At 37.4% G+C, this 144179-nt stretch overlaps 7 protein-coding genes and 1 long non-coding RNA gene across 8 annotated transcripts; 4 read left to right on the top strand and 4 right to left on the bottom strand.

The window, feature by feature from the left end:
• Positions 1-58624: 58624 nt before the first annotated feature.
• On the top strand, positions 58625-61862 carry LOC122197562 (uncharacterized). Its single transcript, XR_008232354.1, has 2 exons — positions 58625-59080; positions 59819-61862. It is a non-coding gene; the product is annotated as an uncharacterized LOC122197562 (long non-coding RNA).
• Positions 61863-72848: 10986 nt separating this feature from the next.
• Positions 72849-75300, top strand: LOC111900542 (uncharacterized). Its single transcript, XM_023896423.3, has 11 exons — positions 72849-73213; positions 73619-73649; positions 73754-73767; positions 73855-73905; positions 73999-74068; positions 74141-74213; positions 74297-74364; positions 74449-74572; positions 74785-74824; positions 74923-74990; positions 75103-75300. The coding sequence occupies exons 1-11, from the start codon at positions 72962-72964 to the stop codon at positions 75107-75109; spliced, it is 798 nt and encodes a 265-aa protein (XP_023752191.1). The 5' UTR covers positions 72849-72961; the 3' UTR covers positions 75110-75300.
• A 475-nt stretch (positions 75301-75775) lies between these two features.
• On the bottom strand, positions 75776-77490 carry LOC111900553 (uncharacterized). Its single transcript, XM_023896433.3, has 2 exons — positions 77247-77490; positions 75776-76772 (listed from the first exon to the last, which is right to left on the bottom strand). The coding sequence occupies exons 1-2, from the start codon at positions 77370-77372 to the stop codon at positions 75897-75899; spliced, it is 1002 nt and encodes a 333-aa protein (XP_023752201.1). The 5' UTR covers positions 77373-77490; the 3' UTR covers positions 75776-75896.
• Positions 77491-96156: 18666 nt separating this feature from the next.
• Positions 96157-97507, bottom strand: LOC128127548 (uncharacterized). The gene is made up of 2 exons (XM_052766093.1): positions 97333-97507; positions 96157-96971 (listed from the first exon to the last, which is right to left on the bottom strand). Exons 1-2 carry the CDS (start codon positions 97505-97507, stop codon positions 96157-96159), a joined length of 990 nt encoding a protein of 329 aa, XP_052622053.1.
• LOC111900563 (uncharacterized) lies at positions 96204-99901 on the bottom strand. Its single transcript, XM_052764948.1, has 4 exons — positions 99619-99901; positions 97888-99512; positions 97333-97807; positions 96204-96971 (listed from the first exon to the last, which is right to left on the bottom strand). The coding sequence occupies exons 1-3, from the start codon at positions 99686-99688 to the stop codon at positions 97622-97624; spliced, it is 1881 nt and encodes a 626-aa protein (XP_052620908.1). The 5' UTR covers positions 99689-99901; the 3' UTR covers positions 96204-96971; positions 97333-97621.
• A 6442-nt stretch (positions 99902-106343) lies between these two features.
• On the top strand, positions 106344-110040 carry LOC111900571 (tubulin alpha-1 chain). Its single transcript, XM_023896455.3, has 5 exons — positions 106344-106662; positions 107203-107417; positions 107508-107707; positions 107808-108316; positions 109561-110040. Exons 1-5 carry the CDS (start codon positions 106550-106552, stop codon positions 109871-109873), a joined length of 1350 nt encoding a protein of 449 aa, XP_023752223.1. The 5' UTR covers positions 106344-106549; the 3' UTR covers positions 109874-110040.
• A 2652-nt stretch (positions 110041-112692) lies between these two features.
• On the top strand, positions 112693-122602 carry LOC111900661 (aquaporin PIP1-3-like). Its single transcript, XM_052766090.1, has 3 exons — positions 112693-112974; positions 122403-122420; positions 122465-122602. Exons 1-3 carry the CDS (start codon positions 112693-112695, stop codon positions 122600-122602), a joined length of 438 nt encoding a protein of 145 aa, XP_052622050.1.
• A 4640-nt stretch (positions 122603-127242) lies between these two features.
• LOC111900580 (uncharacterized) lies at positions 127243-132814 on the bottom strand. Its single transcript, XM_023896461.3, has 19 exons — positions 131408-132814; positions 130953-131261; positions 130812-130877; positions 130547-130711; positions 130369-130443; positions 130137-130288; positions 129922-130057; positions 129763-129832; positions 129535-129662; positions 129374-129430; positions 129104-129289; positions 128905-128997; positions 128719-128804; positions 128562-128628; positions 128421-128487; positions 128195-128331; positions 128039-128130; positions 127858-127924; positions 127243-127772 (listed from the first exon to the last, which is right to left on the bottom strand). Exons 1-19 carry the CDS (start codon positions 132626-132628, stop codon positions 127608-127610), a joined length of 3339 nt encoding a protein of 1112 aa, XP_023752229.1. The 5' UTR covers positions 132629-132814; the 3' UTR covers positions 127243-127607.
• Between the last annotated feature and the right edge of the window lie 11365 nt (positions 132815-144179).

Here is a 144179-nt window from a genome sequence, read left to right as displayed (position 1 = left end):
GCTCTTGCCCATACGACTGCAGGGTTAAGTACGCTACCTGCACACTGATGGATTCCGCCTTAACTTGGTGGAACAACCATGCCAAGACTATGGGAATTGTTGAATCCTATGCCATGGGATGGGAACAGCTGAAACAAATGATGACCAATGTGTATTGCCCACGGCAGGAGATTCAAGCACTAGAACAAGAACTCTGGAATCTAACCATGCAAGGATCAAAGGTAGCTGCTTATACCTCTCGATTCGAAGATCTTGCAACTCTTTGTCCTGGAATGGTGCCTTCCGAAGACAAGAAGACGGAGAGATACATTGGGGGCTAGCATCGTCGGTCCAAGGTCTGGTTACTGCATCCAAACCCTCCACTTTTGACAGCGCTAAACAACTAGCCTATGAGTTAACTGAGCAACGCATCCGACAGGGCATCATGACCCAATCAAAGGAGAAGGATAGAGTTGGGAGTACTAAAAATAAGTTCAAAGGAAAGCAGAAGGGGAACTTCAAGCGCCGTAAGCCAAACCCAAAGCTTGTAACAGTGTATGTTGTAGTCACAAACACTCCCACTCCAGCAAAGCCCTACGCCGGAGCTCTACCTCGCTGCCCCAAGTGCAACTATCATCATGTTAAAAACTGCATGATCTACATCAACTACAAGTTAAGGGGTCATACCGCCAGATTTTGCAGAAAGAACCCAAACAACACAGCTTCAACTACTACCGCAAGAGAAAGTCGAACATACTTCGAGTGCAACCAACCAGGACATTTCAGAAAAGACTGTCCTAAGCTGAAGAAACAGGGTGTTCAAGGAAGGGATTTTGTGAGGTGTGGGAGACGCACGCCAGGAACCAACTGTGGTTACTGGTACGTTTCCTATCGACAATACTTATCCTTTCGTATTATTTGACATTGGTGCCGATAAGAGCTTTATTTCCCACAAGTTTAGAAAAATGATAAATCATGAATCATGAAAACTCAATAACGCTTACACGGTAGAAGTAGCCCATGGTTAAAAAGAAAGCACCTTAGAAATACTCACCAACTGCCTTCTCACCTTGAATAATCATGTGTTCACTGTCGACTTAATGCCCATGATCATTAGAAGTTTCGATGTAATCATCGGAATGGATTGGTTATCGATCCATCGAGCGGGGATTTTATGTTATGAAAAGTCTGTGCAATTACCCTTACCAAACGATGAAGCCCTTGTGGTTTATAGAGACAAGGCAGGGAAGAACCTAAGATTCATTACTTGCAAGAAGGAAAGGAAGTATTTGCAGAAGAGATGCTATGCTTTCCTGGCCCATGTGGTGGATACGTGATGCGACATCGGCTCCGACCACCTGCTCTGAGAAAGTGCTTCTACATCGGCGATAGATATGCGAGGTCACAACAGAGAGATGCGTTAGAGCCGCCCCAGGGACTGTGCCCCAAGAGCGGACTCTAACGATCAAGTTAGATCAGTTGATAGATTTGAGATGGTTCTCCATAGCTGGAGAGAACCATCTTGGTGCTGGTGGTGGTGTATGGTGGCTGACGGCGGCGGGTGGCGGCTGAGCCAACCGGCTGGAGTTTAGTGTGGCAACTGAGCCACGGGGGAAGGTCTAGTGGCGGCTGAACCACTTGGGGAAGAGTCCTCCTCCAAGGAGCAGGCACTATTCCATTTCTAGCGGACAACTACGTCGAGGGGAATTAGGTCAAGCCTTGGTCCAGCCCAATTCAGGCCTAACTAGTAAGGATCTGGGCAAGGCCGCCCAAAGGCGTCGGGCGAGGCTGGCGGGCGCGCACCAGGAAAGGCTGGTAGGGGAGCGCCAGACAAGGTATAGTTGGGTCGGCCCGGCATGTCACACCCCCGAACCAGACGGCGGAAACGTCCGAGGGCTGTCGTGACTAAATTGAATACCATAACATTGAATATATATGAAACGTAACAACATTCGTCACCATGCATTAATATAGTACAACCGATAAAGTTTACATGAAGTACATTGTTTAATCATTACATTCCCAAAAATAAATTGTTTGATTCATTAATAAGTAAACTGCAAGCCATCACTGAGTACACTTTCCTTTGATTCACTGGTTACCTGAGAATACAAGTATTTTGAAAAACGTCAACATAAGAAATGTTGGTGAGTTCATAAGCAGTTTTTGAAAAGCAACGTTTTGTATCATTTTGAAAACCACCAGAAAATCCGATATTTTCTGAAAAGAACTCTTGAAAACATTTGTGAAGATCCATAAGTATGCCTGTCTGTTTCCATAGTTGTAAAAAAAAATGTTCATCAAAATTGTGTGCATTTCAAAACCGTATGTATTGAAAACCCTAGGAAAACCCGATGTTTTCCTAATTCTTTGAATTCCATGAAGTTGAAAATGAAACCATTGTAGCGTGTGAAGTCATTAATTTCAGGCGACGTCGGATTATTTTTGCGCATGATAAGTTGCTATAAACACGTGTTACACAAACGACCTGTTTATAACTATACTAACGATCCCGTAGGCGTCGTCCGTACTAATCACGTTATCCAACCACCCTGACTTCAGGTACTCCCACATCCGAAGAGAAAGAGGGCACGAAGACCTCGGTAACTCCATTAGCCGGTTGGGGATAGAAAAAGAGTACGAGGGGCCCTTGACCCGCCTCGCATAAAATACCGACTTTACTAGCAATACCAAAGGACCCTTGGGGACCAATAGTATACAAGCCATTGAAAGTCCTTTTACGCTGTGTTAGATCATGTAAGACCCAACAACTCGTAAGGTAGAAGTCTTCGGGCCTTAAGATCAGGTCATTGGGCTAGCTAGGCCCAACAAACAAGATTTTACACTTTGGGGCCCAAAGATGGTGCGTAGACGTCTGTGCACTCTCACGTGTGTAATAGATTCCCAAATGTTACTTGTGTGAATCGAGGTATCGTCGCGTTAGTAGTTTCGGATTTTTATTGGTTCGAGACCGAACCAATTCGTTTAACAACGATTTTTGGTATTGTTGTGTATTGTATTTCGTCGGTAGTTGCGGTGCCAATATTTGATCAAGTTGAGTGTATTGAATCAGCCTTGAAAATTTTATGTTTTCAGCCCCTCTTTGTTTGTGAATTTACTTTTTCAACCCTCTAATTAAATAACTTTCCGGTTTGGTCCTTAAATCATTTTTCTTAACATTTTAACACCAAAAGTTATTGAAATTTATATTTTTCAGCATATTTTTCATTGAAAACAGTTTGAGTCCCTGAAAATACAGTTTTCTTCGGTTATAACCCTTCTTTTCGCAGTTTTTACAATTTTGGCCCAAATTGGAAAATTTTTGCAACTTTGGTCCTTTTTAAATTTGAAAAGCATTTTAAACCTTTGAAAAGTAATTGGAACACTAGTAGTCCACTGTTTTACAGAAAAACACAGTTTTGGTCCTCCAAAACAGAAAATTTCGCATATTGGGCCCTATTGGGCCGAAAATGCCATTTTTAGCCCATTAAGCTTAAAATTTATGTTTTTAATCCTCCAAAAAGTATATTTTCAGAAAATACATTATGGAAACTGTTTTGACACTCCTCATCCATCAGAATTCGTGATATGTCATTTTGGGCCCTTTAACTTTATATTTTTAACATTTTATGTCCAAAAATTGAGTTTTTAGCCCAAATAAAATGTTATTAAGCCATTTAGCTATTTTTCTTGGAACACTTTGTATGTAGAAATATATTTGATGCTAGTATCATTTAACATAAAGTATATCTCGATTTTTAGGGGTTAATGGCTAGATCCAACATTATAAACACACAAAAACACCCACATAAGCATAGAATCATACAAGGCATACAAAAACACATATAGATCTACACTTTCACTTGTATCCCCCCCCCCACAAAACTCATAAAAACAGAAAATAGGGGGTATGAAGCTCACCTTAGGGTGTGATTTCGGTTTTTGAAGAAAAGATGGAAGAAAACTTGGTGATTTTTGGCCTTAGCACCCTTTTCTTGAAGATCTCGAGTTTGATGTGCTTCTAGGATGTAAGATCACGATTTTGGCATGGATTAGGAAAAGGTTTTGATGACAAAAAGAATCTAAGTCATAGATCCAAGTATAATCTTACCTTAGATGAAGAATTTGTGGAAAGATCCTCTTGAAAGCTTCCTAAATTTCGAGATTTTTGAGTGGAGAGGGAGGAAGTGTTCTTGAGTGTTATTGAGAGAGTTTGAAAGATATTTGTGTGTGTGTGTGTGTGTTTCGGCCGAGAGTGAGGGAGGGAAAAGAAGAGAAGTGATCCTTGATGAGATAGGTGCTTGGAAGTATGAGTTCCATGCATGGATATCCAATGAATAAAAATGAGGTGGCAATCCAAAGTCAACTCCTCCTTTATCCTTGGGCTTGGGCCGAAAATAGAGAGGGAAGGAAAGATTTTTGGGCTTTTTGCCTCTAGGCCCAATATTAAAGTTAGTTTGGGTGATCATTGGCCCTTTAAAATAAAATTGTGACTTTTATTCTTCATTAAGCTAGATTAGGTTAATTATGGATCAAGGCTTTTAATTCATTTCATTCTTTGCCCACAATGGCCCAAAATGTTAAAATAAATGATTGTGGGTCCAATTAGAGCCCAATTAGGGTTCTAAGCCCATGATAGTCAAATTGGAAGCTTATTGGTCCATTTGGGCCCAATAAGGAAGTCCTAGTCCAAAGTGGACCTAAACAAGAACTTCTAGGGTTTCCAATTGTTTGATGACTATTTGTAGCACTTGTATGATGTATTTGATTGAAGTTTTTGATGTCATAATAATAGGTATCACACATGCTCTTAAGTTTTTGATTCACATTAACTTGAGTGTATAGATTACATGACACAAAATTTCCAGTTGTGACATCATCCCCCCGTTAGAGGGAATTTCGTCCCGAAATTCTGTTTGAAAGCTAGATTTGAGAATGCTAGAATAGGTGAGGGTACTTTTGCTTCATTTGGTCTTCGCGTTCCCACGTGAATTCTGGCCCACGATTTGCGTTCCACCGTACTTTCACGATCGGGATGCGACTTTGCTTAGTACGCTTCACCTCCCTGTCCATGATTTCGATTGGTTCTTCGACGAACAGGAGATTCTCATTGATTTCGATTTCGTCAAGAGGAATGACAAGGGTTTCATCTGATAGGCACTTCTTCAGATTAGAGACATGAAACACGGGGTGTACACCGTTTAGCTCTGCGGGTAGTTGCAGTCTGTAGGCTACCGGACCTATTCGGGCGACGATTTCGAAAGGTCCAATGTATCGCGGGTTCAGCTTTCCCCGTTTTCCGAAACGTATAACCCCTTTCCAGGGTGAGACTTTCAATAGTACTCGATCACCGACCTAGAATTCTAAGGGCTTTCGCCGTTTGTCGGCGTAGCTCTTTTGTCGGTCACGCGATGCTTGCAGTCGAGCTCTGATCTGAACGATCTTTTCCGTGGTTTCGCGAATGATCTCCGGTCCCGTTAGTGCCTTGTCCGACGTATGTGTTCTTGCTAGTTGGGTATCACCTACTTCAGCCCAACATAACGGTGATCTACATTTACGTCCGTACAGTGCTTCGAAAGGAGCCACCTTGATGCTCGAATGATAACTATTGTTATATGAGAACTCGATCAAAGGTAGGTGGGTATCCCAAGACTTCCCAAAGTCTATCACACATACACGAAGCATGTCTTCAAGCGTTTGAATGGTTCGCTCACTTTGGTCGTCCGTTTGTGGGTGATACGCGGTGCTCATGTCGAGATGAGTTCCCATTGCCTTGTGGAGTGATTGCCAAAAGCGCGAAGTGAACCTACTGTCCCTATCCGAGATAATGGACACTGGTACTCCGTGGAGTCTCACGATCTCCCGAATGTACAAACGTGTCAGCCTTTCCATCTTGTAGGATTCTTTTATAGGCAGGAAATGGGCAGACTTTGTCAGTCGGTCGACTATTACCCATATGGTGTCCAGTCCGTTCGACGTCTTGGGTAGCTTGGTCACGAAATCCATGGAAATCCCCTCCCATTTCCACTCAGGGATTACCGGTTGCTGTAACAGTCCTGAGGGTTTCTGGTACTCCACTTTTACCTTGGCGCACGTAAGGCACTCACTAACGTAGGTCGCAATTTCCGCCTTCATGTTAGGCCACCAATAGTGTTGTTTAATGTCCAAATACATCTTGTCTGAACCGGGATGAATGGAGTATCGTGTCTTGTGGGCTTCCTTCATAACGACCTCCCTAAATCCTCCGATTTTTGGGACCCAAATACGGTTCATGAAGTAGTATACTCCATTCTCCCTTGCTTCTAGGTTCTTCTCCATCCCGCGCAATGCCTCGCTAGCTCTATTTTCCGTTTTCATAGCCTCCGACTGGACTGATGCAATTTGAGTGGCCAGATGAGATTGAATGGTTATCGAGAGAGTTTTTGTACGGCGATTAGAGTACTCCTTCCGACTTAATGCATCAGCTACCACGTTGGCCTTGCCTGGGTGGTACTTGATCTCACATTCGTAGTCGTTTAGCAATTCAACCCATCTTCGTTGTCTCATGTTCAGCTCCTTCCGGTTCAAGATGTGCTGGAGACTCTTGTGGTCCGTGAAGATGGTGCACTTCGTACCGTACAGGTAGTGCCTCCAAATTTTCAGAGCGAAGACCACGGCTCCCAATTCTAGGTCATGGGTCGTGTAATTTACTTCGTGCGTCTTCAGTTGGCGGGACGCGTATGCTATCACTCTTCCACGTTGCATGAGAACGCAACCTAAGCCCTGATTCGACGCGTCACAGTAGACTACAAAATCTCCCGTTCCTTCAGGTAGAGATAGTACGGGAGCGCTACAGAGAGCTTGCTTCAAGGTTCGAAACGCAATCTCTTGTTTGTCTGTCCATTTGAATGGTACACCCTTTTGCGTAAGCGAGGTAAGTGGCTTGGCGATCTTAGAGAAGTTTTGAATGAACCTCCTATAGTAGCCTGCTAGACCCAAGAATTGACGAATTTCAGTGGGCGTGGTCGGAGTTGCCCATCCTGATCCACATGAATTCCGTCTTGGCTAACTACGTGACCTAGGAAGTTCACACTCCGGAGCCAGAACTCACACTTGGAGAGTTTGGCGTAAAGCGTTTCCGATCGCAGAGTTTCTAGGACTTGTCGGAGATGTTGACCATGCTCCTCTTTGCTTCGAGAATAGACGAGGATGTCATCGATAAACACAATGACGAAGTTGTCAAGGAACGGTCAGCAGATTCGATTCATTAGGTCCATAAATACGGCAGGTGCATTTGTTAGACCGAAGGGCATCACGACGAATTCATAATGTCCGTAGCGGGTTCGGAAAGCGGTTTTAGGAATATCCTCTTCCCGGACTTTGAGTTGGTGGTATCCGGACCGTAGATCGCTTTTTGAAAAATAACTGGCTCCTTGGAGCTGGTCGAATAGATCATCAATTCGTGGGAGTGGGTAGCGGTTTTTAACAGTGAGTTTATTTAACTCTCTGTAATCGATGCACATTCTGAAAGATCCGTCCTTCTTTTTGACAAAGAGCACTGGAGCTCCCCATGGTGAGTAGCTAGGTCGGATAAATCCCTTGTCCAGAAGCTCACTGAGTTGGCTGGACAATTCCTGCATTTCAGCAGTAGCCAACCGATAGGGTGATTTAGCGAGAGGAGTTGCTCCTGGAACGAGGTCGATTCGGAACTCAACCTGTCTCTCTGGGGGTACTCCCGGAAGATCTTCAGGAAACATGTCTGGATATTCACACGCTTCCGGAATATCTTGGATGTTAGTTTCTTCCTTGGCCTTATCCACTATGTGAGCCAAGAACGCCAAGTTGTTCTTTCGTAGATGTTTTTGTGCCTTGATGCACGAGATGAGGCGAAGATTCATGCTGGGTTTGTCTCCGTAAATTACTAGGGTTTCGTGATTTGGGAGACGAAGGCGAACGGCCTTCTCGTGGCACATAATCTCAGCATGGTGGGGGCTTAAACAATCCATGCCGATAATCACATCGAAACTCCTAATTGACACTGGCATTAGGTCTATTCGAAAGACGTGTTGGTTAAGGGTTAGGGTACATCCGATGTAGATTTCCCCAGTGGATTCGGTTTTCCCATTGGCCATTTCCACCGTATAGGTTTCATTTAGCTTCTGGGGTTGTTGTTTTAATAAATGTTTAAACTTCTCGCTTACGAAACTTCGCTCTGCTCCAGTGTCAAATAAGATGCATGCATAAGTGTGGTTTAGGAGAAACGTACCGGTCACAACTGCGGGGTCCTGAACTGCCTCACCCTGACCCATAGTCAGCATCCTTCCTGCTCCTCTGTTTCCTGAATTGTTGTTGTTAGGGCAATCTCGGCGGAAATGCCCCGTCCTTCCACACCCGAAGCAGGTGTGGCTAGGCCCTGCATTATGGCCGCCAGCATTGGTGTTGTTGTTATTGCGGTGGTTGTTGTTGTCGTTTCCCTGATTTTGGTTCTGGGGAGGATAACTCCTGCAGTACCTTGTCGTGTGTCCCCTTCGGTTGCAACTGGTGCATTGAAAATCCCTGCATTCTCCATTATGATGGAGACCGCACTTATTGCATTTGGGAAGATTACCGGAATAGGGTCTTGAAGCATTTGGAGCAGCTGAGGCTGGAGTATGTGGTGCGGCTGGAACCGGTGCGGTGACATCGTTAACTGCCACTGTCTGCTGCTTTTTAGAGGTCTCGGGGCCCTGACGTCCCTTCCTCTTGTTGTTCTTCCCTTTCTTACCATCACCCTCCTTTTTCTTCTCAGCCTCCACCGGCTTCTCGCCCTTCTTGTTGTTATGGTCATACAGCCTCTTTGCCAATCTTTTTGCACTGTCAAATGTCTCGGGGTTTGCAGGTATCACATTCCCTTGAATTGGTGCTGTTAGTCCCCAGATGAATCGCTCAATCTTCTTTCCTTCCGAGGTGATCATACCCGGGCACAACAGAGATAGTTCACTAAATCTCGATATGTAGGCATCGATATTCGCATTCTGCACAGTGAGGTTCCATAGCTCTTGCTCCATCTTCTGTATTTCGCCTCGCGGCCAGTACTCAGCCATTAACATTTCTATCACCTCTGCCCACGGCATAGAGTTGGCTACAGGGAGCGTCATGGCTTCCACGTGTCGATTCCACCAAGTGAGTGCTTGGTCCACAAAAGTGCAGGCCGCAAACTTCACCTTCATCTGCTCGGGGCATTCGCATATCTCGAATACCGATTCCACCTTCTCGATCCATCGCTTCAGAGTGATCACCCCTCCAGTGCCGTTAAAAGTTCGTGGTTTGGCGTTCGTGAAGTCCTTGTAGGTACATGTCTTGGTAGGTCCTTGATTCATCCCGTTGTTCGAACTTCCGACTCCTTGCCCATTGACTCCTCCATTTTTCCCTTGATGAATTTGCACAGTCGCTGCAGTGACCGCATCAGATACAGCTGCCTGGAACGCGGTGGAGTCAACTTCGGGTGGAGTTGGTCCAGGGTTTCCGCGAGTAGGTCGGCGAGGCATCTTCTTGTCGCGAAACGGAAAGATGTTGAGTGTACGTGGTTTCCGTGAGGTTGTGGTCCTACTGACTAGGTGTATGGCACGAACTTAAATACTTTTATCGTTTAGCATACAATCATAGATTCGCAACACATAGCAAAACACATAAAAGTTCACTAATATTATCCTATGCCTCTTCCACTATTGCAGACTAAACAGACGTTCTCTTTTTGGTGCTAAAAGGGTATAGTTTTAGGTTCCCTAGCTATCCCGATCTCATCAGGACGTGTGTTAGTTTTACTTTGGAAAGAATGTAGTTAATCAGGCTACATCCACTCCTTGGTATCACTAAGAACAGTCCCGAATTAACCGAGATACTAGCATTATTGTGTTTGGTTCAGCGTTATGTTCCTATTCCTACTGCAAGCAAGGGTGTTTTATTTACTTGTTTTGTTCAGAGTTATGTTAGTCCCTCTTTTTGGTTTATAGTTGCATATCAATGTGTGGCTAGACATGCTAGTTCACTATAAACAAAGCTCTGATACCAACCTGTCACACCCCCGAACCAGACGGCGGAAACGTCCGAGGGCTGTCGTGACTAAATTGAATACCATAACATTGAATATATATAAAACGTAACAACATTCGTCACCATGCATTAATATAGTACAACCGATAAAGTTTACATGAAGTACATTGTTTAATCATTACATTCCCAAAAATAAATTGTTTGATTCATTAATAAGTAAACTGCAAGCCATCACTGAGTACACTTTCCTTTGATTCACTGGTTACCTGAGAATACAAGTATTTTGAAAAACGTCAACATGTGAAATGTTGGTGAGTTCATAAGCAGTTTTTGAAAAGCAACGTTTTGTATCATTTTGAAAACCACCAGAAAATCCGATATTTTCTGAAAAGAACTCTTGAAAACATTTGTGAAGATCCATAAGTATGCTTGTCTGTTTCCATAGTTGTAAAAAAAAATGTTCATCAAAATTGTGTGCATTTCAAAACCGTATGTATTGAAAACCCTAGGAAAACCCGATGTTTTCCTAATTCTTTGAATTCCATGAAGGTGAAAATGAAACCATTGTAGCGTGTGAAGTCATTAATTTCAGGCGACGTCGGATTATTTTTGCGCATGATAAGTTGCTATAAACACGTGTTACACAAACGACCTGTTTATAACTATACTAACGATCCCGTAGGCGTCGTCCGTACTAATCACGTTATCCAACCGCCCTGACTTCAGGTACTCCCACATCCGAAGAGAAAGAGGGCACGAAGACCTCGGTAACTCCATTAGGCCGGTTGGGGATAGAAAAAGAGTACGAGGGGCCCTTGACCCGCCTCGCATAAAATACCGACTTTACTAGCAATACCAAAGGACCCTTGGGGACCAATAGTATACAAGCCATTGAAAGTCCTTTTACGCTGTGTTAGATCATGTAAGACCCAACAACTCGTAAGGTAGAAGTCTTCGGGCCTTAAGATCAGGTCATTGGGCTAGCTAGACCCAACAAACAAGATTTTACACTTTGGGGCCCAAAGATGGTGCGTAGACGTCTGTGCACTCTCACGTGTGTAATAGATTCCCAAATGTTACTTGTGTGAATCGAGGTATCGTCGCGTTAGTAGTTTCGGATTTTTATTGGTTCGAGACCGAACCAATTCGTTTAACAACGATTTTTGGTATTGTTGTGTATTGTATTTCGTCGGTAGTTGCGGTGCCAATATTTGATCAAGTTGAGTGTATTGAATCAGCCTTGAAAATTTTATGTTTTCAGCCCCTCTTTGTTTGTGAATTTACTTTTTCAACCCTCTAATTAAATAACTTTCCGGTTTGGTCCTTAAATCATTTTTCTTAACATTTTAACACCAAAAGTTATTGAAATTTATATTTTTCAGCATATTTTTCATTGAAAACAGTTTGAGTCCCTGAAAATACAGTTTTCTTCGGTTATAACCCTTCTTTTCGCAGTTTTTACAATTTTGGCCCAAATTGGAAAATTTTTGCAACTTTGGTCCTTTTTAAATTTGAAAAGCATTTTAAACCTTTGAAAAGTAATTGGAACACTAGTAGTCCACTGTTTTACAGAAAAACACAGTTTTGGTCCTCCAAAACAGAAAATTTCGCATATTGGGCCCTATTGGGCCGAAAATGCCATTTTTAGCCCATTAAGCTTAAAATTTATGTTTTTAATCCTCCAAAAAGTATATTTTCAGAAAATACATTATGGAAACTGTTTTGACACTCCTCATCCATCAGAATTCGTGATATGTCATTTTGGGCCCTTTAACTTTATATTTTTAACATTTTATGTCCAAAAATTGAGTTTTTAGCCCAAATAAAATGTTATTAAGCCATTTAGCTATTTTTCTTGGAACACTTTGTATGTAGAAATATATTTGATGCTAGTATCATTTAACATAAAGTATATCTCGATTTTTAGGGGTTAATGGCTAGATCCAACATTATAAACACACAAAAACACCCACATAAGCATAGAATCATACAAGGCATACAAAAACACATATAGATCTACACTTTCACTTGTATCCCCCCCCCCACAAAACTCATAAAAACAGAAAATAGGGGGTATGAAGCTCACCTTAGGGTGTGATTTCGGTTTTTGAAGAAAAGATGGAAGAAAACTTGGTGATTTTTGGCCTTAGCACCCTTTTCTTGAAGATCTCGAGTTTGATGTGCTTCTAGGATGTAAGATCACGATTTTGGCATGGATTAGGAAAAGGTTTTGATGACAAAAAGAATCTAAGTCATAGATCCAAGTATAATCTTACCTTAGATGAAGAATTTGTGGAAAGATCCTCTTGAAAGCTTCCTAAATTTCGAGATTTTTGAGTGGAGAGGGAGGAAGTGTTCTTGAGTGTTATTGAGAGAGTTTGAAAGATATTTGTGTGTGTGTGTGTGTTTCGGCCGAGAGTGAGGGAGGGAAAAGAAGAGAAGTGATCCTTGATGAGATAGGTGCTTGGAAGTATGAGTTCCATGCATGGATATCCAATGAATAAAAATGAGGTGGCAATCCAAAGTCAACTCCTCCTTTATCCTTGGGCTTGGGCCGAAAATAGAGAGGGAAGGAAAGATTTTTGGGCTTTTTGCCTCTAGGCCCAATATTAAAGTTAGTTTGGGTGATCATTGGCCCTTTAAAATAAAATTGTGACTTTTATTCTTCATTAAGCTAGATTAGGTTAATTATGGATCAAGGCTTTTAATTCATTTCATTCTTTGCCCACAATGGCCCAAAATGTTAAAATAAATGATTGTGGGTCCAATTAGAGCCCAATTAGGGTTCTAAGCCCATGATAGTCAAATTGGAAGCTTATTGGTCCATTTGGGCCCAATAAGGAAGTCCTAGTCCAAAGTGGACCTAAACAAGAACTTCTAGGGTTTCCAATTGTTTGATGACTATTTGTAGCACTTGTATGATGTATTTGATTGAAGTTTTTGATGTCATAATAGTAGGTATCACACATGCTCTTAAGTTTTTGATTCACATTAACTTGAGTGTATAGATTACATGACACAAAATTTCCAGTTGTGACACGGCAGGAGAGTCCTCTGCACGGCTGGCAAGGGAACGCTAGGCAAGGCTGGCAAGGGAATGTCGGGCAGGGCTGGCAAGAGCGCGCCAGGCCAGGCTGGCGCTCTAGAGCAGTCTAGGCCATGCTAATTGACCATATATCATTAAGTCCCCCAGTCTGATGTTATTGGTACGAGGCCAATGACATCGGAGTAGACTTAGTCATATATACCGTGCATCGTCAATGGTCTCAGAGACTATATGGCGACCATATATCATCAATATGCAAGGCAAGGGTAAGGAAATCAAAGACATAACACAAGTGTGCGACTACCGGACATATTTCCAGAAGACATACCCAGAATACCTCCAGCCAGATAGGTTGAGTTTCGAATCGAACTTATTCTAGGTGCAGCACCAATGGCACGATCTCCTTATCGCCTAGCTCCATCGGAAATGCAAGAACTATCCAGTCAACTTCAAGAACTTCTTTACAAAGGCTTTATCTGTCCAAGATTTTCTCTATGGGGACCCCAGTATTGTTTTTCAAAAAGAAGGATGGATCGTTCAGGATGTGCATCAACTATCGAGAGTTGAACAAGCTCACTATCAAGAACAAATATCCACTTCCGAGGATCAATGACCTGTTCGACCAACTGCAAGGATCCTGCTACAACTCGAAGATCGACCTACGATCCGGTTATCATCAACTTATAGTTCAAGAAGTATATATTCCAAAGGCGACATTCCAAACTAGATACGGTCACTATCAGTTTCTAGTTATGCCATTTGGACTGACCAAACCACCTGCCATATTCATGGACCTTATTAATCGGGTGTTTAAACCCTACTTGGACAAATTCGTGATTGTCTTCATTGACGACATATTGATATACTGACGAACCAAGGAAAAACATGGCCAACACTTGTGTTTAATTTTGGAACTGTTAAGAAAAGATAAACTTTATGCAAAGTTTTCTAAGTGTGAATTCTAGATTAACGAAGTTCATTTCCTCGGTCATGTGGTCAACAATAAAGGGATTCATGTCGATCCTGTGAAGATTGAAGCGTTCAAGAATTGGAAAGCACCAACGACACCAACCGAAGTACGCCAATTCTTAGGGCTTGCAAGCTATTATCGGAGATTTATCAGGAACTTTTCCAAAATAGCCAAGCCTCTCACCGCACTAACCCAGAAAGACACAAAGTTTGATTGGGGAGACAGGAAAGAGTCTGACTTCCGAAAATTGAAGCAATTGTTATGTAGTGAACCGATTTAGTCTCTTCCCGAGGGAACAAAAGACTTTGTAGTATACTGCGATGCCTCACATCAAGGTTTAGGATGTGTACTAATGCAGAAAAATAAGGTTATTGCATATGCATCCCGACAACTGAAGCCAAACAAGACGAAATACACTACCCATGACCTAGAGTTGGGAGCTGTAGTGTTTTCCTTGAAGATTTGGAGGCACTATCTGGTGGGTTTTGAGCATTCTAACACTCCTATGGTGTACATGCAACCCTAGAAACCTCGGATCTATGTTTGACCAAGATACATGCAAATAATTATTTTTCCAAGGTTCTTATCCTATCTAGCATGGCATGGGGAACTTAATCAAATAAAGCTAGTAGAATTACTTACCTTGTAGTTGTAGTTGACTGCTTGGAGTTTTAGAGCCTAGCACCAATAGTGTGGATGCCTCAAATGGACCATGCCGGGTCGGGTCAAGTACATACCAAATATAGTTATGGACATAGACACTATATCCAACAGTCTCCCACTTGGATAAGTCTAATAACTATAGTTGCAAGTATGACTTCAGGAACCGATCAGCAATCGTAGCTCTTTAAACTCTGTTGAACTATGAAGCGCCATTTTAGATAAGTGATCATATAATCCTCTGTTCTAGATATCATTCGGACAAACACATGGAACATGGTGTTGCTTATTGTCCAGCATTTGTTTCCCGATTTCTGATTTGTTTGACATAGAACTTAACTAAACACATCAATTTAGTTTTGACCGGGCCCGATACATAGGTCAAAACAAAATCATCGAGGGGCCCAGATATCGCTTCTAATCCTAGAAGGAACAGATAAACTTCGACTCATATTTTTGCTCTACTACTTGTTGAATTACACATAAAAGCACAGTTTATAACATCGAGTTACCAATGCGTTTTCGTGCAATCAATGCATAACCAACTCATAGGCAACAAATCATTTCTCTAGGTTTGAAGACTTATATGATATTACCGTCTCACGATCACTCAAGATAAATTCCATGAAGTGATACAAGTGAGCGTGGGTTGAATCCAATACTCAGAACTTATGAGCACTCATGAGTGTTATAGCCCCGCTTTGTCTAACATCTTAGACCTCTACAAGCCAACCCATGACAGTCTTGATTCATATCTACTTCCAACATATGACCGACTGTGGAGAATTTGAATAATATGATATAAACCATAGCATAATTATTCTGGAAGTCAAAACATGCAAAAAGAAATAATAGTAAACGATTGACAAGAGATAGCAACACTTTACTCATAAATAACAGCTTTTATTTATCATCAAATGTCAATTACATTTTACAAATTTCAAGATTATCTAACTACTAAAACTAATATCATCCTTCAGCCCTATGCTCCGAGCATGCTGGAGATGCTTAACCCGAGTCAGTCCCTTCGTGAGGGGATCTACTGGGTTCTCATTCGATGATACCCTCTTTGCCACGAGGATTCCTTCTTCTATTCGATGTCTGATGAAGTGATATTTTCTGTCAATGTGTCTGGATCTCCCATGATCTCTTGGTTTCTTGGCTAAGGCAACCGCACTATTGCTGTCATAGAAAATCTCCATTGGCTCCTTTATAGCTGGTACAACTCCAAGGTCTCCGATCAAGTTCTTTAGCCATATAGCCTCCTTTGCTGCCTCGCTTGCTGCTATATACTCTGATTCACAAGTGGAATCAGCCACTATCTCCTGCTTAGAACTTTTCCAAGTAATTTCCCCTCCGTTTAGGGTAAAGACCCAGCCCGACTGAGAGCGGAAATTATCCCTGTCAGTCTGAAAGCTAGCATCACTATACCCTACAACTCTCAAGTCATCACTCCCACCAAGGGTAAGGACCAAGTCCTTAGTCCATCGCAGGTACTTGAGAATATTTTTTACCGCTGCCAGTGAGCCTTTCTAGGATTCCCCTGATATCTACTGACCATGCTTAGAGCAAAGGCAACATCGGGGCGAGTACAAGTCATAGGATACATGATCGAGCCTACAGCAGAAGCATATGGTACTCGACTCATCTCAGCTATCTCAGCCTCTGTACTCGGACTCTGAGTTTTACTCAGTCTGGCATTACACTGGATAGGTAACTCACCTTTCTTGGAGTTATGCATGTTGAACCTTTTTAACACTTTGTCCACATAGGTGCTTTGACTAAGTCCAATTATTCTTTTACTCATGTTTCTCAAAATCCTTATCCCTAGGATATAGGCAGCTTCTCCAAGGTCCTTCATAGTGAAACACTTCCCAAGCTGGGACTTTACTTCCTGCAGGATTGGAATGCCATTTCCTACTAGTAGTATGTCATCCACATACAGTACCAAAAAACTGACTATACTCCCACTAGCCTTGACATAGACACAAGATTCATCTTCACTCCTTGAAACACCAAATTCTTTGACTTTCTCATCGAAGGAAAGATTCCATCTGAGAGGTGCCTGTTTCAATCCATAAATGGATTTCTCGAGCTTACACACTCTATTGGGGTACTCTATACTAACAAAACCCTCTGGTTGAACCATGTAAACATCTTCAGCCAACTTTCCATTAAGGAAAGCGGTTTTGACATCCATTTGCCATATTTCATAGTCATGAAATGCAGCAATGGCTAACAGAACCCTAATAGACTTAATCTTGGCCACTGGTGAAAAGGTCTCATCATAATCAACTCCCGGAGTTTGAGAATAACCCTTCGCAACCAGTCGTGCCTTATAAGTGTGTACATTACCATACATGTCGGTCTTCTTTTTGAAGATCCATTTGCACCCAACTATCTTACGATTAGGTACATTGTCAACTAAGTTCCAAACTTGATTGTCATACATGGACTGTATCTCGCTATCCATAGCCTCTTTTCATTTAGCCTCAAGGCCTGCCATGGCCTCCATGTAGTTGTTAGGCTCATCCAGATTTACCAGTGTGTTATCACTGATAAGTGTTTCACCTTCTGCAGTAATATGGAAACCATAATAATGCTCAGGTGTATTCCTAACTCTGGTGGAACACCTCAGAGGTATAGATTCTTCAGTCTGCTCAACAGGAGTTTCCTCCTCAGGTTGAGGGCTAGGGTTTAAGGTTCCTTCACCACTTGACTCTTGAATTTCCTCAAGGTCAATTTGCCTCCCACTGTCTCCTTGGCTCATGAATTCTCTCTCTCAAAAGAATCCTCTTCTTGCTACAAAGACCACATTATCACTGGGTCTGTAGAAGATGTAGCCAAAGGATTTCTGTGGGTAGCCGATAAAAATACACATTTCGCTTCGGGGCTCGAGCTTATCGTGACTCTCATGTCTCACGAAAGCCTCGCAACCCCAAATCTTGATGTGGTCTAGATTGGGAACTTTTCCAGTCCACATCTCGTGAGGTGTTTTGGCAACCTTCTTTGAAGGGACTAGATTAAGGATATGGGCAACAGTCTCTAAGGCATACCCCCAAAATGAGATTGGTAGCAAAGCTAGACTCATCATGGAACGAACCATGTCCAACAAGGTCTGATTGCGCCTCTCAGCTACACCATTCAACTATGGTGTCCTAGGAGGTGTCAATTGTGAGACAATCCCACATTCCTTAAGATAGTCAAGGAACTCAGTACTAAGATACTCACCACCACGATCGGATCGAAGTATCTTAATGTTCCTGCCTAACTAATTCTCCACTTCTTGCTTAAACTCTTTGAATTTCTCAAAGGTTTCTGACTTATGCTTGATTAAGTAGACATATTCATATCTACTAAAATCTTCAGTAAAAGTCACATAGAAGCGATTAACATCTCTTGTGGCGGTTCTGAAGGGTCCACACACATCCGTGTGTATGAGGTCTGTAACGCCTGTGTTTCCGGGCTTGCCATTTTTAGTGATGTAATAGTCTAGGTTAACCTTTGTAACCCGTTTTGAAATAATAAGATTGTATTATTTGAGTATTATATGTTTTGTGCTTAATTGCTTAATTATGTGGTTTAATTAATTAAGAATAAAAATAAGCGTCAAAATTTAAGTGTAAAATAAACTTGATATCTTTGGTTAATGTTGTAGTAGTTGAAACGAGGTTTCCGAATATATAAAGAACGCCCAAATCTGACTTCGTATGAGGAAGTTATGATTTATCGAAGTTTCGGCTTAGCGGTGTGCAGCCCGAAATACTCGATTTGAGATCGAGCGGTTTTTAGTCGAATCGATCTAAACGAGAATCGAAGATCTCGTTGCTGGTATCGAAGCGATGAAGAGTTAGGCGAGAACGGACGTCAAACGAAGGAGTTATGAATTTATAACGAAGTTTTTCTGTCCCGACCTATTAAAAATAAATAATAAAAATAAAGTTAAAATTAGCCGACGGAGTCTAAAGGAAAGTTGTAGAGCGTAGTCTCACCTTCGCGTGGATATAAAGAACGTCGAAAACGGAGTTCGTATGAAGAAGATATGAATTTCCGAAGTTTATTAAATATTTTGTATTTAAATTTAATCTTTAATTTGGATGATTATCCGAAGGAGTCACCGATCTGATCTGAAGTACGCCCCGCGTACACCGAGGAATGTCGACACTCGCACTCGAGCACTTCGGATACGTAAGCAGTGACGATTTTGGATCTGTACGCCCCGCGTACAGGCGTACACCCCGCGTACTCCGAGGCTCCAGCCTCCTATAAATAGGAAGTGAGGGCAGCCGAGTTCTTTTGCTATTTTCTCTCTTCTCTCTCCCGTTTTGCATCGATTTGCGTACCAGAAATACCCCGAAGCCTCGGTAATATTCTCGAGCCCCGAGGCAAGCCCCGAGATCCCGAAGATCCCGAGAAGTGCGGTTCCCGAGCCGAAGCTCTGCCCGCGAGAAGTTCGATTTTTGTGAAGATCTTCCAGATCTGCTGAGGATTACTACTTCTACAAGTCGTAGAGTTGTCCGATCATCTTCTGATCAAGTGAGTGTATACTACCTTTCATAAACACGATAATAATACAAGTATGGTTTGAGTGTATTAAGTATATTGTTGTTTATATGTGTGAATGTGTATTCACTTTCTTCTATCTCATAGATATGATTTATTCTCTATGAAATACGTGTTATGTGTGTGTGTGCCTCATCTGTTATGTGAAATATGTATTGATTAAAGCATGCTATACAGGTTTTTAAACTATGTATAAAAATGTATATTTTTATTTACTAATATGTTGGGTAGAACATGGGTAGATAGTTGGTGTGTAATAAACAGTTGAGAGGCCTCGTTGTTGTTTGATTTAGTCATCTAGCGGAGTTTAGATGACGACCACGGACTTTTCTAGACAGTCTTGTGGAAACATTAGCAGGTTCGCCACCTGTAGGTGTTAATGAACTTGGGTGTTCATTCGTTGTACTCCATCCCCCTCATGGTTGCCTTATTAGACTTATATTGCTGAGGAACCCCTGAAGCATGTGTTGTCGCCCCGATGAAATATTCTTAGACTAGGTCCCTTATGTTAGTTGTTTTAGGGACATAAAGTGAGAATAACGGGAATGGGTAATTGGGTTATTGTTGGTTGGTGGAAATTAAATATGATTATTTATTGTGGGTTGAAAACCCTATATGCTCACCAGGCTCCCAAGCCTGACCCACTCAGTTTTAATTTGTATTACAGGAAGTGGCGCGAGGGCATAAGATGGATGAGCCATCAAGTTGTTTTGTTTACAAGTCTGTATATGTATATATCTGTTGAATGACTTGTAATGTTATCGTTTATGCTTATTGGTCTGTATCGGAACATGACACCCCGAGTTTTGATTATATAATGAAAAAATACATTTCTTTTATGAAATGCTTTGGTAAACATTGTTTTATCATGTTTTGTTTTTGGGAACAAATTCCGCAACTCTTTCAAATCAAAAGGATTTACTCTGAAATTATTTTTAAAGCATAAATGAAAATCGGTCTTTTCTGGCCGAGATTTTGGGGATGTCACAAGGTCCAACAAACCTTCACCCCTAGCACAAGTGCCAGTAAAAGGTGACTTTTTCATTTTACCAAGCAAACAAGATTCATAACTATCATCTGACTTTAGGTCAAATGACTCTAAAACTCCATCCTTTTTGGAGTTGGCCTATGCGTTTCTTGCTTACATGTCCAAGATGACAAAGTCATAAAGATGCTTTATCTAAGCTAGTGAAAGAGTCAATACACAATACATTATTTCCTAGATTATCTATAACAGATACAGTTTCATACGCACCATCACAAGGTAATGCGTTAAAATATAGAACATTATTAAAGAAAGCATCAATACTACCATTATTATTATCAAAATAAAAGGTAAAACCTTGTTTATACAATGCATGAAAGGAAATAACATTTCTTGTCATTTCTGGCGAATAATAACATTTATTCAAATCAACCCACTATTTAGCACTAAGGAATAAACTCCTATCTTGGTGATAGGTGAAGCTTTCCTATTTCCCATGATCAAGTTTATCTTTCCCTGCTCCACATTCTCACTTCTTCTTAGTCCCTGCGAATCACAACACATGTGAATACCACAACCTGTATCAAGGACCCAATACTTAGAATGAGGTGAGTTATTAGACAATATAGTGTATATACCTGCATGGTTGGGTTTTACTTTCCCATCCTTCAAATCTTGCTGGTACTTTGGGCAGTTTCGCTTCTAGTGTGACTTTTCATGGCAATAGAAGCATTCAGCCTCATTAGGGTTAGCAGAAGGAGTGAAAAAACCTTTCTTGGTTTTGCTTGAAGAGGAGCCTTCAAGGGTCTTACCCTTGGTACCCTTAGAAGGGTTCTTTCTCTTCTTCCCTTTGCCATGCCCGATTGCCAAGACATTGGCCACAGTTGGAGTAGAGGTAGGAGTAGTAACAACCGACCTTCCCTTTAGACCACTTTCGGCGGTCTTCAAGAGTCCTTGAAGTTTGCCGAGGGTGACTTCTTCCTTGTTCATGTGATATGTCATGCGGAATTGATCATAACACGATGGTAAGGAGTGCAAAATGATGTCTATTGCTAACTCATCGGGGAAGTTCACATTCAGCTTCAGTAAACGGTCCACATACCTTTGCATTTTCTGCATGTGGCCCGTGATGGGTTCACCATCCTTCATTGTGGTTGTTATCATGGAGGAGATTATTTCATATCGCTCTTGACGAGCACTTTGATGGTAGCGGTCCATCAAGTCCTGGTGCATCTCAAAAGGATAATAGTCCTCATAGGACTTTTGGAGCTCGACTGTCATGGTGGCCATCATGATGCATGCCACTTTTGTAGCATCTCTTTCATGTACCTCATATTCAGCAAGCTCTTCAGGAGTAGTAGTTGGCTCAGGTACCTTCAGCTCCTTCGAGAACATATTCTTTGTTCTCATACCGAGTGACCATCCTGATGTTTCTGATCCAATCTGTAAAGTTGGACCTATCAAAGATGACTCTCTCACTAAGATTCATGAGAGGGAAGGAGCTAGTAGGGTTTGAGCCAGAAGCATTGTTATTGGAAGACATCTGAAAAGAAGAGGGAATAGATTAGATTAGATTTAGAGATAGTCCTTAATAAAACACCCAAATGTAATATTAAGGCTAGGACCCAACACAATATTTTATAACTTAGAAGAGGGATGTCGTAATCTAAGCTATAAGATATTTGAAGGTAGGTGAATGACGATTCACAATATTTTAATTAGGTTTTTATTGGTTTAGAAACTCCTAGATTCTTTGAGATTCATTGAACTTTCTTCAATGGCATGTTTCAATCTCGAGTGTGCCCTTCAAGTTTTGTGACTGGGATGCCGAGGATCACAAAACAAGGTGTGAAGTAACCATGCAAATTACTTGGTACCCTTAATGTATTACCCCTCAATCGATGTGTCGGTTAACCACACACGCTCCATCGATACTATGATAAACATTAAGTCACCCTTTAACTACCTTGTTAAGTTCAAGTTAGTGTGCCGGTTACCCACACACGCTCCACTAACGACTTAAACAAAGTGTAAAGTGTAATTTCATGGATTAGCACCTTATTCACATTTTCCTAAAATAACTAAGATTGGGAATTTAATAAGGTTTAGTTACTTTAGTATTATCATTATACTTTTAATGAGAATTTATAAGTCCTTGTCCTACCGGTTCGGCTAACGACCCTCCACCGATCAAGGAAGCGGTGGGTGAGAGTGGACACCCATTAAGTTGCCATTTTATAGGCAACAACCTTATACCCCCTTATAGACCGGCTTCGTGAATGAGGCGTACTAGCGGTAAGACGACTTGATCTTATACATATATATATATATATATATATATATATATATATATATATATATATATATATATATATATATATTATTAACTTATAATATTATAAAGTATAAGGGTTGAAGTTTAACTTTTAAAATTCTAAGGGTTGGAACTAAAGTTTTCATCATGACTTTACTTGTTCCAAAACTTGAGGGCAAGTTTTGTAAAATTTCAAAACTTTTCAAATCTTATAACTTATGAATTTAATTGAGTATTAAAATGAAGACTCTTCATTTTTCTAACTCTTGTGTTCTTTTAATGGTTTTATTAAAGTGTGACCTTTGGATTTCCATAAATTGAGGACAAGTTATGGAATCCATTAAAACACATAATGATCATGAATTTAAACTACCAAAAAGGTTACAAACAATTCCTATGATTATCTAATCTTCATAAGTTCAAGAACATGAATATGAACATTTCAAGAATCATAAATTACTCATAAAACTTGTAATTTTTTATAATAGCCATTGTAAATGGATTAGCATAAACATTAAACCATCTAAAACAAGTTTTATAACACCAAAACAGTTTAGGGTAATGTGTAACGCCCGTGTTTCTAGGCTCGCCATTTTTAGCAATGTAATAGTCTAGGTTAGCCATTGTAACCCCAATTTGAAATAATAAAATGTATTATTTGTGAATTTGTGTATTATGTGAGTTATGTGTTTATTTGCTTAATTATGTGATGTAATTAAATTAAGAATAAAATAAGCGTCAAAATTAAAGTGTGAGATAAGCCCGATACCTTTGCATAAAGTTGTAGTGGTTGAAATATGAATTTAAGATAGAGCAATATTTAGCCTTAGCGATCTAAACGAAAGTCGTAGATTTCGTTAAACCGAGAGCATGCATAAAAGGAACGCCCAAATCTGACTTCGTATGATGAAGTTATGATTTTCTGAAGTTTCGACGTGGCAGTATGCGGCCCGAATACTCGATTTGAGATCGAGCGATTTCTAGCCAAAACAATCTAAATGAGAATCGAAGATCTCGTTGTTAGTAGCGAAACGATGGTAAGATAGGCGAGAACGGACGTCGGACGAAGAAGTTATGATTTTATAACAAAGTTTACCTGTCCGAGCCTTCTAAAAATAATTAATAAAAATAAAAGTCAAAATTAGCCGACGGAGTCTAAACGAAAGTTGTAGAGCGTAGTCTCACCTTCGCGTGGATATAAAGAACGTCGAAAACGGAGTTCGTATGAAGGAGATATGAATTTTTGAAGTTTTAATAAATATTTAATATTTATTTTAATTTAAACTCCGATATTATCCGAAGAGAAGCGAGGCAGTCTATCCGAAGTACGCAGCGCGTACTGCTGTACGCCCCGCGTACAACGTAGGGCACTCGAGTTCTACGGAGTAGTGAGTCGTATGCAATGACGAAGATGGACCGGTGACGTAAGCGCTGACGATCTGCGAAGCACTACGCCCCGCGTACCCCCGAAGTTACGCCCTGCGTAACCCCGAGGATCAGGCTATAAAAGGAGGTCCGAAGCAGCTTCTTTTCTTTTGCAAATTCCTCATTCTCTCTAGCTCTTTTGCCTCGATTTGCGTGCCGATTATACCCCGAAGCCCCGGTAATATTCCCGAGCCCCGAAGCGAGATCCGAAGCCCCGAGAATCCCGAAGAGCGTTATTCCCGAGCCGAAGCCCTGCCCGCGAGGAGCCGGTTTTTGTGAAGATCTTCCAGATCTGCAGAGAGACGCTACTTCTATAAGCCGTAGTACTGTCGGATCATCTTCTGATCAAGTGAGTGTGTAGTTATTTTCTCTCCAACGCAATATTATGAAGTATTTAATATAAAATACGTGCTACGTGTATATATTTTGTGATTATATGTGTGAATGTATATTCTCTACGAAATAAGTGTTATGTGTGTATGCCTCATCTGTTATGTGGAATATGTATTGATTAAAACATGTTATACAGGTTTTTAAAACAGTGTATAAAAATGTATATTTTTATCTACTAATATGTTGGGTAGAACATGGGTAGATAATTGGTGTGTAATAAACAGATGAGAGGCCTCGGTGTTATTGGTGTTATTCTAGTCATTCAGCAGAGTATGGATGACGACCACAGACTATTCTAGACTGTCCTGTGGAACACTAGCAGGCTCATTACCTGTAGCTGTTGTGAACGACGTGTTCACCGGTGTACTCTATCCCCCACATGGTTGCCTTTAGGACACTTATTGTTGAGGAAGCCCCTCTGCAGTAATGTCCGTCCCGATGAAAATCCTGAAATAAGTTCCTTATAATAGACGTTATTTTTAGGAACGTAAGGTGAGGATAACGGGAATGGGTAATCGGGTTTATTGTTGATTGTTGTAATTAAATATAATTATTGTGGGTTTGAAAACCCTATATGCTCACCAGGCTCCCAAGCCTGACCCACTCAGTTGATTTGTATTACAGGAAGTGGCGCAAGAGCTTAAGATGGGCGAATCATCAAGCTGTTTTGTTTACAAGTCTGTATATGTGTATATTTGTTGAACCACTTGTAATATCATCGTTTATGCTTTATGATCTGTATCGGAACATGACATCCCGACTTTTGATTATGAAATGAAATCATATTTCTATATGAAATGTTTTGATAAATATCTATCTTATCATGTTTTGTTTTTGGGAACAAATTCCGCATCTCTTTTAAAAATCAAAGGGATTTACTCTAAAAATGTTTTAAAAAGCATAAATGAAATCGGTCTTTTCTGGCCGAGATTTTAGGGATGTCACAGTTGGTATCAGAGCATTAGTTTAAGCGAACTAGGAATTTGTAGGATTTCTAGACTTAAACTTATGATGCTAAATGGAGATTGGGAGGTGTGTGTCTGATAAATTTAGACACGAGCACTAGTTTATTTTAGGAGAGTTGCCTAAAATGCTTTTATGTGCTAAATGTTATATGTTGCCATATATGATATTGTTTGTTCGGATCTACGGTTTGTTGCCAACCGGATCTGAAGTTTTATGTGTTTAGGATTCTAAGCGTATGTATACGATATTAGGACTAGCATGTAATCGTTTGGAGTAATAAGGTGAAATTATTCGGTGTGTAGATCAAAAATGGTGAGAACAAGAAGCGGAGTTGGAAATGCTGATGAAAACAGGAATCAACCGCCTGTAATTCAACAAGTACCTGTTGTAGCTGATGCACCTGAGCCGATAACAATGGCTGGTGTACAAATGATGATTCAAATGATGTTGGATCGTCAGATGGAAGAAACAAGACGCCTGCTTAGGCAGAATCGTGAAGAACCGTTAATTCAAGCGGAAGAGCCCGAGGAGAATGGAGGGCAATCTGAAGGAGAAAACTTTAGTGGGATCATTGGTCAAGACGAACAACCAGTGGTTAGACGCAATAACCAGTATGGAGGAAATGATGGTCGTGGGTGCAAGTATAAGGATTTCATGGCATCCAAACCACCATGTCTATCCGGAAGCCCGACGCCGGTGCAAGTTATGGACTGGGTCTCCGAAATGGAGACTATGTTTGAAAGTTACGAATGCAGCAACAGGCAGAAGACCGCTCTTGCGATCCCTCTGCTAGCTGACTCTATGCCCAAGGGAGAAGCAAGCAAAATGTCTTGGGAAGACTTTGTGGAACAACTAAAAATGCAATACTGCTCCGAGCAGGACCTTCTGGAAATCAGTAATGAGTTTCAGAATTTGAAGAAAGGGAAATTGAGCGTTACTGAATACGCTGCAAGTTTCACAGAAAAGATGAAGTTTATCCCATATTTGGTGCCTACAGAACTCTCTAAGGTCAACAAGTTTGCCCTTGGACTACCAGCGGACTATGGTCCAATGGTTAAGCAAACAACCACATTGAAAGCCGCCATCTGGGCTGCTAGAAATGTTGAGACCCAGATCAGGGAAAAAGGTCTGGAAAGGTCAGAGGTTGGTGAGAAGAGGAAAATCGATGGATTTTCAGGGTCCAGCAAGAAAAGTAAATTCTCGAAGTCTAGTTCGAGAGGAAGTGGAGGAAAGGTAGAGGCGAAATGGTGCGACAAGTGCAAGAAGAAGCATCATGGGAAGTGTGGCGGGGAAACCACATGCTTCAAATGTGGAAAGCTAGGGCATTATGCCAACGACTGCACCTTCACCAAAAATGTTTGTTATGGTTGTGGTGAAGAGGGGCACATCTCAAGGGATTGTCCGAAAAAGAAGGAAGCGGCAAGACCCAACATTCCGCCAAAGCCAAAGGCGAGAGCATTCCAGATGACACTGGAAGCTGCTAAAGATGAAGCTGATGTCGCTTCAGGTACCTTTCTCGTTAACAAATTGCCTGCCCAAATTTTATTTGATTCTGGAGCCAACTACTCCTTTATATCGCATTAATTTGGTAGAAAACTAGCTTTGCCTGTTGATAGACTAGATAATGCTTTATTAGTCGAAGTTGTTAGTGGCAAGTTTGTACCTGTTAGCCATCGTATGAAAAACATCTTAATTGATCTGAATGGAAATAAGTTCCACGTGGAATTATTGCCTATCGAACTTAACGGTTTCGACATCGTTTTGGGAATGGATTGGCTTAGCGCCAATGATGCCGAAATTTTATGTAAGAAGAAAATAGTGAAAGTGAATCCACCTGGGAAGGAATCGTTTATGGTGTACGGAGATAAACGCAGAGTAAATTCTGGGATCATTTCTCTAATGAAAGCCAGAAAATGTTTGCCCAAGGGGTGTACATCATACTTAGCATTCGTGATCGACGCTAAAAAGGAAAAGAAGGTGATGCAAAATATTCCTGTTGTGTGTGATTATCCGGAAGTATTTCCCGAAGATCTTCCTGGATTACCGCCCGATCGACAAGTGGAATTTCGTATCGACTTGTTGCCCGGAACAACGCCAATTGCAAAAGCACCTTATCGATTAGCACCGACGGAGATGAAGGAGCTAATGATGCAACTTCAGGAGTTATTGGACAAAGGTTTCATTAGACCTAGTTCATCACCCTGGGGAGCTCCGGTGTTATTCGTAAAGAAGAAAGATGGAAGCATGAGGATGTGCATTGATTACCGAGAGCTGAATAAGGCAACAATAAAGAATAGATATCCGTTGCCAAGGATTGATGACCTATTCGATCAACTAAAAGGTTCCAGTTATTTTTCAAAGATCGACCTGAGGTCAGGATATCATCAGCTGAAAGTAAGAGAGCAGGATATAGAGAAGACTGCATTCAGAACGCGATATGGACACTATGAGTTTTTGGTTATGTCGTTTGGACTAACCAATGCTCCAGCAGCATTCATGGATTTAATGAACAGAGTTTGTAATCCGTTCCTTGATAAATCTGTGATAGTGTTCATAGATGACATTCTGATTTATTCAAAAAGCCAAGAGGAGCATGGCAGACACTTGCAAGAAGTTTTGGAAGTCTTGAAGAAGGAGAAGTTGTATGCGAAATTCTCCAAATGTGATTTCTAGATTCGTGAAGTCCAATTTTTGGGTCACGTGGTCAACCAAGAAGGGATAATGGTTGATCCAGCGAAGATCGAAGCTGTGATGAAGTGGGAACAACCGAAAAGTCCCACGGAGATCCGAAGCTTTTTAGGATTAGCCGGATATTACCGAAGGTTTATCCAAGGCTTTTCTTCGATCGCTAGTCCATTAACAGCTTTGACCCACAAAGGAGCTACTTATGCTTGGAGTGATAAGCATAAAGAAGCATTCGAGAAACTAAAGAAGAAACTATGCGAGGCACCGATACTTTCTTTATCTGATGGGGTTGAAGACTTCGCTGTTTATAGCGATGCGTCTGGGGTTGGATTGGGTTGCGTTTTGACCCAAAGGGATAAGGTGATCGCATATGCGTCTCGACAATTGAAAGAGCATGAAAAGAACTACCCGACTCATGATTTAGAGTTGGCAGCGGTAGTTTTCGCACTGAAAATATGGAGGCATTACCTCTATGGCACGAAGTGCAAACTTTTCACTGATCATAAGAGTCTCCAATATCTCTTTAGTCAGAAAGAATTGAATATGAGGCAACGACGCTGGCTGGAATTACTTAAGGACTACGACTGTGAGATACTTTACCACCCCGGTAAGGCCAATATTGTTGCTGATGCTCTCAGTCGGAAGGTCAATCTTGAAAAGAAAAGGCCAAGAGCGTTGAGAATTGAAGTTGTCTCGACTATTTTGGAAAGTATAAAGAAAGCTCAAAGCGAAGCTTCTGAGAAAAATGACCGAAAGGAGGAACGTTTGGGCAAAACGTTGGTGTTCGGTGTAAACAGTCACGGACTGAAGGTGTTCCAAGATCGGATTTGGATACCTAAGACAGGAGGAGTCAGAGATCTTCTGATGGAAGAAGCTCACAAAACCATGTACTCGATTCATCCCGGTAGCACAAAAATGTATAGGGACCTGAAACCCTATTATTGGTGGCCGACGATGAAGCTCGACATTGCGAAGTATGTGGCCGAGTGTGTGACCTGTGCAAGAGTCAAGGCACAACATCAGAAACCATATGGGAGTTTAGAACCTTTACCTGTGCCTATAGGTAAATGGGAAGACATTGCTATGGATTTTGTCACTAAACTGCCCAGGACAAAGAATGGTCACGACATGATTTGGGTGGTCGTCGATCGATTCACTAAGAGTGCGCATTTCATAGCAGCAAAGGAGAAATGGTCTATGGAAAAGCTTGCGAATTCTTACGTGAAGGAAATTGTGAGGCTTCACGGTGTTCCGTTAACAATTGTGTCGGATCGTGATAGTGGTTTCACCTCACGATTTTGGAAAAGTCTACAAGAGGAATTGGGTACCAAGTTGTGTTTAAGTACAGCTTACCATCCGCAGACTGATGGTTAGAGCGAACGGACAATACAAACACTTGAAGATATGTTGAGAGCGTGTACCTTGGAATTCCTAGGTAATTGGGATGAACATTTGCCTTTGGTAGAATTTTCCTATAATAATAGTTTTCACTCGAGCATAAAGATGGCACCTTATCAAGCATTGTATGGACAGAAGTGTCGTACGCCGTCTTGTTGGCTTGAGGCTGGGGAAAAGCAGTTTATGGGACCGGAGATAGTCCATCACACGGCTGAAAAGTTGAGGATAATTAGGGAAAGAATGTTAGCAGCTCAGGACCGTCAAAAGAGCTATGCTGACAAAAAGCGAAGACCGATGACTTTTGAAGTTGGAGATTCGGTTTTACTTAAAGTCTCGCCGTGGAAGGGACTTATAAGATTTGGTAAAAGGGGAAAGTTAAGTCCAAGGTTTATTGGACCGTTTAAAGTTCTTCAGAGGATTGGGAACCAAGCTTACAAGCTCGAACTACCAGAAGAACTGAATGGAATTCATAACACTTTTCATGTGTGTTACTTGAGGAAGTTCACGGGAGAAGTTCCCGACATAATTCCACTTTCGGAGTTGAGGATCGATGAGAACAAAAGGTTGATTGAGGAACCGGAGGCAATCGTTGACCGAAAGACTAAGAAGTTGCGACGTAAGATGGTTGAGTTAGTGCTTGTCCGATGGAAACACACGAATGGGCCGAATCTCACCTGGGAAACGGAGAGTGACATGATGAGTCGCTATCCGCATTTGTTTGCTGGTGTGTGATTCCGGGGACGGAATCATTCTAAGGTGGAGAGAATTGTAACGCCCGTGTTTCTAGGCTCGCCATTTTTAGCATTGTAATAGTCTAGGTTAGCCATTGTAACCCCAATTTGAAATAATAAAATGTATTATTTGTGAATTTGTGTATTATGTGAGTTATGTGTTTATTTGCTTAATTATGTGATGTAATTAAATTAAGAATAAAATAAGCGTCAAAATTAAAGTGTGAGATAAGCCCGATACCTTTGCATAAAGTTGTAGTGGTTGAAACAAGGATTCCGGAGATATAAGGAATGCCAAAATCCGAGTTATAACGAAGAAGTTATGACCTGTCGAAGTTTCGCGACAGAACCGGCACGACGTCGAGTGACGTAAAATATGAATTTAAGATAGAGCGATATTTATCCTTAGCGATCTAAACGAAAGTCGTAGATTTCGTTAAACCGAGAGCATGCATAAAAGGAACGCCCAAATCTGACTTCGTATGATGAAGTTATGATTTTCTGAAGTTTCGACGTGGCAGTATGCGGCCCGAATACTCGATTTGAGATCGAGCGATTTCTAGCCAAAACAATCTAAATGAGAATCGAAGATCTCGTTGTTAGTAGCGAAACGATGGTAAGATAGGCGAGAACGGACGTCGGACGAAGAAGTTATGATTTTATAACAAAGTTTACCTGTCCGAGCCTTCTAAAAATAATTAATAAAAATAAAAGTCAAAATTAGCCGACGGAGTCTAAACGAAAGTTGTAGAGCGTAGTCTCACCTTCGCGTGGATATAAAGAACGTCGAAAACGGAGTTCGTATGAAGGAGATATGAATTTTTGAAGTTTTAATAAATATTTAATATTTATTTTAATTTAAACTCCGATATTATCCGAAGAGAAGCGAGGCGGTCTATCCGAAGTACGCAGCGCGTACTGCTGTACGCCCCGCGTACAACGTAGGGCACTCGAGTTCTACGGAGTAGTGAGTCGTATGCAATGACGAAGATGGACCGGTGACGTAAGCGCTGACGATCTGCGAAGCACTACGCCCCGCGTACCCCCGAAGTTACGCCCCGCGTAACCCCGAGGATCAGGCTATAAAAGGAGGTCCGAAGCAGCTTCTTTTCTTTTGCAAATTCCTCATTCTCTCTAGCTCTTTTGCCTCGATTTGCGTGCCGATTATACCCCGAAGCCCCGGTAATATTCCCGAGCCCCGAAGCGAGATCCGAAGCCCCGAGAATCCCGAAGAGCGTTATTCCCGAGCCGAAGCCCTGCCCGCGAGGAGCCGGTTTTTGTGAAGATCTTCCAGATCTGCAGAGAGACGCTACTTCTATAAGCCGTAGTACTGTCGGATCATCTTCTGATCAAGTGAGTGTGTAGTTATTTTCTCTCCAACGCAATATTATGAAGTATTTAATATAAAATACGTGCTACGTGTATATATTTTGTGATTATATGTGTGAATGTATATTCTCTACGAAATAAGTGTTATGTGTGTATGCCTCATCTGTTATGTGGAATATGTATTGATTAAAACATGTTATACAGGTTTTTAAAACAGTGTATAAAAATGTATATTTTTATCTACTAATATGTTGGGTAGAACATGGGTAGATAATTGGTGTGTAATAAACAGATGAGAGGCCTCGGTGTTATTGGTGTTATTCTAGTCATTCAGCAGAGTATGGATGACGACCACAGACTATTCTAGACTGTCCTGTGGAACACTAGCAGGCTCATTACCTGTAGCTGTTGTGAACGACGTGTTCACCGGTGTACTCTATCCCCCACATGGTTGCCTTTAGGACACTTATTGTTGAGGAAGCCCCTCTGCAGTAATGTCCGTCCCGATGAAAATCCTGAAATAAGTTCCTTATAATAGACGTTATTTTTAGGAACGTAAGGTGAGGATAACGGGAATGGGTAATCGGGTTTATTGTTGATTGTTGTAATTAAATATAATTATTGTGGGTTTGAAAACCCTATATGCTCACCAGGCTCCCAAGCCTGACCCACTCAGTTGATTTGTATTACAGGAAGTGGCGCAAGAGCTTAAGATGGGCGAATCATCAAGCTGTTTTGTTTACAAGTCTGTATATGTGTATATTTGTTGAACAACTTGTAATATCATCGTTTATGCTTTATGATCTGTATCGGAACATGACATCCCGACTTTTGATTATGAAATGAAATCATATTTCTATATGAAATGTTTTGATAAATATCTATCTTATCATGTTTTGTTTTTGGGAACAAATTCCGCATCTCTTTTAAAAATCAAAGGGATTTACTCTAAAAATGTTTTAAAAAGCATAAATGAAATCGGTCTTTTCTGGCCGAGATTTTAGGGATGTCACATAATGTTTCTAGTCCATTTCTAGCAGTAAAACTAGAAAAATTGGACACAACAGCCTCTACTCGTCGAGTGCATGAACAGACTCGACGAGTAGCATGCATTTCTTCATGGAATCATCGAGTCCCCCCATGGACTCGACGAGTTCATATGGCAGTGAACAAAAAAAATTGATTTTTAAGCTATTTGCATCAAGTATCAAGTAAACAAGCATAGGCTCTGATACCACTGGTGGGTTTTGAGCATTCTAACACTCTTATGGTGTACATGCAACCCTAGAAACCTTGGATCTATGTTTAACTAAGATACATGAAAATAATTATTTTTCCAAGGTTCTTATCCTATCTAGCATGGCATGGGGAACTTGAATCAAATCAAGCTAGTATAATTACTTACCTTGTAGTTGTAGTTGATTGCTTGGAGTTTTAGAGCCTAGCACTAATAGTGTGGATGCTTCAAATGGAAATCACAAATCACCACAAACTTTGGAACCTTGAGAGAATAGTAACCCTTCTTGAAATCAGCCCTCTTAGTATACTCACCACAACTAGTGTCATTTCAAGAACCAAAGCCTCCTTTATATAGTATAGCGGATTAGGGTTACATCCATGTAAACCCTAATACCCATGTCTTTTCATTTCCATGAGATCCATGGGTTAAAGCTCCATGGAGTATCCATGGACTTTCCATGCAAGCCTATCCCATTCGAAATAAGCATTAGCCCACACTATATAAATACAAGAGCCCATATTTAATTAGTCATACTTTTGATCTCTAAATTAATTCTAGATTAATTATAGATCAATAATAATTAAATAATATTATTTTATATTAATATATTAGAACTTATAATATATTAATAAATCATAACTTATACTATTCTCAAAAGATTATCCATAAATTGTTCGGGTGAATTGCAACCAAAATGGACCATGTCGGGTCGGGTCAAATACATACCAAATATAGTTATGGACTTAGACACTATATCCAACACTATCTATACGGGACAAAGTGCGTTGTATTCATCTGTTGGGTTTTGAGCATTCTAACACTCCTAAGTTTACATGCAACCCTAAATACCTTGGATTTATGTTTTCTCTATTATACATGCAAATATGAACATTCCAAGGTATTACCCTAACTAACATAGAAAACATTCATACTTAGGTAATAAACTAGATAGAAATACATACCTTGTTGATGTAGCTTAACTCCTTGAAGCTCGAGAGCCTAGTGCCCCAAGTGTGACACCTCAACTGGTTCACACAACATCACCAACACATGGAATAACCATGAGAAGAAGACACTCATGCTCAAATCGGCTAGCCCTCAAATATGTATCACTAGTTCCAATTTCTTGAGCTAAAGGGGTCCTTATATAGTGTGAACATTAGGGTTACACCATGTAACCCATGACTTTAACCATTCCTTATGCTCCATGGGTTTTAACCTCCATGGAGTATCCATGGGTCACCACATGGGTTAAACCCTACATAAGGAATCATGGATCATAAGCCCACATATATAAGAATGAATGATTTAAACAATCAATCCTCATATATTTAATTAGTCACTTTTGATCACTAAATTAAGTCCAAATTTATTCTTGATCAATACTAATTAAATAACATGATTTCATATTAATATATTAGAACTTATAATATATTAATATGTCGCAAATGTCCTCTCCTCACAAATGGTCTATCCAAATGTTCTGATGCCATGCAACCCAAATGGACCATGCCGAGTCGGATCAAGTACATACCATTTATAGTTATTAACTTAGACACTAATCCAACAGTATCCCACTTGGATAATTCTAAAACTATTATTGAGTATGACTTCAAAACCTAACTGGCAATCGTAGCTCTCAAAAGCCTTTGTCGAACTCTGACCTTGTCGATGAACTCTAACCTTTGTCAATGACTTGTCCATTAGATAAGGGATCATATATTCCTCCATTCTAGATATCATATATATGGACTGAGACATGGATTATAAATCATTCTCTCTGTCCATTTTTTGTTTCCCAATTTCCGATTCATGATGACCAACTAATTGAACAAATCACATTAGTCTTGGCTTGGCGAAGCACTTCAGGGTGTCATCACTAAATCATCGAGGGGCCCACAGATATCGCTTTTATCCCGAAGGTAAAAGGAATGGATAAACTTCAACTCATATGGCTTGTTCTAATACTTGTTGAATCATACACAAAGACACGTTTTATAACATCAAGTTACCAATGTGGTTTCATGCAATCAATGTATAACCAAATCATAGTAACAAATCATATCTCTAGGTTTGAAGAATATAAGATATTATCGTTTCATGATCACTCGTGATAAAATCCATGTAGTGATTCCAATGAGCATGGGTTGAATCCAATACTCAGAACTTATGAGCACTCATGAGTGTTGTAGCACCGCTTTGTCCAACATCTTAGACATCTACAAGCCAACCCATGACAGTCTTGATTCATATCTACTTCCAACATATTACCGACTGTGGATGGTTTGAATAACTTAGTCATTCAGGAAGAACGACCTAGTTATTCTGGATGTAAAAACATGCAAAGTGAAACACAAGAATAATCGAATCCAATATGGTCTCAGAACTTATGAATATAAATAAACCATCTTTTATTTATCACGATATTGATTACCCATCATTCATTGCATACTGTTTCAAACTATCAACTTTATACTTGAATTAAAACAATAGTTGTCCCATGCTCCAAGCATGTACACTATGTTTTCTAAACACTAGTCATGCCATACACCAAGTATGCATACTAAGTTTGTCTATGATCTTTACTTTGTGAAATAGATCGATTGAACATAATTCCAAAGATTCTCATTTCACAGTCCCAATTCCTTACCGCAAATGCAAGAATTCCAAATTCCTGCCATTTACCTAAATCTATTAGATTCTAAACTTATATGCATTGGTCCTCTTGTAATGATTATGCACAAAGTCACAAAGACTTGTCAACATATATTACAGAGCATTCCAATGGAGACCTACTCCGTGGAACTGAAGTCTCATATTCAAAGTTCATTGCCTTTGAACATTCTTCTTGCATTAAGTTTCCTAACCTTACATATATTTAATTAACAACTTCCACCTATGGGAACATTTCCATATTCCCCTTTTGACTATTACTCTTGAACAGGAGTTGCCTCTTTTAAGAATATGTCAATATGGTCCTTCCAAAATTAACATTATACTTCCAACTGTCCCTGAGCAACCAATCTTTGGTAAACTTTAGATTGTCCTCGACAATTTCTTAATCTTTTTAGTCATATCCAATTCTAGACCTTTTCCCTTCTTAATGCCCCAGACATTTGGAAAATTTTAGTAAGGATGAATACTATAGCACATGCAATTGATCCTATATCTGAAGCATATGGGACATGATTTATGATGTCTCACATAAAGACATGATACTAGACCATTCCTTTTGCTACATTATTTCTATTTGCCAAGTTCTCATAATTCAGATTATGAAAAGGGATGCCGTAATCATAATCAAATTTATGAACGCAAATAATAGACCCATATATAGAATTTCCTTATGTTGAGCCATTCCAACATAAAATTCATATATATATCCTTGACTAAAGATGATTAAAACCTCAATCTAAGCTTTTAGAATTGAAATGAAGGATATCCTCTCCCTTAATTATAGCAAAACAACTTTTTCCCAATTGAAACCTTTTTGTTTTTCTATAATTAACATTGCTATCTTGTAATACTAATAATAATTATCATGCTCCCACTAGCATGATGACTATTAGCATAACACTTATGCTCCCACTAGCTTTGACATGTACTCAAAAATCAGCTGGACTTCTAGAAATCAATACTTTATTGACTTTCTTACCAAAGTTCAGATTTCTAATACGAGATGCTTTGATAAAACTTTATCAAAATAATACACCTTTCCTTAGATAGCACACATGTGTGTCTAAACAGTTTTAGAACTATGAAAATGGATGTCGTAATCATAGTCTCAATTGTTTAGACCTTTGGCATTCCTCACAAGTCCATGTTAGTGTGCCGGTTAACCACACACGCTCCACTAACGACTTTAGGAATGCAAATATCACACTTGCTATCTACCTAAAATCTACTTAGTGAAAGCGTTTCCTCACCATCATTTTCATGAATCGGAGAGAAACCTTATGACACTTAGATTTTATGGTGTATGTGTTCTTATCCATGTGAATTTGTCAAAACCATAATCACAAGAGACGGTTAATGACAAATCCAAACTCATATGGATTGAACTTGTGCAATCTTAACTTCTTGCCACGTGGCAGCACAAGGGCCTGCCATTGCTTCCAAGTTGTTATCCAACCATTTGAGAACTCTCAGAACTCATATGCAAAGCCAACTTTCACTGGAGTGGGTACTGAAGTAGGAATATGTCAACCCGATAGGTTACAAACCTCAAGTCATGTGCTAGTGATCAACTACAGGTTTTATTCTTAATTAGATCTTGAAGCTTTCAAAATCTTTAAGACTCCCACTGTCCTCTTGACATATAAGACTATCTTGCCAAATATTCAAGAGATAGTGCAGATTCTTTATCAAGACAAGAACTTCACACAATTGGCCTAAGTTGGACTTTGTTTTATCCAAGACATCACAACTTACCAATTTCAAATGTACAAGAGTAGGACACTTTTACTCTTACATTTAACAAGTGTTTTAAACCTTTTTTTAAGATATATCACTCAACTTACAGTTTTTGAGTATGACTTTAAGACTTGTTTTGGAACGAGGTGTGAACCATTCCAATAATTCAAGATTTCTCTTCTTAGTCATAAGAATGCACTAAGATTTCCTTAGAGGACTAATTGTGATATGATTTCTAAATCATTAAGATGATCACACAACCTGATACTAAAGTACTCTCCCATCTTTTCAAATTTGAGAAACTTTTATCCTTCTGCCTAATTTGTGTAATACCGTAAAAATTTGAAACAAATTTTCACTTTTGAAAACCATAAAATATCATTCACATTCATTTTAAAAACATTGTATCAGTACAAAACCACAAGATCAGAATATATATAAACTCCAATGTGTGTGTGTGTACGAATCATGTCGGCGCCTTCCCGCGCTCATCACTGGTACCTGAAACACATAACACAACAACTGTAAGCATAAATGCTTAGTGAGTTCCCCAAAACACCGCATACAACACATACGCCACTCGAGGCTATAATACGACCCTCCGGTCGATGTGTCTCAGCGGGACCCTCCAGTCCCGTAGCTTGTTGGACCCTCTGGTATGGTCATAGCTCGTTGGACCCTCCGGTCCGGTCTATAACATCATACAACATACATATATCACATAGCACATAATCTCATACATAACACATAAGACCCTCTGGTCAACACATAATACCACTCTAGGTAACGTATAGTGAGAAGACTCACCTCGGTGTCTCGGTAAATATCTGACCCGAAAGAAATGTGATCTAGCCTCCGCCTAATCACATAAAGTAATACTCTCATAAATACAACTGTACTCAACCCTAAAAGTCAACAAGGTCAACGGTCAAACTTTGACCCGACTCGTCGAGTGCACTAGGGCGACTCGGCGAGTCTACACGTGTCCACAGACTCTCTTAGTCCCTCTCTTGGCACGTCGAGTACTTCCCCTGACTCGACGAGTTCCACCTGGCATGAATCGCAGGGCCACCCCGACTCAACTCGCCGAGTCTCAAGAACAACTCGGCGAGTTCTGCCTTGAACTCCAGTCCCCCTGACTCTCCCTGACTCACCGAGTTATTCCCCAACTCGGCAAGTCCACTCACTGAGTGATTTATGGGAAACCCTCATCCTACTCGCCGAGTCTGTTCTTCGGACTCGGCGAGTTCATGCCATGCACAAACTCCATAGGCCTCCTGAGGTCAGATCTGTTCCTTAAATTCATAGATCTGGCCTTCCCAAGCATGATAATCACATAAAGTTCAGACCTTAACACTCAAATAACATCTAAATGGTCTAACATGGTGATTTAGCCCCAAAAATGACATCCCAAGCTCATGGCTCCCAAAATAACTCATAAAGCTCCAAGGGTTAAGGTCTCTGGACCTCTTTGGGTCCAGATCCAGAACATAGACTCGAGAAGGGACCAAATGCTCCACTTATTCATCCTCTAAAAGGGTTAGAAAACCCTAACACTAAGAATCAACATCAAAACTGAAGAAGGTCCGAGCAAAATACCTCAATATGATCTCTAAGAACTCATAAATCACCACAATCGCTCCTCCTTCAGCCTCCTCTTGCCTTGGTCACCTCCTTCTTGCAAAAACACCCACAAAAGGATCAAGAATGGCCTCTCCTTCCTCACAAACACTCTAGATCTCTTAGGGTTTCTCTCTGGGGGTTGGTGGCCGCAAATGACGGCCCTAAGGGCCTTTAAATAGGTCTCAAACCCTGGAAATTAGGGTTTCATTAAACAGCATGGACTCGCCGAGTCCACTCATAAACTCGCCGAGTCCAGCTGTGAACTCGCATACGAATCCGCGACCATACTCGGCGAGTTTAGACGCCAACTCGCCGAGTCTCCTCATAATTCCCAAAAATAAAAGAACAAAATAGGATACCTAGGAATCCGGATGTTACAATTTGGTTCTTCTCATTCGTTCTGCCATACATCGAAACTTTTCCAATGCTTCAGAATTATACTTAAACTTGTAAGTATAACCATTTTTACTAAACTTTAGTAAATCATGACAAATAGTCTTATCGATCTTTTGTGGTGGACTTGACCAGTGCACAAGAATGTGTACTCGATCCCTTAGTCCTTCACTTGACTCACATGTACATGTGAATAAGGAATTAGTCTTAAGTTTACAAAGATGAAAATTCTAATTCATCATACTATACAATTTGTGATTTCCAACTTTCTATCCAACTGAAACCTTGGATGATAAGAATCTTTCCTTAGTTGGTAAATTTAGACACTACCACAAATGAAAGGAACAAATCCATTTTCCAATACTCCTATCAATGGAATCATATAAGAAACAACTTTTCCATAAATGTCATTGTAAGGATACTTAGAATAAATGAAATTAAAAATTTCCTTTTATTTTAAAAACTTTGCGGAAAAACTTATCCTTACAGTGCAAAAGTATAAGGAAAACTTTGTTGTTATCTATTCCTAAGCAATTTATCATAACTCCTAAGTAACAGCTCAAAATTCTGATCATCGAACCATGCGATCGGAATCCATCTTCGCGATTAGAATCAACATATACTTCCTTTAAGTTTCTTTATTTTTCTTTTATTTTTAAAACATCAACATGTGACCTAGTCACATCATGTAATAAGAATCTCATAATAGAAGCTTAAGAGAGTTAGATAGTGGACTTTACCTGAAGTAGAGTCAAACTTCTTGACTTGATCAACCTTATGATCTTTCAGGTAAATAGGTAGCTTTGCAATCAATGTCCCTTCCTTTGGCAAGAGAAACATATGGACTCTTTGGGAATGGTACATGGGACTATCATAGACCTGCCTTTCTCTTTACCATTTGGTCAACCGAGTTGACTATGGCTGATCCCTTTCCTTGGGAAAAGAAGGTTGTTCTAGATATCCTATGTTACCATTTTTAATGTCCATGGAAGTCTGGGAAGTTGATCTTCTTAATCAAATTTGCTCTACTAGTGCTCCAAATCTTGTTGATTCAACAGCACCAAGCAAATAGATAAGATCATTAAGGGTCATGTCATAGTCTATTTCATAGTAGTCCCAGAGGTAACTCACTATGTGACTTAGAAAGTGATTGAACATCCAACTTTCTTAAGACTTTGATACCCAACTCTCCCGGCTAGTCAATATGTGACTTCATCTCCAAGATGCTATCACACATAGACCTTGCTTGCTAATAGGGCTTGAGTGACCTTGAACTTGTGGGATAGGGAGAATACTTGGAGGAGGTGGAGGAAGTGAAGTTCCAAGAGATTTGGGAAGATCATAGATGTCTGATCTAGACATCTTTTGGGAGATATTCAAGATAGTTTATCTAAAGTCCTTAATATAACACCCAATATGAAATATTAAAGCTAGGACCCAACACAATATTTTATAACATGGAAGAGGGATGCCGTAATCCAAGCTATAAATATTTGAAGGTAGGTGAATGACGATTCACCAATTTCCACCATGAAAAAGAAATAATTTATTAGGTTTTAATTGGATTTGAAACTCCTAGATCTTTTGAGATTCATTGAACTTTTAATGGCATGTTTCAATCTCGAGTGTGCCCTTCAGGTTTTGTGACTGGGATGTCGAGGATCATAAAACAAGGTGTGAAGTAACCATGCAAATTACATGGTACCCTTAATAATTTACCCCTTAATCGATGTGTCGGTTAACCACACGCGCTCCACCGATACTATGATAAACATTAAGTTACCCTTTTCCTACCTTGTTAAATTCAGCTAGTGTGCCGATTAACCACACGCGCTCCACAAACCGACTTAAGCAAAGTGTAAAGTGTAATTTCATGGGTTAGAACCAAATTCACATTTTTCCAAAGTAACTAAGATTGGGAAATTATAAAAGTTTAGTTACTTAGTATTTATCATTAATACTTTTAATGAAGGGAGAATTCTAGTCCTTGTCCTACCCATTCGGCTAAAGACCCTCCACCAGTCAAGGAAGTGGTGGGTAAGAGTGGACACCCATTAAATTGTCATTTTATAGCCAGTAACCTTATACCCCTCTTATAGACCAGCTTCGTGAATGAGGTCTACTAACGGTAAGACTGACTTGCTCTTATACATATATATATATATATATATATATATATATATATATATATATATATATATATATATATATATATATATTACTAACTTATATTACTATAAAGTATAAGGGTTGAATTTTAACTTTTAAAATTCTAAAGGCTTAACTTGGAATTAAAGTATTCAAATGGGAAAACTTTTCAAATTTCAAAACTTGAGGCTAAGTTTTGAAACTATTCAAAACTATTCAATTTCCATAACTTATGTGTTTAAAGTAGTTTTAATACAAAAAACTCTTCAAGTTCCATAACTTGAGGACAAGTTATGGAAGACTTTAAATTCATAAAAGAATATGACTTTTCTTTATTCATAACCTATGGAAATATTTATGAGTTTTATGAATCTTAAATGTGACTTTTCATATAACTTGAGGACAAGTTACAAAAACACATTTTAGAATCAACTCTTAGATTAATTTGGATTGAAAACAACATTTTCACATAACTTTCCTATTAATCTAAGCAACTCATAAGAACAAGATAATTCAAATCAAACTTTTTCATGTAATTAGCCTAATCCTTAAACTAATACAAAACATGAATCTATTGACAATTATCTTTGAAATTGGATTAGAATGAACATTACCACATCAAAAATAGGTTTATAAGTTCAAAAACAGCTTAGGGTAACGTTTCTAGTCCAATTCCAGCCAAAAACCTCAGAAATATGTTGTCTGGGGGTCCTACTCGTTGCGTGTATGAACCTACTTGATGAGTAGGATGAGTTTCTTCATGGACTCGGTGAGTCCATCAGTGGACTCGGCGAGTCCAGTGCCCAGACAGCCCAAAAATCGATTTTTTCAGCACTTTGCATCAAGTATAATTGAAAACAAGCCTAGGCTCTGATACCACTGTTGGGTTTTGAGCATTCTAACACTACTAAGTGTACATGCATCCCTAATCTGACAACCCACAAATTTATTGCCTTCTAGCATTGTTAAGGGTCATTCTATTGGGTTTTAAGCCTAGTACACTTAAGGAATGAGTGTTAGAATGTACCTGCTAGAGACACTGTGCAACATTCAAGCCTTAAGATCACCAAAAAGGAGTTAACGGCCACAACACATGAGTTTACGGCCGTAAACTAAAGGTAGGTCGTAAACTCCCTCCATAAGACTCCTTCCCTTCACTTTCCTTCATTCTTACACTTCCACCTCAAGAACACTTCCATTCTCTCTCAAGTATCATCAAGATTTTCATTCCCGGTCTTCCAAAATGTAAGTGATTCTTCCCTCTAGTTGTGATTATCCTTCTTACTCTTTAATCACCCTTTGATTTCATCCATGGAAATCAACTTTTGGCTAGATCTTCAACTCTCACCAAGAACACACACTTGTTCTTGGTGTGGCCGAAAACTCATCAAAGGCCCTCAAAAGTGTGAGTATTCCATCTATCATCTAGTTGTACATGTTAAACACTAGATCATAGCCTTAAAACGTCATCAAAATCAACATCAATGAGAGTTTACGGCCAGGAGCATCTCCCATGGTCGTAAACCCTTGTATATGTCATGTTTTAAGACTTAAACACTTATAGACCCTTGCAAACCCTTGGAACACTTGAACCTTTGAGACCCCTTGCCTTTATGACCCAAAATGAGACCATTTGGAGAGTTTACGGCCATAGACTTTATGGTGTGGCCGTAAACACCTCAACACCTTCCAATAAGTTAGTTTTGCTCATCCTTGTGTAGAGCAATGGTCCCTCAAGTTTCCCTAGCATTCAAACACCCTCTTAAGCACATTTTACCATGAGTTTACGGCCGTAAACTCCATGGCCATAAATCCATGGTCGTAAACACCTAAAGGTGGCCTTAAACATCCCTTAGATGAATCACATGTGATTCTAACACTTGGTCCAAGTGTTTCCTAGTCCCTAGAGGTGTTTCCTTTCATATAGTTGCTTATAAACATTATATTCATGCCAATACTTGCCATATATGTCATTTAGGACTCGTTTGTGTCTCGGGACTTCATTCGTGGAACTTCTCATCCTTACGCGCATATTCGTTTAAATCACCCACATAAGGTGAGTTCATACCCCTATAATGAATCTTTTAACTGTTTTAAATGCTTTTAAAGGGGGAGGGGGGATATAAGTTGAACACAATGATAATTGTGTAAATGTTTGTTATAAACATCTTTCAAAAGATTTCTTATGTCTTTTATAAGTGATCAAAACATTTCAAAAACTCTTTTAAAGTATTGTTACTTTATAGTTTAACAAAACTCCGTTTTTAAAGTACAAGCATAACTTAGTAGTAAAATGAGTCTTTTCAATAACAGTTCAAGTAAAACACTAGTAAACTATAAGGGGTATAGTTTAGAGGTTCAGTTCATACTAGATACTAGAGCATACTATAAAGAGAAACAGGGAGGTAGATACAATACATCAGAGAGACATACTATACACTATACATGATAACAGAAGAACATACTAAGATACTATAACAGAACGAACATACTAAATGCTATAGTAGGAGAACACTACATGATCTAACTATACTAATAATCACTAACTCATTGTTCTAAACAAAAGGTGATAGTAAATTGGGTGTACATGATCATATAACATTAATGTGAATTTACACGGCCTAGCAATTTGTTTGTGGAAGTTGCGTTTGGTCCCCAGAATCTCTTGACGGGAGAGCGTATAGTATGGGTACTATCCATCACATTATGACCTTATTAAAACAAACATGTTTTAAGGTAATCAGTATGTCAGGATGTTAATTCAAAAGACAACTGTGTACTTACATTTTCCCATTACTTTCATATTGTGACACTTCCACTTGAAAGTTAATGCAAACTATTTTCGAGTTAAGATAGTTATAAACTAGGGAAAACTTACATTTTACAAACGACAAATGGAACAGTCAAGTCTAGTATATTCAGTAGAAAGGGGCCTATAATGCTAACTTTATGATTCCTTAGTGTATACATTAGGGGTATATATTAATCGGATCCGACATGTAGTACGATGTGTGCTTTCCGCTTCATTTCCTGTTCCTTGTTTGGTTGTGGTCTTAGAGCAGATTTACTCAACCTACTATCTATTCGATCTTAGCTTTATATATATTTCGTATATACCAAGTAATCATAAGGAGTACTAGGTATGGGCCATGTCATAGAACACTAATTGAATGCACCATTTTCTAGTACAAAACATACTCTTCAAATAGAACATTTGTTATTCAAAACTAGAAACTTACCAGTAAAGGGTTTAATCCATTTTATTAAACCAGTACAAACTTAAAGGACCTTATGTGGTTAACTCTATAATACCTTAGTTTATACATCAGGGTTATATATAATTAATACTTGATAAGTAGTTGTATGTGTACTTTCCGCTTCATTTCCTGTTCCTTGTTTGATTGTGGGCTTAGGGAAGATTCACACAATTAACTATCTATTCGGTATTAGATTATATATAGCTAGTATAAATTAAGTGATTGTAGAAGGAACCATTGTGTTTACCATTTTTACTAAAATAAATAAGGGTTTTCTTAAATAATGTTTACATCAAATTAAAGGAACTATTACAGTTAACTCCATGAGTACCGAGTGAATACACCAGGGTTATATACAACATGGATCTAACAACCAATGGGATGTGTACCTTCCACCTTATTTCCTGTTCCTTGTTTGGTTGTGGGCTTAGGGTAGATACACACAACCAATTGTTTGTTTACTATGGGTTTTATATAACTTGTATCCATTTAGTACTCATAGAAAGGATTGTAGAGTCATTTTTACTTATCTGGAGGAACAGGCAAACTTTTCTAAAAGAACTTTCAACTTACTTACATCACTAAAATCTTATAAACTCGCCAGCTTAAATGCTGATCTACTCTTTCAAAATAACTTGTATTCTTAAGAGACAAGTAGAGTAAACAGGTACGCGCTCTGGGATTCAGAAGATGGAGCAGTATAGCTTCAAGTCTTGTTTTGTTTTATAGTCTATGTTATGTGAACCACATACTTTGTAAACACTTTCTTTCTAATGAAATGGTTGTTTACTACTTTGATTACTATGATGCATGCCTTGTGATACTAAACATGACGTCCTCCACCCCCGAACATTTCTGTCGTTCTAGTTTTGGAGTGTGACACCTAAATACCTTGGATCTATGTTTTCTCTATTATACATGAAAATATGAATATTTCAAGGTATTACCCTAACTAGCATACAAAACATTGATACTTGGGTAATAAACTAGATAGAAATACATACCTTGTTGATGTAGCTTAACTCCATGAAGCTCGAGAGCCTAGTGCCCCAAGTGTGACACCTCAAATGGTTCACACAACATCACCAACACATGGAATAACCATGAGAAGAAGACACTCATGCTCAAATCGGTTAGCCTTCATATATGTATCACTAGTAGGGATGAAAGTGGGTCCAAACCCGGACCGGATGGACCCGGACCCGGAAAACCCGGAACCGGTTAACGGGATTTTATAGAACCGGAAACCGGACCGGTATATAGGAACCGGTTCCGGTTCGGTTCCGGGTATGGTTCCGGGTAAAGTGGGTCTAGAACCGGAAAACCCGGAAACATCAAAGTGGTTAGGTTGGAACCAGATAAAGTGGGTATAGAACCGGAAAACCCGAAAAAACCGGAATTTTTTGGTAATTACTTACTACTTAGTGGGTTGAACTTTGAAAATTTTCATATTGATATCCCGACTTTGGGGGGCTGTAACTTATTGAATACGAAACCACAATTAACAAAATTAGAGTCTAAAATCATGTACAAACTCTAAAATACACTTTGGAAAAACCCACATGTCAATCCGACTTTAAACGAATGAGATATGCTTGTGTTAATATTTTCACATAATACAAAGTACAAAAACAAATAGCTGAAAAGTTGAAAATTTTCAGTTTTGATATCCCAACTTCGGAGGACTGTAAATCATTGAATGTTAAACCAAAAATGACAAAATTATAGTCTAAACTCATGTACAAACTATAAACTAGAAGTTGGAAAAAACCACATGTCAATCCGACATCAAACGAATTAGATATGAATGTTTTAAAACTTTCACCGAATACAAAAAAAACTAAAAAACTAAAAACTTCCAGCTTTGATATCTCGACTTTTGAGGACTCTAAGTCAATGAATATAAAACTAAAAATGACAAATTTATAGTCTAGAATCATGTACAAACTCTAAACTACATGTTGGAAAAAACCGTATGTCAATTGGAGTTGAAACGAATAAGATATGTATCTTGTAAACGTTTCACAAAAACCGGTTCCGGCCCTAAAAGTGGTTCCGGTTCCAAAAACCGGTTCCGGATTTTAGACCCGGTTTACCCGGAACCAATGGACCCAAACCCGGATTACCCGGAACCCGGATAAAGCCAATTTTTAAACCCGGAACCGGACCCGGTTCTATATATTCCGGTTCTAACGGGTCCGGTTCCGGTCTGGTTTTCCGGTTCTAAATCTCATCCCTAATCACTAGTGCCAATTTCTTGAGCTAAAGCGGTCCTTATATAGTGTGCACATTAGGGTTACACCATGTAACCCATGACTTTACCCATTCCTTATGCTCCATGGGTTTTAACCTCCATGGAGTATCCATGGGTCACCACATGGGTTAAACCCAACATAAGGAATCACAGATCATAATCCCACATATATAAGAATGAATGATTTACACAATCAATCCCCATATATTTAATTAGTCTCTTTCGATCACTAATTAAATAACATGATTTCATATTAATATATTAGAACTTATAATATATTAATTTGTCACAAATGTCCTCTCCTCACAAACGGTCTATCCAAATGTTCCGATGCCATGCAACCCAAATGGACCATGTCGAGTCGGATCCAATACATACCATTTATAGTTATAGACTTAGACACTAATCCAACATCACCAACCACAAGAGCCTTCAGCATATCTTTGATCAGAAAGAGATTAATATGAGACATCGAAGATGGGTCGAATTGTTAAATGATTACGAATGTGAAATTTGTTATCATCCCGGTAAAGAAAACATTGTGGCATATGCTTTAAGCAGGAAGGTGATAATTTGTAAAATTCCTTGTCATACGACTTCAATAAAGAGAGTATAAATACATGAGGCTACATGGGCCAAATACATACAATGGGCTAAACAATACAAGCCTAAATACAACACTACAAAAGTATATCGTCTAACATCCCCCCGTAGTTTGATCGGGAGGGGAATTCCGAACGTTCAAATTGGTTTTGAAATCGTTAAAAAGCGCAGTCGAAAGGCCTTTGGTGAAGATGTCGGCATACTAAGCGGAAGAAGGTATGTGAAAAACTCGAACTGCACCACAAGCAACTAGATCACGAACAAAATGAATATCAATCTCAATGTTTTTTGTGTGTTGATGTTGCACGGGGTTCGACGTCATGTAAACCGAACTAACATTATCAGAATAAACATTAGTAGCTTTGGTACGAGGCACCGAAGCTCTCGAAGCAAATTACGAACCTAGTATGTTTCTGCAATAGCGTTAGCAACGCCACGATACTCTGTCTCTGTACTAGACCTAGAAATAACCCCTTGTCATTTAGACTCAACCGTGAGATGAGATTATCGCCAAGAAATACACAGTATCCTAAAGTGGATCACCGCGACATGGGGCACCCGCCCCAGTCAGCGTCTGAGTAAGCACAAAGATCAGACGTCGGAGAAACATCAAGTTACAGACCGTGGTCCAAGGTACCTCTGATATAGCGTGAAATGCATTTGAGATCATGTTGGTCATGCATGAATAGGAAAATATGTTGAACAACGAAGGCAATGTCCGACCGAGTAAAAGTAAGGTACTGAAGAGCACCAGCCAGACTATGAAACAGAGAGGGGTCGGCAACAGGAGGACCAGTAGCATCGAACTTATGTGTGGTTTCAGCTGGTGTGCGAGCAGGATTACACTGACTCATATGGGCCCTATCAAGAATCTCAGATGCATATTTCTATTGGGATAGAAAGAGACCCTAAGACGCTCGGGTGACGAGAATGCCTAGAAAATAGTTGAGAGCACCAAGATCAGTCATGGCAAACTCCTATCTGAGGTGAGCTATGATGGACTCAAGTAGAGACGTAGATGACGTAGTCAACACAATGTCATCAACATATAGCAATAAAGAGGTTGTATCGGCTCCATGATGATAAATAAATAGGGAGGTATCCATGAGACTATGGTGAAAATCCATTCGTAGAGCCTGTTAAGCGAAGCGTTGATACCAGGCTCGCAGGGCCTATTTAAGACTGTATAAAGATCGTTGAAGATGGCATACATAATCCGGATGCTGAGGGTCTCGAAATCCTGGTGGCTGGTGCATGTAAACGGTCTCGTGAAGATGGTCGTGAAGAAATGCATTCTTCACATCAATCTGATGAATGGGCCAATGCCTGGAAATAACCAGACTGATAACAATGTGGATAGTAGTCAGTTTGACAACCGGGCTGAAAGTCTCATCACAATCGACTCCCTATTGTTAACTACGACCGTTTGCTACCAATCTCGCTTTATAGCGAGATAAAGAACCATCATCATTAAACATATGTTTGAATATCCACATAGATCGAACCACGTTGACCCCTGGGGGCATGGTACAAGGACCCAAGTACCGTTTGAAATAAGAGCATTGTATTCCTCGTTCATTGCTTTATGCCAATTTGGATCTTTCAAAGCCTGTATATGTGACCTAGGGACAGATGAGATAGATGAGGAATGTAGATTGAGGTGAGCAATAGGTTTCACGATGCCACTTCTAGATCTGGTGTGCATGGGATGAGTCGGAGGGGGAGGTGGGGTGACATGAGTGGATGATGGAGGACTAAGTGGTGAGGAAGTAGGTCTATCATCAGACAGATGAGGAGAAGAAGGGGTGTTAGTGGTAGTAGTGGTGGTGGGTGGAACAAGTTGTTGGAGTAGGTGTCTAAGCCCATAACTATTTTTAGTATGTACTTGATTTGGTTATGAGCATAGTCCTTTTGGGTTGCCTTCACTCACGTAATTTGATAGGATGACAAATGGAGAGAAAGTAGGATTTATTATATGAATAATAAATTGGTACTCGAAATTGTTTTATTAATATATTCCAAGATTAATATATTATTTGAAAATCATATTATGTAATTAGTATTGATCAGAAATTAATTTAGTGGTCAAAAAATATTGATTAAATTAAAGGGGCTAATATTGTAATTAACTGTTAGTTGTAAGTTGGGTTGTGGACTCCTAAAAGAAGGGATGGACGAAATCTATGGGAAGCCCATATAGATTTCATCCAAGGGGCCTTCTAGAAGGGTTCCATGGATTGCTTCAGGCCTAAGCAGAGAACTAGGATTTCAAATGGAAGCCTTAGTAGCCCACACAACTACATAAGGACCCTTTTACATTGGGAACTCGGCTCTATGAGTTTTTAAGAAGCATTGGCCAAATTCTTCCACCTCTCTCCTAAGTCTTACTTTGCAAGAGTGTTTGTGACTCCATTAGAGGTGCAACACTTGAGGCACTAGGCTTTCAGAAGTCAAGATCAAGAAGGATTGTTCTTGTTATTGCTACATAATAAGTGAGGTAAGGTTTCTAACCCTAATCATATTTCAATTTCAAAATTGTTATGATAGGTATTAGGGTTTATGCTTTGGATGATTTGTTGCGTGTATAACTTGAGAAAAACCTAGATCCAAAGCATTAGGGTTAGATGTACACCATAGGAATGTTGTAGTGCTCATAACCCATCACAAGTGGAGTAGGAGGAGGGTTTAGTGTCTGACAAAGGTTGGGAGAGATATCAGAGTCAGATAAAAAATCATAGGAAGGAGGTTCGGTTGGAGTAACCGAGCCATACGAAAAAATGGACTCGTTAAAGGTGACATGACGAGAGAGAATGACCTTTCAAGAGGATAAATCAAAATAGCGGAACCCACGATGAAGAGTGGGGTAGCCAAGGAAAATACAAGGAGTGGAGCGGGGTTGGAATTTATGGGTGGTGTGAAGATGAGGAAAACACAAGAAACCAAACACACGTAAGTGGTCATAAGTGGGATGGCGCTGAAAAAGGCTGTAGTGTGGAGTGTCATCAGAAATGGAGACAGAAGGGAGGATGTTGAGTAAGTGGGATGCCATGTGGAGGGCCTCGGGCCAAAAAGTAGGAGGAATATGAGAATGAAAGAGAAGGGTTCACATCATGTTATTGATAGTACAAATCATACGTTCTGATCGACCATTTTGTTGAGAGGTGTGAGGACATGAAAAACGAAAAATAATGCCATGAGAGGCTAGGTGATCATGAATGGATTTATTATTGTACTCCACCCTCGTTATCACATTGAAATTACTTGATAGTACCCTTAAATTGAGTGTGTATTATGTTAGAGAGATGCAAGAATTTTTGAAATGCATCAGATTTATGTTTAAGGGGGTAAACCCAAAGGTAATGTGTATAATGATCAAGAAACAAGACATAATATTTCAAACCATCATTACTAGATATAGGAGATGTCCAAACATCATAATGTATAATCTTAAAGGGTGCAGAAACAGTAGTATCATATAAAGAAAAGGGAAGTCTAGTGTGTTTGCCAAGTTGACAAGCTTGGCAAGATACATTATTTTTAGGTAAATGACAAGAAATAGAACTACTAGAAAATAGATGCTTCAAGACTTGATCGTCCGGATGAACTGATTCGTTGATGCCAAATAGTGGGTGAAGTAAAGATGAAAGCATGACTGGTGGAGCTAGTGATAGGATACAGAGGGCCTGAGCTATCATAGCAGATGAGAGGACGACGAGTCTAGTAATCAAGAACAGTAAAACTGTAAGGATCAAAATCAATAGAACAATCATTGTGAGTAGTAAATTTACGAACAGATATGAAGTTTTTAATAATATTGGATGTAATAAGGACATTCTATAAATGGAGGGTATGATAAATATTTGGAATAAGAAAAATAGAGTGTCCCCAGGTCACAACAGGTATTGCAGAACCGTTACCGACATAAATAGAGCGAGGATAATGATTATTAGAGATGGATTTGAGTATAACTGCATTGGCGTGAACATGATCGGTTGCTCCCGTGTGCATGACCCAACCACTATTTCCCGGATCATTTAAAGACATGGTGCTAAAAAAATTTGGGAGCGATGTGGGTTGATCATTACAGAGCCAGGCCCACGGTGGCTGATTTGGGCTAGAATACTAGATACGGGTTTGAGGTGTTGAGGGCTTACTGTCGAGAAGACCTAAGCCGCTAGAATTGGGTCGGCTATAGTGTTGGTTCGGTAAATAAGTCGGGTGAGAGATCTGTTGAATAAAGGCCTAATTTTGTTGGGTCGGACCAGATGGGGTCCATATTAATGGAAATAGATGGGGCGCAGGAGAATAAACCCACCCAGTTGGGGTATGGCACGCTTGCTGACCAAAGAAGGTTTGACCGGGAGGATGCTGGCGACGTGGTTGTTGCGACCTCCACTGCGACGGGAATTGTTTCCCCGGTAGGATCTGCCCCCTCCTCCATGGGTCGATGGTGAAGAAGGGTCAGCAACATGGAGCAGAGAAGGCAAAGAGGGGTGATTTTCATGCGATGGGAGAGTGACACGGTGGCTGTTCAATCTCGATTCTTCAACCAAGAGGATGGATCGCATCTCAAAAAATGATGGAAGAGGTTTGGAGAAGCGGAGGATGCCGGAAACGCTTTCAAACTTGCTTGGGAGTCCATTTAATGCATGAAGTACAACACTACGATCCTTGACTTTTTCACCGAGGCCCTCAAGCGTATCAACGATCTTCTTTATCTTTTCACAATAATCGTGAATGGTTAAGTCTCCCAAGGTTATGTTTCTGAGTTAATACCGACTCTTTATCATCATAAAATAGGGATTATAGGTTCAACCAAATTTTGCGAGCAGTGGCGTTGATGGAGTAGGCAGAGGTAATAAGTTTTTTGTGAGATAGAACCGAAAAGCCATAGTTTCACAAGATTGTCGAGTTCCTTCCACTCCTGGTCCGTAGGAGGTTTATTGGGGGGGTCGTGTGTGTCATCAATATGGTCAGCAACCCCATATGCAATGCAGTGTGCATTGAAAAGGTCACTCCAGAGGCCGTAGTTGTGGGTAGAGAGATCGAGGATGATTGGTACATAAGTTTTGATGTTGGCGATGTCGTACGCCTTGTGGGCAGGGTTTGTGGAGGTGTTGTTGTCACCTGTAATGGTGAAGAAGAAAGAAACAACAAACAGGGGAAGAAGAAGAGAACGTCGAGAGAAGAGGAGATTGATTTAGGAACAGGATCGGCTAGGGTTAAAGGTTAGGCCTGATACCATGATAATCCATAAATTCCCTTGTCATACGACTTCAATAAAGAGAGTATAAATACATGAGGCTACATGGGCCAAATACATATAATGGACTAAACAATACAAGCCTAAATACAACTATACAAAAGTATATCGTCTAACAGAAGGAATGAGCAAAACCTCTTCGTGTAAAGGCTCTAACCCTAACCACCCACTCGGACCTCACTATCCAAATTTGTGATTGATAGGAATAAAATCCTTTAAGATTGATAAGATTCTAAACAGAAAACAAAGTATGAATGATGAATGAGACAATGATTCAATGTGTGCTTAATGATTAAAGCTTCATAGCCTCAGAAGAACTCGATAAAGAATTGCTATTGTAGAGGCGTGATTTAGGGTTACAATGATAAGTATGAAAAATGTTAATGAACTACGGTGCATGTATGTACTATAAATACTCTAACCCTAATAAATGAAACGGATGGACAGGCCCATACCATGTACAAAATGGACTAATAGAAAAGCAGCCCAATGACGCAAACCTTAAGTAACCAACAATCTCCCCCTTTGCGCCAATTGAGGCGAGAGACGTTTCACTGTTGTTCCTTCTTGGTTGTCTTGAAGAGCTTGGGTATAACAACGAGTAGAGTGCTGCGAAGGGCGATGTACCACCGAATCATGTCATTGAAGTTTTTCTTCGCAGCAACATCATTAAGTTTGCACTTGTAAATAATCTCCAAAATATGTTCCATAAAATACATGGAGAACAAGTGTTTGTTAGGCAAAGCGAAGAGACATTTCTAAAAGTCTCCACGAGCCTCTGAACCGCGGTGGAACATTACGGTCCAGTTGTCCATTTCAATCTTTCCTATCTTCATCTTGTTGATGTCTTTCACTTTTCTTGTGGGTCGTACAGTTGGCTTCCTTTTCAAAACGGATGCTATCTCGGTATCCAGCTTTGCCACTTCATGAATATACGAAACCAGCATTTGTTTTAAGTGCGCCAGAATGGGTTCGTATTTTTTTTCTTCCTTCAATAGGAAATGCAGCAACATGATCCAGTCATGTGGGTTGAGATTTGGTAGATCAGCAAGGGTGAATTCATGTACAATGCTTTCAGATCTTCTCATTGTTTTGGACTTGGCATTCATGAAACTCCCTGTAGAGATTGGCCCAATGGCTTTAACTGTTGTGATCCTTTGAGCACTCCAAGTGAGATACTGAGGCTTGGCGTGAGTGAGATAGAAGTCCATTAAAGCTTTATCAACTTTCGCATCTGGGGAAGGAGCTGTTGGGATAGAATCAAAACAACGAAAGATAAAGGCTTTACGGTTTATTGGCATGTCGAGTTGAGAATCCTTCGTGTTCTCTAGATCAAATGACATTACTGGCTTCAACCAATGAACACTACGAAACTCAACAGCCGCATGCACCATTCGCTCCAAAGTCCACAATGGAAAGAGTGTTTTTCTGCTCTCCAATGTGTTATGAGCCTCGCGCTCCTTTCTTTCTTTTTCTTCAGCCTCTCTCACAATACAAGCGTTTTCATCCAGCTCACGATCACGAGCCTTTTGCTTTAACTGATCTTCTTCGTTTTCCTCTTCATCATTGCTTTCAACAATCTTTTCCTTTTCTTTCGAACCCGAAGCTACATTAACCTTCGGTTCGTTTGTGATTTTAGGTGTATCCCCTGCCTTTGTGGCTTGATTCTTTATTGACTCTCCTCCTTGTTTCGGATGGACATGGGCCTCAGAAACACCTTCGATTTTATTAAGGATGGCGATGGCAGGACGAAGTTTGTCCACCAAGTGTCTGCGAACACTGATAGTGAGAATTGAGTCATGAGCGTCGAGAAGATTTGAGAGCAAGGCATTGACATCTCCAATGCAGCTTTTCAAAACTACTCTTTCGGATTTGAGCTCGTCAATTTCCTTGTTCGCCTGATTGAGCTTGATAGATCATGCTTTGAGTTTCATAGTTTTCAGGGCAAGTTTGTCCATGATTTTACTGTTAGCCAGTTTATCTTGGAACTTATCGAGCCGTGAAGAAATAGAGGTGTGAAACCCTAAGTTGTTATTGGTAAGGCCAGTTCAAACCTTTTCTAGGTTCTCTTTTTCAGTGTGAAGCAAAGTGTTGAGTTTTGCAATCCCTTCAGTTGCTTTGGAAGCCTTCGATTCAGCGGCTGATTGGAGTTTGGGCATGAAAGTTTGAGAATCTGAGATTAGTTTATCGACTTTTTCGGTCGCAACAATGCAAGTGGCAGCAGAGTCCTCAATAGCCTTATTTGCTTTTTTTTAGATTCACAGCATGTTCCTTGGCCAAGGTATCCAACATACCCTGAACGGCTGCCTTTGAGAATGAATCACTGGGTGTGGTGGAGGATGAGTTAAGCAAGGAGTCCAACTTTTCATTAATGATGCTCAGCAAGAAGCACTTAAACCTGAGAACATTGAGGAAGAAAACCTAAGAGGCATGGACAAACAGTTCGACCTCAGAGAAGATGGAACGCGATACTTCATGAACCGAATTTGGACTCCAAGATTTGGAGAATTTAGGGATTTGGTTTTAAACGAAGCTCACAAGTCAAGATAATCAATACATCCCGGATCAGACAAGATGTATCTCGGCCTCAAAAAGCTTTATTGGTGGCCCAATATGAAGGCAGAGATTACCACCTGTGTCGGTAAATGTTTGACTTGCGCCAAGGTCAAGGCAGAGTACCAAAAGCCGTCAGGTCTACTAGAACAACCGTCGATTCCAGAATGGAAGTGAGAACAGATAACAATGAACTTCATAACAAAACTGTCAAAAACATCAAGCGGTTATGATACCGTTTGGGTAGTGGTTGACCGTTTGACCAAGTCCGCTCACTTCTTAGCCATCAAGGAAACTGAGAAGATGGAGAAACTCACCAGGACCTATCTAAAGGAGATATTCAGACTACACGGTGTACCAATATCTATCCTCTCATACTGAGATAGTAGATTCACTTCAAGATTTTGGCAATAACTACAAAGGTCCCTAGGGACAAAACTCGAAATGAGTACATCATACCATACCCAAACGGATGGTCAGAGCAAGAGAACAATACAAACTCTGGAAGATATGCTCCACGCTTGCGTCATAGACTTTGGAAACACATGGGATACTTAGTTGCCACTAGTTGAGCTCTCATACAACAACAACTATCACACTAGCATAAAGCCCGCTCCATTCGAGGCCTTGTATGGGCGCAAATGTCGTTCGCCGTTGTGTTAGGCAGAAGTTGGAGATACCCAACTAGCTGGAAGGCATATTGGGGATACACTACTCACTGGACCTAAGATCATTCAAGAAACAACAGAAAAGATTATTCATATAAAAGAGTGGTTAAAGGTTGCACGTAGCCGACAGATTATGCTGACAATATGCGCAAACTGTTGGAATTCAAAGTAGGAGACCATGTCCTACTAAAGGTTGCTCCGTGGAAGGGTGTCATCAGGTTTGGAAAAAGAGGAAAGCTAAACCCACGTTACATCGGACCCTTTGAGATCCTAGCAAGGGTTGGTTTGGTTGCTTATAAGCTCAAGCTACCTCAAGAGCTCAACAAGGTTCACGATACCTTCCACGTGTGTAATCTCAAAAAGTGTCTAGCCAAGGAAAACCTAGTCGTACCACTCGATGAAATTCAAGTCATCACAAAGCTTCATTTCGTACAGGAACCAGTGGAGATTATGAATCGGGAGATCAAAAGACTCAAGCAAAATCGCATACCTATAGTAAACATACGATGGAACTCTCGTAGAGGGCCGAAGTTTACAAGGGAACGTGAGTACCAAATGAAACAAAAATATCCGCACGTATTCAACGATGCCCCCTCCACTAGTGAAACAACTAACTAGTAGTATAAAGTAGCCAAGAATGTAAGAATTTTGTGACGAAATTCCCTTAACGGGGAGGTAACGTGACATCCCATAATTTAGGGTATATATTTCAAACGACTAAATTACGGAAAATTTATTTGTAACTAGCGGAAAAACCCGGGCTTTGCCTCGGGCCGTTTTTTTGTATTTTTATGAAAAAATGTAAAATTTATACTGTAAGGACCGAAAGTATCAAAATTGCTAAAGAATTAAATGAGTTTGAATTAGCAAGTTTTAAAAAAAGGGACCAAAGTTGTCAATTCCTTAAAGTTTTGTAGCCAAAATTTGAATATTAAAAGGTTCCTAAAAATATAAATTTTTTTATTCCAATGACCAAAAGTGTCAAAATCAAAAGTGTAAAAATGGCTAAAGAATTAAAAGGGTTGAAAGTAGCAAGTTTTTAGAAAAGGCACCAAAGTCGTCAATTTCTTAAAGTTTTGTGGCCAAACTTTGAATATTAAAAGGTTCCTAAAAAATGAAAAAAATTTGATTCCAATGACCAAAAGTGTCAAAATGGGTAAAAAAGAATGGGCAAAGTTAACAAAAAAAAAAAGGCAATTTTACTATAAGGGGTTGGAATTAGCAAGTTTTTAGAAAATGGACCAAAGTTGTCAATTCCATAAAGATTTGTGGCAAAACTTTGAATATTAAAAGGTTTCTAAAAAATGATCATAAGTGTCAAAATGGGTAAAAAAGAATGGCCAATTATGTCAAACCCTTAGGAACTTTACTGTTCGTAAAGGAACATAAAATTCATATATATATATATATATATATATATATATATATATATATATATATATATATATATATTAGCAATTTTTTAGAAAAGGAACCAAAGTCGTCAATTTCTTAAAGTTTTGTAGTCAAACTTTGAATATTAAAAGGTTCCTAAAAAATGAAAAAAATTTGATTCCAGTGACAAAAAGTTTCAAAATGGGTAAAAAAAAAAGGGGGCAAAGTTGACAAAAAAAGGGGAAGTTTACGATAAGGGGTTGCAATTAGCAAGTTTTTAAAAAATGGACCAAAGTTGTCAATTCCTTAAAGCTTTGTGGTTAAACTTTGAATATTAAAAGGTTCCTAAAAATGATAAAAAGTGTAAAAATGGGTAAAAACTTTGAATATTAAAAAGTTTCTAAAAAATGACCAAAAATGTTAAAATGGATAAAAAAGGAATGATCAATTATGTCAAACCCTTAGGAACTTTACTGTTCCTAAGGGAAGATAAAATTAATATACATATATATCTAACTCGAACAATTTTAATGCATCTAATGAAATTTAATGCATCTAATGAAATATAAATGAGTTCTGTTCAATTATTATGTAATATTTGATGATATTTTATGCCCAAACGTGTAAATTGGTAACCAAATCAAATTGTTCAACTGCAGCGCTTGATAATTCATCTGAAAAACTGAAAATTTACATTAATCAGCTTTGAGCAAAACAAACATTAAAATATGATAGAACATGTTCCCCTGTTTCCGAAAATATAAGAACGTAAAAAACAGAGATCATATGCAAAAGATACGACTGTTTCAAGAAAACAGACAGTAAAACATTATTTTCTTTAATCACGTAAAACTGAATCGAATCGTTGAGACACTTACTCTTTGCCGACGAGATTTCCGAGAGCGCTTTTGGACTCAGGATATAGTATATTATTTAATTTTACACATGAAATAATTTTTACGAAAATATTTACGAAAGTCGCAAAAACAGACACCGTGAGTCGTTAAGATGCGGAACTTCAACCGCAATTTCCCGGAGATCCGTAACTCCAAAAATTAATCCCTTTGATTTTCTGTAATCCTTGAATTATACTCTATCTAACGGTGCTTTCGAAAAAAAAATCATCGATGCACGAATTCCAAGACATCCGGCATTTGTATGTTTTGAACATGTAATGGAGATATAACCCCATGTGGGGCCCACATGGGATGATAGACTCCAAAAACATGATCTTCTTCTGGCTGGTACCAAGCCCACGTGCCTTCCTGCCCCCTCTCCTTCTTCTTTGTGTACAAGTTTTACCAAAGGTACAAAATGTTGGAGGAATGGCATTGATCAATGTGTGTGGGCTGATACTATAAATAGAAGCCAATACTTCTCCTCACAAATTCGTCAGCCACTCTTCTCTCTATCACTCTCTCTCTTCCCCCTCACCATTTCTGTGAAAGGCTAGAAGAACCACCCTACACCACCATCTAAAACCATCATCAAACCCTCCAACCCCTTCCTTATAACCCCCTTAACCACCACCATCTTCCTCGGCCTTCATTTTGGCCGGAAACACAAGAAGCAACCGGCAGCAGAAGGCTGCCGGCCACACCCCCCTCCACTGCACCACCCCACTACCACCTTCAAAAACCCACTGCCATCACCTAAAAATTTCACCCCTAAGTTGATTTCGATCCCCAAAAGCTTCTAAATACTCCCTGCATCGAAGTACAACTGGAAGGAGGAAGAAACGAAGGCAGCAACATCTAAACCACCACCTCCGTCGGCCTCCGGTTGCAGTCTCAAAACCACCGGTCACCACCCTTATGCTGCTGCTGCTCCGCCCCTGTGAGTCACCGCCATCTTTTCCTTTTCATTTTTTTTTTGTTCTCTTCGATTCAGACAAATCAAAGGACCACCGTATATATATATTTTTTCCTTTCGGTGTATTACGAAAACGAAGAAGAAGAACAGGAGGTTTCCCTCCTGTTCATGAACCAGATACACAAACATGCATATGATTTTGCCACGTACAGTCTCCCAACTATGATATTGTCCAGATCTAACCCCTCACTCCCAAAAACTCAAATCTGGTCCTAAGTCCTAAACTTACATTTGAAATATTCACAATCCACCCAAATATCGAAAAATCCTTTCAATAGAAACCCAAAATTTTAAAATAGAAATTTCCTAAACTTATTTTCTTTATATATATATATATATATATATATATATATATATATATATATATATATATATATATATATATATATATATATATATATATATATATATATATATATATACATTTTTATTATATATATAATATTTATTTATTTAAAATAAACATTAGATTGTTGTGAAATTTTAAATTATAAATTGTACTTTGATTTAAATAAATTTTTGGGATTTATTTAAATATTTTGGAAAATAATAAATTAAAATTGTAAATAAATTTTATTTAAATTGAGTATTTAAATAATTTTTTCGAATAATAAAGTCATATTCTTTCTCGTCACTCTCGTAGTTATCTGCCTCGCTCCGGTTATATTTAGTTGTTTTAGTGATCCGATAGTTCATCATCAGGCGTAAACAGTTATATTTAGTTGTTTTAGTGATCCGATAGTTCATCATCAGACGTATCAGAGTATCTTTCATGATCATTCGATTTAACCGGTGATGCAAATGACAGTGGTTCATCATTTTCATCGTCTTCAGCATCAGTAGGTTGAATCTCAGCATGTTTCCTTTTCAGCTTCATACCAGCTGAATCCATAGGCTCAATGTTGATTGCCCCATTTAGTTTCAAAGCATGGTTTGCATTCCCGTTATCATCTGAATTGAATGTGAAATTATTACCATCAACTGCAGACACATGTAAGGTAAACATGGTCACTATATATAAATACACACATATATATACCAAATAAAATCTGTAAAAGTGGTAATCATAATACACTTACAACTAGCCATTGAATGTCTTTACTAGTTAATTCTTTCTTTTTTTCGTAAAATTTTCAGAAACCGAGACAATAGCCATGGTGTCATCATTGTTGTTGTCGTTGGAGGATTTATTTGCATCTATGTTTAATGTTTGACCGCATCACTGAAAACAAATCACAAAGTCATAAACAAAATGATAAACTATTTAATCAAAAGAAATATAAAAAGTACTCTCACTTACATTAATTGATTGTGTTTCAGTTTTTTCAGATTCTCCCACAGTCAAAAGCAAAGTGATGAGGTTTCCACATACTTCACACACGAAATCATGATTCAAATTCTTCACAGAAAGATCATGTCCTAGCTTGGGTTTCCACCGTCAAACCAACTTAAGTATGAGTTGATTCGACAGTGCAAACCCAAGTTAGGATATGATCTTTCCGTGAAAAATTTTAATCTTGATTTTGTGTGTGAAGTATGGGAAAACTTCATCATTTTGCTTGTGACTTGGGAAGAATCTGAAAAAGATTAAACACAATCAATTAATGTAAGTAAGAGTGTTTTTTATTTCTTTTGATTAAATAGTTTATCATTTTGTTTATGACTTTGTGATTTGTTTTCAGTGATGCGGTCAAACATTAAAAATAGATGCAAACAGATCCTCCAACGATGATGACACCATGTCTATTGTCTTAGTTTCTGGAAATTTTACGATAAAAAAGAAAGAGTTAACCAACAAAGACACTTAGTGGCTAGCTGTAACTGTATTATGATTACCACTTGTGCAAATTTTATTTGGTATATATATATATATACATATATATATATATATATATATATATATATATATATATATATATATATATATATATATATAGTGCCCATGTTTACTTTGCATGTGTCTGCAGTTGATGGTAATAGTTTCACATTCAATTCTGATAATAACCAGAATAGAAACCGTGCTTTGAAACTAAGGGGGGCGATCAACATCGAGCCTATGGATTCAACTGATATAAAGTTGAAAAACAAACATGCTGATATCTAGTCTTCAGATGCTGAAGATGATGAGCCATTGCCATTAGCATCATCGGTTAAATCGAATGATCATGATAGGTACTCTGACAAGTCTAATGATAAGGTGTCGGATGACTATACAATTAAATATAATCAGAACGAGGCAGATAACTACAAGATTGGAGAGGAAGAATATGACCTTAATAACGAGCATATATGCATAAGATCCTTTGGGTTATCAAACCTTTAAATCAAATGTTAAGTATAAAGGAGGCCGCAGCAGCAAGGGTCTCAAGAAAAAAAGAAAGCAATTGACATAGAGGAGGAGGCAATTGGTGTGTAGATAATTGGAAGCATGCAACTGGTGTTTAGATTGTCTATATAGTATGTTTATAGTACTTTTATAATATGTAGTGCACAGATTATGTTAGATTGTCTATATAGTATGTTTATAGTACTTTTATAATATGTAGTGCACATATTATGTCACATGAAGTCATGTCTAGATATTCAGGGTATCTAGATTGTCTATATAGTTTGTTTGGCCAGGTACTCTTATACTAAGGTCATATATTTTAAGTCACTAGAAATTGTGTGTTTATCATATATATATTACAGTGTTACACATGCATAAACAATTCCAAGTAAATACTAATTCTACCTTTTGACAGTTTCTCCAACTCTTTTAATCATGCTTTTGTATTGTTGCATTTTTTTACTAGATCAAACTAATTCTTGATGATCATCATAGTGCAGCATAAATCGTAATTTAGATTCCTCATATTCAATAAGGCTCAAATTTTTGCGTTTAAACTGGACCACAATGCGTCACAAATGCTTTAGTTTGATTAAATCCTTTTGAAAGTGGACTACTAATAATCAACTTTTGTTTTCACTCATGCATATGCCCTGATGACACATTGCGTGAACAAACATTGTTGTACAAAAACGTTTCTTAAAATGGTAAAAGCTACAACCATTGAAATCTTTATTATATTAAAGTTGTAAGAAATGACAAAAAAACATTATAATTATACAGAGGTTTTAGATTTTCTTTACTGACGAATACATCAACTTTATTTTTTACCTTTTTACAATATTAACCAATTAATATGTATGTTTTTATCAACTCCATTTTAATTGTCTCTAGAAAACCAATTTATATTTTGTTATCTTAAGACGTCACCTACTATCACAAGTTGTCATCAATGGGTCCTAGTGACGTTATATATAGTATGTTTATAGGTTATTTAAATCTTAGTTATAGTATTGGCTTAACTCTAATTTTGTTATGAATTTAGTTTAAAACTTTTGTAATTACTTTGTTTTTAGATTTAATTATATAAAAAAGTCTTATACTTTGTGAATTTTTGTTGATTAAAGCTAATTTTATTTATTTAAAAAGGTATTGATTTTTTTTTGCTCTTTTTAATATTGAAACTTTAAGCAGGTTTAGCATTAACTTTTTAATAATATATTATTTTTTCCGAAAAAACTATTTGATAAAATTTTGCTTCTGGATCAACTTTTCCATTTTGACCATAATCTTTTTCTCATCATTGTGAGCTGCTTTTGATAATTTTTTTCTTTTGTACTTCGATTTTGGGTAGATTTGGTCCGCCTTGAAACCTGATTTTGTTGTAGGTTTTCACAAGTTGGTTAGTTTAGTCCACTCGCTAGCGTTTGGTTATCTATAAAAAAAACATGTTGAATCCATAATAATCACATTAAATACTTTTGAGACATGTTTTCCATCAATACTCATATATTAGTAATATCATGGTCAACAACTATCTTAGGCATTGCATTGTGATTTATGTTCAAATTAACAATCACAAAATCTTTGTTAGCAAAAGCAAAAGTGTATGTTGCAAACACAGACAATTAACAAATACAGAACCTTAAGTTAGCAAATCTAGGACATTCCGTTTTTAAATTAATAGACACAGAACCTCTAGTCTCCAAAATAACACACACATAACCATTTGTGACATGACCTCGTCAAAATTAACATACTAAAAACCTTTGGTCTCTGTATTAGCAAATGCATAACCATTTGCACATAGTTACGGCCTCTCTTTTACTTTTTTACATTTTGGGGGAGAATACATGTGCTAAATAATATAAATTACTCAAAAATATTATAATACATTTTAACTTCTCACGGTACGGGGAATCTAGTTTGAAGGGCCGCTTGAGTTGCTGGATTTCAGAAGTGCTAAAATGCCAAAATAGTCATGCCCTCCGATGTTTCATGTCAGACCCTGTTTGTGCATAGTAGTTGAAAAGTATTGATTAACATTTATATAATATGAGTAAAAAAACAATATTATTTTTAAACTTTAATTATGTTATGTTATTTGAGAAATACTACTGTTAAAATAACATATGTCTACTATCATGGAGTTTATAGCAGAATTATACTTAGTTAAGTGACTTATGCTATGCATGCTTAACTTCTATACAAAATTCATTATGCCTAGTAAATTAACTACAATTAAGTTAGGGCTGAGAGTTATTCACAAACTTTTCGTTAATGGTTTTTGAGTGAGACGCTATTATTTATTAGTTGAGTTTAATCACTTAGCTTGCCCCATACTGCTATAATCGTTAATCTTCGGAGCAAGGTACATATGTATAGATCTATATGGGGTCGACAACCCCACCTGCGGTTGCTAGCTACAACCATCGACTGATCAATCGTAACAGGTGATATGTGTCCACGATCGTTACTACGACGTTAAATGAAGCGTCGTAGGGAGGGGTACTTTTCGTCCATAGCTTGATTATAGAACTCATTAAAAGCATTAACACGAATCTCTTTCACTTTATCACTACAATCATAGGTTTGGTTGCTTTCAAAACTATTTTGAAGTATAGTGGTTACTTATACAATGGATATGTTTCAAATTTCATGGAGTTATTACAAACACGTTTTCTTTAAAAGCATGGATTTATTTATAAAGATACTTTTTGGCTTTTAAAGACTCATGAAAAGCATTGTTTCAACTTTTGTTATACAATAAAAATACTTTTGGACTTTTAAAAGTATTATTACTGCGGCTAGCAGAAAATCTGAGACTCTCACAAACCTCGTGTTGACTTTCAAAATACATGCATTCTCAGGAAATCAGTGGAATTTCGGGCACACTCAGACATTGGAAAACATGGCTCGCAAGTACTTGAATTTTCTACTTTTGAACTGTTATGCCTAACTGTTAAGGCAAACTTGTATTATTATGTTCCTATCTATAAGAACCTAGTATGAAAACTTAAACTTGTAATACAAATGTTGTTTATTCATTATTGTACTTGTGATGTATATTCAATTTATCTGTGATCTATGAACTTAGTCACACTGCCTAGCTTGTTCCACCGCCTCGGTCGGGGGTGCGACACTGTCAAGTATAAGTGTTTTGCAGGGACGTTTGGTATGTGACCCTGTTTCTAGTGGGAACCTCAAGTTAACAAAAATGGGGTAGTCAGTTGGGAGTTAAGTGGATTGGATTCAACAATGATTCAGTTTGGGCGGTCTGTCGGGGAGTTAGGCCATTTCGAAACTTCAGATTTCAGCTTGTGTAAGCGTGATTATGTTATAAGGGATTCATACAATTACGGTATGTAGAGCCCTGCGAGGGTTGAGTTCGGTTGCCTAGAGAAGGTTGGGGTATGCTCGGGGTTTTGGCGGTGTTGCTCAAGGTTGTTCGGCATGTCGGGAATAGTAGGAATGATTTTGAGGACGAAATCTAATTTAAGTGGGGAGAATTGTAACAGTCGGTTCTATAAATAAATAATAAGCCCTAAACCCCAAGATGTAAATGATATTTTTATATTATTTTTATTAAAGCCCTAAATCCATAATAATTTATGGATTTTTAGCTATGGGAGTTAAAATGTCATAATTTTTGGAATTGTGGGGGTAAGTGTGATTTTTGGAGTCACTTTGTAAATATTTCTGAAGGCAGGGGCTGCTTGGTAATTATTGGAACTAAAATTGGAAGGATTTTGGAATGTTGAGGGTTGAATGGTAAATTATGGAGTTGTTTTGAAAGGAAATTAGGAAGGACGGACCAAAGGAGTATATTGAGCAAAAGTTTTGAATGGAGCGGGACTTAAACCCGGTGCCTTCCTTTTCCCTCCCGTTGGATAACCTAAACCCTAACCCTCGGGCACACATCTTCAGCCGCCACCATGAGAAGCCTCCTAGGTCGCCGCTTCTAGTCGAGTTCGAACTCCACCCGTCCGCATGCCACTTTGACGATGAGCGCTACCACAACATTGCTACCGAAGACGTCGTATGCAACCCGGATAACCGCTGAAGGCCGACGAATGGGCCGTGTTCGCTGCAACGTGGGTCGCGAGCTACCGACTAGCTTCTGGTAAGTTCAGGAATCTGTCAACCAACAGCCAGCAACCAGGGATCGTCTGCAATGCGAGGTGAGTTTCCTCCTAGATTGAACGGGTTTGTGACATTCCCATTTTCGCGGCCAGAAAAGACCGATTTTGTTTATGCTTTATGAAAATCAGAGTACCTCTTTTAATAAAAATGTTGCAGAATTTGTTCCCAGAAAAACACGATAAATACGTTATTAAAGCATTTCCGAAGAAACATATTTTATTCATTTTAAAACATTTGGATGTCATCGTTAATACATAAACATAAGCATAAACAAAACTTACATTCATTTACACTAGTGATCTATATCTCCTTAATCTCCCAGTGTAATGTAACTTCATATCGACACCTGTGATACAAATAAACTGAGTGGGCCAGGTTGGGAAACTTGGTGAGTACATAGGGTTTTCAGCCCACAATAATATAATTATTATGTTTAATCATCAAACAGTTAACACAATTACCCATCCCCATTATCTTCTTTAATATTAAGGATCTACCCTAAGAATCAGCTATTTCTCGTTCATTCATTCCTAAGGATTATCCTAAGGAATAGGTACGAAGTCCATTGTTGTCAATGACACAGCTGTCAAGCATAGCTGCTAGTTCTATCACTTAGGCACATCTGCCAGAATTGTGACATTCTATATGAGGCGCAGCTGCCAGTATTGTCCTTCGAGTACAGTTACTAGGGTTATCTCGTTTATTGACAGTATCGTTTTCGAGAATCCACTCGCAATACATGTCAATGGGTTTTTAGAGTACACCGGTGAACACATCGTTCACAACACCTACAGGTTGCGAGCCTGCTAGTGTTCCACTGGACTGTCTAGAATAGTCGGTGGTTGTTATCCAAACTCTGCTAGATAACGGGGCCAACATTTGGGAACAAGGCTTCTCACATCATCCACCTTTCACCCTTACCTCATGGTCTATATCACCTCTCAACTCATCATCCAACTCATATTTCATCTACCCATGTTTTACCCAACATATTATGTATATATATATATATATATATATATATATATATATATATATATATAGTTTAAATCATATAAAACTTATATAAAATCGTTCATCCAGCATAGATAGCAAGTATACAGATAATATGCACACATAGCACGTAGTTTATATAAATATTTCATATCTATGTGTAAGATGAAAGGGACAATGCACTCACTTTAAAAGGTGGTGATTCCGAACTCAGACAGCGCTTCGCTTCTTAAAAAAATAATTTCCTTCGACGAAACCTAGTATTATTACCACTAGAGTTTAGTCTATTATTCACCGAGACTAATTAATAGTCTAGCTATTGTTATTATTATATAAGCGTTAAACAATACTTATATAACTCATAATAATACCCCAAGTACTTATTATAAGTTCCTAATGACGTTACTATAATTAAATAAAAGTTATATTAAAAATTGCGTAGGCGTAGCTCACTTACAGCGGGTTTTATAGAAAATCGGGCTTTGCTTGGAGCAGCGTTCCCGAGCTGAGAATCTCTTCTTCTTGGATCCGTCGAGCACTTCGGGGCTTCCGTCTCGTGCTAGGGAGGTTCCCTAGGCTTTTCGGGGGGTTTCGGGGCTAGAGAGAGGTTCTAAAGAGAGTAAAGAGAATAAAGAATGGGAAAGGTGTAAAGAAAATGAGGGGGAGATTCTATTTATAGGGTGCAAAATGGCTGAACTTGGTGCCACATGTCACCATCTAGTGGCAAGACTTGGGGAGAAAGCAATGGCCAAGATTGTGCCACATCACCCATTTTCGCACAGCACACTTCCGACTTCTAAAATCCGTAACTTTCACATATGAGCTCCGTTTTTGACGTTCTTTATATCCACGCATAGGTAAAAATAAGATCTACAACTTTCATTTTAACTCCGTCATCTAATTCTCGACCGATCTTAAATTTAACAGTACGAGGAGATTATATTGTTAAATATCTGCGTAAAATTCATAACTTCTACATACAGACTCTGTTTTTGTCTGTCTTTTTACCGTTGAGTTCCTATTAATGAGATATTCAATTCTCATTTAGGTCGCGTAGGCCAAAAACCGATCGATATAAAATTTGAGTTTCGGGTTGTGCACTGCTAAGCCAAATCTTAGAAAATTCATAACTTCCTCATACGAAATCAGATTTGGGCGTTTTTTTTTGTATGTTCTCGGATTAACGTATTCTATGACTTTTGTTTAGATCGATAAGGCTAAAAGTCGCTCTACCGTAAATTCACTATTTACGCTTCGCGGTATCGTGTCGGTTCTGTCGCGAAACTTCGACAGGTCATAACTTCTTCGTTATAACTCGGATTCCGGCGTTCTTTATATGTACGGAATCCTTGATACATATTCTAAAACTTGGTTAAGATTATTTATTCTAAATAATCTTTTGTCGAAAAGTCATTTTCGACCCCTATTATCTCTAAATTGACTAGCCCGGATCTACAGGCGTTACAATTATCTTCCCCTTAGGATGAATACGTCCTGGAATCATCAACGAAATATGGCAGTATAATGACTCCATACGTTATCTCTTCATCCTAGGTAATAATCGTAACTTCCTTGTTTCTTCGAATGAGTATCTAACTCTTGGAATCCTTGACTGTAGGCGGTGCTCGATCTTGCACTTGCTCCCTATCTCACGTTAGACTCCATATTATGACCTTCAAGTCACAATCTCGATCCTCACTGGATACGAACTTAAGATAAGTTCTTTTATTACTACAATGGAACGATGTGTCATATTCTAATGACCTATTATCGTATGTTGCAACGCTTAGACTCAGGTCTCTTAGAGTCTTCCATAACATATTATACCTTCCTTCATGTTCTAATGTGATATAATCACATCTTAAAAGGTAGCATTTCTAGCTACAACCAACTATCACGATACCTCTAATGATCGCTTTGATTATCTTTTATTTCAATCTTCTGGCTTAAGTCAGATGTTACAACTATCACGAATCCTTGAGACATATTCTACAACTTGGTTAAGATTGTTTATTCTAAATAATCTTTTGTCGAAAAGTCGTTTTCGACCCCTATTATCTCTAAATTGACTAGCCCGGATCTACGGGCGTTACAAGGTCTAAGTGTAACACCCCGAGATTCAGGTACATTTCTTTCACCCTTATTCTTTGTCAATTGGTCATGATTGGTCCTTGAGTGGAGGGAACCTAGCAAGTGAGTATGTTGGGCGTACCAGAGGGGTACGCTGCGCGTACTCATTCGCTTAGTTTGGACGCGGAGTTGCCAAGGTACGCTGGGCGTACCCATAGTTATGCCGGGCGTACCCGGCCCAGGTGCAAAAACCCTAATATGTCTTGTGTACTATTTAAAGGGTGCTAAGGCTCATTTCTCAGCCTCCATATGAGTGAGTGAAACCCTAAGAGAGAGAGAGCCTCCCATCGTCCTTAGTGTGTGTGAGTGTTGTTGGAGCTAATTGTGCATTGGTGACTTAGTGAAGAAGAAGGAAAGGAGCTCTTGGAAGCTAAAGCTTGAAGTGCCAATTTGGATCTAAGATCTACAGAGAAAGGGGCTACACTTAGAGGTATAAAGTTCAAAACTTTCCTCTTCTTTTGGTTGTTGTTGCATGTGCCATTTCTAGGGTTAAAAACCCCAAAGGTGGAGACTTTATGAGTGTAAGGTGCTCATGGTCCGAGATCTGTCGCTTTTCAGTGGTATTAGTGATTTAGATCCATAAAGTTTCCATCTTGGTTGTTAGTTTGAGGTCATGCTTGAGTAATAAGCCTTCTAAAGTTAGAGGATGGAATATTATGGGAGTTGGTGGCTTGTTCAGCCATGCAAAGGCTTAAAGTCATCAACTTTATGGATTAAGAGGATTAGATGTGGTCAGATCTAGAAATTGGACGTGGGTCTTAACTGTTTAAGACCTCAAGAGCTAAGGGGCAGAAGTAGGGGAGTACGTCGGGCGTAATCCCAGTACGCGCCGCGTACTGGGTGGCGTTCCCCGATTCTGAGAGGCAGCCGGGTACGCTCAGCGTACACATCTGGTACGCGCAGCGTAACCCGGAAAGTTGACTTTTGGTTGACTTTTAGGGTATGGTCTATTATGGGGCCTTTTGAGTTATGAGAGGGTTAAAATGGTCTTTTACCCTTCTGAGAGTATCATAAGAGGACATAGTCTAGCCTTTGAGAGTTATATTAAATAGGTTATTTATTTCATATGATTAGGCGGAGGCTAGGCTAGCGTTTACCGAGTCAAAGATTTACCGAGATACTAGAGGTGAGTCTTCTCACTATACTTTACCTAAAGTGGTAACAGGGTTATGTGGCAGTATATTTAGAGCTATGTGCCAGTGTATATGCATGCTATTTATGTATTATAATTGTTGTGATATGTGGTATACGTGATTTAGAGTTTACAGAGCTAAGACCAGTGGGTCCATAGAGTTAGGACCTTTTGGTCCACAGAGTTAGGGCCAGAGGGCCCACAAAGAGTTGGGACTAGAGGGTCCCACTGAGACACATTGACCAGAGGGTCAACAGAGTTATAGCCTCGAGTGGCTAAAATGTGTTAGAGTGATATTTTAGGGAACTCACTAAGCTTTATGGTTACAGTGTTACGTGTTATGTGTTTCAGGTACCAGTGGTGACCGCGGAAAGGCGCCAGCATGATTCGTACACACACATGGGATTTTATGTATTTCGATCTTGGGGGATGTTTTGTGAAACAAGGATATGATACGATGACATTTTATTAATAAATGTGTTTGGAAAATGTGATTTGAAAATGCGAAAAATTGTTTTAATTTTTACGGTGTTACACTAAGGCACCAATGTCGGCCCGTGTAGTTTATATGTTCTTGATTGGAACAAGGAGTGTAGGCGGGGCCCGTATCTCATTATTACTTGAGTACATATCAAATTGTTGGATTGTTATACTTGTTGTCTGTATGATACCTGTATGTGTTGTTAGGAATGTGAGTATGGGCGAGGCTTGTATCTCATCATTTCCTGAGGGTAGGCGGGGCCTGTATCTCATCATTAGCTGAGTGTGGGCGGGGCCCGTATCTTATCATTACTTGAGTATGGTTATTGGTATGTTTGGTAGGTTGTGTACTTGTTGTCTGTATGATACTTGTATGTGTTTGGTTAAGTATGTGAGTGTGGGCGGGGCTCGTATCTCTTAGTTAGCTGAGTGTGGGCGGGGCTCGTATCTCATAGAGTGTGGGCAGGGCCCATATCTCCTATTTGTATGATATGTGTGGTATGTAGTAGTTTGTGGAACTCACTAAGCTTCGTGCTTATGGTTTATAGTTTTGGTTTCAGGTACTTCGGTTTTCAAAAGAAGAGTTCAGGATAATTGCAGAGCACACACCATATGTTTTCCGCATTGGATGTTTTACTCTGATTTTTTTAGAAAGGCAGCGTTAGATTACTTTTTTTTGAAAATGAAAGTTGGCAGCTACAATGGAGAAGATTTGAAGATTTTTTTTCACAATTAAAGAATCCATCCGAGCGAAATATAAAAATATGGAGTAGTTTTATATGTTTCAAATTTTTATGTTTTTTTGCCTTTTCTTAATTAATGTATTGTCTTTTTTTAAATGAATGAAGAACTAGTTTAATAAAATCTATGTTTTTATTGTATTTTTATTTAATTTTAAATAAAAAATGATATGGGATGGTGTTTAGAGGTATGTATATCAAGTGTTTAGTGGTTTGATGTGGTGATGAAATACCACCCACTATATTAGTGTTTAGAGGTATGATATACCAAGTGTTTAGAGGTATGTATACTAAGTGGTTAGTGGTTTGATATGGTGATAAGATAGAACCCATTATATTGGTGATGAGATACAGATATGTTGGGACTGTTAATTTTTTTAAGTATATAAAAATTAAATACATAAATAAGAAAAATAATTAAAAAAATAATAATAATTGCATAATGGTCTTTTTAGATAAGACAGAGACCAAGCGCGCAACAAAAATAAATAGTAGGGATCGTCTGAGTTAAAAACAATAAGTTATGGACCAAACATACAAATTCCCCCAAACCAAATGGACCATTCGTGTAATTTACTCTTACTTTTTGTTCTATTCATATTTGGATAACTATTTTTTATACACATCTAGGTAACGAACTTGTTGAAAATGTTCATATACGACCACTATGAACTACTGTAGCCGTATGTAACCCTGCTACAACAAGTTATAATGGTCATACGTAAACACTTTCAATAAATTTATTATCTAAATATATATATATAATAAAAAAAATAGTTACTTCGAACAAACCGAAAAAGTTAATATATTCTCGTTATATTAATAAAAGGGAAAATGACTATTGAGGGTAACTAACTGTTGCGTTTGTTTTCATTTGGTCTCTTTCCTTTTTTTGTACTCAATATACCATCGAACTTGTTGTTTGTGTTCATCATAACCCTTTTGACCGGCTTTTGACCTGTGATAGTCGGTCAAAGGGTTATGGTGAACACAAACAACAAGTTCAATGGTATATTGAGTACAAAAAAAGGAAAAGAACCAAAATGAGAACAAACTCAACAGTTGGTTACCCTTCTAAGTCATTTTCTTCGAAAAGTTAAATGAAATTAAAGTTGCAAAATTATCAAGGACTGCAACCTTCTTTGTCCATAATATATATTAAGAGTGTTTCAGAGGAGTAACTTTGTTAAAACATAGTCTTTGCTATGCTTATTGTGGTTAGCCGTCAACACCTCTTTACAAAAGGATATGACTGTATATGAGATGTATATTTATCAGCATAAACGTTTAAGGTATATTATGGTGATGTGTCTGCAAAAGCTGCATGATATTGTACATATTGATGTTGTATTTTATCCCATGAATTCGACCTTTAAGTTAAATAAACTTAAAAATCACAATACTTGTCTAAAATTCATGATATGATAAATCATTTGATTAGAAATGTAAATGTTGTCATGAAATGCACATGTTTTGAAGAGAAACAAGAATGAATCTCATAAAGTCATTAATATTAGTAGGAGATGACATGAGATTTGTTGTAAATGAGTAAAGGGGAAATGAATCAGGAGGGTAAACAACTATTGCATTTGTTCTCATTTGGTCCATTTACTTTTTTGTGTACTCAATATATTATCGAACTTGTTGTTTGTGTTTACCATAACCCTTTGACCGGCTATCATAGGTCAAAAGCCGAAAGTCGATCGGATTATGGTGAACACAAGTTCGACAATATATTAATTGTATATGAAAAAAAAAACCCGAATGAAAACAAACTAATCTTAGCCTTCCCTTAATAAAATTTAAGAAAAGGTACCACTAGCCAATTGCGGCTCTGCTAAAACGCACCGCCGAAAGAATCGATCACCGGAAGTCCGGAACCTCACACAGTCCCAACAATGAGAGCCATCGCCGTTGCCGCCGCAGCAGCGACAGATAAAGCTATACGTCTTTCTGGAAGACGTTATTCTCACTCGTTTTCTTCAATTCGTGGCTACTCTATCATGATCTCAACACACCTTAACAACACCACTGTAACTCATTCTCAGTCGTCGACTTACTCCGCCGACCGCTGTTCTCCGTCTCGCCAACTTCTTGCCTTCCCATGGTCCGTCAATCAGATCCGATTCGCCAAAGCTCGCGGCTCCGATGTGAGTTTTTCCCTTTGTGTTGCATCTTAACAAATTAGAAACCTTTATGATTGAGCTTCATGAACATGACTTGATTTGCCTGACTGAAATCACTCTCTGTTCGAATGATTCTTACTTCCTGATAATCAAGCTAACATGTATATAAAATTAAACTCGCAAAATTCATCTGGTATCTACGTTAATCTCACATCAACTTGCGAAAATCCTAATAACTCCAAGTCCTTTCTCTAACCCTAATAAAATGCGAGTCTTCTGGAAAATCCACTGATTTAGTGCTTGAAGCTATTACACTCTTCAAATCAAATTTATAACTGATTATTTCATATGGAGAATCAACATACTTAGAGCTTAAAAATTAACCAGACACCCAATCAATTCATAATACAGAGCTAATCATCCCTGCAGGTGAGACCAGGAAATGTCATTGAAAGGAAAGGTTTGTCTTCCATTATCTTTCTACTTCTACACTCATTGACAAAGATTCACATATAAACTCATTCAACTCCTTCTACCTTGTTCGTGCGCTTTCATCTACTCCAGGAAAAGTTTACCAAGTAATCTTCTTTCTAATCTCTTTCAAGTTATTCACGTTTAAAGCAACTCTTTATGTCTGTATGTATTAAGAGCTTGTACTTATCTAGGTTGTGAAAGCTCAACATTCTACTCAAGGAAGAGGAGGTGCTATCATACAGGTTCTTATAAAAACCTCCATAAGTTTCTATATCTTGTAACCTTGATTTGTGATTCTTTTTTATAATATTGTGTTTGTATGTTTGTTTGATCAGGTTGAGCTTCGTGATGTTGACAGTGGAAACAAAGTCAATGAAAGATTTCGTACTGATGAAACAGTTGAAAGTAAGCATTTTTAACACAATAAAAAACATTTAAGAGTGTTCTCACTTCTCATATCTGTTAATTGTTATACAGAAATATTTGTTGAAGCCAAATCTTTCACATACCTATACACAGATGAAGAAACTGACAGCATTGTGTTGATGGAGTAAGTTTTTCTTTTTCCATTTTTTTTAAACTTAAATTATTTTACCATGTTTCTCAATTCTCATATGCTTATTTTTTTATCAGGCCTAAAACTTTTGTCCAATTAGATGTGCCCAAACATCTATTTGGCGACTCTCTTCCATATTTAAAAGGTCCTGATTCATAAACCAATATCTTGTTTTCATTATTTTAACAATTTGTTTTACTGATTTTTTTTAAATTGTCTTGATAAACAGATGATATCACAGTTTCTGTGGAACTTTTTAATGATAGGCCTATGTCAGCATCGGTACCTAAACGAGTGACATGTACTGTGGTGGAAGCACAAGTCCCTATGAAGGGCATGGGAGCTACCCCTCAGTATGTTTTTTTTGCTATATTCGATAATGAAAATGAAAAGGGCATTTACGTTTTTTTGCACTGATGAAACATTAAGAGCAAGTCGTCCCACCATGCTCTATCTTAGTGTCAGTGTCAGTGTCAGTGTCAGTGTCAGTGTCAGTGTCAGTGTCAGTGTCAGTGTCAGTGTCAGTGTACAGTGCCTTGACTATATTTTCCATTTTTTGTGACAGCACTAAAAAGGTGTTACTGGACAATGGCCTCAGTGTACAAGTAAGTTTATTATTTTATACAAATCAAAAAATGTGTTATATGTTTTTTTTTTGATAAATAATTTATTTGATTTTTAATATTGTGGATTGTTGTTGTAGGTGCCACCTCATGTTATAACAGGGGACAAGATACTTGTTGACACCACAGACAACTCATATATAAGCAGGTGTTTTTTTTAAAAAAAAAAATCATGGCGATTATATCATATGTTTCTTTAATAATTTTTACTATAAGGAATTTGACACCATTTATAATATATTTTCTTTGTCTTTCAATAGGGCTTGAGCATTGGCATTGGGAAAAAAGTTGGAAGTATTTTTGTAGTGAAATTTGTTCAATAAGTATGCAGAGTGTTTTCGTGGTAGAGTTGATATTTGTTACCACAATGCATAGATATTTAATAGACATTTTTCTTTTTGTTATTTGTTGTTTTGAGTTATTTCATTGAAATGAAAACATAGGGAACTATATCACTATTTTGTTTTCATGAGATGCAAATCACATAATAACAAACAAACTAAAAATAAAATATAAAACAAACGTTAGTCACTTTCCATACAACATAGACAATAAATTGTGTTTCATGTCTTCCTCTTCTGATGACAAGTGCTCTTTTTCAACAAGTGTATTTAGAAATATGAGATAAACCTTCTTAACCTTCCATTCTTCTTTTTTAACTTTTCTTTCTTCCTTTATTTGCTCCAATTCAAGTCTTTTCCTCATGACTTATAAATGCAAAGAACTTTCCACCATGTATGTTACTTTTATTGTTTCTTAATGGAATTTGAATATGTTGTTTGTAGCTACATTGGTCAAGCAAAAAGGTTGAAAATATATTTGTAGTGAAATTTACTTATGGATGGATAGAAAGAGGGAAAATAAGTATGCAAAGGGTTTTGGTCGTACTTTGTTATTTAATACCACAATGCATCGATATTTTGTTGTTGAGTCATTTTAGTGAAATGAAGACATTGAGAATTATATAATTATTTTGTTTTCCAAAATACAAAATTATACATGAGATGCAAATCACATAATAAAACACAAACTAAACATATAAAACAAACTACAATCACTTTCCATACAACATCGACAATAGATGATGTTTCATGTCTTTATCTTTTGGCGACAAGTGTTCTTTTGCTAATAGTGTATTCAAATGCATGTGATACACCTTTTTACTCTTCCTTTCTTCCTTTTTGACCTTTCTTTCTTCCTTTCTTTGGTCCAAGTCGAGTCTTTTTCTCATGATTTCAACTTCACTTTCTCTAGTAATCCTTATTGCATGAAGATCCATAACACATTCATTGTGAAACAAAGAACATTTTTCTTTCTTTTTATACTCACGATTAATTGTTGAACCACCACTATTTGGCGTTTCTGTGTTGGATAGGAAACAATAGTCCCCTTCTTCATTAGTCCTTATTCTTTTTGTGCTATCACCACTTTCATCATCTTCATGGGAAGGCGTGTCACTCTCATTTAGTAATTCCCACTTCGGATATTTACACATAACTTCATTAAATACAATAATGTCATTATACGTGCTCCCACATGTAGCATAAATTTTATGAGCTTCATTCTCAATATCTTTCAGACTCATTTCACTTGTTTTTTGTTTATCCGCTTTCCTATAGGATTCGATCCACTTGATAGCATTTTCATTAAGTCGTTTCCAACGACCTCTCATTTGATTATCGTTTCTTAAGCCGAGTTTTTTTGGGTTTTCTGATTGAGCTTCATTGTATAATTTTTTAACTTGCGCCCACAATGATGTTTTCTTTTGGTTTTTTCCATGAAATTGAAGTTCATTGGCAACACACCATGCTGACATTAAAGCCATGTCTTCTTCAAAATCCCATTTATCGCCTCTTGCATTTTTTTCAAAAGTATTTTGCAATGCTTCGTGATTTTCGATTATAGGAACTTGGTGAACACCCGAAGAAAACTGGAAGTTTTCAAAGTATTGATAATTTGGATATTAATAAGAGTGAGCACAATTCATAAGTCCAATTAGATATATAGAAATTGCAGATAATAGAAATAAAGTTTTGTAGACTTGTAGTTGTTCATGAAGATATGTTAACATTAATATTAAACATAGCCTTCAAAAGTCAAAATTTTAAGCAACTAAACACCAATAACTTTCAAATACCAAATCAAACAAAAATCAAGATGGACCCAAAAAAAAAGTTATGCGATATAATAGCAAATCCGATCTAAGATGAGAACTAAAACCCACAAAATTGTCACAAAAAGAGATAATAAAAAAAAAGACTGAATTTAATGAGAAGAAAGCTCTGAATAAAGAACGAGCTATAAGGAGATCTAGAACACTAAAACAAGTATAAAGCACTAATTACCTAAACAACGGCTTTTTAACGATTACAAAGCAAAATTTGGTGTGAATATAAACATATACCTTGATCGTATCGCCGGATTGGAAGACACAAGTAGTAGGTGTACCGGATGCTCCGCCATTGACGGAGGGATTAACGGTAGGCCATACGGCGGCGGCGGCGATGGGCTCTGCTTTTACATCTCCCATTTTGAGACAATTATGATAAGATTGAAAAAAAGGAGGGAAAGAAGAAGGGCGAATGGGAGAAGGAGGGTTTGAGTCGGAGAGAAAACCCAAATAATTATACGATGAATCCCTTCTTGGCTCACTTGTTCATTTGGGTTATTCTTATTCCATTTTTACCCTTTGGGTAATGATGGAATTGTTAATTATTTGATGTCAAAAATAATAAACGAAAAAACGACTATATTGATTTTGGTTTAATTAAAAAACTCTTTTTTTTTGAAACAGCAAGTATACTAAGCTTATTCCGAAATTATTTTTTCTATGTCCACTGCGGGAGGTCCTCGACCTCAAAAAGGGAAGGCAATACCATATACCGCTAAGCTAGAAGCCTTTGGTAAACGAAAAACGATGCAGATCGATATAATTTTAATTTTTGGGTTTGTTGAGTCATGAAATGAAAGCATAAGGAATTATATTATTATTTTGTTTTGTAGAATACAAAATTACAAATACAAACACAAAATATAAAACAAACTACAATCACTTTCCATACAACATCACCACATTTCATGTCTTTATCGTCTGCCGACAAATGTTCTTTTGCTAATAGTGTATTCAAATGTATGTGAGACACCTTCTTACTCTTTCTTTCTTCTTTTGGCAGACAAATGTTCTTTTGCTAATAGTGTATTCAAGTGTATTTGAGACACCTTCTTACTCTTTCTTTCTTCTTTTTTGACATTTCTTTCTTCCTTTCTTTGCTCCAAGTCGGGTCTTTTTCTCATGACTTCAATTTCACTTTCTCTAATAATCCTCATTTCATAAACTCCTGCTACAAAATCAATTGTTGAACCATCGTTATTTCACATTTATGGATTGAAATGGACACAATACTCCTCTTATTCTTCACTAGCCCTTGTTCTTTGTGTGCTATTGTCACAACTTTCATCATTACCCACTTCATATTCATAACAAGAACGCGTTGTGTCACGATTTTTATGTAATTCTCACTATGGATGTTTACACATAACTTCATTAAATACAATAAGGTCATTATACATGCCCCCACATGCAACATAAATTTTATGAGCTTCGTTTTCAATATTTTTCAGACTCATTTCACTCGTTTTCATTTTATATGCTTTCCTATAAGCATCGATCCACTTAATAGCATTTTCGTTAATTCGTTTCCAACGACCTCTTATTTGATTTTCATTCATCGATTGTAGTTTTTCTAGCTTTTATGTCCGAGTTTCATCATATAATTCCTTAATGCGGGCCCATAATCACATTTTCCTTTGTTTTTTGTTTTTTCTATAATATTGATCTTCACTAGCAATACACCATAACATTAAAGTCGTGTCTTCTTCAAAATCCCAATTATCGGCTCTTGCACACTTTTCAATATTATTCGAGGCTCGAACATTTCCAGTGATACGAACTTGATTAACATCTAAAAAAACTTGAGTGTTCGTAGTATTGAGAGTTTGGATAATCTTAAAAGTTTCAAATTTCATAACTTTTTATGGGATATGTTGGATCCAAACTATGAATTACAAAGAGTAGAAGGACAAAGTTGGGTTTGTATATGAAAATGTATCAATATTATGCTTTATCAAATGAAAAAAATGGGGTACTGTGTTTTCTTATACAAAATACTTTATAAATTATAACAAGATAAATTCTATCCAAAAAAAATTACACACCAACCAATCAAGAAATGATACATGCATGGAGTATGATTCATGAGTGATATTTGACCAAACCAAACCCAACCTAATCTTTAATCTTTGTTTGGTTGTCTGATTGGTTTGATGACATTTCTTTCCCTTTTCTTCATTATTTTGTTTTGTTTCAAGAATGCGGATCAAAAGAATAATTCTGAGCATAAATCACCAATAACTTCCATATACCAAATCAACCAAAATTGAAATAGACTAATATGCAAAACCATTTTAAGCATAAATTTTCAAAACTCAAAACTCAGTTTAGAACACTTAATTTTGAACAAACCCACATATCAGTAAAGTAAAATCTAACACGAGAGCTAAAATCCCACACAATTATGTTGAAAATCGCACAAAATAAAGAACAAAACTACAAGTACACCTAGAACCCTAAAACAAGTGTTGGTAAATAGCTAAATAAACGATCTTTTAACGATTACAAATCAGAATATGTAGGGTTCAAAATGAAAATAGTGAGAAGTCGAAATAGGTTTTAGTTTGTTAGGTTGCGAAATCAGGTTGATTTTGAAATGTATGTATTTGCAAGGCATGTCGAATTCGAACTTAATGTGTGACATCCCCAAATTTCATGGTCATTTTAAAAATCTTATTTATGCTTATTTGAAAAATCAGAGTATTCATTTTAATGAATAATATTGTGGAATTTGTTCCCAGAAAAACATGATAAATATATTATCAAAGCATTTCCGAAGAAATGTATTTTGTTCATATTAAAACATTGGGATGTCATCGTCAATACTGAAACATAAGCATAAATAGACCTTGTATTTATTTACACTAGTGATCTATATCTTCTTTAATCTCTTAGTGTAAAGTAGTTTCGTATCGATACTTGTGATACAACTAAACTGAGTGGTCAGGTTGGGAAACATGGTGAGTACATAGAGATTTCAATCCCACAATGTTATATCATATATATATATATATATATATATATATATATATATTAGAACCCACAAAATATATAATTCCACCATATATAAGCAACTTTACCCCACCCCATCGATCCTCACAACGACACGATCTATACTCTCGGATCTAAAACCAACCTCTTTACCTAATTCATACTCCCGAATCTAAAATTTACCTCTTACCTAATCCATACTCTCAGATCGGGTATGTCTGATCCATACTCCCAGATCAATAATTATGCCCATTTGTAACACCCAAAATCAGAAAGGCCAAGAAAGGAAAGAAAACCCTAAGTCAAAGGGTCAACTCGTCGAGTCCAGGGAGGAACTCGACGAGTCGGAGCGGGATCCGGGGGATCGATTAAGTAACCGACTCGGCGAGTCAGCTAAGGGGACTCGGCGAGTCTGGTCTGAACAAGGAAAATCCTAATCCCAGGAGTTGTATCCTATATAAAGGGTGTTATGTCCCTTCCTCAGCCTCCATATCATCCTAGAGAGCCTCTAAACCCTAGATTTCGTGTGAGCTTCCATCATTTGAGAGAAATAACTTTGGAGGAAGGAACCTTTGAAAGGAACTTGAAGATCAAGAGGGTTGCTTCAAAGGAGAGGTGTAGATCCAAGATCTACTTCAGTTTGTGTTCATCTTGGAGGTAATAAGCTGCTATCTTCCCTCCTTTGCAAATAGATCTATTTTTTGGTTATGAAATTTGGGGGTTTTATGGTTGTTTGAGACCCAATTCGGGTTTGGGGCTTAGATATGTGGTTGCCACTTCAGGTCTAGTGTTGGGATGGTCCAATATGTCGTAAAGCATTAGATATTGAGTAGTTGGTGAAGCCCTTTTGTCCTAAAACCTAGCCCTAGTGTGTTTTGAGCCTAGATCTCTTTAGTTATACGTAAAGTTTGCAACTTACGTAAGGATTGAGCTTTGGAAGTATGGATCTATGATTTGGAGCCCCTGCATGGCTCGAAAAGCCACTGAATGGATTAAGAACTGGAGCGACTCGGCGAGTTGGAAGAACAACTCGGCGAGTCTGTTGAAGATTGCCTTGGACTCGGCGAGTCAAGTCGCGAAACCCCAAACCCTTCGAGTTAAGACTCGGATCAGTGAGTCGAGTGGGGACTCAGTGAGTTGGACAGGTCAGGACTCGGAAATCGTTAGACTCGGCGAGTCGAGTCGCGAATGAAAGGATTATGAGCTAATGAACTCGACGAGTCAGTAGGCAGACTCGGCGAGTAGGGTTGACCTGGAAGGTTGATTTTGACCAGGACTTTGACTTTGACCAGAGTTGACTTTTGGAGATCAGTTAAGCTAAGTGATATATGCTTTGATATTGGTAGCTCAGGGAGCTAGTGGAGCAGCGGTTCAGGGAGTTGTCGGTCAGTATCCAGAGAGGTTATCAACAAGTTCAGCAGTACCAGGTGAGTTTCCCGTTGTGTGAATGGGTCTAAGGCCACAATGTCGACCCATGTAGTTATGAGTAGAAGACCCGGGGGTTAGCCCTAGGCACAGTATGCTAGAATGATATTCAGGACGAGGTCTAACGATAGCGGGCGGGTGCCCAAGGAATGGTTTATGTGATAGCTTATACTTGTTGTCTGTGTGATACATGTATGTGCCTGGTAGGGAGGTGAGTGTGGGCGAAGTCCCGTATCTCACCAATAGTAGAGTGTGGATGGTGTTCCACATCTCATTAGCAGCAGAACAAGGGCGAGGCCCAAGTTAGGGAAAGAGTGAGTGTGGGTTGGGCCCATATCTCACTATCAGTAGGAGCGTGGACGGGGTTCCATGAATCATCAGTAGCAGGACAAGGATGAGGCCCAGGATAGGCGAGGCCTTAGGACATGGTCCATTAGTATATGTTTAGCTTATGTGTTGTGATATGTTTATGTGCTATTATATGTTAGAGGGCGAGGCCTAACTGAAACAGATCTATATCTGAGCGGGGCTCGAAGCCAGGCGAGGCCTGGAGCGACGGGGCCGTTGTAGCGGGCGAGGCCCGAGGTAGAAGGTGAGGCCTAGAATAGCGAGCGTGGCCTAGTATGTGTAGTATGTGGTTATACATGGTATGTGGTAGGTTGGGGAACTCACTAAGCTTCGTGCTTACGGTTTTCAGTTTTGGTTTCAGGTACTTCCGGTAGCATAGGGAAGAGCTCGGGGTGATCGTATGGCACACACCATAGATTAGTCAGCCTGGGATGTTTTACTCTGATAATGAACATGTGTTTTGGAAATTAATACTCTGATTATGTTATGGAGTGATAATTATGTTTTAAGTAATGTTTTATAAAAGAAATTTTTAGTCTTAAATTTTGGGACGTTACAAGTTGGTATCAGAGCCTTGGTTTAAGGGATTCGGACGTACTCTCGAGTGTATCCGAACTCAAACTAAGGAATTGGTATGGAAGTTTTCAAAATGAAAAGACAGTTTTGTAAAAAGAGTTTAAGAAAGAAAACAATTTTAGAAAAGCAAAAAGAATTCATAAAGAAAAGAATTTTGAAAAGAGAAAAAGGGGTGTGGTGCATGTAATCAGTCGAGCTCAAGTAAGTACCCCAAAATACCCATACAAGTTATGTTATGATTATCAGTTAATAGAACAGCATGCTAGATTAGGACTAAGGATCTAGGGAGGATGCCTTATGTGCCTGTTATATGTGCTTTTTAGCTGCATGATAATGCTGGTTAAACAGTAGTAGGATAGCCTGTTTAGGTTATGCCTGAGTTTATGAGTTTGTGTTGCATGCTAGTACAGATTCTTGGTATGATATTATGATTGCTTGAGTATGTTATGGTAAGATTTTCCCTTGTCTGAATGCTGCTTGCTTTGTGCATTGTGGGATTCCGAGTGATGGAAGTTAGCCATTAGGTGGATATGTCACGTCACATGTGATCAGGGTTGAATAATCTCAGAGTGTTGGATTTGGCCCTATTGTGCAGCTCTTGTTTGAGTCCAACCGTTGTAGGGACGAGTCTTTTACTCGAAGGATTATCTGAGCCTCGTCACGTGTGATGGTATCCAAGTAATGGCTAATTGGCATCACAAGGAGTCCTTCAGCAACTGAGGATTGGTTTGGTGTGAGTCAGAGGTTTCCCTAGGGCAAGCCTAGGATGAGATAGTGCTGGGAGCAGTAGTAGTAGAAAAGGGACCTGGTGGAGTCAAAGCAGTTCTTGAGGAAAGTACGGATAGATGTGGAAGGTAGTACGGGCCCGTACTACTGAAAGCAGAGGATCCGTACTCGATTCGGGAAAGGCCGAGACAAGACCGGGAACCTGGTCATGCGTGTTTTTGGTCTCGCAGCAGTGATAAGTATTCTGATAGTGGTTGTGGTATATTTTCAGCATGGTGACGTTGCGAGAGAGACCAGTGGGAGGATCAGGCGCCGGAGAGGGATCAGGCTTGGGTTCAGGAGCCGAGCAGCTCGAGGAGCGAATGAGGGAGTTGATATCAGCGGAGGTTACGCCCAGTATTCTAGATCAGACTCCTATGATCTTTGGCACGGTCAAGGAGGGTATACTGGAGATTTTGGATGAGAGGTTGGGAGCCTTCCGTACCGAGATGATGGCTTTGATGGGAGCGCGTACCTTGACATTTCGAGAGTTCAGGGCTTGCGAGGCACCAGATTATCATGGGGCTAGGGACCCCATCGCTAGCAGCAGATGGTTGGCTGATGTTGCCAACGCATTACGTACGAGTCGGTGTCCCGAGGGGGACAAGGTCAGACTCGCTTCCTGTCTTCTGAAGGACAGAGTAAGGGATTGGTGGGAGGAGATTGGTCATGCTTTGGGGGATGATGTCGCATTGGACGCGATGACATGGAGCGATTTCTCGGCCAAGTTCAGGGCAGAGTTTTCGCCAATTATTGAGGTGCAGTAGTTGGCACGGGAGTTTCAGGATTTGACGCAGACCACTGAGACTGTGGCGAAGATCACCGTCAAGTTCAGAGAGAGGGCTCTTCTGGTACTGCAGTATGTCGTGAATGAGGAGATGAAGAAGGCCCGATACCATGAGATGTTAAGGGATGACATCAGGCAGTTTGTGAGCAGGTCCAGCTGCAAAACGTTGGAGGATATGATCGCTCGGGCTAGAGAGAGGGAAATTGATTTAGAGCAGATCCGAAAGAGGAAGTCGGATGAGGTTTAGGTAGCCACAGGTTCGGGCAAAAGTCCCAAGGGATCGGATTTGAGATCGAGGGATTATCAAGACTGCAGCCGGTGCGGGAAGTGTGACAGGGCGCACGGGGGCGCGTGTAGGAGTGGTAGCGGTGGTGAGTCTGGCTGCTTCAAGTGCGGTCGGACTGATCATTTTAACAGGGATTATACTGTTACCACCACACAAGGATCAGACTTGGTATGTTTTCACTGCAATCAGCGGGGTCACAAGAAGGCCCAGTGCCCCAGTCTGCTTTCGGCAGGACGGGTGATGGCACCTGCCCCTGCAACATTGAGGATCACAGACGACCGTCAAGGCCGTGCAGAGGCGCCTGCGGTAGGAGGCAGGGCTTTTCAGATGACTACCTTGGAGATGCGAGCAGCATCGGACGTTGCAGGTATGCGACTTCCGTTTTCAGTTTTTTTTTGTGTGCATGATTATATTGTTATGGTTCTACATCATTATCGGTATGAGTATTTTACTTTTTGTGCGGCTTGATTGTGATCGAGTTATATGCCATCTGCATACCTTGGATATTTGAATGGTAGTTAAGGGATGTGCCCTATCGGAGAAGGTTGCTTAGGATGCAGTAACCGTAGCATGCCTGGGAGGGACTTGGTACGTCTCGCTAGTTCGGAGCTGTATAGTTTTAGAAATGGAATGGTTAGATCCCTAGCTATGTTAAGCTTGGGGTTCCTCAGCAGATTGATTATGGAATGGTAGCAAGGATTGGGATTTCTTTTCGAGCATTGACCAGCAAGGTGTAAGCAGGATCGAAGTGGGGGAGAATCCTCCGAGTGTACAAGGGTAAGAGCACGCAGATCTAGAATGAGTACGCGATCTCTGAGAAGGAAAAGAAGTAGTACATCGTTTGATGGATTGAGGAGTTTAGGGTTGGGAGTTTGAGAAACTCCCCATCAGTTAGTGCATGTAATGGTGATGGTTAGTACGTGGTTGGGAATTTAGGTTGGAGGATCGCCTGTAGGACTTGAGTGAGTCGGAATGAAGATCTTGAGGACGGATAACATGGGATGCTTTCGTGTTAATAGACATTGGCAGAGGCAGCATGTAGAGCATGTTAGAGCGGCGGGAGCGTCGCAGCTTTCTCCAGCAGCGGTCAATGGTGGAAGGTGTTGTAAGACTACGGGGCAACCGTAGCATTCACTAGCAGTCAGAGATGGAAGGTGATGTAAGACTGTGGGTAAGCCGTAGCATTCCATAGTAGCTTCATTAGCGGAGTTGGGGCGAGGCACTTATCTCCTAGTGATCAGATAGGGATCAGGAATGAGTAGTGGATGAGAATAGTAAGTAGTTTGCCTGTATAGTCCTAGAGAGGTGAGACCTTGGGAGAGGCCGCTCCAGGATGTAGTTGGGTGAGACCCGTGGGCAAGGCCCGTATGAGAGTAGTAGTATAGGTGAGACCTGAGAGCAGAGTTGCTTAGTAGTATGGTTGGGTGAGACCCGTGGGCGAGGCCCGTGAGTTTTAATAGCACAGGCGGGACCTGGTAGGGACCTTAGTGTCAAGATAGGGGATCAAGGATCCCAGGATTATAGTGCCTGAATGGCAGAATAGATTGAGCAGTTAAAGGTAGTCGAAGTTTCTTCAAAAGTCGTTGAGAGCGACTAGGAGTCGTGTTAGGACTAGCGACCAGGGGGAGCCGGTAATCCAGATATGGATAGGTTGATAGAGACCAGGGTGGTCTCGGTTCATCCGGAAGGCAGAGAAGGAATAGCAGAAATTTTCAGTCAGTAGCAGTGCTGGTAAGAAGTCTATGGTGGAATTCAGTTAGTTGATCGTCGGGTGCTCAACACCAAATTATAGTAGAGAGAAATGCCCAGTGGATACTGGCGGTAATGACCCGTACTGTAGGTAGCGGGAGTAATGGATTTGGTGAAGGATAGGACCTTCACAGTGACAAAGGAAATAGTTGGTTATGGAACATCGCCTTGGGAAGGCAAGGAAAGAGGGGGTGAACCCCTATGGGTTCGGTTGCAATACTCGGAGAGTACCAGAAGGATTGTCGGTTGAGTAAGTTGTGTTTCCAGAATGTTCAGGGTCAGGGTTGACCTGAGATTATTATCCGCAAGGATGAATGGTCATCAGGAGGACCGGGCGAAAGGACAGCAAAGGTAGGTAGCTGGTGTTGGATTAATAAGTAGAGTATTGAAAGCAGATCGCAGGCGGTTGGCCATAGCAAACTTCGAGGACGAAGTTTAGTTTAAGTGGGGGAAAGTTGTAACACCCAAAATCAGAAAGGCCAAGAAAGGAAAGAATACCCTAAGTCAAAGGGTCAACTCGTCGAGTCCAGGGAGGAACTCGACGAGTCGGAGCGGGATCCGGGGGATCGATTAAGTAACCAACTCGGCGAGTCGGCTAAGGGGACTCGGCGAGTCTGGTCTGAACAAGGAAAACCCTAATCCCGGGAGTTGTATCCTATATAAAGGGTGTTATGTCCCTTCCTCAGCCTCCATATCATCCTAGAGAGCCTCTAAACCCTAGATTTCGTGTGAGCTTCCATCATTTGAGAGAAATAACTTTGGAGGAAGGAACCTTTGAAAGGAACTTGAAGATCAAGAGGTTTGCTTCAAAGGAGAGGTGTAGATCGGAGATCTACTTCAATTTGTGCTCATCTTGGAGGTAATAAGCTGCTATCTTCCCTCCTTTTCATATAGATCTATTTTTTTGTTATGAGATTTGGGGGTTTTATGGTTGTTTGAGACCCAATTCGGGTTTGGGGCTAAGATATGTGGTTGCCACTACAGATCTAGTGTTGTGATGGTCCAATATGTCGTAAAGCATTAGATATTGAGTAGTTGGTGAAGCCCTTTTATCCTAAAACTGTGACAATAGTCAAATTCGGGTCAAGTCTAAGCCGGACAAGGTCAACGAGTCAAACCGGTCAACTCAATTAAAACCTTGTATAATAGGGTTTGTATTATGTAATTTCTGTATAACTCACTATCTTAATGAGAAAACATCACTTGGAAAGTTCGTGTGTTTAAATTTCTTTAACTTTAGTGCTAAACAATGAACAAGAACAATAAAACAATGTTGCATACTCATAGGGAGTGTGTAAGATCCTAAAACATGGCATAACGGGGTTTACGGACCTTGCATTGCGAAGCCGGACACTCACATTCGTCACACACGAAACCACTCTCAATCATTTTCACTCTATCTCTTCTTATCGAGAATCTCTCCCAAATCTCTCTAAGAAAGTGAAATCTCTCCCAAATATCTCTTTGTATGTGAAATCTCTCCAAGGATGTCAAATCTCTCCCAAATCTCTCTAAGAATATGAAATCTTTCCCAAATATCTCTCTGTATGTGAAATCTCTCCAAGTATGTCAAATCTCTCCCAAATCTCTCTAAGAATATGAAATCTCTCCCAAATATCTCTTTGTATGTGAAATCTCTCCAAGAATGTCAAATCTCTCCCAAATCTCTCTAAGAATATGAAATCTCTCCCAAATATCTCTCTGTATGTGAAATCTCTCCAAGAATGTCAAATCTCTCTAAGAAAGTGAAATCTCTCCCAAATATCTCTTTGTATGTGAAATCTCTCCAAGAATGTCAAATATCTCCCAAATCTCTCTGAGTATGTGGAATCTCTCTCAAATCTCTCTCGAAATCTCTCCCAACTTTCTATAATCACTCGGGGCATCCCGACCCTCAAATTTGGCGAAAACAGCCCAAAAACGGAAGTCTAAGCGAAAAACGGACTTAAGGAACCGAAACCCCTCTTAGGAACCGAAACCCCTCTTAGGAACCGAAAGTCCCCTTAGGAACCGAACCCTCCTGATGAAGAAGAACCGAACCGAACCCTCCTGATGAAGAAGAACCGAACCGAACCTTCGGACGGACCCCTCGCCCTTCGCTTCTCGCTTCTGGCTCGCGCCTTTCGCTTCCGACTTAGCACCAGTAAGGACCGAACCTCGGCCTAGGACCGAGAGGTCTCGCTGGGAACGCTTTTTCTCCCGGTTTTCGACTAAATTCGCATTTTAGGCCCGTTTTTAATTGTTTTAACATGAGATTTTCACCCAAAACTTTATTTTAACATATAAGGACCCTTAACTATTAATTAATCACATTTTTAAGGATAAAACCTTATCCAAAAGAGAGTGGGTGAAGTACAAAGGTAGAGTGTTGACTTTACTTATGTCTATGACACAAGCAACCACTCCCATACCCACTCCATGTCACTATTCACCACCAGCCCATCCCTAGTCACTTCATAGGTCCTTTCTCACTATTTACAACTATTCCCACGTTCTTAGGGCTGGAACATCCATCCTCTCTCCTCACACTTTAATCATTCTCTCATTTTTACCAAGAATCACACTCCAAACTCTCTCATCTTTTTCTCTCTAATTCGAGAATTTCAAGGCATACTCCAAGACTCTTCTCCTACAATTAGTAAGTATCATCATCTTTCTTATGATTATTACACATCCTCCTACTCAAAATCAAAGATTTCTTACACAAACATCATCACATTCTTGTTAGATCTTCGAATCTTCAAGTGATTCTTCAAGTGTTCTTGGGTTGAACACTTCTCTTCTTCAACACTTACCTACTGAAATCACTCAAGGTGAGTTCATACCCCTATATTTTTATGTTTTCTTAAGTTTTTAGGGGGGGAATACAAGTTAAAACACCAAGAACATAACTAAATTTTTCTAACAGCTTTCATCAGAAAAGTTGGACTCCATTCACAGACTGTTTTGGACAACTTAAACATTTTTGTTTGAAAAACTGTTTTAAGTGTAAGTAGTTCCAGTTCTTAGCTTTAAAATGACTACTTGCACATCTCCATACGATTTTTCTACAATTTATGGTGATTTTTACAAAACTGCCTATCATTTCAAACACCAATCCGGACCAGTCTGTGATTATGGACTTTTTCACCCAAGTTGGAGGTCATTAAAAATCATGATAAAAATTATGAGTAAACTAGACACATTTTGGGAACTCTCAGAATTTGCGGATTTGTTAACAGCTTATAACTTTCATAACACTTTGTATTATGTTGAGCAAAGTGTATAACGATAAGTTCTAAATATTGAATGTGTTTCCTTGTTAGTTTATCATCATAAACTGAAATATAGTCATTCATGATAAGATTATTCATTCATTTAGAATACGTAAATTAAGCTATAATGAGCATAGTTTATGGATTCATAGTATTAAAACATTCATAAAAGAATTCTTATACATTACAAACGTTTTGGATAAACTATAATAGGTATAGTTTATGTATCATTTACTTCTCAAACTTATTTACCAAAGGTTTTCAGTTTAGTTCACGTAAATCTGTTAATGAATAAATTTGTGAGTCATTCCCTTCGGGTTACTTCTAAAGTAACAAAGTCGAAAAGTCCTGTAAATGGTAACCAGAGTCTCTTGTAGGGAGAACGTGATAGTTGTGTATAGATCTATATTGGGTTTGACAAACCCACACCAGATCTGCTTGCAACAGCTAGACCAGCAGGTCTGTGGTGACAAGTGTCATTTAACGGCGACGCCTGAAGAACGTCGTATTACGAGGCCGTTTATGTCAAGTATGGTTATAATAACTCACAGAAAGTATTAACAAACTTAAGAATTTACGAGAATTTCACTAATATCATATGCGTTTATATCGAAATGAACTCACGTTATTTTCTGTAAATAAGGAAGATTACTCATACGTTTCAGTCTTTGGGTACAAGACTACAGCATTCATTTTAAGGAAAATATCAGATTTTTCTAGAACAGCTATGCAATTACGAGACAAGCTATTTCATAATTATATACAAAAACTTATGAACTCACCAACCATTGTGTTGACACTTTTTCCAACTATTTGTATTCTCAGGAAATCGCTAAACAGGTAACAAAGTACTTTTGAGGATGGGACGCTGAGGTGTCAAACTTATCATATTTTGTCAACATATTGTAATTGATTTTGAAACATGTAATTCATACAATGATGTAACTCTTTCAATTATATATATGTTGGTTGTGTTTACTTTCATCACTATTGCCATTGTTGTTATGATACTACACATGAAGTCCTCCACCCCCGGACGTTTCCGTCATCCTTGGTTTGGGGGTGTGACAAAAACCTAGCCCTAGTGTGTTTTGAGCCTAGATCTCTTTAGTTATACATAAAGTTTGCAACTTTACGTAAGGATTAAGCTTTGGAATTATGGATCTATGATTTGGAGCCCCTGCATGGCTCGAAAATCCACTAAATGGATTAAGAACTGGAGCGACTCGGCGAGTCACATGGGTGGACTCGGTGAGTTAGATGAAGTTGGGCAGGAACTCGGCGAGTTGGAAGAACAACTCGGCGAGTCTGTTCTTGGACTCGGCGAGTCAAGTGGCGAAACCCCAAACCCTTCGAGTTATGACTCGGATCAATGAGTCGAGTGGGGAATCAGTGAGTTGGACAGGTCGGACTCGGAAATCGTTAGACTCGGCGAGTCAGGGGCTGACTCAACGAGTCGAGTCGCGAATGAAAGGATTATGAGCTAATGAACTCGGCGAGTCAGTAGGCAGACTCGGCGAGTAGGGTTGACCTGGGAGGTTGACTTTGACCAGGACTTTGACTTTGACCAGAGTTGACTTTTGGAGATCAGTTAAGCTAAGTGATATATGCTTTGATATTGGTAGCTCGGGGAGCTAGTGGAGCAGTGGTTCAGGGAGTTGTCGGTCAGCATCCAGAGAGGTTATCAACGAGTTCAGCAGTACCAGGTGAGTTTCCCTTTGTGTGAATGGGTCTAAGGCCACAATGCCGGCCCATGTAGTTATGAGTAGAAGACCAGGGGGTTAGCACTAGGCACAATATGCTAGAATGATATTCAGGACGAGGTCCAATGATAGCGGGTGGGTGCCCAAGGAATGGTTTATGTGATAGATTATACTTGTTGTCAGTATGATACATGTATGTGCCTGGTAAGGAGGTGAGTGTGGGCGAAGTCCCGTATCTCACCAATAGCAGAGTGTGGATGGTGTTCCACATCTCATTAGCAGCAGAAACAGGGGCGAGGCCCAAGTTAGGGAAAGAGTGAGTGTGGGTTGGGCCCGTATCTCACTATCAATAGGAGCGTGGACGGGGTTCCATGACTCATCAGTAGCAGGACAAGGGCGAGGCCCAGGATAGGCGAGGCCTTAGGACAGGGTCCATTAGTATGTGTTTAGCTTATGTGTTATGATATGTTTATGTGCTATTATATGTTAGAGGGCGAGGCCCAGTGACAGGCGAGGCCTAAGTGAAACAGATTTGTATCCGAGCGGGGCTTGAAGCCAGACGAGGCCTGGAGCGGCGGGCCCGTTGTAGCGGGCGAGGCCCAGAATAGCGAGCGTGGCCCAGTATGTGTAGTATGTGGTTATGCATGGTATGTGGTAGGTTGGGGGAACTCACTAAGCTTCGTGCTTATGGTTTTCAGTTTTGGTTTCAAGTACTTCTGGTAGCGGAGGGAAGAGCTCGGGGTGATCGCATGACACACACCATAGATTAGTCAGCCTGGGATGTTTTACTCTGATAATGAACATGTGTTTTGGAAATTAATACTCTGATTATGTTATGGAGTGATAATTATGTTTTAAGTAATGTTTTATAAAAGAAATTTTTAGTCTTAAATTTTGGGACGTTACACCATTCCACACTCTCGGACTAGGGACAATTAACTATGTCTTAATCCATATTCTTGAATTAATAATAAATAACTATGTCTTATCCGTACTCTGGGACTAAGGACGAATGACTATGTCCTAATCCATACTCCCAAATTAGTGACAAATGACTATGCCCAATCCATACTCTCGGACTAGGGACGAATGACTATGTCTTAATCCATTCTCCCGGATTAATGACAAATGACTATGCCCAATCCATACTCTCAGACTAGAGACGAATGACTATGTCTTAATCCATACTCTCAGATTAATGACAAATGACTATGCCCAATCCATACTCTCGGACTAGGGACAATTAACTATGTCTTAATCCATACTCCCAGATTAATAACAAATAAATATGTCATATCAATACTCTTGGACTAAGGACGAATGAGTATGTCTTAATCCATACTCCCGGATTAATGACATATTTTAAAGCTCTATCCTTCGTGTATATCTCACTCGTACTCATAAGAATATACTACCCAATATTCCTCTTAATTAATTTAGCTTTACTTTGTATCCTAAATCATCATATATTATCATATATGCTCTTAACACGTATTTCAGGCAATAACAAATATTTCACACACATATATTTAATACTTTAATCAATACTTGTATTAAAATCATGTTCATGAAAGGGACTATGCACTCACACATAAACTCTGTAACAAATATTTAACTCTTTAACATATATTTCATACTTTAATTAATACTTGTATTAAAATCACGTTCATGAAAGGGACTATGCACTCACTTGTAGCGTGCTTTGATAGAATCTAACTAGAAACGGTCAGCGGTTCGTGATCGCCGGGCTCGAGACGCGGAACGACTTCAACAAACGAGAGAGAGAGAGAGGAAAGAGGTTTTAGTGTAAAGAGGCTTAGGATCGAAATGGCTATTTATAGGCTGATTTTTGGCCTCTCACACCGTGAGAATTCATTGCTCACGTCATGAGCCATGGATGTATCACATCGTAGTTTTTCCATTTGCGTTTATAGCTCTGAAAAGTGTCCGGACGACTTCTCACGTTATGAGAATGATATGCTCACGTCGTGAGCTTCCAAGAGTCATCCCATAGAATTCCTAGGTGTTTTCTAGGCTCGATTAGTGTCCATTTGACTCCTCACATCGTGAGAAATCTTGCTCACGTCATGAGTCCAGTCAGATTAGGGTTTTTGACACGTGTCATGTTCTTAGACAACCACATCGTCAGAAAGCCATAACTTTTGCATACGAGCTCCGTTTTTCACGTTCTTTATATCCACGCGAAGGTGGAGACGTATTATACAACTTTCATTTAGAACCATAAGGCTAAAAAGTACTCTATCGAAAACTCACTTTTTACGATTCCTGGTGTCATGCCGATTTTGTCGCGAAACTTTGACGGGTCATAACTACTTCGTTATAACTCGGATTTCGGCGTTCTTTATATGTACCGAAACCTTGTGACATATACTACAACTTAGTTAAGATTATTTATTCTAAATAATCCTCTATCAATAAGTCATTTTTGACGCTTATCGTCTCTAATTTGAGTCGGATCCTTATAACTCAAATTTGCTTCTTTGTATGTTTTGAGCTCGATTTAATACACACGAACATGAGAAGATCCTCAAAACATAACCCTATTTTTAAGTATACATAGATGATTTTGGATCAATGATGATTGTTTTTTTTAGAAGGGCAACATTATATTTACATATAAAAACAATACTAAATCAACGAAATTTGATTTTTTTTTTTCGCAATTTTAATGGTTTGCTACAACAAAGTTGAATATACAGTGACCATAATTTTGAATATTTTATTCTCCATCTTACTTGGGATTAACTTACAACAAAACTTAAATACAATAGATAAGAAAAGAAAATCGACAAAAATAGTCATTTTTATATGCCTTTTAACATAATAACCGCATTTTAAAAAAATTTACTTTGAATAACCATATATTTCCATGAGGCACTATAAAATTGTGGATTACATTGGGATTTTTTTTTATTTCCAAGATATTGTTTGGTGTGTCACAACTAGCTTATTTTTTGAGTTTTTATTATTTTTTTTAATTATTATATTTGACAAACCAAAAAGTAGCTGATAAGCTAGCTAATATAAGCTAACTTTTTGAAAAGCTATTTTGAATAAGTTTTCAGGAGTTTTTTCAAGATTTTCACAATATACCCTATTATAAAAAAAACATATAATTGTAAATGTCTTTTTATGCCATTTTATATCTTTCAGCTAGGTTTTACTAAACGTTATTTTTTGTCAGCTAGCATATATGGTAATAGCTAGCTTATCAGCCACCAACTAGTTTTTCAGCTAGTCTGTCAAACATAGTCTGATAGTCTAAAAATGATTTTTTGTATTGATCGTTAACATTTTGAAATTGACAAAAAAAAAATTATAAAATGGCAAATGTAAATGTGTAAATGTAATTTTCTTGTTCGTTTGAAGATTCTATGGCTCTAATATGAAATTTCGTTTCAACACATTTCGTTCCTAATGTCATCTTCTTGTATTTATTTTTGTTTTGAACACCAAAACTTTTTGATTTGTAATATGAGATTGGGAAGGCAGATGTGATAGATTATAAATAGTTTCAAGAAATGGTATTGTAGGAGACATTCCCTAGAAAAAAGTTATAAGTTAACCATTATTAGAATAATAAATCTGATAATCATCGTTACCGTAAAGATCACTATTAAATGTATTCTTATTGAAATCCTACACACCTTAAGAGAGTTCGGTATGGGTACATTAACATCTTTGGGAGGCTGATCTGGCCCTCCACAACATTGTCGCTCGTTGCCTCTCAACAGCAAAAAAAAAAAAAAAAAAAAAAAGTAAAAGTAAGAAAGGTCCACCATTTTTTTGTTGATGGACTTATCATATTTCTTTAAAAAAAAATAGTTTTTTTATGTATAAAGTGGTGTGGAATATTTCCTCAAAAAATAATGTGACTTTGGAGGATAATATGACATAATGTAACAAAAATAGATGGGATAACTTGTAGAGAAAATTACACGGTTGGTCTCTATGGTTTGCTCTTACTTGCACGCTTCGTCCCTGGAAAGAATTTTTAACTCGGACAATCCCTATAACTTTATTTCGTTACCCGCCTAGTCCTTCAGTTAACTTTCCGTCTTATTTGGGGTTAGGAACTACTCACGTGAGTGGCACGCTGGGGGCATTTTTGTCCTTTCAACCCTACAACGGACTTAAAACTACTTCTCCTTCCTTCTTTTCTCAATCGGTGCTTCCAGTTCTCCTCTTCTACTCCATTTCTTTTGCTCGTGAAGATTGAAGATCCACAAAATTGATTATGGTGAAATGCAAGTGTGGAGCTGTAGGGATCATACGAACTTCAGGAACAAAGAGAAATCTTGGTAGGCCTTTTTATGCATGCCCTTTACAGGTATTGAGTTATCAATTTTTTTGGTAATTTCTAGGATGAACCCTAGTTTGTGCTAATCGAGGGTATTGAAAACTTCAGGGACCAAGAAGTGGATTCATTTCGTGGGTAAATGAAGAAAAGCACACGTATGAGGCTGAAAGCCAAAATCTTGAGCTTGAAATCCATAATGAAGAACTTCAAATCCAAAATCGTGACCTTGAAATCCAGAATGAAGAACTTGAAATCCAAAATCGGAACCTTAAAATGTTGTTAATTGTCAGTTGGATTTTGTTTTTTGGGATAATTGTTTACAAGTTGTAGTATTAGGTATTTCAGTAATGGTTTTTGGTTGAAGATAATCTAATGAAAGGGTAATATTAGCATGTTTGTATTGCTGCATTTTAATGAAATGGTATATTTAGGTACAATTAATAGTTGCACTTTGTTGTCTTATAAAAGATTACAATGGATTATTACCATCTTGTATTGCTGGAATTGGGAGAGAAAGGGTATCTATTGGTACAATTAATAGATGCAATGCAACTGTAATCTTTTGGTATTTTTCATTTAACATATGACCAAAAACATGCCAAATGAAATGACCAAAAAACATGCCAAATGATCCATTATATAACATTAAATGAAATGACCAAACACATGCCAAATGAAAATGTCCAAAAACATGCCAAATGAAATGACCAAAAACATACCAATAATTGATCCATTAGATAACATTAAAACAAAAGCATTACATAAGAGTTTAACCAAAAACAAATGTCTAAGTACCAACTGCAATTGTTTTGGTGATACTAAACACAATACAGTTTAATCAAAATAAAAACATCACATGACATAATAGTTTAACCACAATACAAACATCACATTACATAATAGCTTAACCAAAATAAGAGCATCACATGATAAAAGAGTTTACAATGGATCCTTTTCTTTTCCTTTCTTCTTCTGTTTTCCTTTCTCATTCTCTTTTCCTTTATCCTTCTCTTTTCCTTTCTCATTCTTCTTTTTTCCCTTCTTCCCAACAGTTGGTAACTGCCCTTTGCAAGTCCTGGCATTGTGTCCTTTGTTGTTACATTTGGTACATGTAACAGTTTTTTGTGCTCTAGAAACTGTATTCCCTTTGATCATATCCTCTTTTTCTGTAGTTGACTTCCTTCGTTTCTTTTTTGGTCTTCCTATTGGGACACGGTGTTTTGGAGGCAACAAAGTAGTTGGACAAGGTGACTTAATCCACAATCTTCTACCATTTATTGGATCCACTTTGAAAGAGTACATGTTCCTCCAGGTTGATAACCAATAACATTCATGAACAAAGGTTTCTGGAATACCAATTGCACCATTATTTCTCCTCATGTCCCAAATTGCAGATACAACATGTTTGCATGGCATTCCAGTTATTTCCCACTTCTTGCATGAACACGTTCGTTGATTCACATTCACTACACACTGATCTTGCCAAGGTCCACTCACTTGGTACTTCCCATTTCCACAAAATGATGCTGTATACTCCTCTGCCTGATCTTTGATCTTTTGCAATAGCTTGGTAGCTGTTGGAGTCAAAGGGCCTGTTGCTTTGTCAATTTCTTTTTCAACATTCACAATCCTCTTCATGATGTACTCCCGGATGAACTCTAAGCAATTGATAATTGGTGTGTCACGTCCGTCTATTATTTTGCTATTAAAGCACTCGCATATGTTGTTTATCACAATATCAGAATGTGCTCTCCCTATTAATTAATAGAATACATGTATAATTGGTTAGCAAACATTAGAGTATTGTTATGAACTCACTTAATTTAATGAGTAACCACAACAAGAACACAATGTAAAGAACAGAATGCAAAAGAAAATAATTCTAGGTTAACAGAAAAGATCGATATCTCAATTCCTATCCCACTACCCTCTTATACTATCAGTCATAACAACTAAATAATATAAAATACCCATAATGCCCCTGTACCAACAAGATGCTCTTTATTTGATGATTACCCCAAACTAACCTTTCTCTAAAATAAGGTGACCAGAGTGGGTGCATAACAAGTATACAACAATAGTTATCATATATTATAATATATAACATGGTCAAACCTGTAAAATGAGAACGTGCCCAATGTTGAGGTGGTATTTGTTTAAGCCACTCATAACATTCTTGGTTTAATTTTCTAACTTCTTCCATTTCTTTTTCAAACTCTTGCACAGTATATGTTGTTGAACAATTCCAAAGCAGTTCTTTAAACTTATCCCCTCTCCAACGTGACCTCATATTTTCGTGTATGTGGCGAACACAATAACGGTGCTCTGCACAAGGAAACAAATCTGCGATGGCAGAACTTAAACCCTACAAGAAAGATACATTATGTCAATGATTTCTTTTCCTTTAGATATTAGTATTCAAAACACAAGAAAATAACCTTTTGCCTGTCTGATATAAATGTAAAATTGAATTTGAAGCCAACCCTAGGTCATCACCCAAGTGAGTTAAAAACCATGTCCAAGAGTTCAGTGTCTCAGCTTCAACCACAGCATATGCTAAAGGATATATTCCATTATTCCCATCTAAAGCCTGTGCAATACAATCCAATAAATAAAAGTAAAAAATAAATCAAAATATATGGTTCAACCACAACATAAGAGAAAATGTACCACAACAGATAAAATTTGACCATGGAAAGGTCCTTTCATGAAAGCCCCGTCTACCCCAAGAAAATCCCTCTTCCCTGCTGCAAATCCTTGCTTCAAAGCACCAAGGCACACGTACACGCGTCTGAAGGTTCTTGTCTCAACATCAGGATTTGGTTCACTTTCGACATCAAGCTTGATAGTGGTGTCTGGGTTTTGAGTCTGCACTTCTAACAAATAATCTTGTAAGATCTTGTACTGAGTGGCATAATCACCCCTGATAATTTTTAAGGCTGCTTCTCTTGCCCTAAAGGCTTTCATCTTAGAAATATCTACTTTGTAGATACGTTGAAGTTGTTCCCTTAAAGCCTTGACTGGAATTTTTGGGTTTGCTTCCACCAGTTGTAGAATTTGCTTTGAAAGAAACTTGTAATCACAAGCCCTAACCTTTCTTGTTTGAAGACATTTATGTTCACTAACATATGTTTTAACTGTCCAATCCTTGTCGCGTTTCCACTTACTGGCTAAAAGAACCCAAGGACACTTACCTTCTTCATTGACTACTTCTTGACCGGTCCCACCACCTAGGCTTGTTATGGTTCCCCTGCATACAACCCTTACTCTGTTTTTATCATTCTTCTCAAAATCCAACTCCCTTCTTGTATCTATTGCATGTTGGTTAACCATATCTTTAAACTCCTTTGACGAATTAAATTTCTGATATAAATAGAAAGGCTCACTGACTTGAGCATTTTCGTTCTCATGCGCCCTTCTAATAGCTTTAATCTTTTTGTTTCTTTCTCCTTCGATCCCATCATCCGATGAAGAGTCGGACAAGAAAAGTTCCATATCTATAACTTCAAGGTCTGCTTCATTCCCATCTTCTGTAACTACATGATTCTTTCTTTTAGAAGCACCTCCAATCCACTCAACATCTGGGTCAACATTCAAGTGGAATTCTCTCATGTCAACTTCAACATCATCAATGATATTGTCTTCGTCTAGAAGAAAGTCACCATCTTGACTCTCACTATCATCACCACTGTTGATCTCATCACCACTGCTATTATCATCACTACTATGTTCAATTTCAGTTTCCATGATGTTTGCATTATCACTTACCATGTCCACCTTGTCAATTGAAGGCTCATTTCTAGTAGGTGAAACAGGAGGGTTGTTTCTATTAGGCTCAAATGTCAACACATCATTAGGCTCAACTTGTGTATCATGCCATTCCAAAAACAATCTTTTTGGGGTACAATCAATCTCAACTATACGTACCTTAGATGGGTTTGGTGACATCGAGTATGTGTGTAATTTCGTTTGCCCGTGCTCTGTATACACCTCTATTAGCTTATGCTGGCCAACATATTTTGCTAAATGCCTTACATCATCATCTGAAGCTAAAGCAAACAAGCCAAAATCCAAATCGCACAGTGGCCTTCGAAAATGATAGTACATCTCCACATGTAGATTTTCATCGATATACCCAAGTTTCACCATCATGTCATCAATATCGTGAACACAGAAAGTCTCGATGTCTATTAAGTCAACGTAATGTCTCTTTCCGTTTACATACTTCCTTCCAGGAAAATCAGTAAACTTTCCACCATGGTTTAATAGCATGCAAAACATGGTCGGATGATCACCTATTAAGGAAATGCCCCAAAAATTTTGATTAACATTTGATTAGGGTTGTAGGATTTCACGAAGCAAATGCAAATAAAAACGAGATTAGGGACTAGGCGGACTTACCATATTGAAGACGAACTTCTGCTTCACTGATCATCCGTCCTCGTGCTTCACTTAAATTCCAAACCGGCATTGTTGATTATTTGGAAAAGCATACAAAGTTTTAGCTAGCGACTAGGGTTTTCGTTTGAGAGAAGAAAGGGAATTCGTCTGACAAGTGTGTGTTTGTGTGTGTTTTGGTTTGACGATGATCGGAATCGTAAAACCATCGGTCTGTATTCTAAATGGCGCTAATATATTGTAGGGTTGAAAGGACAAAAATGCCCCCAGCGTGCCACTCACGTGAGTAGTTCCTAACCCTAAATAAGACGGAAAGTTAACTGAAGGACTAGGCGGGTAACGAAATAAAGTTATAGGGATTGTCCGAGTTAAAAATTCTTTCCAGGGACGAAGCGTGCAAGTAAGAGCAAACCATAGGGACCAACCGTGTAATTTTCTCTAACTTGTACCCACCAGCCTAATATGCTTCCAAAGGCTCCTGGATGTAGGTTTAAATCATGAATCAACATCAACAAAATCTGATGATCATTTCTTGATTCATCACTCTTATAGAGATGTTCATTGTAAGCAATATGTGTACCTTTTCCGTACAAAAATACATAATTCCCACTTTCTTTTCTCATGTTTTTTACTATACGTACATAGTCACAATAATAAAGAATAACTCACATATTTGATTGTTTCGAGCACCATATCATTTTGTATCGGACCGGTTTCCTTCAGCTGATTATTCATAGCCTAACGATTTACGGTTAAAATAAAATATCAATATGTAGCCACTGGGTTAATCATATCATTAACAATCTTACTGGAAAAATGATTAACAACAAACATCACCATATTTAGAGGCAAGCTAGCAACACTTACAAAATTCCTGACATCAACGTCATCAGTTTTCTACATAAACATTATTAAACAATGGTTGTTCTAGGACTTTGTAAAGATAAACAAAAGACAAATCTTAACTTGGAAGCTACCAAGTTAACCAACCTATACAAATTGGTATCAAAAGTCAATTTCACACCATACTTTATATAATCTGAGTTATATGCTACATCACATTACTAAAAAAAACTAGTTAAATGAACTCCATTTTGAACAAAATAATTATGTATCTAAAGTGCTTGAGATAAATGGTTAAAATCTTAAATGTAGTTTGCCAATACTTAGAAAATCCGGATTTATGGCTACGATGAGTGACGTTCAGATAAATGAAGTCTGAAATATATGGATCATATTAATTAAAATGTTAACTTTTAGAAATACCTATATTACATTTCAACATATTAAAATGTGAGCTTTTAGAAATATTTATGTTACATCTTTATAGTCTTATGAAATTTTGAAACAAAATTGATCTAGTTCGAAATGTAATTTTTAGGGATTTAGTATTTGTTTTAGTGTATATAAAAAAGTTTGAGTTTTTTACTCTACTTATCCATAATCACATGGTCATTTTTATCAATATCCCTAAAAAATATCGACCATCATTAATCATTTTTTGCATTACATTTAAACATCCCTTGTAAACAACCTAAATTAAGATAGTTATTCTCTCCGTTTAATCGAACAAAATATTTACTTTTCTAGGTTGTAAAATTTTTTTAAACAATTTTCTTCCTCAAATATTTAATATGAATCCATATATTTGCAACCGTTACAACATATTAGTAAAATTTGATTGTGATGTACTCTTTAATTGTGATACACTGATGTATGTACGTATGTATGAGTTTTTAAAAACTTATTATATTAAGAATATTTTAATTTTTAAGGATGGTATTTGGGATTTTTTATTTGAAGTGTTTATTTTTTTATTACTGTTTGACATCAATAATAAGAAATTTTAAATGTTTGAACATGAATATTTCATAAACACTTATTAACTTAAATAATGAGTTTTGGTAAATTACTTTCTTAATTATTGACTTATTTAAAGAGTTTTTTTATAAGTATCTTCTAATTATACATATAAGCATCATTTATCAAACACTAAAAAATTAACTTATTATGTTTTGGAATTGGATAAGCTAAATTAAATGTTTTTTTTTTAAAACTTCGTTTTGATACCGGATAAAATTATAAGCATTTTTACTAGAAATTATAAGTTGTTTTAAATAATCAATCCCAAACATCCCTATAAGTAGGGGTGTTATTCAATTGGTTTTTTCGAGTTTCAGTTTAATCGGTTCAGTTTTATCGTTTTTTTACATCGTAAAACTAAGTATAACCAAACCAAATAATGTTCGGTTTAATCAGTTTTAGTTAATTCGGTTTTGGTTTGGTTTACCAATTAAACCGAATAAAAATTTGCATGTAAAAATAAATATTAAACTATAAGAAAAAAGACTTACTAAATTTTTACTAAATGAAAAAATACACTAATATATAACATATTATATTCAATCTCTGATGACATGTTGTTTTGAATTGTTGATGTACCTATATAAGTTGTAGAGACGATTTATATATATCTTTAGCCACATATGAAGATGAAAAAAATAATAAAATGTTAATTAACATTTGACTAATTAGTTGTTGCATTTTCATAGAATATATAAACGATTACAATTTTATAATTGCTAATAATTAAATAACGAGTTATGGAAAAAAATTTCAGTAGTTAATCTATCAATTTCATTATTAATTTATAGATATAAACTATAAAAATATATATTAATCAAATAGTTTATTCGTCTTAATCAAAATAATGAAAATCTCTCTTCCTAATAAAAACTTCTCTAAAATGCCACTTGTCCCTATTATAAACACTAACATTCCGCGTGTCGTTTTTTCCCATATTCTTAGAAAATTATTCCCGCCCAAACCAATACCTATTATTCCCGTTCATTCAAGAATTTAACCAGCTTATTTGCCTAATTTTTCTCCCAATTCAGTTTCCTTTTATCCTAAAAGCATATTCAAATCGATGTTGATCCAAATCTCATAAAATTAGGAACAAATCTTATGCAATTTTAAATCTTCTCGGCTTGATATATTCGTTGATTCCTTTACGGCTTCTGTATCTACAATTTTACAACTGGAATTGATTTTCTTCATCGCCTTCTACAGAAAATGATTTCATTTGTGGTGGGTCAATTTTCATCTTACTTTCCAATTATAAGATAACCCTTTTTTCACTATTATTGTCGCTTATGGTTTCTTTTTCAGAAATCATCAATTGAATATCGGCTAATACCACCGTTGTTCCCATTCTCTCACATTCATCTCTGTTCTCCATCTTAAATTAACGTTGACACCATCGAATTCTAGGGATTTTATTGACGAAATGTTGATTTGGAATAGTGAAATGGTACATCAGATTCTGGGGATTTTATGTAACGGTATTAAGTGTTTTATTGCTTGAACAGTTGATTACGAGTAAATTGCTTAAAAATATTTATGATTCCATTTAACTCTCTCTCTCTCTCTCTCTCTCTCTCTCTCTTTCTCTCTCTTTCTCTCTTATCTCTCTCTCTCTCTCTTTTGAGGATGAATGTGTCACTTGATTACGGTATTAAGTTTATTTATTTATTATTAATTTTTTTTATATTTTGCAGTTAATCATCGAATTTGTAGGTTGTTATCTGTGTGTAAAATCGGATGCAGATCATGTCTAAAGAAAAATGACTAAAATCCGGTGTGTCAATGTACAAAATTGATGCAGTTAATCATATTCTTTATCCAGATTTGTGGAGCAAAAGGTAAAACATTTGATGACATCAATATTATTTATCTTTGTTTCATTAACAACCCATCCTACTTTTTAAAATTATATAACTTTGTTTCATCTAATTTTCTGCTATTCAGACCAGGTAAAACAATTTCTGCAGGCAATTACCTATTGTCACATCATTTGGTAAGTGGATTTTACTATATAAGGTCGGTTGACATTTCTATGTCAGGTTGGATGACACCATTAGGTAACATTATGTTTTTTGGTCTCCAAGTTGATGATGTTGAAGCTATTGATGAATGTAGTTTCAATCTTTCTTTTCTTTTAATGAATATGTTACTTTTATACAATTCTAATACTTGAGTACTATCTGTTTATTTCTTTTTTAAAGTATGTTTAAATTGACAAGTATATGGATTGGAGAGGACATAGATAATGAGTTGGATAGGTCTGGAAAAAGTAGTAGTAAGTGTTTCAAATCCCGGAATAAGAGTGGATGATGCAGAGATCGAGGAGAATGAAGATTATGCAATTGATATAGTCACAGGGCACAGTAGATGGCAAAGGTTTTCTTTCTTTCTTTCTTTTTTATTTTTTTTATTTTTATTTTTATTTTTATTTTTTTGCTTCCAAAGGAATTGGAATTCAATATCCTATTCCATACCATCTTTGGTTACTAATTGCTATGACCTTTTACATCCATACCCTATTCTTCATGAAAATCCTGGTAAATCAACTCATCAAACTTTACCCCATAAATAACCCAATTATAAGGGCATTTATGTCTTTTTTTGTGGGACAAGAGTTCAATTTTTATCCATGGTGCAGTTATTTTACGGTGCGTATAAAATTAATGGTTGTTTTGATGTCAAATGGATCCGATTGAATAACCTCTCATACACTTTTAAGAGTTGTAACCAACTAAAAGGGTTGATGACCCAGAAATCAAAGCATGGTTAGATTTATTTGTGAAGACGAAAAATAATAAAGGTAACGTAAAAACAACTTGTTATATAAAGTTTCAAATTTGTTTTAATCATTATTTATTAATTTTTTGTTTTGAATATTTTTTTTGTTTCAGGAAAGCAAGCGGAAAGGAGAAGGTGAGAAAAGATCCAATGTAGGAAGTAACATCAAATGGTGGCCAAATGGTGGCCAGGATTGAATATTTTGATATGTAATTTAATAGTTGAAATACAACATTGGATTACGAGGAATGTAAACTCAATATTGATTTGGAATAAACTTTTCAATAATAGTATTCATCAAATCTGAAAAGTTAGAATATTACGTTGTTTATTTTGCAAAACTTTACACTGATTTTGCATTTTTACTTTAAGGATGTATGGGTATTTTGGTCATAATCAATTTTTAAAGGCTTTCACGTTTATATTCCATTTATTCACACCTATATTGAATGGTATGGATGAACTTGCTTTAATAGTTGCAAGTATAATTGGATTGCCCTCTTCAGGAGATGATTGGGAGATTTGATGATTGAAGGTATTTGTGGCAATTCTGGAAAATAAAGAAAGAAATGTATTTTTCTGGGTATTGCATTGGTTTGGTTATTTTTTCCTGAAGATTGATATTATGTAAAGGTCAAGGGTATTTTGGTCCTCTTATAACCGATTTGGATTCTTAGGGAAAAGAAAAAAGAATAGAAGGTATGGTTATTGGAAGGGTATAAGGTCGTGGGGTGTGACAGAAATAGCAATATTTCATTTTTTTAAATTTCTATAACATATTTTACATAGAATTAATATCAACATTTCATATAAATTTTATTAACACGTGGACTACTATGTAATTTATTTAATTTAAATAATATTTTTTAATGGTTTGCAACTTACTGTCAATCCGTCAGGTGATTATGCTTATAAAATGCAAGACTATATTAATAACAATCCGCACATCTTCATATCATTGTCATTCTCCAATTTGCAAAGCTTAATATGTTTGGAGATGTTTTCTTATTAAGTTTTATGTAATAATAATAAAAATAATGTTTATACAAGTATTTTATACAATGATGAAATCACTATTTTCAAGAAAAGGTAATTACTTTTATCATTATATTTGTGTATAAAAGAGTTTGATTTATAAATCCTTTTTATAATTTTAATATTTATATTTTTATTTATTATTAGTATATGACCACTATTTCCATTTGAATACATAATTATTTTCTTCTATGTATTTCTCTTATATTACAATATAGTTTAAATTTCATATAATGTCATTGCATGAATATTTCTGTTTTTTAAAACTATATATTCATAATTTTAATGCATTATACAAAATCATAATTTTCTAACATATCTACAAATACATTTCTCGATGGGATATTCAAACAATTATAATTTCGTAGTTTCAACATATCATTATATCATTATCAAATTACAGACAAAACAACTATACTTATAAATTATTTTTTTTTTATTTTATTACCATTGGTCAATAATTCACTTATAATTTAATTAATATTAATTTTATATTTCCAACCCGTGGTGTCCACGGGTTATAACCTAGTTTAACAAACAAACACCAAACCAAATAATGCATGATTCGATTAACCAAATTGAATTAACAAATGATCAAATAAGCCGAACCAAATAAACCAAATAGCATTATTCGGTAGTTTGGTTATTCAGTTTTTTTTTTTATTTCACACCCATAACTTTATGTATCAATTTAAAACTTCTATAAAGTAATATACCAAACCAAAAGTTGCATTTATCAAAATAGTTATGTTATTTTCGGAATGGATATTGTATATTTTGGCGACATTATATTTTACTAAATGAAATGACAGATTGTTTAGTAGTTATGTCAATCATATGGTATATATAACATATCTTGAAGGAAAAATATTACTTCTTTTATTATTTTAAGGATTTTTATAATAAAATGAGTTTAAATGATATCAATAATTCAATATAAAAATCTGATGGGCCAACCAATTCATAATTTCATATGGATAAGTGGGCCAGGTTAAGTAATATAAATTCCAATATAAGTTTTCGAAATTTAGGGCAAGAGAGAATATTTATTTTGGAAATCGGAGGGACAAAACGGTAAATTTGCGTAGCCGGCTGGGGACGGGTGAAAGGCTGGCGGGAGTGGGTGGAGCCACGCTTGCTGTCTGTCGAATCTTATCGACTACATTTCCCTCTTCTTACAGTCTTCTTAGATCGGAATCAGAGCATAAAACCTCAACTTTTCTTCCAACTGATTCACACACACTCAGAGAGAGATATGAGGGAGATCATAAGTATACACATAGGTCAAGCTGGAATTCAGGTTGGAAATTCATGTTGGGAGCTTTATTGCCTCGAACATGGCATTCAGCCCGATGGTTTGATGCCTAGGTTTGTTCTTCCTTTTTCGTTCTTCGATTCCCTTTCATTAATTTTCAGTAAATGTATGTGGTTGAATACATCTACTTTCAGTGTTCGTTGAATTCTGCTGTTTTTGTAGCTTCATTTAACACATCTACTGCTTTACTTGATGTTTCTATCGAATCTCTTTTCTGTTTACCTTTTCTTCTTTCTTACTTCGCTAATGTTCATGATTCGTACTCTGTTTTTGTTCTATGACTTCAATTTCTGATTCTCGATGGATCTGAATTTATGGTGAAGTGTTCGTTAGGTCATACATTTAGGGATCTTACTTCTTATGTCATTAGAATTGGAAAATTCTCCGATTAAATGCGTTTGAAGTGATCCAAACTTGGATCTCAAGTTCATAAGCTAAAATTCGATGGATCTGGTTGACTTTCTTTGACTGTAATACAGTAAACATGACTATGAAAATTCCACAGTTTAATCTCTTGATTCACTCCGATTCCGAATAGATCTTCACAATGCACAATGCAGCTAATAAATCAAACTCTTTCTTTCTTTTTTCAGTGACACAACACCTGGAGTTGCAGATGATGCATTCAACACGTTCTTTAGTGAAACTGGAGCAGGAAAGCATGTTCCAAGAGCAATATTCGTTGATCTTGAGCCAACTGTGATTGATGAAGTTAGAACAGGAACTTATCGCCAACTCTTCCACCCTGAACAACTTATTTCTGGAAAAGAAGATGCTGCTAATAACTTCGCAAGAGGCCATTACACAGGTACTTACGATTTATCCAAATTATTTGTTATTTCTATGATCTATCCAACTAGATAGAAATACAATGATGAAAACACGATTCCTTTTTCAGTGGGAAAGGAGATTGTTGATCTATGCCTTGATCGAGTAAGAAAGTTAGCAGACAACTGCACTGGTTTACAAGGGTTTTTAGCATTCAATGCTGTTGGTGGTGGAACTGGTTCTGGACTCGGGTCTTTATTGTTAGAACGTTTGTCTGTTGACTATGGAAAAAAGTCAAAGCTTGGGTTCACAATTTATCCTTCTCCTCAGGTGCTTTATTATCAAAGCATCTTCAACGTGATGTTTTCTTTTTTGAGTTAGTTAAACACAATATTTATAACAACAAGTTGTTGTTATCATCAACTTTCAGGTCTCAACAGCAGTAGTGGAACCCTACAACAGTGTCCTTTCAACACACGCACTACTCGAACACACAGATGTCGCGGTTTTATTAGACAACGAAGCAATCTATGACATATGTAGGAGATCACTAGACATCGAGAGGCCAACATACACGAATTTAAACCGATTAATTTCTCAAATCATATCGTCTTTAACAACTTCTCTTAGATTTGATGGAGCAATTAATGTTGATATTACTGAGTTTCAAACAAACCTTGTCCCATACCCTCGGATTCATTTCATGCTTTCCAGTTATGCCCCTGTGATTTCGGTTGAGAAAGCGTATCATGAGCAGCTTTCGGTGCCTGAGATTACGAATGCGGTGTTTGAGCCTGCAAGTATGATGGCAAAGTGTGATCCGAGACATGGGAAGTATATGGCGTGTTGTTTGATGTATCGGGGAGATGTTGTTCCTAAAGATGTTAATGCTGCTGTTGCAACTATCAAAACTAAACGCACTGTGCAGTTTGTTGATTGGTAAGAAATTAATTTTATTATTATTGTTATTGTTATTATATGATGATGATATATGTTGATTGGTTTATTGACTTATGAAATTAGAACTAACTGTTGTTTTTGTATTTTGGTTTTTGTTTTTTTTGGATTAAACCTCAACTTTATTTTTATTTTTCTAAAAAAGACCTTTTTTTTCTTCGATTTGGCCGTTTTACTAGGTTTACTAAAAAAATTTCTGGAAAAACCCTTTAACTTTTTTTTTCCCTGAAAATACACCTCATTTTTTTTTGGTTTTTTTTTTACGGATTAAAACTCAACTTTATTTTTTCATGAAAAGGACTTTGCATTTTTTTCATTTTTTTCTGATTTGGCCTTTTTATTTATTTTTCTCTAAAAAAAGTTCTAAAATGTGAGGATTTATTTGGAAACATTTAGAAGGTTGAGGGTTTTTTTTTTGGAAAAATAAACAAAGTTGAGGGTTTTTTCGGAAAATGAAAAAAATATAAGGTGTTTTTCATGGAAAAAAAATAAAGATGAGATTTAATCTGGAAAAAACACAAAATATAAGGTTTTTATAAGATTAACCCCTTTTTTTTACGGATTAAACCTCAATTTTATTTTTTTTGTTAAAAAAGACCTTGTATTTTATCATTTTTTTTTTCGATTTGGCACATTTAGCAGGTTTACTTGTAATCTTCTGGTTTTAAACAATTCTTTTTTCCAGAAAAGCCCTTTTAACATTTTTTTTATCCAAAAACCCCCTCATTTTTATCTTTTTTTTCTTCGAAAAAATCTCGCATTTTACATTTTTTTTGGAAAAAAAAGTTGAGGATTTCTCTGGAAAAAAAGTTGTCTAAAACGGGAAGATTACAACCTAGTAAGAGGACCAAATTGGAAAAAATGGAAAATTTGAAGGTCTTTTTTAGAAAAAAATAAAGTCGATCTTTTAAAATTTCAACACGTCAATTTTTACTTTAAGTTTCCAAAAATAACTATTTTTTTTATTACAATTTCATGGTATTTATTTATTTTAATTTGTAAAAAAAACAATTTTTTAGACGCTATATAATTCTTTAAACCAAATATGCAATTTACAACGATATACCTTTATAATTTATATATCACAAAAGTTCATTTTTCTTCACATATCAATTTAAATTTTTATCTAGTATCTACTTTACATAACAAAACAACAATCCATTCCATTAATTTTCCTTTAAGTGATTTGAAATTTAATATTGTTAATATTTGTTTGACTTTGACAGGTGTCCAACTGGTTTCAAATGTGGTATAAATTACCAGCCGCCATCAGTTGTGCCAGGTGGCGATCTAGCAAAGGTCCAACGAGCGGTTTGCATGATCAGCAACAACACAGCAGTTGCTGAGGTGTTTTCACGCATTGACCATAAGTTTGACTTGATGTATGCAAAGAGGGCGTTTGTTCATTGGTATGTTGGTGAAGGGATGGAAGAAGGAGAGTTCTCAGAAGCACGTGAAGATCTTGCAGCTCTTGAGAAAGATTATGAAGAAGTTGGTGCTGAAGGAGTCGATGATGAAGGAGAGGATGAAGAGTATTAACTATTCAAAATGGTAAATGGTGACACACTCTTGTTTTGTGGAATAATGGATTCTTGCATTTTTTTTATGTTAGGGTTAATACTCTTTTGTGATGAACCATGTTATGTATGTGTGCTTATATTATATTCTTTCTAATTTGAGAAATACACCAAGTGATTTGCAATGAATTAGGAAAGAAAGAAAGTGTTTATGTTGGGTATTTTATAAGTCCCAACAAAGGTCAAGGTCAAGGTCAAGCCTTAGCTGATTTTTTTTAATTTTATTTATTTATATTTTTGTAGAAATGCCACATATGACATAACCACTTCGTTGCCCCATATGGATGCTCTATTATAAATTAAAACCGTAAATAATTAGTTACTTGATATAATGACACGAATAAATATAATGATACCAATGTGATTATAACGATTATATGTAATTCTTTACCAAAATGACTATTTCATGAGTATAATTTGGGGAAACCACTATCTTATGGGCCTTAACGAAATGACCACTGTTGGTGAAAATAAAACTTGCGAACTCTAAGGTAAGACAAAGGTCCCGTGTGTTCACTTTTCAAAAGTTCATTTTCGTTGTTGCCTTCGTCTGCCACCTCTTTCACCATGGAAAGGAGCGAATATAATCATTTTTGTTTGTGCGTGCGGATCATTGATTGAAAAACATGAACTTTATGCAAGTAAGTGATCGATAAACCTTTTTTTTGGTATGATAGTCGTAACTGTTACTCGAACACTCTTAGAAATGAGTTTTAACATTTTTGGTTATTTGTTTAGGTACTTGGATTTGATAAGCATATAATACTATTTCCTTGAACGAAATTGTCGTAGTTTAAAGAGAATCGACATTGGCATGAACGATGAAGCTCTCATGAATGGTTCATGCATTAAATGTCCCAAATTTCAAACAAAAATTTTCTTTTTTTAAAAAGTATAAATAAAACAATCATTACCTGTAAAAGATGAAGTACCGATCGTTCCAAAACCACTAGACGTAACATGTGAAAATCATTGTATCAAAATCATCAAGATTAACGAAAGTTTAAAACATAAATATAGGGAGATGTGCATGCGTCACGGTCAAGCTGGAGCCTTCCCACTGCCAGAAGCACAATCTGAAAAATATTTAATTCACAACTGTAAACATAAAGTTTAATGAGTTCCAAAATATATCATATATTAGGCACAAAGTCATCATCCTAAAGACCTGCATAACTTCCAACCATTCTCCTAGTGGGCTTGAAGGCATATAGTCAACTTCCCTTAAGTCCCAACAATCTCTTAGTGGGTCTCAAGGCACATATCCAACTTTCTCTAAGTTACAACATTCTCCTAGCAAACATGAAGACACATAACTGATAGGTGCATTATGCACCTATTTTGCATGTTTATTTCCGTCATTTCATTGCACTTTACTTCCTAATTCTTACATTTAGTTTATAGTTGGGTCCAAAATTGTAGAGAAGGTGGAAATCTTCAAAGCTCATTGCTTCCTTGCAAATATTTATTGAATCCTTCACTAAAAACACCAAACAAGCTCCAAAAAGTGAATCAAGGAGAGAGGATGAGCTTAAAACACTTAAAGGGAATAGATTTTCTTTGGAGTGAGGAGAACCCTTCTTCTGTTTCTCCTATTCAGATGGAAGCCATCAACCCCCTTTGCCTGTACTCCCCTCTCCGTTGTCTTTAACACAAGTTGGAGCCTTATATTTTTCCAGCTCCGACTTCGTCGGAGCTCCCATTCTTGCCGGAACCCTAGCAACTTACAACACTAAGTTCACCAGAGTTTCAGTTCTTCCTCTCTCCTGCCGCTGCATCAGATTCTCTTTGCCAAAGTTGCCATTGTTGCAACACCTGCCAAAACCCTAGCAAATTTCGGCAACGTCGTCGACGGAGCTCTAGCTCTTACCTCCATTTCTGTCTCCTGCTCATATTCTCTATGTTTTTAGTTTCTTTGTTTTTCAGTTTCATCGTCCTCCTTATCAAACTGCGGGGGATGTTAGAGGGGTTTAGGGTTTTGGCCCAAAGCCTTTAGGGTTCAGAGTTTATATATATATATATATATATATATATATATATATATATATATATATATATATATATATATATATATATATATATATATAGAGAGAGAGAGAGAGAGAGAGTTAGGTTTAAATGTTTTTAACAACTATTGTGTGCCTAAATGCACCAATGAAAATTCAAGAAATAATAAATTATTAAATAAACCATTAAAGGGTATTTTGGACTTTTTATGCTTTTAATTAAAGGAAATAATTTAATTGGAATCCTATAATTAAGGAAATAATAGAATATCACGTATCTGATCCCTTAAATCATGGTTCCTTCATCTTAATAACCCTAATTCTATATCAGAGTATACGATTATCTTCTTCACCCACCATAGTCGAAATGTACAACCACGAGATAGCCACCTCCACCGTATACAAATACGTACCAACAGATCACACCACCGGCGACACTGTTGTTTTTCCCCTTCCAGCATCCAAACCCTAAATCTGAAACCGTAACCACTATCCTAGTTTTGGTCAATTAAGAAACCAGTGTTCGATTTTGGTTCCAATTTCCCTATGAACAGATCGTTGTTCATCGTGTCACGTAAATAATCGAAGATGGTGTTGGCGGAATTAGGGGAGCATTTCACGTGCTCTCCAGCAGATGAGCAATGCCACGATCATCGATGAGAAGGTCCTTAATGATTGTTCAAACGAGATCACGCGCGCTCTTCTTCAGGTATGTTTCCACTTTCCACCAGAACCCTAATTTTATCTTCTTTCTTCTTCAAATCGTCTAAAAACTATGTTTCATCTTCAAACAGGAGGGCATATTAATCCAGCTGTGACATTCGGTTTGTTATTAGCAAGAAAATTGTTTCATCTTCAAACAAGAGCGATCTGTGGTGCCGGATTTGTGAAAGGGTTTCAGGGTGATGCGCGATACACGACGTTAGGTGGTGGTGCTAATGTCGTCGCCCATGGTTACACCAAGGGTGATGGTCTTGGTGCTGAGATTGTTGGCACTTTCGTGCTTGTTTACACCGTGTTCTCTGCAGCTGATGCTAAAAGAAGCGCCAGAGACTCTGTAACGCCTGTGTTTCCGGGCTTGCCATTTTTCGCAATGTAATAGTCTAGGTTAACCTCTGTAACCCGTTTTGAAATAATAAGATTGTATTATTTGAGTATTGTGTGTTTTGTGCTTAATTGCTTAATTATGTGGTTTGATTAATTAAGAATAAAAATAAGCGTCAAAATTTAAGTGTAAAATAAACTTAATAACTTTGATTTATGTTGTAGTAGTTGAAACGAGGTTTCCGAATATATATAGAACGCCCAAATCTGACTTCGTATGAGGAAGTTACGATTTATCGAAGTTTCGGCTTAGCAGTATGCAACCTGTTTTACTCGATTTGAGATCGAGGGGTTTTTAGCCGAAGCAATCTAAATGAGAATCGAAGATCTCATTGTTGGTGTCGAAGCGATAAAAAGTTAGGCGAGAACGGACGTCAAACGAAGAAGTTATGAATTTATAACGGAGTTTTTCTGTCGCGGCCTATTAAAAATAAATAATAAAAATAAATTCGAAATTAGCCGACGAAGTCTAAACGAAAGTCGTAGAGCGTAGTCTCACCTTTCCGTGGATATAAAGAACGTCAAAAACGGAGTTCGTATGAAGAAGTTATGAATTTCCGAAGTTTATTAATCATTTTGTATTTAAATTTAAATCAAAATTCGGAAGCCTTATCCGAAGGCGAGTCATCGATCTGATCCGAGGTACGCGCCGCGTACTCCGAAGGTGTCGACATCGCATCAAGTGGCTTCGGATGACGCATGCGCTTACGAACTTGGAGCAGTACGCCCCGCGTAACACAGTACGCCCCGCGTACTCCGAGGCTCCAGCCTCCTATAAATAGGATGCGAGGGTTCCAGGTTCATTTGCTAATTTCCTCTCGTTTTTGTGCCGAAGCTCTGCGCGTAAACCCCCGAAGCCATCCCGAAGCCCCGGTAATATTCCCGAGCCCCGAGGCAAGTCCCGAGATCCCGAAGATCCCGAGAAGTGCGGTTCCCGAGTCGAAGCTCTGCCCGCGAGAAGTTCGATTTTCGAGGAGATCTTCCAGATCTGCTGAGGATTACTACTTCTGCAAGTCGTAGTGCTGTCCGATCATCTTCTGATCAAGTGAGTGTATACTACCTTTCGTAAACACAATAATAATACGAGTTTGGTTCGAGTGTATTAAGTATATTGTTGTTTATAAGTGTGAGTGTGTAGTTACCTTTTCCAAATACAATAATAGGAAGTATTTTAAATAAAATACGTGCTATGTGTATATATTTGGTTGTGTTATGTGTGAATGTGTATTCACTCTCTTCTATCTCATAGAATGATTTATTCTCTATGAGATATGTGCTGTGTGTGTGTGTGCCTCATCTGTTATGTGGATTACGTGTTGATTTAAAGCATGCTATACAGGTTTTCAAAACTATGTATAAAAATGTATATTTTATCTACTAATATGTTGGGTAGAACATGGGTAGATAGTTGGTGTGTAATAAACAGATGAGAGGCCTCGTTGTTGTTTGATTGAGTCATCTAGCGGAGTTTAGATGACGACCACTGGCTATTCTAGACAGTCTTGTGGAAACATTAGCAGGTTCGCCACCTGTAGGTGTTAATGAACTTGGGTGTTCATTCGCTGTACTCCATCCCCCTCATGGTTGCCTTATTTGACTTATATTGCTGAGGTACCCCCGAAGCATGTGTTGTCGCCCCGATGAAATATTCTTAGACTAGGTCCCTTGTGTTAGTTGTTTTAGGGACATAAAGTGAAAATAACGGGAATGGGTAATTAGGTTATTATTGGTTGGTGAAAATTAAATATGATTATTTATTGTGGGTTGAAAACCCTATATGCTCACCAGGCTCCCAAGCCTGACCCACTCAGTTTTAATTGTATTACAGGAAGTGGCGCGAGGGCATGAGATGGATGAACCATCAATTGTTTTGTTTACAAGTCTGTATATGTATATATTTGTTGAATGACTTGTAATGTTATCGTTTATGCTTATTGGTCTGTATCGGAACATGACACCCCGAGTTTTGATTATATAATGAAAAATACATTTCTTTTATGAAATGCTTTGGTAAACATTGTTTTATCATGTTTTGTTTTTGGAAACAAATTCCGCAACTCTTTCAAATCAAAAGGATTTACTCTGAAAATATTTTAAAAGCATAAATGAAAATCGGTCTTTTCTGGCCGAGATTTTGGGGATGTCACAGTTGGTATCAGAGCATTAGTTTAAGCGAACTAGGAATTTGTAGGATTTCTAGACTTAAACTTAGAATGCTAAGTGAAGTTTTGAGATGTGTGTCTGTTATGATTTAGACACGAGCACTAGTTTATTTTAGGGAAGTTGCCTAAAATGCTTTTATGTGCTAAACGTTATATGTTGCCATATATGATATTATTTGTTCGGATCTATGGTCTATTGCCGACCGGATCTAGAAACCTTATGTGTGTAGGATTCTAAGCGTGCGTCTACGGTATTAGAACTAGCATGTAAACGTTTCGGAGTGATAAGGATGATTTGATTATCTACCATGATTGAGGATCTAATTTCACCTTATTCGGTGTGTAGATCAAAATGGTGAGAACAAGAAGTGGAGTTGGAAATGCTGACGAAAACAGGAATCAACCACCAGTGATTGAACAAGTACCTGTCGTAGCAGCAGCACCTGAGCCAATAACCATGGCTGGTGTGCAATTGATGATTCAGACAATGTTGGATCGTCAGATGGATGAAACTAGACGGTTGCTTCAACAGAATCGTGAAGAACTGTCGATTCGTGTGGAAGAGCCTGAATTAAATGAAGGGCACTCGGAAGGTGGAAACTTCAGTGGGTCTATTGGTCAAGCCAACCCACCGATAGTTAGGCAAGATAACCATGATGGAAGGAATGATGGAATGGGATGCAAGTACAAGGACTTTCTAACTTGCAAACCATCTACCTTCAATGGAAAGGAGGATCCGATTGGGGTTATGGGTTGGATATCCGAAATGGAGTTAGCCTTTATGACTTGTGGCTGTAGGGGTAAGTTGCAAACTATCTATGCCGTGCGACAATTCCGAGGTGGAGCCGTTCGTTGGTGGAACACTCTAGGGAAGACTTTAAGCCCTAATGAGCCACTGCAATTGACATGGGCAGAATTCTTGGTGCAGTTCAAGCGCAAGTTTTGTTCGGCTCAAAATTTGTTGGAGTTGGAGAACAAGTTCCTGACATTGACAAAAGGCAGCATGTCAGTTGATGAATACACCAATAACTTCACCGATAAGATGGAGTTTGCCTTGCGTATCGTCCCAGACGAGTTGACAAAGGTGGACCGATATGCGAAGGGACTCCCATGGGAGTACGAAGTGCCAGTACGTCAGGCACTTACTCTAGAGGCAGCTATTTGGGCTGCCAAGTCTGTTGAGAACATGATAAAGGGAAGAACCACCGTCAAAGTTGAGGTTGGTGAGAAAAGGAAGTTTGAGGGAACATCTGGTTCCGGTAAGAAAGGAAAATTTTCGAAATCTGATTCGAAAAAGTTTGGGGGAAAAGGAGGCGAAGCAAAGTGGTGTGATAAGTGTAAGAAAAGTCACTTTGGGAAATGTAGCGAGGATGTAACCTGCTACAAGTGTGGAAAGGTCGGACATTTTGCCAATGAATGTCCGAACAACAAAAGGATGTGTTTTGCGTGTAATGAAGAGAAGCATATTTTGAAAGACTGTCCGAAGAAGAAAGAGGCAGCTAGGCCCAACATTCCACCAAAGCCGAAGGCGAGAGCCTTCCAGATGACACTTGAGGCTGCTAAAGATGAAGCTGATGTCGCTTCAGGTACCTTTCTCGTAAATGATTTACCTGCTCAAATTTTGTTTGATTCTGGAGCCAACTACTCCTTTATTTCGCATGAGTTTGGTAGAAAGCTAGCTTTGCCTATTGATAGACTAGATGATGCTTTATTAGTCGAAGTAGCTAGTGGCAAGTTTGTACCTGTTAGTCATCGTATGAAAAGCATCTTAATTGATCTGAATGGGAATAAGTTTCACGAGGAATTATTGCCTATCGAACTAAATGGTTTCGACATCGTGTTGGGAATGGATTGGCTTAGCGCCAATGATGCCGAAATTTTGTGCAAGAAGAAGATAGTTAAAGTAAACCCGCCTGGGAAAGATTCGTTTATGGTGTATGGGGACAAACGCAGAGTGAATTCTGGAATCATTTCTCTAATGAAAGCCAGAAAGTGTTTGACCAAGGGATGTACATCATATTTAGCATTCGTGATTGATGCTAAGAAAGAAAAGAAGGTGATGCAGAGTATTCCAGTGGTGTGTGATTATCCGGAAATATTTCCCGAAGATCTTCCTGGATTACCACCTGATAGACAAGTAGAGTTCAGAATAGACTTGTTACCAGGAACCACGCCAATAGCAAAAGCACCTTATCGATTAGCACTGACGGAGATGAAGGAGCTAATGATGCAACTTCAGGAGTTATTGGACAAAGGTTTCATTAGACCTAGTTCATCGCCCTGGGGAGCTCCGGTGTTATTTGTGAAGAAGAAAGATGGAAGTATGAGAATGTGCATCGATTACAGAGAGCTGAACAAGGCAACAATAAAGAATAGATATCCGTTGCCGAGGATTGATGACCTATTTGATCAATTGCAAGGTTCGAGCTATTTCTCGAAGATCGATCTTAGGTCAGGATATCACCAGCTGAAAGTAAGAGAGCAAGATATCGAGAAGACTGCATTCAGAACTAGATATGGACACTACGAGTTCTTGGTTATGTCGTTTGGACTAACCAATGCTCCGACAGCGTTCATGGATTTGATGAATAGGGTTTGTAATCCTTTCCTTGATAAATCTGTGATAGTGTTCATAGACGACATTCTGATTTACTCGAAAAGCCAGGAGGAGCATGGCAGACACTTGCGAGAAGTGTTAGAAGTTTTGAAGCAGGAGAAGCTGTATGCAAAGTTCTCCAAATGTGATTTTTGGGTTCGCGAAGTCCAATTCTTGGGTCACGTGGTCAACCAAGAAGGGATAATGGTTGATCCAGCGAAGATCGAAGCTGTAATGAAATGGGAACAACCAAAAAGTCCCACGGAGATTCGAAGCTTTTTAGGATTAGCCGGGTATTACCGCAGGTTTATCCAAGGCTTTTCTTCGATCGCTACTCCATTGACAGCTTTGACCCACAAAGGAGCTACTTATGCTTGGAGTGATAAGCATAGAGAAGCATTCGAGAAGTTAAAGAAGAAGCTATGCGAGGCACCGATACTTTCTCTACCCGATGGAGTTGAAGACTTCGCTGTTTATAGCGATGCGTCTAGTGTTGGATTGGGTTGTGTTTTGACCCAAAGAGAAAAGGTGATAGCATATGCGTCTCGACAGCTGAAAGAGCATGAAAAGAATTACCCGACTCATGATTTGGAGTTGGCAGCGGTAGTTTTCGCTCTGAAAATATGGAGGCATTACCTCTATGGCACGAAGTGCAAACTTTTTACTGATCATAAGAGTCTCCAATATCTCTTTAATCAGAAGGAATTGAATATGAGACAACGACGCTGGCTAGAATTACTTAAAGACTACGACTGCGAGATACTTTACCACCCCGGTAAAGCTAATGTTGTTGCTGATGCTCTCAGTCGGAAGGTCAATCTTGAAAGGAAGAGGCCAAGAGCGTTGAGAATTGAAGTTGTCTCGACCATTGTGGAAAGTATAAAGAAAGCTCAAGAGGAAGCTTCTGAGAAGAATGACCGAAAGGAGGAACGTTTGGGCAAAACGTTGGTGTTTGGTACAAACGGTCATGGACTGAAGGTATTCCAAGATCGTATTTGGGTACCTAAGTCAGGAGGAATTAGGGATCTTTTGATGGAAGAAGCTCACAAAACCATGTACTCAATTCATCCTGGTAGCACTAAAATGTATAGGGACCTGAAACCCTACTACTGGTGGCCAACGATGAAGCTTGATGTTGCAAAGTATGTGGCTGAGTGTGTGACTTGTGCGAGAGTAAAGACACAACATCAGAAACCTTACGGGAGTTTAGAACCATTGCCTGTGCCTATGGGTAAGTGGGAAGACATTGCTATGGATTTTGTCACTAAACTGCCCAGAACAAAGAATGGTCACGACATGATTTGGGTGGTCGTTGATCGATTCACTAAGAGTGCGCATTTCATAGCGGCCAAGGAGAAATGGTCTATGGAAAAGCTTGCGAATTCTTACGTAAGGGAAATTGTGAGGCTTCACGGTGTTCCGTTAACGATTGTATCGGATCGTGATAGCCGTTTCACCTCAAGGTTTTGGAAAAGTCTACAAGAGGAAATGGGTACCAAGTTATGTTTAAGCACAGCTTACCATCCGCAGACTGATGGTCAGAGTGAAAGAACGATACAAACACTTGAAGATATGCTGAGAGCATGTACCTTGGAATTCCTAGGTAATTGGGATGAACATTTACCATTGGTAGAATTTTCCTACAATAATAGTTTTCACTCGAGCATTAAGCTGGCACCTTATCAAGCTTTGTATGGACAGAAGTGTCGTACGCCGTCTTGTTGGCTTGAGGCTGGGGAAAAGCAGTTTATGGGACCGGAGATGGTTCATCAAACTGCTGAAAAGTTGAAAATAATTAGGGAAAGAATGTTAGCAGCTCAAGATCGTCAAAAGAGCTATGCTGACAAGAAGCGAAGACCGATGACTTTTGAAATTGGAGATTCGGTTTTGCTTAAAGTCTCGCCATGGAAGGGACTTATAAGATTTGGTAAAAGGGGAAAGTTGAGTCCAAGGTTTATTGGACCGTTTAAAGTTCTTCAGAGGATTGGGAACCAAGCTTACAAGCTCGAATTACCCGAAGGACTGGATGGAATTCACAACACTTTTCATGTGTGCTATTTGAGGAAGTTCACGGGAGAAGTTCCCAATATAATTCCAATTTCTGAATTGAGAATTGATGAGAACAAAAGGTTGATTGAAGAACCAGAGGCAATTGTTGACCGAAAGACTAAGAAGTTGCGAGGCAAAATGGTTGGGTTAGTGCTTGTCCGATGGAAACACACGAATGGGCCGAATCTCACCTGGGAGACGGAGAGTGACATGTTGAGTCGCTATCCGCATTTGTTTGTTGATGTGTGATTCCGGGGACGGAATCATTCTAAGGTGGAGAGAATTGTAACGCCTGTGTTTCCGGGCTTGCCATTTTTCGCAATGTAATAGTCTAGGTTAACCTCTGTAACCCGTTTTGAAATAACAAGATTGTATTATTTGAGTATTGTGTGTTTTGTGCTTAATTGCTTAATTATGTGGTTTGATTAATTAAGAATAAAAATAAGCGTCAAAATTTAAGTGTAAAATAAACTTAATAACTTTGATTTATGTTGTAGTAGTTGAAACGAGGTTTCCGAATATATATAGAACGCCCAAATCTGACTTCGTATGAGGAAGTTATGATTTATCGAAGTTTCCGCTTAGCAGTATGCAGCCTGTTTTACTCGATTTGAGATCGAGGGGTTTTTAGCCGAAGCAATCTAAATGAGAATCGAAGATCTCATTGTTGGTGTCGAAGCGATAAAAAGTTAGGCGAGAACGGACGTCAAACGAAGAAGTTATGAATTTATAACGAAGTTTTTCTGTCGCGGCCTATTAAAAATAAATAATAAAAATAAATTCGAAATTAGCCGACGAAGTCTAAACGAAAGTCGTAGAGCGTAGTCTCACCTTTCCGTGGATATAAAAAACGTCGAAAACGGAGTTCGTATGAAGAAGTTATGAATTTCCGAGACTTTCATGCGCACCTTCCTTCATAAGGACAGGTAACCAGGCGGGTGACTCATTTTGTATTTAAATTTAAATCAAAATTCGGAAGCCTTATCCGAAGGCGAGTCATCGATCTGATCCGAGGTACGCGCCGCGTACTCCGAAGGTGTCGACATCGCAGCAAGTGGCTTCGGATGACGCATGCGCTTACGAACTTGGAGCAGTACGCCCCGCGTAACGCAGTACGCCCCGCGTACTCTGAGGCTCCAGCCTCCTATAAATAGGATGCGAGGGTTCCGGGTTCATTTGCTAATTTCCTCTCGTTTTTGTGCCGAAGCTCTGCGCGTAAACCCCCGAAGCCATCCCGAAGCCCCGGTAATATTCCCGAGCCCCGAGGCAAGTCCCGAGATCCCGAAGATCCCGAGAAGTGCGGTTCCCGAGTCGAAGCTCTGCCCGCGAGAAGTTCGATTTTCGAGGAGATCTTCCAGATCTGCTGAGGATTACTACTTCTGCAAGTCGTAGTGCTGTCCGATCATCTTCTGATCAAGTGAGTGTATACTACCTTTCGTAAACACAATAATAATACGAGTTTGGTTCGAGTGTATTAAGTATATTGTTGTTTATAAGTGTGAGTGTGTAGTTACCTTTTCCAAATACAATAATAGGAAGTATTTTAAATAAAATACGTGCTATGTGTATATATTTGGTTGTGTTATGTGTGAATGTGTATTCACTCTCTTCTATTTCATAGAATGATTTATTCTCTATGAGATATGTGTTGTGTGTGTGTGTGCCTCATCTGTTATGTGGATTACGTGTTGATTTAAAGCATGTTATACAGGTTTTCAAAACTATGTATAAAAATGTATATTTTATCTACTAATATGTTGGGTAGAACATGGGTAGATAGTTGGTGTGTAATAAACAGATGAGAGGCCTCGTTGTTGTTTGATTGAGTCATCTAGCGGAGTTTAGATGACGACCACTGGCTATTCTAGACAGTCTTGTGGAAACATTAGCAGGTTCGCCACCTGTAGGTGTTAATGAACTTGGGTGTTCATTCGCTGTACTCCATCCCCCTCATGGTTGCCTTATTTGACTTATATTGCTGAGGTACCCCCGAAGCATGTGTTGTCGCCCCGATGAAATATTCTTAGACTAGGTCCCTTGTGTTAGTTGTTTTAGGGACATAAAGTGAAAATAACGGGAATGGGTAATTAGGTTATTATTGGTTGGTGAAAATTAAATATGATTATTTATTGTGGGTTGAAAACCCTATATGCTCACCAGGCTCCCAAGCCTGACCCACTCAGTTTTAATTGTATTACAGGAAGTGGCGCGAGGGCATGAGATGGATGAACCATCAATTGTTTTGTTTACAAGTCTGTATATGTATATATTTGTTGAATGACTTGTAATGTTATCGTTTATGCTTATTGGTCTGTATCGGAACATGACACCCCGAGTTTTGATTATATAATGAAAAATACATTTCTTTTATGAAATGCTTTGGTAAACATTGTTTTATCATGTTTTGTTTTTGGAAACAAATTCCGCAACTCTTTCAAATCAAAAGGATTTACTCTGAAAATATTTTAAAAGCATAAATGAAAATCGGTCTTTTCTGGCCGAGATTTTGGGGATGTCACAGACTCCCATGTCCCTGTATGCAACTCACTTCATTGACTATTGAATTATATACAGATATTCACTTTAGAAAAGGTGAGATTTTTATTTTGAATTAAATTTGAATGTGTTTATTGTAGATTTTGGCTCCTCTTCCAATTGGGTTTGCGGTGTTCTTGGTTCATTTGGCCACCATCCCCATCACCGGAACTGGATGTTGCTTCTTTGGTGATTCATTGACTGTCAATCAAAAGGAAACACATGTTGAAACAGAATAAAAGTTAATTTAAAACTCAATCAGGTATCTTATTTTCTTTATTGATTACAATATTCTATTATCTAAGATTTGATCAGATAATATCTAGCAGAATTTCAGAATATTCTTTGTATTCTAGCAGAATTTCAGAATTTCAGGATTCAACATCCAAAAACAACAATATTCTTTCAGAATTCAAGAAGAAAACATGGAGAACGAGAGTATTCTAGCAGAATGTCGTTGACCAGGGTAGTGTTCTACATGGTGACTATTGAATACATTAAATTCTTTCAGAATTTCAGGATTCAACGTCCAAAAACAACAATATTCTTTCAGAATTCAAGAAGAAAACATGGAGAACGAGAGTATTCTAGCAGAATGTTGTTATTTTTTAAGAATGTTATTCATTTTTGTTGATATTCTTTTAGAATATTTATAACTATATTTAAAATGTATAAGACTTTTAGTCTGTAAGAATATGTATGAATTTGTATTTAAGTTCGGATGTATAAGGATATATTAGAATGTTTGTTATTTTTCAACATCTTATTAAGAATTTTGTTTTTCTTCAATAATATTCTATTAGAATAAAATTCTGAAAGAGTATCATTCTAACAAAAAATATTCTGATAGAATAAAATCGTTAAAAATTGAAATTGAATTAATTAAAAAATTCAGATTTTTTTAAATTAGGAGAATTAATCATCCCTAAAATTTCGAAAATTTCCTTTTATAAATGTAGTTAATTGTCCAAAATACCCTTTTGCTAAAAATTGTGTGATTATATGGTACATGTTACCCCATTGTAATATCATACACTCTCAAATCATGTCCATTGATTAATTTCATCCGTTGGTCCAGATCTGTGCATTTTGGCACACAATACTTAGTAAAAACAAAATAACCTAGCCCTATATATATATATATATATATATATATATATATATATATATATATATATATATAATCTTCTTTTGAGAATGAAGCAATAATATCAAAGAAATACATTAAATATCATAGTAAATATATGTGGAGCCCCATATTAACTCTCCAAAAGATCCCTTGTGGAGAGAAAGGAGACTCAAACATATATAACCACATGTGTTTGATATAATGTCAATATGCTTCTTAATGTGTATTCGATCATGGTGCAATCTAAACATGTGTGTGACTGATTTCCCCCTTAATTTCCACATATTTTCCAAAAAGAAAACGAAAAGTGAAACAAAAAAGTTTAAAAGTATGCAATAAAGAGCATTGTACTTTGAGATAAGAAAGTATATTGTTTTTGTTGTGTGATACTAACTTTGTTTAGATTCAATGTCTGTTCTCCGAAGCCTTTTCCATAAGAAAATATATTGTTTTTGTTCTCTATGACTGATTTGTTCCTAAATTTCTACATCTTTTACAAAGTAGACGGGAAAAAAACATAAGAAGTATGCAATTTAGTTTATTTGGCATGAACATATCAAAAGAGTCTTTCATGGAAAACTTGATTCATTATTCATTAAGCTACATGTATAATTGTTTCCAACCAAATGCCAAAGCATAAACAAAGTAGATAAAACATTTATGTAAGCTTCATTAAACATAGTTTGCATCCCATACACAGTTGCAAAGTTCAATTCCATATCAGTCATATATGTTTGTTTATATTTCTACTTTGAATTGTCATTGTTAGTTCACTGATGGTAAATCGTTTAATAGTCTTTAATCATAGCGATTTTAGTTTGTTCACTTCATTTTAATGTTACAATTAAACGTATAAGGAATATTTGTATTTCTTATTTCGATATATGGTAGTCATAAATAATACAAGACAACCAAGAATTTGGTGTTCTTGAAAACCCCAATTTAAACTAAACACGATATGTTGAGAATTTTCAAGAATTGGGTTTGTGTTGTTTTTTGGAATTGTTCTTGAGGACGTTTATGGTTGCATGCAAGACTTCGAGAAGTTTTCCTTCATAATTTTGCATATTGTAAGGTTTTAACTTTTTCTTGATTTTTTATTTTCACCCTAAATATATGTATTTTTTGGTCTAATTTTTTACATACAATTTAAATTCTTGATTACTGCCTTGAAGTTTTTGGTGAATCCTAAATGGGTCCTACATAGCTTATCAAAATAATTGCTATCTCAATATGGTATTAACAATTAATGAGATGATAACATCATTTTTGTTTGAATTTTAATTATTAATTTGCTATAAATTATCACTTGGATTATCATTTGGCCGCCTGCTAACATCCACATCACTACAACACAAATGCACAAATCTGATAAAAATAATCATGAGTTAAATTTTATAAGAAATGTTTACAATATAGCTTTCAATTTATAATAATTCACATTTATGTGGCATTACATTTTTTTATAGAAAAATTAAATTAAACAATGAAACTTTACAAAATATGCAAAATATATAATTGTTCTTTATAAAAAAAATTATGTTTAACAATGATTTCATAGTATATATATAGCATTTGAAATTTTTTCCAGCCAAATCAAAGTGGAACAATGTTGTGTTTTGTTGTGTCAAAGGGATGGATTTGTGCATGAAAAGTGAAATAAGTATTTGGCTTTAGGGGCAATTGGATTCCACAACATTCTAGTCTAACAAAAGCATACATGGTGTCTTCCACTGCCATCTGTTCCCTGTTATTGTCGATTTTCTTTCTTTTTTGTTTCTTGTTGTTCTTTAAATCTCTTTTTTTGTCGTTTTCATCTCAAGAAAACGACCTAAGACATGTTGTAACGAGTCAATGAATGGCTGACCTCAAGACAAGTACTATATGCAATTTATACATAAAATCTTCTAGACTATTTGGTGTATAGTTAACCTTTAAACGAATAACTTAACTATTATTCTACTTTTTGATTGTTTTCTCATGCTTTTGGAATGGAGGCTAATTGCATGGTTATATTTTGTAGCAAAGTGAATGTCTTTTGTGATCTTACATCTTCTAGTGGCATCGTGACCTTTACGTTAGACCATATAATATCAACAAATCTCATTTTGTTTCATGATAATACAAACACTTTCCTTCTTGGGTCTATAACATCTTGAACCACTTCCAGGTTAAAGTGGAATCAAATTGTGGTTTTTTTATTCCTAACATATCTTCAATCTATTTAATAAGTTAAATTCATTAAGATCATTTATATTCTTCCAAATAAGTTGAATGCAAAGGTTGTTTTATTTTAACCCCTCAAGATTTCATAGATTTCATTTTGGCATACTTATATGACCTATTTGACTATTGGACTAATGTCTAGGTTATCTCAAGTACTCTAACAGATGGGGAAAGAGGACATTGTCGCCACGTTAGTTAAAAATTTGTTGGATGTACGGCCAAGAATAGAATAATTTGCAACACCAACGTTTTTGTCATACTTATAGCACTGATATGATATGGTTAGAGACATTATGTTTACATGTGTAGGTGTGTCGGGATTTCTGTCAAAAAAGACGCACCTATGAACTTCTCAACCGGTATGTTGGAAGGAAGGTCAACACTTAGATTTGACAAGAGTTTTCCTTCGTGCGGGCTTGGGGAGTTGGGGTTTCATTTTGGACATGTTGCTTTAAAATCCGATTCATATGTAGTAAGAAAAACATAAGAAAGTGTACATTGAGAACCAACATGTTTTTATACCATTTTCATTTAATACTTCTGGTTTTCTTATTATATGGAGCTTAAGATATATGAATATAGTTTTTTCAAAGAATTAGTTTTGCCAACGGATCATATACGTAGTAATTTTATAAGCCTAAGATTTATTAATATAGTTTTTCCAAAGAATTAATTTTTTCTTTCATAAATAATGAGCGACGCAACTTGATGCCAATTTACCTTCCATATTGATGTAAAAATTCTGTTTTTGAAATTAATGTAATAACTATTACCCAAAATGTGGTACTTTCAAATTTTTATCAAATAAAAACAAGTTCCAAATCAACTCATAAACTCTAAACATCTAAATCATCAATCATATTTTCTCTAATATGTTGAAACCTTATCCTCAAGGACCTCAACTCCTTCTTGGTGCCATAACCATCATTGAGGTGCACTATCAACGTGTTCCAATACCCATCCATCGTGATTAATAATTTCGCACTACCCTCCCTCTGTCAAGTAACCCTAAGACGTATCGAGTTTGCTAGCTTGGTGTAACTCTTTCAAAATGTAGAAAGGAATAATGAAAATGAAATAAAACACTCAAATATCTCATAAATAAATGCTTTACACCTTTTGTTGTTTCTTGATTTGTTGTAACAAAATTATAAATGTTAAGAGGTATTTATAGAGAGGCGTTGAGTGTCAAGAGTTTTCTTCTAAATTTAGCAACAATTTTAGGTTAAATTACAACTTTCTATAATATTCTACCTTTCAGCTACTTACTCTAAAACTTTAGAAAATTATATAGCTTTTACTATTATATGTTAAAATTACTTTTCAAGATACAAATGTTTATATAAATTACAAGAAGTGTATATAGTGATTAAACTTAAATCTTATAAATATAATCCATCAAATCTCATAAATTATTAAAATTAAAAGGATTAACCACAACAAATGGCAACATACTTTCACTTCTTCCTATTTACCCATTTAACAATTTAAAACCATACAATGAAGAGGGAATGGACACAATGGTTGACAAAATAAAACAGCAAAGTAACATATCATAAAACGACCAAAACTGTTGTAAGAGTTGCTTTTCTCAAACAACTCCCACTATTCCTCGTACAATCACAAAGAACACCCCTTTTGTAGGGGTATATAACAATAGTACATGTGTACATCAACAACAATAAAGAAGTGAAACTCTAATATACAATTCTAGTATTCTACTCTTCCTACACTACACTCGACCAAACAAACAACCCATCCGAGGTTGTTGCTTCTCACAAGAAAAAAAAAATAGAACCTTATGGCAAAGAATATTATATATGTGCATCTCTTGAGCACATCATCATAAATATAAAAATATTATATTTATATGTGATAAAATAATTATGCTAAGATGAAAGGATCGATTGCAATGCAAGTTGTTGCTGTGGTTGCAAGGTTGACCACGTGGATGCCAACGTGGCAGGTGGTAATGTCTGTTGAAGCTGTCTCAGGAGATTAATTATCCGGCTTACAGTTTGCTCTGACGCAAGCTCTTTTCCACCACATAATATCTATATACACCAATAGTACCATAAAAAAATTATATTTTATTTATTAAAATTAAACTTTAATTCCGATTAAACTTAGGAAACTAACCTCAGCAAAAATCGAAACAATTTTAGGAAGATACTGATTATTGGGGCCTAATATTTCCACGTCAGACCTGTACAAAAAAAAAAAAAGAAAAAAAAAAAAAGAAAAGATAATGCCAATTGAATTTAACCAAAACACATTACAAAACATAAAAGAATTTTAAAAAAAAAATGTATTTAATTACCTTTCTACCATGGAACAAAGAAGGTCATGGACGACTTTAGCCTCGATAAGATCTCCTTTTATTGGCAAACAGCTTAACCATGCGGGTATAACCTAAACAATATTTTCTTTTATAAAAAAGTATCTACAAAAATGTATTAAAAAAATAAAAAAATACCTGAGCTGAATCAATAGTGTCGCGATGAAACTGACATACTTTTCCTAAAGCAGAAACCGCATTATCGTATGCCATTATATTATCAGGCTGGAGGGCATTTGGGTGTCTTATTACAAAATTCAGCCTTGAAAGAACCTCTGAAAAAAGTCAATAAAAAAGTCAACAAGTCAATAAAAAGTCAAAATAGAATGGAAAGAATAGAGAGAATTTGCAAGATCTAATTTACCTCCAACAAGAGGTTTGATTACAGAGCCACCATGTTCTGCACACACGCCAAGTCCATATACAGCTGCCTGAAGAAAAACAAAAGTCAACAAGTCAACAAGAGTAAAATCGTAAATAAGAAATTATATATACAAATTCTGACCTGTCGGATATCTGGATTCTCATCGTTGCATGCGTCAAGAAGGAAAGGGACATATGTATCATAATATCTGGTTTGTAATTAAAAAAATATTTTTTAAAAAACATCAAAAGGTTAAAAAGGTAACTATGGTAAGTACTATGAAAGAAAGGTAATGTACTTTAAAGCTGCTTCGCGACACTGCTCTGCCACGTCATCAAAGATGCAAATAGCAATTCGTCTCTCTTCTGTTGTCTTATCCTTGCCCTTGAAAACATTAAAAATAATAAATCTAATTGCTTTAAAAAAATGTATAATTGGAATTAAAAAAAAATGAAATTTGGATTAAAATACTCAATATACTTACCCACATGGGCATTATATAAGATGATAACTCATCAAAGAAAGGTAAAAAGGAAGCTTTAAATGTTTTCACCAAAGTTCCCAAAATTTCACCAACCTGTTATAACAAAAAATAGTCAAAAAGATAAGGCTTATAAGATTCATGTCAATAGTAAAAAAAAAAAAAAAAGTTATTTATTGGGAAAAAGGAAAAGTCAACAGACTTGGTCAAAGACTTCTTCTTCTTGCTCATTTTCTTCTTTAAGAAGCTCTCCTTCTTCTGCATCAAAATCTTCAGCATTTGTCCTTTCAGCTCTTTCTTTTTTTCTGCTTGAACTTGCTGTAATCACCTGTTTTATTTCATCAACAATGCTTCTCACTTGATTTTCATCTAAAACTTGTCCAGAAATCTGAAATAAAAAAAAATGTCAAAAATTGGAAAAATCATAAATCTAATGTGTAAACAAAATTAAGAAATTGATTATTGACCCAACCTGTAGACATTCATTCAAAGCATCCAACATATTTGCACAAATTTCTGTATCAGGCTCCTGAAAAAAGAATAAGTAAAAGTTTGTGAAACTAGTCTATATAAAGTAGTTAAAAGGATAAAAATGGAATTAATTTATATATAGTATAATAAAATAATAATCACCTTATGTAAAGCTTCAACTAAAGCTGGAATTATATAGTCAGAAAGTTGTTTTATATAAGATCCATCACGACCCTGTGCTAGCCCTTTCTCTATAGCTAATTTAGCAGACCTTAAAAGCTCAGGCATTGCTAAAAAATAAATAAAAATAAAAAATAAGTATTTTTTTATTAGAACTTGTAATGTTGAATTGTTGATTGTGAACAGGATTAGACAATAAACAATGAAAACCTGAAACAGCTGCTTTTCGAACTTCTTCATGAAAGTAGAATTTGAGAAGGGGTACTAATGTAGGGGCAACCTGGTCAATTTACACATCAAGAACTCCATAAGGTAAAATAATAAGTAATAAACGATTACAATTTATAAATATTATGAAAGATGACTAACTTGGTCAATCCATGGGTAAAAACCCTCTTTCAATTCATCTGCATAACAACATAACATATTGCAAGCTGTAGCTTTTTCCTCAAGGACACTAGTTTTTATTCCTATTCTTTTATCACCAAGTGTAATTGTCTCAATACTGCAGAATCATATGGAAAAAACCATTAAATATTAGTCATATGACATTATAAATTTGTTAGATTAATATAAATTGATACCTTTCATCATCCGATTCAATTTCATCATCTGAATCAGCAGATGTGATGATGACATCAGGTTTAAGTTGAGCTGATTGAAGCAATGGAGGCATAACTACACTCATATAAGGAAGAAAATCCTGTCCTAAACACTTGCATAATCTTGCCCATGCCTATTAAATATTAATATTAATATTAAATATATGATATATTGAATGTGTTTGTGTTGGAGAAAATTTTGAATAACATTTACTTGAAGCATGTAACTTGTGGTGGGGTCATCATTTTCCATTTGAGTTCCTTGTAGTGACATGAGAACTTCCATCACCTTGAAACCATTTTCAAGATTCTTAGAAACTTTGAAATTACTAAATAGGAGTATTCAGTGGTGTGTGTTTTATCATTTATGATGAAAAGTGTGAAAGGTTTACCTGTTTTGCATCATCTCTGAATTTTTCTTTTCCAACAGCCATTCCAACAAGACTAATGCATTCCATGGCTTTGGCTCGAAGCATGCGATTAGCTTTATCATTTGCATTTACTAATATGGCTTTTAAGTAGGGCATAACTGCATCATAGTATTTTTGGAAGTGTTCCTATTAAAAGCAACAAGCACCAGATGAGGGATTTGAAAAGTTTATAGATAAGGGTTGTAGTTATATTTCATTATTTTGATTATCTTGATTCTTGACTTACCTGTGATGAATCAGCAACTGATGCTAGAGCAGTTAAGGCCCCTTCTTGTACCATTTGCTTACCATTCTGCATAAGAAAGAAGAATGAACACTTTGTAAAGGAGTGAATAAAAGATATAATAAGGTGTCTGAATTCTGTTACCTGTAGTAGTACAAGCAATTTGCTCACTATTCCATCCAGGTAAGGCGTTAGAATATCAGGTGTGCAGTTCTCACTGAAATTTAACACGGCTGAAGCAGCATGGGCTTGAACTCGAGGATTCTGGAAGTCATCCATGGCTGAAGCTAATGCTGGAAGAACACGTTGGTGGTACTGAACTTGCAAGTCTGGGCCTAAATCTGTAGACAACTGCCCGATTGCATTGATAGCAGACCATCTCACACGTGGGTGAGGATCTTGAAATGAGTTTAGAACCATTGTCACCACTTGTTCCAAGTTTTTTATCATCACCTACAGAAGTCAGTAAGAAAGTCAAACTTTGTGGAAGTTGCTTTGGTTTCTAATAAACACAATATTAGAAAACAAGAGCATGTATAGACATAGAGTTATATTGCATTAATGATCAGACTTGGACGGAGAATCTGTGAGCTGACTACCTTTGAGCATCCCTCAGCAATTTGTGCAAGAGCAACAAGAGCAGCATGATGTTTCTGCCACTCAGGTGCAGCCAAGTATGCAGGCAACTGTTCAGATGCAACAGGGACAATGGTATTCCCACCCAAAGCAATAGCCAATCGATCCAAGCACTCCTGTCCAACACTATAATTACTAGACTCCCCAGCATCCTCATCCTCATTTTCAGCAGAATGCCAAGCAGGTTCATCTTCAATGTCGAGCAACATCTGCATCAAAATGGCAAACAACCTACTGATAAACTGTGGCAGCTTCCTCATCATCCCAGGTGCCCTTTCTCTAGCCTCTGCAAGTGTGATCACAAACTCAATTGCCAGGTGTCTAGTTCCTTCCTCCAGAGTCTCAGCTTCAGCAATCTGCAACATAGATCCTACCACCTCCACTAACTGCCTCCTCAAGAACCTCGGTTCTGTCCCAGCCAATTCAATCAACAACTCCAATGCCTCTTGAGCAGTAGCCTCTTGCCCTCCGTTCAATGCTTCTGTCAGCGTCCTCATCATTGCTGGAAGCAAATCCTGGAACCGATCTCTGTCGCCGGAACTAGACAAGCACTGGATAAAATTAATCACCGCACTCAAAGCAGCAATCCTCACATCTGAGCTCGCTGATGTAGTCAAACACTGCAGAAACACGCCATGAAGGTGCTTTATGTGTGGGACTAAAGTGTCCCCAACGTACTGCGACAACTGCGCAAAGATCAAAAACGCGGACTCCTGAAGCTTCGGCGAATCGGAGGAAACACACTGAAACATAAACGGCAAAAGCTCCGGCCAACCGTTTTCAGGCAGAATACTCGCACCTAATTCCGAAATCGTATCACATAGCTTCTTCATTATCGTCTTCGCTTCCTCATTCTGCACACAAGTCACCAGAACCGATTTAAGTGAAGCCTGAGTCGCCGGAGATAACATATTCCACATCAACGAATCATCCTGAGTCAACTGTTTCCGCAACAGAATTGCTGACATAGCACGAGCTTCCATGTGAGGAGATAGCTGTAGCAACTGAGCCAGTTTGAGAACGAGCGTGTTCGGATCCGTTTGTTTGCATAAATTGAATAGAAGCTCGGCTTGCGATCGCTGCTCATTCGATGAAGACATGAGATGAGAGATTAGAGTTTCAAAAGGCGCAGGATCCGCCCCAAGGATCGCTGCCAATTGTGTTTGCTGAACCTGAGGATCCATCGGCACAAAACAATCAGAACAAGAAACAGATAACGATGATGAGTGCCGACGGAGATCGGCGGTGGTTTATGCGTGAAAACACACACTCTGTGTATTAATTTGAAGTGGCAATGATGATTGGAATGGGGGCGGGGGAGTTATCAGTTATTAGGGCAATGTGACAGATATAGCAGAAACATTTGAGGCAAGAAAAGGAAGAATAATTTTTATACTCGAATATCAGAGGGAAAATGTGGGATGACGTAAGCAAAAAGACGTGGATCCATGGCCCAAGAAAGTGCTTTGTCTTTTGGGCTAAACCCGAAAAGATGTGGAATCCGATGGAATCAAAAAAATCAAATAATCAATTATCAATCTAAGAAATCAAACCTAATCTTTGAAAGATGGTTTTTCTTTTGGAAACATGATTTGCTTAAAGTTTAAATCTTTTTGAAGATACTTATGTTAAGATTTTATAATTTTAGTTTATTGTTGCATTCCACCATAAATCGTAAAAGGTGACACAACAAACATAAAGAAGTAAGGATCAATTTGTAGTTTCATATAGTAATAAATAATTTTTTTGTATCTTTCTTTAATCCACAAGATCAATATATTACTAACTCGTTGCTGTTATTTATGTTGATTACTCAAGATTTATAAATTAGTAATACGAACATTCACAATACAAGTTTTTTTAAAATGTTGATTTTTTATTATTTAAAACTTATAAATTTGTATGCTCTTGGTATAAGCTTTTTCAATCATTATGAAGGGTTTTTGGGCGTGTTTGGCAAAAGTAGCTGGTAGCTGGAAGCGGGTAGCGGTTAGCTGGTAGTGTGTAGTAGTTAGCTGGTAGCGGGAAGTTGTAGCTTTTATTTGTTATATGAATGTTTGACAAAAGTAGCTGGAAGCTTTTGAAATATATAAAATTACATAAAAGGACAATTGATTAAAAATGAATAAATATATAAATATATTTTTAAGGGTAATTATGGAAATTGATTTCAAAAACTCTGGAGCGTTTTGTTAAACGCTACATGAAGTAGCTTTTAGAATCGGAGCGTTTTGTTAAAACTAAAAGCCAAACGCTCGTACTGCCAAACAGAGCTTTTTGTTTAAATTATAGCGTTTTATCAAAAGCAAGAAGCTCCCAAACGCTTCCAAAAGCTCCGTGCCAAACACACCATTTGTCTCTTTGAGGTTATTTGTTTTGACTCTTAATGATTCTATTTAGAAGCTAGCGTTGAATCTTTGACCGGGTGTTTAATTCGTCATATATATGTCTCTAATTTGGTCAACAACATTCGAATCAATCATATTTTACACAAATGGTGAATGGAAACTTGACACCCTTGCCTCTTTTGCCCTAATCTCGATTTCTCCTTCGTTTTTAAATGTTTTTCACAATTTGTATTTACAAACGGATAATAAAAAAAATAAGTTTTAAAAATAAATTATGAAAAGACATATAAGCAGAACAAAAAGAAATGAAGAATGTTGTAAAAACAGAGAAAGCGAAATAAAAATAAAGTGAAAACACATAAAAAAAATTAAAAAAGTTGTAATGGATCGAAAAAACATAAAGAAACTAAGTAAAAAATGGAATTATACAAACAAATGTAAAAAAAATAAAGGACCTTAGATAGTAAAAAAAAAAAGTTCAATAACTGTTATAAAATGATGGTCATAAAGACCAAATTAACTAAAAAAACATACACAAAGTTTAGTGGATAAGGATGCATGGTGTCGTCTTCGATTTGTCAGAAAAAAAAAAATTTGTCGATGTCGATGGTCCCGCGATTCCGAGGGGGGAGCAGGTTCGGAAGGCTCAGGTTGAGTGGGTTCACCAATTGTTTGAAACCATTGGCTAACGGCTAGATTTTAAAAAAAAAAAAAAAGGAAAAAAAAAAAAAAAAAAAAAAAAAAAAAAAAAAAAACCTTACATCCTATTTTAACACACTTAACCAAACTCAAAAAAATTGAGAGGGTTTGGAGAGTTCAAGAAGATGACGTAACATCGTAATCTCAATGGTGTTTTTTTTTCTTTTCATTCTTTAACCGGAGATTTTATAGTCTAAAAGAAAGTAGAAGGATAAGGCAAAGCAAGAAGTCATTTATCCTATTTGTTGAAAATCTTGGAATTTATCGGAGAGGGTACAGAAGGTCTTTGACCTAGTAGGATGAACGTGTTTTTAGGGTTTTGGGGATATTTAAGGTGCATTAACTCCAAGGGTTTGTCATTTCTCAACCTACATTAACCAAAAACATCCCTTAAGAGAAACCCTAGACTCCTTTGAGTGTTGTAAGCTTATCATCTCTCCTTGAACCACTTTTGGTGCTCGTTTAAGGTGTTTTGGTGAATGAATAAAGAAAAGAGCTACTTGGAATTTTAGAGCTTGAAGATCCTTGCATTCTCCATACTTATAGAACTTTGTAAGTTGCAAATATCCTTGCTTTATTACAATTTACTTTGGATCTAAGAGCATTTAGAGTTTTAGTCAAAGTATTTGGTGTTTTGGTCCCTTCGATAGTTTTATCTTTGGAGTTTGGACAACTCCATGGTATTTGAGTAATGTTTTACTTCATATCTGACGTGTTGGTGGAGTGGATAGTGCAATCAAGGGCTCTATTTACTCCATGTAGAGAGAAAAATGCAATTTTAACACCCGTTTTCCTGAATGAATCAAATGAGGGTTTCAAGGAGTTAAAAGGTTGGATTTTAGAAGAAAATGAGTCTCACGACGTGAGACATAGAGGCTCACGACGTGAGATGGGTTTATATGAAAACTTTTGTTTGGGACTGGTCTCACGACGTAAGACATAGAGGCTCACGACGTAAGAATTGGTGCGGCCCAAGCCCATTATCTTTTAGGGTTTCCTTCGTATTTAAGCACCTCTAAACCTATTTTAGGGTTCAATACTAGCCTCCAAACTCTATTGCACCTCAGAAAACCTTAGCCTTCATCTTTTGCTTGATTCTTGGTCATTTTAGAGTATTTCTTGGTTTGAAGAAGAATATGATCTTTTGAAGAAGCTTGTAAGGAATCAACATCATCATCACCTCACATTGCTTCTGGATCCTTGTAAGTGTCAAAACTTCCACCTTTATTGTTATTTGTGGCTAGATCTAAGTTTTATCCCACTTTTCTCCTTGGTTGAGCAAGTTTGAATGAATGGAAACCATAAAGTTGGCAACTTTATGGGTTATAAGGTCTTTAGAGTGTCATGAAGTTCAGGTCTAGTGAATGGTTGGGTTTTGGAACCTTGCATGAAAGTCGTGAGTTCGAATCGGATCGAGTGAGCTGTCATGAAGTAACCAAGGGTTAGTCACGACGTGAGGATGGATAGTTGACATTATGAGTTGTTGACTTTTGACTTAGGTTAACTTTTAGTCAGAATTTATTTTTAGAAGGTAGACTTATGGTTTACCTTGTGTGGATTGATATGAGGTGTTAAGCACCCATCATTTGGCAATAGAGCAGTTAGATGTGGTCGACGCAGTATTGAGCGGAGTGTTAGTCAGCTTTATGATTTGGGTGAGTCTCCCCACTATACCCGTGGGTCGAAGGCACCAATGTTGGCCCACTAGGATATGTTATGTAGGAAGACCAGGTGGTGACACCTGGCAATTACATGAAAGACCTGGATCCGGCTCCTGGAAATTATATGCAAGACAATGGTCTGGACCTTGGTAGTTATATGTAGTATGCTAGTTGTATTTGTGATACTTGAATGGAAGACCAGGAGGTGGCTCTTGGCACTTGCCTGTAAGACACATGGTTTTGGCCCCCATCCTGGCAAGGAAAGACCATGATACGACTCGTGGAATAATGACAATACGATGATTGGCACATAACAATCTCTATTGTATGTAAGGTATGTGATATCTTGAGGGAACTCACTAAGATTTGTGTTTACAGTTTCATATTTATGGTTTCAGGTATTTCTGATTCGAAAGAGAAGGGCTCGACATGACTGCACAACATACCCCAAAGTTTTCCGCATTGGTAATTGATGATATTACTCTGATATTTAAATAATATATTCACTTTGATTGGTTTTGGAATAACTCATTTGTATGATTTATTGTTTTGAAAATGAAATTTTACTAAGAATTTTTGGGATGTTACAAGTTGGTATCAGAGTCTTGTACCCTCCAAACAATTAATCTTCCCCGGAAATGATCAAAATCTCGCAATTAATTACGAAAATGTCATATTATCTCACAAGATTTTGACGATAAATAAAATCAAAACCTGGCCATTATTTTTTCAATCTAAAGGCCAAAAATTGTCCTTAAGAATCATATTATTTTTTGAGTTCCTACTTGATCATATATATATATATATATATATATATATATATATATATATATATATATATATAGAGAGAGAGAGAGAGAGAGGTGAGTTCAATTGAGAAAATAAAAAAGGTTGAGAATGGGGGAATCATTCTCAGCCACTCATTTTATTCAAGCATAAAAAGACACGGTGGCAAACTTGTAAATATGAGAACAACCTTCAATCTCAAATACGTATTTGTAGTTCAAACCCATTCATCGTTCATCATCCAAATTTGTTCTCCAACTTTCAACAATCATTCAGATTTCTTCAATTAAACCATTATCAACATCATCAAGTGCTAATCAATCATCGATTTTCGTCAATAATCAACACGATTCAACAGTTAACAACAAAAATTCGTTTTTGGTTCTTTTAATTCAACCTTCAATTGTGCTTGAATACGATCAGATCTTCAACATCTATGATTAATTATATTCTCAGCGTTATTAGATCAACATCATCGATAATTACAAAAATCCACTTCATATCATTCATTCAACATCGATTATCAAATAAAACTTGAAAACTGAGGTTAGAAAAATATCAAATCGTTTTTTTTTGAAAAATTTAATATAATTCTCTATCAATCTACTCTTTTATAAGATTTAAATGGTCAAAATATTATGTTTTTAACATTTTTTAAAAAAGTTAAATTGTATGCACTCCAACTGTTTGATGAAATGCATGAACTAAATTACCACGTTATATTCATATATGAATATGTTTTCTCAGTATATGATTATTAAAACAAAAAAACAAATATGCAAGTCTGTATGTTATTCATATGTGAATAACATATAAAAATTATATATATTTATGAAAATACCTTGTAATATTCATATGTGAATATACTGTGTAATATTCATAAGTGAACATATCATCTAATATTCACAAATGAATATACTATGTAATATTCACATGTGATATACCATGTAATACTATGTAATATTCAGATATGAAAATATTATCTAATATTCATAAATGAATATACCATCTAATATTCACAAGTGAATATACTATGTAATATTCATATATTAATGATACTTAAATTGTAAAAAAAATTAATCATAGTTTTTATTCATAACTGAATAACGAATGTATTGTAGTAAAACATGATTCATTTTTATTCACTTATGAATAACGATAGCTGAAAATATAAAAAAAAATAAATTTTTTATTTTATCTTAAAACTATATCAATATGGATGTCTATTTGTAGAAAATAAAAAATCATGAATTTTGGTATATTTAAAATCATTTTTTGATAAAAATAGCTTATAAAAATTAAAAAAAAAAACGAAAAAAACTATGTTTTTGTATATATTAAGGTAATGATTAGAATAGTTTAAGGAAATATGTTATGTTGGTAAACACATGTGCATTCGTTTCCCATTTCCGCCGGTACAATGGAGGATTTTGCGGCAAAAATAAATGATTGACTGAGAATGATTCCCCCATTCTCAACCTCTTTTTTTCTAAATTGAACTCTCCCCTATATATATATATATATATATATATATATATATATATATATATATATATATATATATATATATATATATATATATATATATATATATATATATATATATATATATATATATCAATTCGTGGTTTTAATCCGTCCCAAAATTATAGTCAATGTTTCCTTTTTGGTTTGTCCCAAAATAATAATCATTTCTAAAAATAAATAACATTTTTAACAAAATACTCCCTCATTATTACTTAACCAACTAAACATTTAATGAAACATTAAATGTAAAGTAAAAACAAAACTATCATTTTTAAATAAAGTTAGTGGTAATTAATGTTTTTTTTTTTAATCTGTGTGTTTTTTTTCTCTAGACAATAATATTGGAACGGATGGAGTATATTTCTTTTTGGAAACCAAACGAATAATTTATTTTGGCAACGACATAACAGGAATTTGAGACAATGATTCTGAGAGGCAACGTTGAATAACTAGAAACGGACAAATTGGGCACCTTTAATTTCAAATATTGGGACATGATGGTCAAAATTATTTATGATGATGTATAAAGAAAAAAAATACATGCATTATTGAGAGCACCCTGTCTACTTTTTCAACCAATCTTAATCTTTAATTCTTTATATTCTGATATAAGAAAACCTTAAAATTTTATAGTATGATTGCAAAATTGTTCGAAATAATTCTAATAAGTTACTTATACGTTACGGCAGTGTCCTTATAATTTCAAAATAAGGATTTATAAAAGTTATGTTTTTCTAACATTTCAATAAGGATTTATAAAAATTATGTTTTTCTAACATTTTAAGGTTTTTTTGTTTTAGTTTTAATTTTTTAATATGGACGCAAACTGAAAGCAAAGTAGAGGAGGTAGAACGATATTCTATAGAACTTTCTCTCTTTCTTTTTCTCTCTTATGAGAGAGAGAGAGGTGTTTTCCAGAGATAAGAATTACAAAACAATCGAATATGAAAAGTATGATTCTAAAAACACTGAAAAACTAGGCATATAATGATAAAGCAATTAGTTTAGTTAATTTTGGTGGGAAAGTCATGTATATTGGGAACATACATGTATGATTGATTTAATAATGCTAAACGAATATATTTATCGTTGGGGCTCGTTGGGGCTCTACCTATTGGCAGTTGTTGGAAATTGCCAGGGGATATGTCCCTTGAAACCTTGTCAAGGGCACTCCACTCGGCCCCAATGCTTTTAAGATAAAACCACTTTATTCGAGTGTGTATTTTGCACCTTCCATTTTGAATGATGTCAGTAGAAATCTAGTTTGGGTGGATTTTGTCGAAATTTATGGTGGATTTAGATCGGGTTCTAATGTATCTTCAAACCGGTTTGATCCGATTTTGGGTAGATTTGACTAAATTTTGGGGTGGATTTGGATTTTAATTTTGACAAATTCGATTTGTAATTCAGGGTCAAATCTGGTTAGGATCAAAGGATATAGATCTTGTCCTAATCACATGGATTGGATTAATCCAATACATATTTGCAAAATTTGGTGTAACATCCTATTTTTGTCGCTTCTTACTTCAGGGTCGTGGTTACGGATCCAAAGTTTAGTCCTTGTGGAAGAAGGTCATGATGGTTAAAAGATTTAATCCGTGTTTTGGGACGAAGGGTAGAAAGGAAAAGGTCATAGGCTGAGTTCTCGCATGATATATAGATTTTTGTTCGAGAAGTTTTTAGTCCAAGATATTTAGATAATATTGTGGGACTCTTCAGTACCTTTACGTGGATGTAAAGATCATCGAAAACGGAGTTGGAACGAAGAAGTTATGACCGTTAGAAGTTAGGAGGGTTTTGGGTTTAGCCTAGTACGTTGGGCGTGCATGTTATACGATGGGCGTACTAGGCAAGGATGGTCGTGAAGAATCAACCTAGTATGTTGGACATACCAGGAGTACGCTGGGCGTACGCGATCAAAACTCAAACCCTAGTTTCGGGGTTTTGAGCCCTATTTAAGCTCCTTAACTTTCCCAAAACCTTTCGATTCTCAGCCGTCACCTCTCTAACTTCCTCCCTTGAAACCTTAACCCTAGGGTTTTCAACCCACAATAAATAAGTTTATTAACTTTATCAAACCAAACAAACCCGATTACCTATTCCCGTTATCCTCACTTTACGTCCCTAAAACATCTAACACAAGGGACCTAGTCTAAGGGACTTTCATTGGGGTGACAATACATGCTTCGGGGGTTCCTCAGCAATTCATGTCAAATAAGGCAACCATGTGGGGGATGGAGTACTGCTGGTGAGCACACAGTTCAAATAAAAACCTACAGGTTGCGAGCCTGCTAGCGTTCCACTGGACTGTCTAGAATGGTCCGTAGTCGTCATTTATACTCCGCTAGATGACTGAATCATCAATAACATTTATATCGAGGCCTATCATTATTTTATTTGGTCACACAACAACTACTACATCTACCCATGTTTTACCCATCACATTATATATATATAAAATACATATACAATTTAAATCATTTAAAACGTATATAAAAATATTACACCTAGCATAGACAGCAAGTATTCAGACAATATGCACACATAGCACGTAATATATATTAAATACCCCATATCTATGTGTAAGATGAAAGGGACCACACACTCACTTGATAAGGTGGTGACTCGGTACTCGGACAACGCTCCGTTTACTTTAAAATAATTTCCTTCGACGAAACCTAGTATTATTACCACTAGAATTTAGTATATTATTCGTCGAGACTAATTAATAGTCTAGTTATTATTACTATTATATAAGCGTTAAACAATACTTATATAACCCATAATAATAATAGTCCAAGTACTTATTATAAGTTCCTAATAACGTTACTATAATTAAATAAAAATTGTATTAAAAATAGCGTAGACGTAGCTCACTTACAGCGGGTTTTATAGAAAACCGGACTTTGCTTGGAGCAACATTCCAGAGCCGAAAAGCTCTTCTTCTCGGAGCCTTCGGGCACTCCGGGGCTTCCGCCTCGTGTTAGGGAGGTTCCTAGGCTTTTCGGGGGGTTTCGGGGCTAGAGAGAGGTTCTAGAGAGAGTAAAGAGAAGAAAGAATGGGAAAGGTGTGAAAAAAATGAGGGTGTGAGAGGTTCTATTTATAGGGTGAAAAATGGCTGAACTTGGTGCCACATGTCACCATCTAGTGGAAAGACTTGGGGAGAAAGCAATGGCCAAGACTGTGCCACATCACCCATTTTCGCACAGCACACTTCCGACTTCTAAAATTCGTAACTTTCACATACGACCTCCGTTTTTGACGTTATTTATATCCACGCGTAGGTAAAAATAATATCTACAATTTTCATTTTGACTCCGTCGGCTAATTCTCGACTAATCTTAAATTTAACAGTACGAGGAGATTATACTGTTAAATGTTAACGTAAAATTCATAACTTCTACATACTGACTCTTTTTTTCGTCTGTCTTTTTACCGTTGAGTTCCTATTAATGAGATTTTCAATTCTCAATTAGGTTGTGTAGGCCAAAAACCGCTCGATCTAAAATTCGAGTTTCGGGCTGTGTACTGCTAAGCCAAATCTTAGAAAATTCATAACTTCCTCATACGAAGTCAGATTTGGGCGTTCTTTTTTTGTATGTTCTCGGTTTAATGTATACTACAACCTTTGTTTAGATTTCTAAGGCTAAAAAGTCCTCCATCGTAAATTCACTATTTACGTCTCCCGGTGTCGTGCTGGTTTTGCCGTAAAACTTCGACGGACGATAACTTCTTCGTTATAACTCGGATTTCAACGTTCTTTATATGTACGAAACCCTTGAGACGTATTCTACAACTTGGTTAAGATTATTTATTCTAAATAATCTTTTGTAAAAAAATCATTTTCGACCCCTATTATCTCTAAATTGACTAGCCTGGATCTACGGACGTTACAAGATCCAAACCTTGTTCACCTTGATCTTTCTTTTTTAGGTATAAAGCTTGAATCTTGATGATGCATTTGTTATATCTAGCTATTTGTGGGTGGGTGTTATGAGCTTTTGGTTACTTTAGTGCATAAAGTTTAGATCTTGAAAGTTTGTGACCTTGTTATGAATAAAGTTGGAAACTTTATCCATCTAAACATCACAATGATTGAGATATGAAGGTTGGAGCCATGGACTTAATGGATTAAGTTGAAAGAGATTCACTTTTGGTCCCTTTAAGACATAAAAACTAGATCTTGGTTGTTTGTGTCACAACTAGCCTTTTTGGCTAGGAAATTTCATCATCAAGTAAGCAAGGACTATTATGAGACTTGTGCTAACACACCTAAGTGTTCAATATGAGTTCCTAAGGAGCCATATAGTGTTAGAATGCAAATCTCTCCAAGTATAGTGGATCTCTTCCAAATCTCTCCAAGTATAGTGAATCTCTCCCAAATCTCTCCAAGTATAGTAAATCTCTCCCAAATCTTCCTAAGTATGCGAAATCTCTCCAAGTATAGTGAATCTCTCCGAAATCTCCCTAAGTATGTGAAATCTCCCCAAGGATAGTGAATCTCTCCAAGTATGTGAAATCTCTCCCAAATCTCCCTAAGTATGCGAAATCTCTCCAAGTATAGTGAATCTCTCCCAAATCTCTCCAAGAATGTGAAATTTCTCCCAAGTATGTGAAATCTCTCCACGTATCTCAAATCTCTCTCAAATCTCCTTAAGTACCTTCCTCAGTTGAAAACAACTCAAAAACCGAAAGAGGAAACCCCACGAGGACCCTCTTGGTCCGGAACCCTCTTAGTCCGGAATGCCTCCTAAGGAACCAAGAGGACTTGCTTCTTCGGAACCTATGAAGTGACTCCGAAAGGTGCACGTTCCGGAATGCTTAGCTTAAGCCCGACTTCGGAATTGCCTAGCCAACCTTCGCATCCTCGGTTCGGACCGGCCAATTTCGCACCTGACTCTGGAACTTGAGAAATCCCTTCGGAACTCGTCCAGCGCCTCCGGAACCTTTTTGCCAACTACTTCGGACCCTCGCATACCTAAAGCTCCACTCCGGAAGTTGTGATATAGCTTCGGAATTTGCGCAATGGCTCCGGATTTCACCTTTTAGCTCCAGATTTTGGTCATTTTTGGACTTTTTCACCATTTAAAGGTATTTTGAGTTCAGGAATCCCACCAAACTCATGTTTTTCTTAACTGAGACCCCTAAAACCTCTATTTTATGCCAAATTTAATTATTTAAATCATATTTTCATAAAATAAATGTTTGGGATTTAGGAAGATCTGATCCTAAATCAAGATAAGGACAAAGAGGTTGACTTTGTGATTTGATGAAATTTACATTTCCCATGCAAATCACAGTATCGCATGCTTTACCCACCAAATATTCATGCATAGACCAGCAGATCCCCATGCACCAAAGATTCCTTCCTTTTTCTTATACTTTTAAGCAACGACAGTAGAAGAAAGATTGGGCTTTCCATTTCCCCTCACTCCTCTCATCTTCTCTCACATACTCATCTCCAAAGCAAGAACAAAGAATCTTGCTGAAAGAAAGTTTCTCAACTTCTTCCTGGGAAATTGTAAGGTAAATTCCTCCACTCATCTAATATTTTATAATATTTCAAGATGATCGATATTATTTTATTCATAATAATATGTGATAATCACCTTAAAGAAAACATTTTCCCCAGAGAAGTTCCTCATCCCAGCCAAGAGTTTAAGCTTGAGATCTTCACTCCATAACTCCAAACAACTCCTTAACTAACTCAAGGT

The sequence above is a fragment of the Lactuca sativa genome, chromosome 1 (assembly GCF_002870075.4).
Source record: "Lactuca sativa cultivar Salinas chromosome 1, Lsat_Salinas_v11, whole genome shotgun sequence".
NCBI classification, from domain to species: Eukaryota; Viridiplantae; Streptophyta; class Magnoliopsida; order Asterales; family Asteraceae; genus Lactuca; species Lactuca sativa.
Note: the sequence above shows the minus strand (reverse complement) of the source record. Positions and strands in the feature narration are given on the sequence as shown.

Excerpts from the sequence above, each read along its gene's own strand:
- LOC111900542 (XM_023896423.3), top strand. The coding sequence starts at position 72,962 with ATGAGAGCCATCGCCGTTGCCGCCGCAGCAGCGACAGATAAAGCTATA. Across the intron at positions 73,906-73,998 it reads GAGGAGGTGCTATCATACAG|GTTGAGCTTCGTGATGTTGA; the intron begins GTTCTTATAAAA and ends TTGTTTGATCAG. Across the intron at positions 74,825-74,922 it reads ACAATGGCCTCAGTGTACAA|GTGCCACCTCATGTTATAAC; the intron begins GTAAGTTTATTA and ends TTGTTGTTGTAG.
- LOC111900553 (XM_023896433.3), bottom strand. The coding sequence starts at position 77,372 with ATGGGAGATGTAAAAGCAGAGCCCATCGCCGCCGCCGCCGTATGGCCT. Across the intron at positions 76,773-77,246 it reads AATCCGGCGATACGATCAAG|TTTTCTTCGGGTGTTCACCA; the intron begins GTATATGTTTAT and ends GAAAACTTCCAG.
- LOC128127548 (XM_052766093.1), bottom strand. The coding sequence starts at position 97,507 with ATGAGGTCACGTTGGAGAGGGGATAAGTTTAAAGAACTGCTTTGGAAT. Across the intron at positions 96,972-97,332 it reads GGCACGTTCTCATTTTACAG|GGAGAGCACATTCTGATATT; the intron begins GTTTGACCATGT and ends ATTAATTAATAG.
- LOC111900563 (XM_052764948.1), bottom strand. The coding sequence starts at position 99,688 with ATGCCGGTTTGGAATTTAAGTGAAGCACGAGGACGGATGATCAGTGAA. Across the intron at positions 99,513-99,618 it reads AGAAGTTCGTCTTCAATATG|GTGATCATCCGACCATGTTT; the intron begins GTAAGTCCGCCT and ends TTTCCTTAATAG. Across the intron at positions 97,808-97,887 it reads GTCAAATTTTATCTGTTGTG|GCTTTAGATGGGAATAATGG; the intron begins GTACATTTTCTC and ends TGTATTGCACAG.
- LOC111900571 (XM_023896455.3), top strand. The coding sequence starts at position 106,550 with ATGAGGGAGATCATAAGTATACACATAGGTCAAGCTGGAATTCAGGTT. Across the intron at positions 106,663-107,202 it reads CCCGATGGTTTGATGCCTAG|TGACACAACACCTGGAGTTG; the intron begins GTTTGTTCTTCC and ends TTCTTTTTTCAG. Across the intron at positions 108,317-109,560 it reads ACTGTGCAGTTTGTTGATTG|GTGTCCAACTGGTTTCAAAT; the intron begins GTAAGAAATTAA and ends TGACTTTGACAG.
- LOC111900661 (XM_052766090.1), top strand. The coding sequence starts at position 112,693 with ATGTTTCATCTTCAAACAGGAGGGCATATTAATCCAGCTGTGACATTC.
- LOC111900580 (XM_023896461.3), bottom strand. The coding sequence starts at position 132,628 with ATGGATCCTCAGGTTCAGCAAACACAATTGGCAGCGATCCTTGGGGCG. Across the intron at positions 128,998-129,103 it reads AAGAAGAAGTCTTTGACCAA|GTTGGTGAAATTTTGGGAAC; the intron begins GTCTGTTGACTT and ends TTGTTATAACAG. Across the intron at positions 127,925-128,038 it reads CTTTGTTCCATGGTAGAAAG|GTCTGACGTGGAAATATTAG; the intron begins GTAATTAAATAC and ends TTTTTTGTACAG.